The sequence below is a fragment of the Hippoglossus hippoglossus genome, chromosome 11 (assembly GCF_009819705.1).
Source record: "Hippoglossus hippoglossus isolate fHipHip1 chromosome 11, fHipHip1.pri, whole genome shotgun sequence".
Lineage (NCBI taxonomy): Eukaryota > Metazoa > Chordata > Actinopteri > Pleuronectiformes > Pleuronectidae > Hippoglossus > Hippoglossus hippoglossus.
Genome location: NC_047161.1, coordinates 12982714 through 13108968, shown reverse-complemented (window position 1 = coordinate 13108968; position 126255 = coordinate 12982714). Strand labels below are relative to the sequence as shown.

Sequence of the window (126255 nt, the reverse complement as noted above, 5' to 3'; positions counted from 1 at the left end):
CGCGGGTTGCGCAGCGTGCCCAAACCAGGCACGCGTGCGCCCGAGGAGGTGCTGATCTTCAGCCTCGGGGGAAACTTCATCACCAACATCTCTGCCTTCGACTTCACACGGTACAGTGACCTGGTGAGGTTAAACCTACAGTTCAATCAAATCCAAACGATTCATCCTAAGGCGTTTGAGAAACTCTCCAAGCTAGAGGAGCTGTATTTGGGACATAATCTCTTATCAAGTGTGCCTGCCGGGACTTTACAGCCCCTAAAGAAATTAACAATCCTCTATGGGAATAATAATGAGATTAAGAACATTACACCGGAGCTCTTTGGCAATTTGGAGAGTCTCGTTAAATTGCGCCTGGATGGCAACTCAATAGAAGCACTGCAGGACTCTGTTTTTAAAAGTTTGACCAGTCTGCATTATCTCCATCTGGAATCCAACCAGCTGCAGCACATTCACAGAAACGCTTTCTCCAAACTCACCAACCTGCGCTTTCTAAACCTGGCAGGCAACAAGCAGTCAGCCGTGCATAATGCCCTCACTTTTTCCCAACTCAAAGCCCTGACAACGCTGCTGCTGTCTGAAAATGAAATCCAATACGTTGGAAACCATGTCTTCCAGAACCTGAACAAGCTGTCCAAGCTGTCCCTGAGCAACAACAGGATCTCTCGCCTGGACGGCGGGGCTCTGAAGGGGCTGTCGAGCCTCAGAGAGCTCCTGATTGATGGCAACGAGCTGGAGGAAATCCCCGCCGGTCTCCTGGACCCTCTGGAGCGCATCGAGGAGCTCGACTTCAGCCGCAACCGTATCTCCACTGTGGACCCTTTGTCTTTTTCTCAACTCCAACACCTAAAGGTGCTGAAGCTGAAGAACAATTTCCTCACCAGTCTCTCTGGTGACATTTTCGCCCTCAACAATGTGCTTTACGACCTGGATCTCCATGGCAACAACTGGACGTGCGACTGTCGCCTGGAGGAGCTGAAGAGATGGATGACTGCTGCACACTCTCAGGGTAAATTGTTGACTGTTTTTGTGCAGTGTCATCACCCTGCAACTCTTAGGGGGATATATCTGGACTATGTGAACAGCTCCCAGCTGGAGCCCCTCGGAAACTGGACCGACTTGTGCATGAGCCAAGGTGGGCCCGAGGAGAGCCGGGGAGGGGATGTAGTTGTAAAAGTGGAGGGGAAAGAAATTACAGATACAATGAAGCAGGAAGAGAGAGGTGGAGGAGGTCAGCTGGAGGAGACAGAAGGTGTCGATTTAAGACAGGGGAACCGGGATGGGGTGATGGTGCAGAAAGAAGCTGAAAAATGGAAAAGAGGGGGACAGGAAGAGGTGGGGATCCAGGGAGACCAGGAGGGTCCGGAGGTGGCAGAAACCTCTTCCTCACTGCAGAGAAAGAAACCAAAGGAGTCACTCAGTCCAAGGTCACGACCTGCCGGAGAGGCAGCTGGGAAACGTGCCAAAGGGAGACGAAGGTCAAACGTCATTTCCAGAACGGATCCACCGGCCATTTCCACACCAGGTCACAGGAACGACTCTGATTCAAACACCACAACTTCTCCTGAGCAGTCAGGAGAGAAGTTTGATCTTCTGAGGTCCGATCAGAAGGAGGCTCTGCCCGTCATCACAGATCCATGTGTGTTCAACCGCCATTTTATCACTAACGTCTCAGTGGATCTAGTGACAACGAGTACTGTCACTGTGTTCTGGACCACAAGGGACCATCACCCCTACACACCAGGATCTGGGCCGGGCCTGGAAGAAATCCACTATCGCATTCTGTTTGACCGGTTCGGTGCTACAGATCGTTTCCCCCGTTATGTTTACGCCCGTGGCAAAGCTCGCTCTGTAACCCTTCGAGAACTCAGCTCAGATTTGACCTACATCGTCTGCGTGGAAGGAGTAGTCAGCGGATCTGTCTGCCAGGTCGCCCCTCGGGACCACTGCGCAGGGCTGGTCACTCTCCCCAAGGCGCTCGCACGTGGCGGCACGCTGACCTCTGACCTCCAGCTGGTGACAGTGGCGACGCTAGCCGGGAACGGCGTTCTACTGCTGGTCATCGGCGGGGTCTGGCTGGGGCGGTGCTTGAAGAGGAGGTTGCAAAGGAGGAAGTCGGCCGTGCATGTGCGCCACATGTACTCCACCAGGCGACCGTTCCGTCCCACTGTGGCCTCTGCCTCCGTGTCCGCTGACTTCACCTGCTACCAGAGCAGTCGTCCAGCGCGACTCGCACCACTGGAGGAGGGGGATCTCATTGAGTTCCCTTGTGACCGCTTTCTGGACAGCAGCGGCGCTCGCAGGGACAGTGACATGCAGAGATTCTCTGACTAGATCAATAAAAACTATTCTAAAATGTTGAAACTGTACAACAGAGCAATATGCAAATTGGTCTGTGCCACAATCTTGAGTGTTTAGAATGCAGAAAATATAATTCCTCTCAGTCGACGCAGTATGTGTGCTTGTGGCTATGACCAAACCAATTCAGTAATCCCACCATTTTGAATTTGGGTTTCTCACTGGAACCACAAGACAACTGCTAAACAGCTGAGCTCATCAGGGCCTTCTCAGACACCAGAGGAAGTCCATTCCCTCCGACTTCCTCTTCCTGCTGTGTGCCTTTTTGTCTTCCATCACTTCCTCACACCTGCGGCCTTTTCCTGAATGTGTTTTTGAGTGTAAGTGTGTGCGCGTGAATGATGGGACCACTGATTTCAACTATGGTGCTAATGTTGAGTTCATAGACATCTTAATGTCTCATATTTCTACAGTATGTAATGATGGGCTGCTGGTTGGCAGGAGAAGAAAACACTTTGGTTTTGTAACACATCTATCATGTTTTATACTTTTATATGAAAGTTTGTATCGTTGTGCATTACATGAAGAAGTAAAATCCCCAACAATGTGATTGATTTTGTCATTTGAGTGTTAATGAATGATTCAATGCTATAACATTCTGTATGCAGGGCTTTCAAATATCTAATCCACTGATTACAAGGGGATTATATTTCCTGAAATAGAGGAATATATAGAGCACCCTCTCTATTTATATATTCATAAAAATAATACATTCATACACAAGGATTATTTGCATCAACCTCTTGAACTCAGCCAAGCAGGTCATGTTCTTGTTTTCATTTATTAGCTTTGTTTGCTTGTTATTTTTAAACAATGAGATGTTCTTCCTGTGCAGCGGATATTGAGGATGTTAGAGGGAAACCAGTGTGTGAGGGATACACTGAACTGTGTGTGTGTGTGTGTGTGTGTGTGTGTGTGTGTGTGTGTGTGTGTGTGTGTTTGTGTGTTTGTGTGTATGTGTGTGTGCATCCATGCTTTTGTATGCGTGTCCAGATGAGATCTGGCAATAATTAAGCAGTCCCTTTTGTTTGAGTAGACGGGGGTGGAGGGCCTCCCACACTTAGTTCAAATCACACAACACACTCACAAGGACACACTCTCACAAGGACACACGCACACGAACGCACGCACACACAAACACACACACAAACTTATTTTCATATCATCAGAGAGCCAAGATCTTAAAACATCTATGTATTCCAGATTGTATTCTGTAACAGAGGTTTTTTTTTTACTCGTAAGTTTGGGAGACTTTTCTTTTACTCATGTTTTTAAATAAATAGGCAAAAGCCCACTTAAAAATAGGATGTAATCTAGTTGCTGACCACTACAGTTATCATGGTCAGCCACCACCTAATAAAACCAGTCACTAGATGGCAGAGTAGACCATACTGTTTGTCCAGAATCACACTGATGATCTCATAAATCACAGTTTACTGGGTTTATCTTGTAAAATGACCCACAACAAAAATACCAGAATAAATGTTTTTATTTTAGCATTAGATTTACAGCGATTGTCAACATCTTTACAGTGCAAAAAGTGTAAATTAAATTACTGTGTCAGGGCTTGAGACATGAAGTGTTGCTTCGAGGCATTTAGTATATCTCAAGGCAGTTGTTAAGTCGTATTTTAAATGGCTTTCCAAGACAGGCGTGGGTTTGATTTGACATCTTAAAATAAACATTTATTCTTTGTCTTTCCATTAGTTATACATATATATAAAAATACATAGTTTTGACAGAATGGCATAAGGTGTGCACTTGCAGCTGCTCAGTTAAAGATATAAACTAATACATAGGCTTTGTTTTTTTAAATTAGTGCAAGATTAGAGCGAGAGAAGACTGAAATTATGCTTTATGATATGATGATACGTGTGTGTGTGTGTGTGTGTCTGTGTGTGTGGGTGTGCATAGTCAGTGGGCAGCAGGCAATGTCAGATTGCTGTGAACAGAAACAAGCATTTTCTGAACAAACACAGGATGCAGTCACCACGAAGCATCACAGTTTTCAACAAGGCTTTCAGAAAAGGGCATTTTTTCCCTTGCCAAGGACATTATGCTTTCACCCAAATCGGTTGGTTGGTTGGTTGGTTGGTTGGTTTACGTAAAATAATGCAAAAATTGCTGGACGGATCACCACGAAACTTTGTGGAAGGATGGGGTATGGGACAAAGAACCCTTTAATATTTGGTGCGGATCCAGGAATTATTTGATCACTTTCTTTGATATTTTCACTGATTTTCCTGTGAATAATCAATAAAGGGATTGATTTCTATAAGTATGTGCACCTTGATTGCACTTAAGGGGACTGTTGGGCCTTGGCGGAGATATGCGCTTGACTGAGTGCCACTCTAGTTGCACATGTTATGGAAATGAAATCTCTCAGCATGTGTTTCTGAAGCAGAAAACTTGAAAAAAATGAGAATAATGTTGAAAAAAATAATCCCTCAGTGTTCACATGGATTTATAAATTCACCATCCAGTTCAGTATTTCATCTGCAACGTAAAGAGATCCACAGTCGGGTGAGACTTTCATGACAGAACCATATTTCAGTCCAATCGTACCCCCTCCTCGTCGGGGCTTGTGTCGCCCGCAGCTGTCGAGGAGGTGGAGATGCTGTTGTGTTGGATGGCCAGCACATGAGACGCTGCGGGGCCGACAGGAGTGGGACTTCCTCCTGCAGCTGGACACAGAGACAGCTGTCAATCAAAGTCACTGACCATGTGTGAACTGTCCGCTCTGTGAGGTGCGGGGCCTTGACCGCACGTGGTTTATAATACGAGCCACCGGATGAATGAAAACAGTTTACAGATTAAAGAAAAATATCTCTTTTATTTTTAACAATTGAATACTGTACATACACGTAAAAAAAAAAGACAACAGTAGAAATATATGGATACAACACATGCCAACTTTGCATCCGTCGTTGTTCTCTAAAGCTCAACACTTAAATCGTAATGGCTGTTTTCCATTAAAGCCACAAGGTGCAGTATTTTAATTTTTTAAGGTCAGTTACAGGTTCAGTTATTGTTGAACATTAACTTTAGCCTGGCTGGAGTGCAAGATGGGCATGGTCTGCATTTCGCTGCATGCTAACTTCATGCGAGTGCAACAAGAGCTCTGCACTCCAGGGTATTTTAAACACCGGCAAGAGCTGCTTCATTAAATGAGAATGAAAAATGAAACATATTCTCATTTGAATGAGAGTTCAGAGTGCAGTGCCTCTTCCTGATTGGTTCTCCACAGGAATCAAAGTGCAGGAACGGATGCACTCATGGGGATAAAAGCAGAGTTTTGACTCTCAAGTGCTGTTTAGTTGAAATTTTAGGTCCCTGTGTGTGTAGAGGGTCGGTTTGGTATAACAAGACTGGATTATACCCTCAGCGGTGGATGGAGATGATTGGTTTCAGGCGTCTGGTGATATTTCTAGCGACGGGTACAGGGTAAGGGGGTTTTACTCACTGGGGTACCCCTGTGATTCTCTCTGCCGGGTGGTGACAGGACATTCCTTGTGGGTGAGCAGAATCTGCTTGAGCTGACCCACCTCTGACCTCAACGACGTCACCTCATTCTGGAAACATCACAGAGAAACACTCAGTATCCTTGAAGTGTGGATTGTGTGTGTGTGAGTGTGTGTGTACTTGACTGTGTGCCCCACCTGTAGCTGCAGGTTTGTGTGCGTCAGCTCCTCAGCTTTCTTCTCCAGCGACGACACCCACACCTTCCTCTTCTGCCGGCAGCGGGTAGCTGCAGCCCGATTGCGCTCTAGAAACTTCTGCCTGCGCTCGTCGGGATCCTGCTCTGCCGTCCTCCGGCGACGGTTGCTGCATCCTCCTTCTCGTGCCCCGCCACCCCCTGCCTCCATGTCAAGCTGGGAATGAGAATGGTGCGAAGGGTGCATCTGCTGTTCAACTGGTGATAACTGCAAACAAAACAAAAACAAGACCGGTAACCTAACTGTGCTTGAGTGCAGAAACACGGTCATGTAGATGTAAAGCACCGTACCTGTGCTGAAACAGGCAGCGGAGGCGGTGATGCCTGGTGAAGGTGAGAAGGCGGTGATTGGTGAGCCTGAGCGTGCGGTGCGTTCCCTGAATGGTGGAGCTGGTGGTTGAGCGAGTTCCCCTGCAGGTGATGCGGAGGAGGGCCTTGGCACCGCTGTGGGTAAGGGAGGGTTGGAGCTGGAAGCTGTGGATGGTGAGGATGATGGTGGTGTCGTAGCGGAGGGGCCTGGTGGCACTGTGACATCATGTCCATCACATGACCCATGGATGTGCCGGGATTGTGGATGGAAACCATTCCTGGGTGGTGCTGTTGGAAATGATGACCCAGTGTCTGTTTGGATCTCTGAGTTCGGATGAAAAGATTAGAAAAAATGAATTGATGTATACACACTTTTCTTCTACAAATATACAATATATACATCAGAGAGACATGTGACACAAATATTTATTTAGATTCACAAAATCCAGATCATTCATTTCACCTATTCACAGATATTAGCACTCAACACATACCAGATTTTTAAAAATCAATATCTCTTCATTATTGCTTGAGAAGAAAAAAAAAGACCCCCAATATCACAATGTTAAAGAAAGTGAAAATATAATCCTGGATCCACCCCCAAATTTTAATGGCTTCTTCCTCGATCCATATCACATCCTTCCACCAGGTTTTGTGGAAATCAATCCAGTAGTTTCTGTGTAATGCTGCTAACTAACAAACAAACAAATGCTGAATACAACATAACCTCTGTGGCATTTAGATATTAGATATGTCATGTTCCATTGCAGTCGGTACACTTGAGCTGGTACATCAACACCACAGGGGAAGAGTTTGTGATTCAATGGAAACACTTTCAGATGTCTGTCATGGCGGGTGGGGTGTGTTTCACCTCCAGGAACCAGTTAAATTAGCAACAGCAGATCTAACCTCCCGACCTACAAACCACTTCAGGTCAAGCAGCCAAACCTTAGAGGTAAGAATCCCCACAGATATTCCTCTACCTGTAAATAACTCCTATCAGCCATAAACTCCCACGTGGTCAAACGCCACCGTCTCTCCTAATCCTCGACAACACAACCCGTGAAGACGACCGTAAATAAGACGGACAACGTGTTCCGTCCGCAGCTCGATATCTTCACACTTTATCATTCCAGCGTATCATCTGACTAAACAGACTGTAAGAGCTAAATTAAACCTCGTCTCACTTTTCTCCTACGCTCAGCAGAGGAGGAGAGCGAGAGAGGAGGGAGAGGTCATGTTTGGAGCATGACATCACCCCTCTCCCCACCCCCCCTCCCAGGCAATATTGCTATCTGCTCCCTGTTACACAATATTTCTTTAAGAGAAGAAGCTGGGTTTTTTTCCCCTCTCTCTCTCTCTTCCTCTCTCTTTCTCTCTCTCTCAACCATTCAGTGATAAAAAAAAAAAAGGGAGCACATTTAGCGGCTGCCAAGGATGAGGTCACTGAGCTGTCTGTGCCAGCGTTACCAGCCAGCCAGCCAGGCTGCCAGTCAAACACACGCACACACACACGCACGCACGCACGCACGCACGCACGCACGCACGCACGCACGCACACACACACACACACACACACACACACACACACACACACACACACACACACACACACACACACACACACACACACACACTGAAGAGGACGGGACACAAGTAATTCTTCTCTGTTTACTACATAGAAACACCCTGACACTGGGGCTGGTGATTACATCATGGATCGCCTTGGCCTGGATGACACACCACGCTGATATTTCTGTCTGGAGGGATCAGTGAATGAAGACATGAAACTGTACACTGTACACTGTACACTGAGCCACTCGTCAAATGTTTACTTTACTCGACTTGAGCCAAGTGTGGAGTTACTGTACAACAGAGGTTAATACATCGAATACGTTGATTTTTTAAGGAAGACAAAGTCTCCTCTCATACTGTGACAATGCAGAACATCAAATGCAACTTAATTACTATAGAATCTGAAGAATGTGTGTGTGTTGTGTGTGGTCCAGCTATTACTGTTGTTGTGGGGACTTAAATCTGTTTACAAGGTCACATTATGGTGACAAAAAGTCACACAAAAAGTTTAGGTTAAGTTTAAGTTAAGGTAAGGGTTATGGTTCGGTGAGTAACTATCGTTAAGTTTGGTGTACGTCTCCAGGAAATCGATATAAATCAATTTCATGTCCTTGAATGTCATGGAGACATGACTGTGTGTGTGTGTGTGTGTGTGTGTGTGTGTGTGTGTGTGTGTGTGTGTGTGTGTGTGTAAAAGAGATGAAGAGAGGTTCAGATTTGAAGCTACGACCTGAGAGGCTTTGAAAGCTGAAACCACTTTTCATTTGCCACGCTATACACAAGCTCTGCAAGTCCCCATGATGAAAACAATGAAATATAATAATTACTGACAAGAAATTTAAGGTGAACATATGTTTGTAGGTGAGGTTAAAATAACGGTTCGTTGTAAGTATGGATAAGGTTAAAGTAATTCTCCATCCAATGAATGTAAGTCAACGTAAAGTCCTCTGAAGTCGGGGAGACTCTACTGTGTGTGTGTGGAGGGAGAACGCGTGTGTATGGTTGCAGGGTGATTTCACAGTTTTCCCTGTGAAGTTGCTTTTGATAGCACACATATTTAACAATTCATACTACATGCCCCTGGAAAGAGGAAATGTACTATTAAAGAGGGCAGAGATTGAGAGCATGTTGACACAAGGAAAATATAACAACCTAAAAGTCGGAGAGAGCATGTAGATGGTGACGTCCTGTCCTGTCTTGTGTGTGTGTGTGTGTTAAAGTGTTGAATCACGGTTTCCTGTATATCCTGATTAAAAAGGAATAAATCAACTTCACCTTTGTCATAAGGAGTGTCTGATTCAGCATATTTCCTCATTTTGGTGCTTAAAGCCAACACGTGCTGTGTTAATGTTCCAAAACGCTTAAATACTTTTTCAAACCTTTTCACTTAAGTGTTGACTGAACAGATTTTCAGTATCAGGCAAACTACAGGAGACTCAGGGATTAAAGCAAAAATGAAAGTCTTCTCATCGAATTTTATTTCAGGCCAAGTCATAGTCCCCATATATATTGTTACGTGTTCAAGCTGTCCAGCTTATTTTTATTCGGGTTTCTTGCCATATTTGCCATATTTGAATAGTGGTCCATTTTTTCCACCGTGCGTCACTTCCCATTGGGAGACAGCTCCGAAAAAGGTGGACAAGCACTTAGTCTTTGACGCCGGCTAAACAAGTATAATTAGAAAGATTCAAGCCCCATTCCACTACTGTTATATAATGTAGCCGCTTTTCTGCCATTTTTTTGGCATGTGTTTGCTTAAACATACTGGCTGTTGGATTTGTTTGCAGCACAAACGTAAAAGATTTGCCATTGTACCCGAGTTCACCGAGCCAGGCCCAAGTGCGCCCATGCAATCTAAACTGAATCACCTGACAGTTCAGTGATACCTCGTTCTCCTTGCTCTTTGCTTATTTGCTGATTTTTATTAATACAGATCCTCTCTGGAATACTCCCAGATAATAATGCCAGCACACTTGTCATAATATTGGGATGTGTATAGAGAAGAGAAGAATGATATCATAGAGTTAAAGGTATACTTTGACATTTCAGTAAATACACTGATTTTCTTTCTGGCAGAGAGTTAGATGAGAAAATCAGTACCACTCTCATATCTGAAACCACAGCTTGTAGCCAGTTAGCTTAGCTTAGCATAAAGATTTAAAACAGGGGGGTAACATCTACAATGGATCTGTCCAAAGATATAAACATTTGCCTTATTTAACATATTATCTTTCATTGATTTAATCTGTAAAAAAAAATGTAACTCACTGTTTTACGGAGGGTTATATGCTATGTCTGGGCCCAACAGCAAAGTCTTATTTTTTTACACTTATTACACTTACACTGACACAACCTATCCCAGGATTCACTGCGCGATGACAGACCATTTTTCAAAGAGGAAATGAGACGAGATGCCCAGTGATTGGGTATCACACTCCAATCATGAAAAGCCTCTGTCGAACAAACGCTCTCATTTCAGTTTGGCCTTCATCTTCTACACGGCCCACAAGGACCTCTTCCTTCGTGGGCTTGGTAGACCGTGTCCTCTATAGGCGGCCCCTAAATTGGAACACAGCTATAGGCTAGTTTTGTTCCTGCTGCACAGAGCTAAACTCACCGTTTCAAACTTTTCTAACCCTCCGCCAGAAAGCAAAAATATTCCTTTATGTTCCTTTAAAACCACATGCATGTACCACTAGCGGTCTAGCCGTTACACCTAATATTGTCTAAAATGGTTATTACTCCCTCAGCAAAGCACAGCGTTATCACCGGGGGAAGAAAAAGAATATTCCACCGAGATAGAAAGATAATATGACTGGTGGTCAGTACCTGAGGCGAGGAACAGGCGGGGTTGTGTACGGGACCTGGTATCCCCATTAGACAAGACATCTGCTTCTCTATCTGAATAAAAGAAGAAATTGACACAAAAATAACCTTTCAACCGTGACAAGAGAAAGCATCAGCACCAACACGTACACGGTCCTCAAGGTCACATCCATCTGGAGTTTGACACTTTTCATTAATTCATCCACAAGAGTGAAGTGAATTCTTCTGTCAGCCATGAATATTTCTAACTCGGGGGATCTTGACCACTTTGGCCACTTTACCTGCATGTATAAATGATAATGCATGCAAGTGTGTGTGTGTGTGTGTTTGAGTGTGTGTGTGGATAACTTGTATTATACTTACAGGCATGTGCTGCGCAGACGCTCCCTGCATGGCGGGATCAGGCAGCGTGCCAGGTAAGGAGGCCGGCAACGGTTGCCTCTGTCTGTTCCGCATGTAAAGGAGGGAGGACAGCGGCCCGGGAACTGGGCTGTGCGCAGAGAGAAGGAGGGACGGGTCACAAAGTGAAACCTTTATTAGCTGTCTTAATAGAACATGAGTTTCAGATAGATCCATCCATCCTTTATCTTTACAGCTTAACCTTTGAGGGTCACAGGCGGGAGCTGGAGCCAATCCCAGCTGACATTGGACGAGAGGCGGGGTAAACCCTGGACAGGTATCGCAGGGCCAACACACAGAGACAAACAACCATTCATGCTCACATTCCAACCTAATGTTAATTTAGAGTATCCAATTAACTTGCGGGAGGAGGCCGGAGAATACCCATGCAGAGATAAATGAAACCAGGAGGCGAACCGGGGGAGGCGACAGTGCTACCCACAACACTACTACTCATGTTAACTATGACTCAAAGGAGAAAGTCAACAAGAGCCATCTGCCCTTATTTCTTTTATTTCAAAGGGTTGGTTCACCAAAATAATATTTTTTAAAAATAAAAGAATCTTAACCTCACACTTACCTCTAGAGGTATCAAAACATGAGTCTAGTTCCGGTTAATGTTTTCAGTTTTGAAATATCTGTTCCTTGGATTTTTACCTTCACCCCAAAACAATGAAGGTGAATGGAAAAATTACATTATAAAACAATAATGTGTCTTTTCAGAAACAATCCTGTGTTTTTTAATGGATAACCTATCACAGACCTTTACTGTGAAGAGTTGTTCACACAGGATAACACATTGTTATTGGAAAAAGATGATTCTATCAAATTATTAGGCTAAATATGTTATTTAAATGTTGCGCCACAAGTCTAATTCTTTTCACTGTCATTCTACAACGACAAAAACTGTTTTTCCATAATTGTAGGCTAAATTGTATATAATTTAAACAGTTGAACTTGGCCTATTTTTTCCTGTTCTAACTATAATTCTTTCTTACCAATGTGATAAAGCCTTCTTAAAGTAATTTTTATCCGGTCTTGGTAAATAAAATGTTTCCTCTTGTGCTCTTCTTTAGTGTGATTAAGTGTTTAACATTGTCTAGATGCAGCTGAATGAGTGCATATGCTGATTAAAATAATTTGATCACAACCCAGTTGAGAAAAAAATGGCAGATTTCCCCAAAATGTGGGCACATAAAAATGAAACTACAGCTGAAAACCACTGGAAGTGAGCGAGTAAATATGCTGTAACCTGGATGAACCAACACTTCTGGTTGTTCTGGTTGATCAAAAATGTGAAGCCCCAAAAAAAAAAGAGTTATCGTACATGAATAAAAAGGCGTAAACAGAGGTTCGAGGTGAGCTGATGACAATGGAAACTATGACGAGTCGAAAAAAGTGAAAGAAAAGGGAGGGAAGGAAAAAAAAGTGGCAGCTTGGGAGGGAGGAGAGAAGCTCAGGGATCACAGCGGGGAATGCAGAAACCCAGGGTGCCATGTGCTGACCTAACCGCTCTGGCTCCCGGCCAATCAGACAGCGTGGGCCTCCGTGGCCGTGCTGAGGTCATCGGCAATGATGTCATCACTGAATCTGGGCTATGTGGCCCCCGTTTAACGCACAACATGGTTCAGACAAACCAAAACAACATTTCCTAATGTAACCACAACAGTTCTACCGGGCCAACCGCCAGACACTCAGAGACCAGGTTGCTATGGAAACCGGTGATAAACACGAGGAGAAACAGTCAGACTCACAATCCACGGTTCATTTAGTTACACTTTGCTGGTTTCACTGACTAACGCTGTGTCTAGAATCAGCTGGTACTGATTTATTGTCAGCTCTCCCTCTCCCTCTCCCTCTCCCTCTCCCTCTCTCTCTCTCTTCACTGTCCTGACTGGTCCTGGACAGATGTGCGGACGTTATTATGTCACCGTGACAGAGGCTTGGTTTCTCTGCTCTATCTGATGCAAGCATTCATGAGTAATAGGTTCGTAGAGAGGAGATAAGAAGGTGTAAGATTTTAGATAAGAGAAGAAAAGTTAAAAATTCCTTCTGAGCCTCCAAACTATAAAGAATAATCTCATAAATATCAGGCACTCTGGTGGGATTCTAAGTGTTGACAGTGTCATTGCAACTTCCCCATTTTGAATCTCTCTTGAGGCCTGTGTTACATTACATTTCAATCTCTTCCTACTGTTGTATGTCAATACCCTATATTCTCAAAACATCAATTACAATGCAAAAATTATCAGAGGAAAAACAACAACAACATAAACGCTGTTAAAAAATGTTAACATGAAACCAAAGAATTAAATGTATTCACTGGAGACGCATCAGTATAAAAATTACAAAAAGCCCACTATACTATATAATATAATATAATATAATATAATATAATATAATATAAATGGGAAAATACAGTGAAACACTTCAAATTTGAACACATCTATGAATTATAAAATTGGCTAAATCTTCAAATTAAAATGGTGAAATATATAAATGAGTTTATGTACTGTCATGTAATATAATGTATGTATTTATGTAATTTAATGTAATATAAATTAGCATAACATTTTAATATAGATTAATTCATTAATTCTTCATTTAAAATTTAAATTGTCCCAGCCTGTGGCTAAAGAATTTAGAATTTTTAGTCTTATAGAGTTTTATTTAAAAAAAGTTATTAATTCATGTGACATTTTAATTTAATAAAATGATTAAATTGTGTTAAATTGTTGCATTCATTCAAATTTGACATGGTAATATCAAACCAAAAACTGTTTCTCATTACAATACAGGCCAAGATTGAAATTGCTGTCATAATTTACACTTAACCCATTAAACTCACTATGTAATCTAATATTCACATGGCTGAGCGTCTACTGCCGTTCACAAATCCTAAAAACTGAGCTGTTGGGAAGAGGGGGGAGCAGCTGCTGGGAGCTGATCAGATGAAAGACAGGAACTCCTCTAATCTGTCTCTTGAACTGGGTGATAACCAGGGAGCCGTGGAAGCTGCCCAGACGCTGACAGACTCGGAGTCTCAAAAAAAAAAACATAACCCTAAACATAACGGTGGTGTCGTTATTCGGTGGTTCTCCATCTCTTTTGCTATTACTTTGTTCTCTTAGTAAATTGACAAATTTAATTTTTTTAACCCGCTATTTCTCTCAGTTCATTAGTGCAGTGATAAATTATGCAGGGGGGAAATGCCAGTCTTCACCAGACAGAATGAGTTATAATATGTCAGAAACAGGAAGGGCGAGACGGGGTGAAGGTGAGGAAGAAAGGGTGAGAAAAGGCAGATAGGAAAAAAGGAATATGTATGTATGTGAAGCATTGCTGCATGAATGAATCAATATTAAAGTGTGTGAGTGTGCACTGATACTCACCCTGAGTGTGTGAGCGTGGAAGAAGCCTGGGTGATGACCGATCCGGACTGGGAGGAGGACAGCGTTTGCTGGGCAGCCAGGTTGCAGCTGGGGCCCATCATGGGGCCATGACACTGTGGACGTTGCACAGCGTGGGGGTGGGGATGGTGCAGCGGTGGCTGGGGATGTGGGTGCTGAGGCTGGGGATGCGTGTGCTGGAGCTGAAGCTGGGGTTTGAGCTGGTGCTGGCTCATACAGGACGGCCCATTATGGGTAAGCGTCTGCGGGGGAGAGGCGGGAGTGACAAACAGCTGGGACCACTTTTGAACTCAGACGGCAATATCTGCTTTCACTGTGTGTGTGTTTTGTGATCTGAGGTACATGCATGTGTAAATGTTTTGTAGGTGTGTTTGATGTCTAGCTATTTCATTTACAGGGCAGAATGTGATCGTCTGGTGTGTGTTTCCTCGCAGGAGGTCAGATATCTGCAGATGCCTAATTGGGTCTGACTGATTTTATCTCCCTCACACTCCAGTGTCAATCAAAACACAAAATGTACGGACTTCAGAAGCAAACACCAGTAACAAGTCTGTCTTCAATCTTCCTTTTTATGTGAATTGCTTTGTAATTTTACTTATATACTATGTTTTCTTGTGAATTCACCTGTTTGCTCTTTTCCTCTTCTTGTGCTTGAAGAAACTCTTCCTCTATCTCCTTGAACAGACCAACCTCTTCACAGTTCTGCAAAAATCGTGTTGGCGTTGGCGTCTGGTCTAGAGTCATCGCGAATGAATAAACACACAAAAAAGGAGAAGCGATTTAAAAAAAACGAGGAGACATTCATGTATTGGCTTATTTGCTAGAGGAGAAACAAGTCTCCTCTCTGCCGCGCTCTGTCTCTGCCTGAGATAACATCAGTCTGACTCTCTGAGCCATCTAAACATGCAGGGGTCAAAGGTCAGCCGGGCTCTTTGTTTTGACATAAGATTTCCTGCAGGAGATGTGACAAGCTGCAGGACAGTCACACACACACACACACACACACACACACACACACACACACACACACACACACACACACACGCACACATGCACACAGAGCGCAGAGGTCAGATGTCAGGCTGATGTTTATGTGCAGACAGACAGCTGTTTCTATGGTTACAGCCAGTGTCACATGACAGTGGTCTGGTAGTGGGTGCATCATGGCGGTCCAAGGCCGGATAGTTAAGCCACTCATCATGCTGCTTTTGTGCATCCTATATTAGCTATGTGGATGCTTTTACATTTACAACCTTAAAGCTGTGAAGCATTTCTAGAGCTGTCTAATAGATCACTGATTTTGCCATTAATTAATAGCATTTTTTTTCATGTTTTTATTTGAAATGATTCATTGTTATATTCAGTATTACATTGTTTGAGTTTTAAAGACATTTTTTCTGTCACGAAAGGCATCTACAACACAATGGGACACAAAATCTGTGCACTCCCATAACAGATTCTTGTCGGGTCAGCAGATGTTTTTTGAATGACGACAATTACGCCTCGAAAGTAGAGAAGGAAGATGAGGAATGTACAAAATCTCTAAAAGAAGCAGTCCGTTTTTAAAAGATATATCTTAACACTTTCCAGATGAAATCATAAGCTGATTAATCAGTTAATTGATCAACAAAAATTAATTGTTTCTGTAATTATTATTCGGTAAGTGAACACGCCAAACACTCTCTGGTTCCTGCACCTTAAATGTGAGTATTTGCTGCCTTTCTTTGTTGCATATGAAAAGAAAATTGAACATCTTTCGATTTTGGAGAAGAAAATCTATCTGAACACATACATTGGTCTCTTTGTCATTTTTTTACTTTTTTTCTGACAATTATTCAAGGAAGTGCAGGGCAAATTATTTAGTTATAAAAGTAATTGATTTACAGTGATTTACTCATGTTGGTGAATTTGATACTGATCAATATTTTGTCTATGTAGCAGTAAATTAACATAATCCACAATCCCTGGTGTACATGATAACAAATTGGGTTAAGTGCTATAGGCTAAATTAAGGTTCCCTGTGAGTAAATACATAGTAACATCCATGCAATTCTCCCGGTAGATTGTCCCTCACTTTTACCCGATATCCAAATAAGATGACTTGTGCTGACCCACGTGCACTGAACCCCCGCCCCACTGCTCTAAATCCAAGTGGGCTGTCGCTAATGGCACTATCACTATGTTTGGTCTAATCTGATGGGGTACAGTGTACATGCTGCAACATGAGCAGCTCCATGTCACAGCGCAGCCTATCTGAAGGGAAGGAAGCTTGTGTCGAGCTTATCTGATTTCATACTGAATATCGTGCACCATCATTTGCTCATCGAGCACTGATCCTGAGAAGAGGTCACCACATGCACACAAACGCACACACACACACACACACACAGAAACATGCAGTGATACAACAGCTGAACTGAGTGACCTGGAGTATATCTGAGCAAAAAAAGATGGGGGGGGGGAAAAGATTAAGAGTGTTTATGGGCATATAAAGGGACCAAGCCGCAAAATAAAAAGCAAACTATCCCTTTAACATGATCGGTGGCTGTCGGAGGAAACTCAAGTGCTGTGCGTCTCACCTGTAAAGGCCGTGTCTGCTTTGATGGCGGGGAACTTGAGGGTCATCTCATGCTTGCGTCTGTGGATGATCAGGTGCTCCTCTGACTGGAAGCGCTGCAGCACACCGACAGAGTGAGAAAGAGGTGAAGAGATGCGTGCAGCTGTTCGACATGACACACACAGGAGGGGACGTTTGGTTAAATCAGCCCCTTGGCCTGTCTTATCAGTCATAATGGTCAACTACTGTATATAGACATATTATCTTTAATAATAATGATAATAGTAATAATAATAATAATGAAATAATGATACACATCATAATCAAACATTAAAAGCAGCTCTGAAAAGGTGATTTTTAAATTTGTGCTTTGAAGGTGGACAGTTCAGTCCAGTCTCTGATTAGTTTGGGGAGAGCGTTCCAGAGGGAGGGGCAGCACTGGAATAAACCCTGTCACCCCAGGTCTGGTGCTTTGTGCTACATCCATTGTATTTCTTTTTCTATTCCTTAAGAGTACGCTATGTGTACATATTGAACGTTCATATTACAAATAAAACATTTAATCTAAAATCCTGAACAATCCAATAATTATTAGCCTGGAAACCCACAAGCATAGACACCAAGGCTGCACAGTTGACCTCATATAACAAAAAATCACTCAGTTATAGCTGTGTTTTTAACTCTATCCATTTGTTTGTTGGTTTTATTTGTGTGTTTGTGAGCAAGATTACACACAAAAAGAACGGCAGAATTCCATGACACATAGTGAATGGATGCAGTATAGGTCACGAAAGAATCCTTAACTTTTTGGTGCAGATCCAGATCAGGGGGCAGATCCAGGGATTTTTTTTTTCACTTTCTTTAACATTGTGAGATTATTTTTTCAACCAATTTCCCAGAGAATAATTCATGACATTAAGGAAACTATATGAGTGTGTGAAATTTGTTGCAGCTTGAGTGAATTGGTGCTGGTGATTCTGGTTTTTACTACTATTCTAATAATATAATAATTAATCTCAGACAGCCTTAGGAGTATGGTAAACACACATATTGTGTGATTATATGACAAATCACATCTTAAGTCTTGAACAATCCTATAATTATGAGCCTGGAAATCCACTCTCTTTTTTTCCCAGCAAACAGACACCAAGCCTGCACAGTTGACCTCATATAACACTCAGTTTCCATAATTAATAAGCATGTGAAATAATCCTGTCTACAACATTTAATTGTTTAATTTATAAGATTTATAATGATTATTTTTCTTTGGGATTTGTGGCCTCTTTAGCGAAGGTCTTACTCACACACACAGTACACACAACTAACCTGAGAGCAGCCCGGGGCGCCGCACACATAAGGCCTGTCCTGTTTTTCATTCATGTCATCCACAAACCTACAAAAGCAGAAGAAGAGCAAACTTAACCTGCGGCATCATCACACTGCCTCATGACGCTTACATTTGTATTTACACAGACAGTTCCCACCACCAGTAACTGTGTATGATACAGTTCTCCTCCGAACATGACATATTGTCGTGGAAGCATTGTTGAAGAGGTGTGTAATGAGATAGAGGCCACAGATGATGGATGTCACAAATCTCTGCTGAACACAAATCGTTGTTTTCAGGACAAATACTGTAATACAGAGAAACACTTTGTGTTTTTCCTAACTATCCATTACTGTAAAAACCAAAGGGCATCAAAGTCCTTGCAAAGTGTAGTCACGTAACGTAAAAATCAAGTCAACACATAGGCTAGGATATAAAAATATCAACACAAACGCAGAATAGAGCATAATAACAAAACCCGCTTGCACCTCAATACTAACCCAGGCTTGACCCAGCCTGCTCTCCATGATGAGGAGATATTAAACCAGTGATGGGGCGGAGGGGTAATTATGACAAAGTGCAACTGCTACTGGCCCCTTCATTTTCCACTGAGAGCAAAGGAAGAAGCCTCCCTGACCCGAGGCATTCCTCCGAGCCGCATGTCACCAGAAGATTCACACACTCCCAGAGATGACACAGAGGTCATCAGGTCGAAGAAGAAGAAGAAGAAGAAGAAGAAGAAGAAGAAGAAGAAGAAGAAGAAGAAGAAGAAGAAGAAGTGTCTCTTAGGTGGAGATTATGAGTTATGCATTGGATACATATTCGCAGGTAAAAGCGCTCTAAAACTTTTGGGTCTACTACATGAGCCGAGAGCAGGTCCTGATGTTATGGGAAACAGTGAGAGCTAAAGAAAGCAGCGTGGAAAGACAGGCCAAAAGTACATGCTTCCATAAGAAATGGAAAGTGTGTGTATGTGTGTGTGTGTGTGTGTGTGGGTTACATTAGGGTGATGGAGAGGGGAATGGAAAGGGCAAGTGGCAGTGAGAGAGCGACAGAGAAAGAGGGAGAGGGAGAGACAGAGAGAAAGAGAGAGAGGGAGAGGGAGAGAGGAGGATGACACAATGAATGGAGGAGAAATGGAATGAGGGAGGGAGGTGGCAGAGGGAGGGCAGCGCTGTTAGGCCTGCTCTCCTGACAGGTTTGAACCTGCCTCAGCCCCCATTTTCCAACCCCGGGCAAGGTGACTTCATAAGTGTGCGTGCGTGCATGTGTGCGCGCATGTGTGTGCGTTAGTGTGAGTGTGGGCATAAAGGTTTGTGTGTTATAAGACAGAATGTGTTCACAATACCCCACTTGTAGGTAAATACAAAGGCATGATAACTCAGTTAAAACACAGGTTATCATTGTTTAATACATTTCATGTAACTAAAATGTAGTGTGTATCACTTCTTGTAATCATGTAACATAATGTGATATTTCATACAAACAAAAATCTAACACTATTAAAGATAATCATAACTGTCCTCAACAGTTTTTTCCCTCTTGCTCTGGCAGCTTTTGTAGCACACGAGCAGACTCAGCACATTTCCCCCAAAACCTTCTGTCACAGTGGTTACATCAATGCACAGTGACGTCACCCCTATAATACATAAATCCAACAGACACGCTGCCCATTTAAGACGGATTAACAAGCACCAATAATACATTAGAAAAAAACTTATATTTCCCGCCTCTTCCTCATGATCACGACAGCAACGGACGATGAATGACACGACAGAACTTCTTCTTTTTTTAAAACACCTCTCCGCTCGCGGATGGAGACACAAGTTCAGAAAGTTTAAAAGCGACTCACTGCCCCTCAAAGTTCCCATGTTTCGGCGGATGAACGTCAACAACCGGCGAGTGGAGCGCGATCAGCCCAAGTACAGCGGCAGTGAGCGGCGCATCCTCCGGCCACTCCGGGCAACATGACCCGGTGTGGGTCCCCGTTATCTACGGCTCCGTGAAGTCAACCTGTCCCCCCACCCCACCCCCCACCTTTCATAAAACACCGGCACCCAGCTGTACGAGCCCGCTGCTGTCACACCCCCCAAATAGACACCAGCGCTCAACGCGATGGAAAAAACAAAAAACTTATAACTAAGAGAGTAAAATATGGAAAAAAAACATGAATAACAGACGTGTGCGGGTTTGCTGTGTCGGTGCGGTGAGTTTAAAGTGTGTTTCCCTGAATGGAGGGTGTCGATCGCTTACCGACGAGTCGCGCGGGACGAGCGGCGCTCCGGAGGAACCACGTTGGACTGGAGCGAGATTACAATACGTTCTATTTACAGAAGCATTACATCATCCTCCCGCTGACGTCACGTGGGATTCCTGAACTTCTAAATCATTGCGGTCCCGTACGGAGAGAGGGGAAGGGGGGCGGGGTTACGGCACCGGCCGGTAGGGGGACGGTACGGGACGGGAGCCGCGGTGAAGTGGTGGAGCTGGAACCGCCGGTGGAGTCACACGCACCGGAGGCAACGTGACGGGACAACGGGGCCAGACCGGGTGGGGTGGGGTGGGGGGGAGGATGAGTTGTTTTTTATTTTCACCCTCTCCTCACTTTGTGTCTGAGCGGGACGTCCCGGCGGCTGGATCGAGTTCATGCGTCTAAATGAGCAACAGCTTCTTTCAAAAACTTCTCTCAGGATTATGATGCTGTTTGTTCTCTTACTATGAGAATATACATTTTTTTCATATTTTAATTTCAAGCCTGTTGGTATAGAATTTTAGAATTCAGGCAAGTTTAGGGCACGGGCTTTGTGTGTGTGTGTGTGTGTGTGTGTGTGTGTGTGTGTGTGTGTGTGTGTGTGTGTGTGTGTGTGTGTGTGTGTGAGATCTGTAAACAGATTTGCTGTGAGATATAATTGTATTGATCCAACACTGGGGTAACTCACTTGTCAGAGTGAGGTAGATAAGAGAATAGAGATAACAAAATTAAAAAAGGCAATAGAATAAATACATAAAAAGATGTATAAACAGAAAATACATAATATGTACATAATATGGACACTTCAATACAAAAATATTGTTTATCTAGACTTGAGTAAAGTGTGAGGACATTTTAGAACATCGGACAAGATGGTGAACATCCCTTGTAAGTTTGAAGGTCTTCTGCACAATTTAAGTTACAAACTATACTTTGACTTGGAAACTTGTGAGAACTGGTTTATTATTGTGTTACATTCTCCATCGTCCGACCTTGACAACTGTTACATATAAGCTATAATAATACATTTAGCAGTGGCCTCTGTTTTCTCTGATGAGGCTTTTCTATCAGTTGCTCTCATTGAGATAAATATTTATTTTTCATGGAAGACCTCAAAACATTTATAACACTTTATAACATTTATCATTTATAATAATAACTTATAGTCATTTAACCAGCAAACACAACATGACATCTTAGGTGAAACAACCAACAATCGCGCAGAAAAAACATAATTAATAGATACGATTCATACACATAAAGGTTTACATATTGTATTATAGTAATCACAAAATATATTGTAATAATAATAGTAATGACTTATAAAGCCCCTTCAGCAGTTACAAAGTGCTTCACAAAGAGGACAAATTAAAAACAAGAATGTCATTTCAATCAAATACAGCAAATGATAGGATATCTAAAATCAATGACAGCAGAAAAAACAATCAAGCTCATTTAGCTAATTGCAAGAAACAATCAAGTAAAAGCCATTCAGTGAAAGTAAGTGTTGGATAATAAAGCTTTGAATTCTACCCCACCTACTTTTCATTATAGTGTAAAGGCCTTTGTATCCCCTTTAAGGATTTCAGTCAATTAGCACAGATTTAATGTTTCCAAAACCAAAAACATATACACTGTTAGGGAACTGACATGTTGTATGTCATGAAATCCCATTGGCCACACAAACCCCATGCAGGAGAGACTCTGGTCATTCACACCTCCACTGAGCTGAGCCATGGAGTCACATCTCAGCCATGTTTGGTCAAAGCTTTCCGGTGCTCCAGGCCGGGCAGGAGCTGAACAGAGTAGGGGCTATGGTTTTGTTGTGGTTGAAGAGCAACACGGGACTGAACTGTACTGACTCATCATCCACCAATCGCCTAAAGTATGCAAATCCAGGTCTCCGTGGCAACAGAGAAGAAACAGGAAGTTGTGATGATGTCACTCTGTGTTTTGAGCTCTTCCCCCGCATGTATGTGATTCACCGAGTTTTGTTTTCAGTGAGGATAAGGGATGTTTTACAGCATGTGTGTGTCTCTTGGTGTGTGTGAGTGTGAGTGTGAGTGTGAGTGTGAGTGCGCCTGGGAAGAATGCAGTCATACTGAGGAGTGTGTGACGGCAGCCAGGAAGTCTCTGGCTGCTGCCCTGGAGCAGACAATGCCACTGAGATTACAACTGCCTCCATAACTCAGTGGCAACACTAGCCATTACCATCTGGCATCTTCACCTCCGCTCGGCTCTTAGCAGTCAGAGTGGGAGCTTTGAGAGAGCTGCCCACTTGGAGCTTGATGTCACCTTGTCTGTAGGGAAAAAAAAGGTCAAAGGTCAAACAAACTTACTGACCTCCAAAGCCCGTGTCACATTATCTGCGCACTGTGGCTACATCACTCCTCTGGCTCAGCTGTTGCTGTGATACACTGCGGTTTCCGACTATTTCTATCCGTGAATTGTGGAGCATAACGCGGGACTAATGTGCGGACTTAAAAAGTAAATGGAAACAGATACTTCCAACAGCATCCAAGTATACAAGTTAGACTCATCCGCTTATGTAATGGTTAGAGTTAAATTTACATCAAACTCTGGCCTCGCATGCAGATCCACTCAGGAGCAGACCACCGGTGGGTTCGGATGTTTGTTATGATTTTGTTTGGTCCACACGATGTGCAGCATGTGTAAACCCGGAGTTGTGCTTTGGTCATCGCACTGATTGGGGCTGTTTGTTTGCAGCAAATAAAAGGCTCATAACCAGCAAATCCACACGAGTTTGGGATCTCTCCCCAAAACTGCTACACTGTGCGCCGCCCACAGACCTCAGATCAGATGATGTCATGCACCATAAACTCTCTCTGTGTCTGTCCCCTTTCTCCCTTTGCGTTCCACAACACATGCTAGCACTTCTCATTTACGTAATGGTGTTGGAACTGCGTCACTGTCACAGGTCCGATGCACCATGTGTGTGTAATGAGTGTGTTTATGTTGAGTGTGTGTCTACACGTTTGTGTGTAAGAGAGAACATCTGTGTTCGGCCGATGAAGTCACCGAATCTCAGTTCTGTACATGTGCGAGAGACCGTGGATGCTGGTGATGTCATGTTGTTTGTGGGAGTGTGTGTAGCAGTGAATGAGTGGGTTTCTGAGATATTGTGTGTGTGTTGCTGTGTTTCATACAGTTTGGTGGACAGAGGGCGGTGAGAGAGAGAGAGAGAGAGAGAGAGAGAGAGAGAGAGAGAGAGAGAGAGAGAGAGTGTGTGCTCCCAGGTCCTAAGGTTGTTTGCAGAAGTCTGTAGCCAGATGTTTATGACGGGCCGTTTTAACGCTTGATTAACAGGTCCAACACAGGCCAGCCGTCCCTGGTTAGCCAACCGTAGTGATTTAAGGACACACACACACACACACACACAACAAAATGCGCTCCTCACCACTGAGTCATTACGGGGTAGCATTAATCATTAAACCTTATGGATGTAATAGACTCTTATGGCAATTTGTTAGAGGCAACTGTTATTATCTACATATTCATGCACACAGATACCTTCATTTCAAATATAGGGTGAAGTTCATTCTGGGTGATTTTGCCAGTGACTGAAAACAAACAATTGAAAATGATACACAAACCATGATTGATTTACATGTTTTCGAAAAAATCATATAATCACAAACAGCTCCATTAAAACAAAAAGGTAACGTAAGGGGAAAGTATTTATTTAGCACATTTCATACACAGATGCTCCTCAAAGTGACTACACTACAATTTTGAAAAGAAATTGAGCAGAATTCATCTTTCCTGGGCAAAAGTAATATTTGGAAAAAATGTAATACAGCAACTATTTACCGAATATCAAAAGTTCACAACCAGATGCTATTCTGTGACTATGATGATATTTTTTATAGTTGTCACCCAGCACTTATAGATCCTACTCCAGACTTCTGTCCACATCAACAGATACTATAATGACTGCTAAGGCCTATTCATTTACGCAGCTCTTAAGTACTATAGGGACTCTTATGTGTTTTATTAAAGACTAGTGCTTAAAGTTAAGCATCAATAGCAGATCAAATGTATAGAATATTACATGTCACAGGTCATCTACAGTAAATGATTTCCAGTTCTATAAAACATTACAGACTTTTTTATTTCTTTGATTTAACTTTGAGGGTATCATTCATATTAGATTTTATTAGCTACTCTTCCATATAATTTTTGGATGACCAATTCCTTATAATTTTAATGACATGTCTTAACTCTGCAGATAATATTTTTAAAAAAGTGTTCATAAGCCACGTTCATAGCATAAGCCATCACAGTCTGATGCACAATATGGGTTTCTTTGCTGTTAATTCAATAGGTTTAGATTTATTTGCATTATAATAGATTATAGATCTAATTATTATATATTTAACTGTATTCATATTACATTAGGCAAAAAGTGGACACTATACAGGAAATCTGACAACAAATAAAAAATAGTAAAATATATTAATACAATGTATATATTATATTTATATATGCATTTGATTTATTTTATATGTCCATCTGTTATCATGTTATTCATCTCTTGTTTTCTACCAGTAAACATATATAGTATATGAGAAAGTAAATAGTAATATTGTGTCAACATTTTACACTATTATTTAGTTGTTATCAGATTTCTTGTATCGTGTAATGATGCTTTCTACCTGACGACATATGCACATCTTATATTGAATAAAGTTACATTTTAAAATAATCTTGCTATCTATAATATAATTCCCTATAATAGAATTAATATAAAATAATTAGATCTATCTATATTTATTTGTTTATTATTTTATACAGGTAGGCAGGTATATTCCTATTACTAGTTTAGTATAATAATTTCTATAATAATGTTATTGTATATATATATATATATGCACCCAACAGGTAGGCAGGTCATGACGTAGGCACCCACCAGCCAGCCCTCCTCCTTCCCCCATCCCCACCCCCACCGTCCCGCCTCCTCCCAGCTGCGCTCGCCGCTGTCCCGTCTGTCTCCCCCGGTGTCTGCCCCGCTGCTCTGCTCCTCTCCCGCCCCGGACCCGAAGCCTCCTCGTTCACCACCCCCCGGCTCCCCGAACCCTCTCCTCCCCCTCCGCCCGGTGCATGCACCAGCGCCCGCGATCATGACGGGCATCGCCGCCGCTTCTTTCTTCTCCAACTCCTGCAGGTTCGGGGGCTGCGGTCTCCAGTTCGAGTCTCTCGCCGAGCTCATCGTCCACATCGAGGATAATCACATCGGTGAGTCGGGCCGGAGGGAGGAGGGGGGGGGGCAGCCGGAGCTAGGCTGCTAGCTGCCGCTAGCCGTAGCGTCCGAGCTAGTTAGCTTCACGCAGATAGGCTCCGGCATTCCGCTATTCCTGCTGCCCTCTGCGCGTCGAGTCTCGCCGGCGCTGGAGTTCCCCAGCGCCGGCGAGACCACAACAAACACCGCTTCCCCGTGAAATACGTGTCCCGCACATTTCTGTCCCACTGGGGCCGCGAGAGTTACCTCTTCTGCAGCGGTAACCCCCACTGCGAGGGCCGCGGAGGTCTCATAGGTGTAACTAGCATCCCGGCCAGGCAGCGGCTTGTCAGCTAACGTTGCAGGAGAGAGTGTTTACGTCCGCGGGCCCGATGCAGCTGCGGCGCCGCCGAGTGTCGCCTGCTCCACGGGCTTGTTGCTTTTGTCACCTCGGGTGTCTCAGCTCGTCAGCGCATCACATCTCTGCAGTAAGATGGTGTCAGTCCATTACCATTGACGCTGCATCAGATTAAACCGGGCTGTGACAGACATGCAGGGGTTTAAATCAGATTCGGCTCCACCAGCCTCTGTTTGCTGCTTATTAGATTTTCCATTTCGATTTAGACTGTAAAACCCTGTGATCACTGTCCCCTGGCACCCATCACTGTCAGCTTCACCATCACTAAACACAAGATAGTGGGTAAACACCACAGTTGGGACACGTATACAATTAATTACCTATTATTTCATTTGCGGCAGAGAAAAGGAAATCCTTGCATTTCATTTATTTTGATGTGCCAATTGTCAAATGATGGGTTTACTTTATCAGTCAAGTCACAAATGGTGGGGCATTTCAGGAGAAAATTACACAAGTAAAGTTTTAATGACAATGTTATAAGCTGCAGATGAATTCTCAGTATATAACATATTAGTAATAGCATGTATGATTCAAGTAGTTGGCATAGGTTTAATGAGGGAGTGCTGCTTTTGCTTTTATGTTGACATGCTAGTGGAAATGAACTCGGATGTATCTCGTCAATAACCTGCAATGTGATGCTTGTTGATATTTCAACTATACATCTGAAGCATAAATCAAACTTAATTTAAAATCCACTATAGAGCGGTTATTTATTATACTTGGGGAGTTGGGAACCACAACAAAAAAAAAAACTGTAACAAAGTTGTTGTGGGCTAATCGTTATTTGCGCCGTGTATCCATCCTTCAGGAGGCAGTGGGGTGAGCGAGGTGAGGGGGGGGGGATTTTAGAATGGATGCTTCATTGAGCCTGTCTCCATGGCAACTGGCAGCCTCTGAAGGGGTTGGGGGCAGTAATACTGGCTGAGTTATTGCACACCTGCTGTCTCGCTAACAAAGAGCGCCCCCCCCCCCCCAACCCATGCAGCCAGCTGTGATGAGGACACCCGGCGACATGGCATCACTAGCGTGTAGGACAGGGGCTGATGTTTGAAGGGGGTTTGGGGGGGGGGGGGGGGGGGGGGGGTTTGTAGGGGAAAGTGGAGCAGGGTGGTGGAGGGGTTGTTGGGTTTTTTCATCCTACCCAATGATCCAAGGGTCTTCCAAATTGACCAATGAGGGGTAAAATGGCATTGCCCATTAGATTTTTTTCCCCCTTCTATCTCACCAATCCTCACGAACACCTGTGGCTGTGGGCCACACTGTTTCCTACAACACCTCAGTTAAACCCATTTTAAAGGTTTTCTAAAATCACAAAGCCAAAAACCACGCAGCCGCTGAGAGATGCCCCATCTGCCTCGTAGCTTGAACTTTGACCCCAGCAGTCAGCTGAGCAGAATGACAGTTTACCAGTCAGGTCGCTTGAATTAATGAGTGCGCCGTCTGCTCGCTTTATACTGCGGCTGGTCATCGGCGGTATCCGGAACAGTCTGATCAATACCGCTTGCAGATCAGTGACAACGGGGATGAGTGTGACAGATGGAGGGGATTGAGGTGAGAGTGTGGGAGATAGAGGGGGGGGGTTAGTGGCATTTAGCACGGACTCTCCCTTGGTTTTGAAGCGGTGCAATGGTGTGTGATCAATAATCAGTCAAAGATAAGCTAATTTGATCCTCTTAACCCCTTCGCCTGAGACCTGGGATAAGCTGTTTGAGGATTTGGAGATAACAGACTAGCTTTGATTTGTGGTTTGTCCCGCAGTGTGCAGACAGGTTATGAGCAAAGAGGGCGCTAACCATAAATCAGATAACCTGGGGGTGATAACGGGCTTGTGAGAGCAGACATAAATAGTGGTAGATGGGTGTCAGTGGTTTTTCAGGTCAGGGTGCAGATGGATTTCGGTCATTACAGTAGACAATGCTGCCCTCTTGTGGTGACGCGTCCCCTGTGTTGCATAGCCTCAAAAAGCCTCAATGATCTCACTTTGTAACTTCTTTGGACCGCTGCCTCCTCTGACATGATATCTGGCAGCCAGCAGACCAGATGATCCTGCCGTGATCCTTTCCGTGAGAGAACTGGCGTGATGTGCCGGTCGGCGTTGCTGACCTCATCCCAGAAGAAAGTGCCGCGGCTCTCCAATGAGACACCCGCACTGTTTAGATCACAGCTGAAAGCAAGAGGAAATGGGTCAGGTGAGCTGTGTTTGGTGTGGTGGGGCTGGTGGTGTTGCAGGCTTTGTGTGGGGGACTCTAGCTAAGGTCTAAGGAATGCAATGATGTCAGGCTAGTGTGCCTGCGTGCACGCCAGCGGTGTGCTGTGTTCTCACCTGCACAGGCACATACCTGCCTCTTACATCAACAAAGAAGTGCAGGGAGGGAGGGAGGGAGGGAGGGAGGCAGATGGGGCTTCAAAGTGGGGTAGAGATTACAAAGTGGAGATTAAGAATGGGAAAATATGAGGTCTAGTAAACAGGGAAACCCCAAACACCTCAGCTTTGTTTGGACACTTTATTTAAATTCAGACTCGATTTTACAGCTTGAATCAAAGGGTGAGCTGTGACTTAGAGCCAGCGTTGTGTTGTAATAATGTGTAATGATGCCGGTGCTGCTGAAGCGTGTCGACAAAGAATCTCCAGTCATTTTTTAAAGACGTAACAATCGTTCTGCCCTCAGGACATATTTGGCTCGAGTCCTCATTCTGCTGGGGCTGAAAGAAAAGGCAAGTGTTAACACCCCATGGTGTAGTTGTTGTTACCTGTCAGGCAGTGACTTATAGAAACCTGTGTCCTGCTGCTGTTAGTGTTTTGAATAAGGATACATTTTGTTTCACCTTAAAACATTTTTTTAGTTTTAAAAATCTTCGGAGGAAACATGAATTGATTTATCAAGAAACTACGCAATCAATAATGTAAAAATAATTGGCAGTTACTGTCAGTATAAATAACTTAAGTTTTTGTCTTACACAAGACAAGTTTGTTGTTAATAGTAACAGATCATTGCTTTGATCATAAATTTGACTATTTTTCATTTAGGTCATTTAATGTTTGTTGCAATTCTTTTCTTGATAAATAGTTGATTTTTTTGGTCTGTAAAATGTCATAGTGTTTATAGTCTAAAAAACAGTCTAAAACTCAAAAATCAATAAATCCTGATGTATAAAATAATCATAATTATTAAAATGTTTACTTTCCAGCCCCAGATGCCAGCTTGGTCCTTATCCTACTTTCCGAGGTGCGACAGGCTTGTGTGTGTTTGTGCATGTGTGGGAGTGTGTTCACCATACTTCCTAAATGACCTGTCAGGGTGTAGCGCAGCAATTAGTGGATTGGCATCCTAAGCTGGAAACTGCAGGCCCTCTCTTTTCACGCTACACACACAGACACACACTTTAGTCTGCTTTAGTCACACAGATCACCTTTTGGAATTTGCAGGGACCGAGCGCCCAACCGAGCCCTAGGAAGTGTAATTACAGAGAAGTTAGCCTTTTCCCCCACCCATGTCCCCCCTGCTCCCTCTCCTTCTCCTCCTCCTCTCCTCTCCCTCCATCCGGTTTCCTGCTGCTCTTGAAACATGTTAAAATGCACTCTGTGGCTTAATTAGCGGCCTGCTGAACAAGCCATGCATTCTTGGCCTGGTTTCAACACACACACACACACACACACACACGCACACACACACACACACACACACACACACACACACACACACACACACACACACACACACACACACACACACACACACACACACACACACACACACACACACACACACACACACACACACACACACACACACTAGGCATTCAGCAGGGGGCAGCAGTGTGCTGCTGGCAGAGATGGATGTCTGTGTTGAAATGCTTGAAGTGGCTGTTGATTGGGTGCTGCTTTTAATGACAGGAATGCTAATTAGGGAGATATTTATGGCACCGTGAGACTCTGTAATGTCTCAGACATGCAGCACACATGTACTGAAACATGTACATGCACACACAACACACACACACACACACACACACACACACACACACACACAGATGGAAAACAGAGTAGGCTGCCGGCACAGTAGAGTTTAAATCTTAAACTTTGGGTAGTGTCTCTCTCTGTCTGTCTGTCTGTCTGTCTGTCTGTCTCTGTGTGTGTGTGTGTGTGTGTGTGTGTGTGTGTGTGTGTGTGTGTGTGTGTGTGTGTGTGTGTGTGTGTGTGTGTGTGTGTGTGTGTGTTTTGTGTATCTCTCGTAGGTTAATGTTGGGGACAGATTTCAAACAAAAAATTAAGCTAATTGTGGACATCTTGTGCTACCCTGTCCCTAATTGAGTAAAGCAGATTTTTGGGTTAGTGGTTAAAGTAAGGGTAGGCAAGCTGTGGATATTGTCAGGGTTAGAGTAAGTCTCTATGTGAATTTTTGTGTGGATTTGTTGTTTCCCTTCCTGCTCCGGCGGTAGGATCAGCAGTGTGTTGGCTTCCTGTCCTGCTCAGTGAGTGGAAGTCATAAAACCAGTGAACATTTACTGCAACTTGCTCTGTGCACCTGGCTTACTCCAACACCCTTTCTCCCTGTTTCCTCTCCATGTACACACGCATGCACGCACGCACGCACACACAAACACACGCACACACGCAGTTGTGTCTCTCGGACTTCAGACGACATTACGCTGACTTGGATTTTTGGGACATAACCTTAACCATAACTACTACTTTCCTAACCCTCGTCCCAGAGGTGTAGAACCTTTCTCTTATCAAGGACCATTACATTTTTGAGTAACCCTTCATGTGCCGTACTATATTATTGAATATATTGCAAAAGTCTCTAATGTAATGCCTGAAACTGAAACCCTTTGTTGAGTTGTCTGATGTCAGATGGTAGTGATGAAGATGATGATGATACTCACAGCATGTTTTCCATGTTTGGGTCTCTCAGTCTTGAGCAGAACTGATTCTTTGAAGGAGTCAGTACTTTTCTCCTCAGCATTTGGAGTATCCGCAGCTTGTAGTACATATAGTTTCATAGACCTCAATCACAGAGGGATTGTTGTAGCTTTCAGCTTTTCATTGGTTAGCAGCTAACGGATTTTGTTTCGTAGGAAGTTAGGCACATCAGCTGGTTATTACATATATTTTCAGTACCTTTGTTTTGCTTTTCATGTCCTGAAATCTCTCCAAATAGCTGAAGAACATAGCTGGCCCTTGTTTTGGCAGAGTAGGAAATGTAGTGTTACCAATGTCCAGTTACGCTTACAAAGATGGCAAAGACTGTCGCCTCACAGCAAGTTGGGTTTTTCTGTGTAGGGGGGTCTGTGTACGTTTGCATGTTCTCCCTGTGCTCGTGTGGGTTATTCCAGGTGCTCCACCTTCTTCCCACTTCTTCCCTCTAGCCCCACTTCGACCCTTACAAGATAAGCTGTATAGATAATGGATGGGCCTACTCAAATTCAAGCAGAGACTTGGCCCTTAAATGTAAAATCCATTATTTTACTTCAAATTGAATGAAGCTCAGAGCCTGAAAAAAACCCACCTGTCTAAATACTTCTGGCCTTGGTTACAGTGTTCGTCGTGGTACTTCTCAATGTATACTACCATATTGGAGCAATGATGAACCATCAAATGAGTTCATTTATCAAGATTACGTTTTTATAGTTATATTTTAATGTATAATGCCAAACGGTCAGTGGTTTCAGCTTCTCAAATGTGAATGTGCTTTTCGTAAGTTATGTGATGTTATGTTGAAAAGTTTCGGAATATCAATTTGAAGACATCATTGATGGCTCTGTGGAATTTTAATCGGCATTTTTTTACTCTTTACAGACACTTAATAGTTTTACTGCAATTTATCTTTTACTTGAGGTCATCAGTTTACCACTCCAAAAGGTAAACAAGCAATGAATGCCTCTACGTTTATGGGTCATTTCCTTATCATTTCCCTTATGGATTAATTCTCTTCTGTCAGTCCAAAACTATATAATACATTTACTATCGTGAAATGTAAAGTCACACATTTTAGAAGGTGGAACTAAGAAACATTTGGTACTTTTGCTTGAAAAAGTTGTTTTATTGACTAAAAGATGAAATGACTAATCTTTTCAGCTCCTTCTTTATTTATTTCTTATCTGTAAATATCCTGAGTAATATCTTCACATTATATTCAAAAAGGGGATTATTCATGTTTATTAATTGCATTTTTAGAACTTGTTCTAGCACTGCTGCAAAAAGGTTCCAACTCAGTGGTTTCCTATTGGACACTGTTGCATGACTCAGCTTTGTCAATGCTGTAGGTCTAAGTGTGTGTCTGTTTGTGTGTGTGTGTATGTGTGTGTGCGTGTGTGTCTGTGGGTGCTCTGGTCTCTTCATCTGAGCAGCAGGTAGGATTATTAAGACTCAGCTATAAAAGACTGTCAAAGACCACCTCTGTGGACCACCTCAGTTGTGTTAGTGAGAGTTTGTGCGTCAGCCTATGTTTGTGTCCATTGGTGCCTGGTATCCCTGCTCCTTATTTCCCCCTTTCCTCCTTTCATGATATGTTTGTGTACTAATGAATAAGACACTGGTCTGTACTCCAGTAGCAGCAGCAGCAGCAGCGGTACTAGTGGTACAAGTTTGCATTTTTGCCTGGGGTTGTTTTCGTGTTTGCTGGTCTCCTTGGTGTTCTTCTGCACAGTGGGAAGTCTGCATTCTTTTTTAATTATGAGGTGTGAAAACCTGAAAACCAAAGGGCTGAGAAGGCCAACATGCGAGCGCACACGCACACTAGGGATTGGTTGAAAGGAGCGCCAGGAGTGCGTTAATTTTTGCACATATGATCCAGCTCTTGGATCTGAGTCGTGATACATCTGCTAGCCATTACATATGCTCCTACAGTTATGCTTACATGCACATAAACCCACTAGTTGTCTTTAAGTTTGACTCTGTGTGAACGTTCCCCCTGTTGAACACTTGGTGGCACTGGTGCTTCACAGATGCAAACAGCGGCAGCATGTTCTCATGCTCACTTGCTCCTGTTCTCCAGGGATGTGGGAGGTGGGGTTTTAAATTTAAACACTGTTTCCCTGAGGCACTGGAAGTTACCCACTGTAGTGTTACTGACTTAGCAAGTCAACTGGAAAAAGTGTGTGTGTATGTGTCCGTTTGAGTAATACACTGTGTACATTCATCAGAGCTTCCAAGTCACTCCTTCACTCCCTGACAAATTTCCTCTTTGCCACATTCAGACTCCAGCAATGATTAAGCGGCCTTGGGTCACTTAGGGAAAGGCATTGGTACTAAATTAGAGCGGGTTTGACGCTGGGTAATAATGCGCCGCTTATGAAAGTGTTCGAAATGTATCTGCAGGCTGCCATATATTACGGACTAATACAGAGAATGCAGTGTGAGAAACGTCCAGTAATCTATCAGCCAGTCTGGCAGGAAGAATGGATCTATGACTCAGCTACATACTGAGAATATTCACACGACATTTTCCCTCCCACAGAGAGCCATGGTTAATCTGAATGTCTCTGTCTCTGTCTCTGTCTCTCTCTCTCTCTCTCTCTCTCTCTCTCAGACACAGATCCGCGGGTTCTGGAGAAGCAGGAGCAACAGCAGCCCACTTATCTGGCCCTAAGCTACATAAACAGGTACACACACATTCACACAGCCTTTAACCCAAGGTGTCAAGTCTACAGAGGGCAGCATTGCTCCACAAGTTGATAGTCGGTTGATGTTTGCGGGAGAGAATGTTCATGTGGCTTGTGGTGGAGCAGCTCTGCAGACCGATGTCTTCCCATAGACACGGCGGTGACTCATCCGCAGACCAGCGCAGAAAAGAAAAAACCACACACAACACAATCAACTCCTGACTCCCCACGCTGCCAACGGCCCAGCCAAAGCATTTTCGGGATTGCGACATGTATGTGTGTGTGTGTGTTTTGTGTGGCGAACCGATGTGTCACGTCCCACTTAATATCCCCATAAATCACTCCAAGATGAAGCGCCAAGAAAGATAACGGTAGAGAATCGGAGACAGAAAAAAAGAGAGTGAGGTTTGTTTTTGTGTGGTAATTGTTCCAAGTGGCAAGGTTGTAAATGTCATCTGTTTACTGTACAACGTTGTGATGACTGTATACTTAAAGGGGCAGTTCGTTCAGCAGCTCGGTTTTGTCTTGTTAAAGCTGAGACTTACCTCTCGAAGCCACAGTCTGCAGAACAGACATAATTAGATGATATTAAACCTGTAAGGCTCCTATTAAAGCAATAGATAACACTACAGAAAGTTCAAAAGTAGGATAAAAGAGTGGTACAGAAAATATGGCTTTATTAAGCTATGATTATAATTAATTCTTGATCACTAAAAGAAGTTAGAAGAGGCAGAAAAAAAGGTTTTAAACATCCCTTAATTTATTTGTAAGAAAAACCCGAAAAACAGGGGATTGGACTCGGCACAGTTCAAAGACTCGACTTCCTGCCTCACTTCGCTCATAACATACCTGCCATAGTTGTGCACGCATAGTTCTCCTCACAATGATGGATTATTACCAACATCATAGGTGCACTCACTCTTTTGTTTTACAAGATAAAGTTCTAATCTGGCTTCACTGCTGACTTGTTTACAAGCTGTCTTGTCATCTCACCACTTTGTTATCTCCACTGAGTTTGTTGTAGTGCTGTCTGCGTTTGTTCCAAGCACTTAACAATTACTTTGAGTGCGGTTGTTATCATAACTGATAACTGACAACAAAAGGAAAGATTGACGGATCAAATGTGTTTGTTTTAGTGATGTTTGGCAAGTCAGTGTGTTGGAAAGGTGTGGTGATTTGTTCCTCCAGCATTGCCTCCGTCTATTAGGTGCATTTTATAATTTGAAATCAACATGATAATAATAATGACAATATGACAGGCAGGGACTTGAACTTGACTGGTTATTTGGCCAGGCCTGCAGCGAGCATTGAAGAATTAATATTTCGAATATAAAATGTCCCTGTAAGTGGATTTAAACAAAGAAGGAAAAAAAATAATCCATATCCATATCTACGTTTTTGTTGGTAAAAAGTACAACAAATTAATAAGATTTAAAAAAAAAACATAAGGTTTCATTTCACTTAATTATTGTTTCATTTTGGTGAATAACTGCTTATATTATTGATTTATTTTACTTTCTCTTATCATCTAAATTTTATAATGAGCTGTAGAATAATAACGACTTCATTATTTTTTTATTCATTGATTGTTTTCAATTTGGGATGTGAGGATATACAGTGATTATTGTTAAGATGTTAAGTTTTTCTTTTATTCTCTCTCTTTTGGAAAAAAATATCCACTGTAAGGGATCGTATTCTATACAAATATTTAAAGTATTAAAATAATTTTAAAGAAGAAAATTAATCCTCCGTTAATCCCACTATGAGAAAATTTGCCTTATAAAATTGGTAAAAATATACACTTAGTAACAGTAATAATGAGTAAATATACAAATGTAAATACAGAGAAATATAATAAATACAATGTAAACAGATTGCAAAAGAATTGCACATATATGAAATTGTACATATAAAGAATGATTACTTCACATTTACATTAGTTTAAAACCTGAGTATGATATATTAGACGAGCAGCAAGGAACAAACCATGTTTAGTTGGGAGATATTTTTAAAACTCCTAAATATTAATGTCACTATTGTCTGTCTTGTCAGTTGTGTTGTAACAGGGACAAATTACATCTTTTTTACTAATTACACCATTTCCGTGCTGTCAGGTTCATGACAGATGCGGCTCGCCGGGAGCAGGAGACCATGAAAAAGAAGGCCACGCCCAAACTGTCCCTGTCCATCACGGGCGGAGTGTCCAGGAACAGCACGGCCACGCCCCCTCGCCACACAAGCGGTAACCTGACGCCGCCCGTCACGCCCCCTATCACCCCGTCTTCCTCCTTCCGCAGCAGCACACCTACAGGTACGAACGGTGTACGTGTTGAGATGTGTGCCCGAGAGGAAGAAAGATGGATTGCTTTTAAGTGTGGAGTGAATGGAGGTGTTGAGACGAATACAAATTAACCCCAACGGCAGTAACAGAAGTAAAAAAAAAATAAAAGCTCAGAGTTATGGCCGTGGCATCGGGAGCATTTCATCAAAATTCCGACAGCACAGATGAGCAAATGAAGGTTTTTGTAACCTAAATGGAATGAAGCTCATTTCATACCTGGTCGCTGAGCAGGAAAATTAAACACATAAATCCAGCATATCTGCCACGAGCGCACGAGCTTGCTCACCTCAAAAATACAACCTGTAAATACAAACCGCACATTATTCACTTTTAACTATGAAAAGCTGCTTTGTGATAGGTTGGAAATGTTACATGTTCGTATTTCCTCCGATTTTTTTTACTCCACTTTCCAAAACGAAGAGACTAAAATCAAAGTATCTGTTGCCTGCTGCATGTACGTGTGTTGTTTGTCTGTCGGGTACGGTGGCTCCCGCAGTGAGCAGGCCAGTCAACACTCTGCTAATTACATAGCAGCTGTCACGCTGTGTGTTCGCATGGGGCCGTGTGTTGCACAGCCCAGAAGCAGATGTCCAATTCCAGCACAAATGGTTCCAAACGTAGTGTTAGGTCTGGGCTCATGCACCAGCGTGGCTCTGCACACACACACGCACATGCACACTCACACACCCTTTCAACATGTGCCAGGGTGCCATCCATTTCCTCATGCTGAGGTGCAGCATTTCCTGTGAGACGGTGGGGGGTCAGCGGGCCTTTATGTGTCTGTGTGTTGCCTGAACATTTCAGTGATGTGTCGTGTGTATGCTTGTGTGTTTTTGTGTGTGTGTGTGCAATGTGCATGCATGTGAGTGGAAAATGTTCTGCACTTAGCAAAGCACTTTTTCCAGGCAGAGCGATGGGGATCACTCCCACTTAATGATCTGTTTCTCAGTGCCAATCCCTGTGTTTTTGACTCACACACAGAAGCACACACACACGTGCAATCCACTGCTGTTTCGGCCGAACAGCGCTCGCAGTGACACGTGGGCCGCTAAAGCATCCACGCAGGAGAAGAATACGCAGAAAAAGCTTTCCTGAAAAGTCACAAATAATTTCTCTTTGGTAAATTCCCAGGGCATGATGTCCTTTTGGGTAAAAACCCCCGTCCATATTTCATCTGCGATGACTAGATCTTTTTTTGTTGTGCTTGTCTCCATTGTGCCTGCAGGCAGTGAGTATGATGAGGAGGAGGTAGACTACGAGGAGTCGGACAGCGATGAGTCGTGGACCACAGAAAGCGCCATCAGCTCTGAGTCCATCCTCAGCTCCATGTGCATGAACGGGGGAGAGGAGAAGCCATTTGCCTGCCCCGTCCCCGGCTGTAAGAAGAGATACAAGGTACGGCCACACCAAAGGATACGAGAAGTCAGTCAGTCGCAGCCGAGCAGCCGTACGACACACTGGCGCCTTTGTCTGGGGATCACATGTCTGGACATAATGTTTGAAAAAGGACATTATAAATCTAGAATGTCACGATTGGAAGCTGTGATAAATATAATAAATAGCTCATGGTATTTGCTTTGGTTGAATTCGATTACAGCCGGCCACAATAAACCTCTTTCAGTTTGTCGTCCCTGCTCCTTAGCTAATGGACAGTGTGGGAACATAACTCTTTAAAACTCTTTTTTAAGACCAAACAGTGACGTGGGATGAAGCCTCCTTTGCTGATGATCTGAGCGGGTTCACATGTTCTTTAATCCCAGCAGGGTGTCTAAACAAACCAAAAACTCGCCAGGCATAAATGTAGCAACAGTGGTGGTAGAATGGATGTAGCATTAGAGTTTACATACAAGCTATGGGAAGCTGTTCATAGGCACAGATCACAAATACCAGCCTCATGGTGGCGCCAGAGGAAAAGTCAGATACAATATCACAATAATCATTAAACTACATTGACCGGGATTGATACATAAGTTCAATATTTCATAGCAGATCTTTTAAAATCCTTCAGTTTGGATACAAATTACCATAACTACAAGTGGTCAGATTTTACTCGTGGTGATCTCAGGTTCTTGAACATGATTCTTGAATGTGATTTGATGCATTTATTTTTATGAGACTAAAAACCTTTGAAATTTTCCAAAGGTAAACAAATGTGTTTAAGTGTGAATAGGAAAGTGATTATTTCTTTCTGCGTTCATGAAGATGTAGGGTAAAAAACATGTCTAAATACAGAAATCATATATAAAAATACTATAGTTTAACAGTGATTTGAATGGCACTGTATCAGGCAAGGAGATAAAACAATGTCAATAGCAATGTAACAAAAGTCCATTATACATAAATTTATATGGAAAATGTTTTGCTGTTTATCAAGTGTTTGTCATTCTCTACTCACGAAGAAAAGTTTAAAACCACAACCTTTAAATTTAAAAGAAATAATAATCAGCCATTTATGGAAATAATTATATTTGTATCTTGATATACGTTTTCGCCATATTGACCAGTCCTAGTTCTAAAACAGGCTGCATCATGGTTGTGTAATTCAGGGGTTTGATATGCAACATCAATAATTGCCTTTTGTAACTGGTTTTCCTCTTCTCTTCCCCCCCGCCTCGTTCAGAATGTGAATGGTATCAAGTACCACGCCAAGAATGGCCATCGCACGCAGATCCGCGTGAGGAAACCCTACAAGTGTCGCTGCGGTAAGAGCTACAAGACGTCGCAGGGCCTGAGACACCACACCATTAACTTCCACCCGCCCGTCTCCACCGAGATCCTGCGCAAGATTCAGGGCTAGAGCCGCTCGCTCAACTACCCCAAACAAAGCCCTGTTCTCCCCTGACTCTCCTTACCCCAACCCCTTTACACCCATCCCACACACTAAAGGATCAAGTGCATGCTTTAAGTTGTTCAATTCTTTTTTTTTTTTTAAACTTATTGTTTCTGTTACATTATTTTTTTCTATCCATGGTATATCACTTGTATTTTTGAAAACAAAAAATGTATCTTTGTAGTATTTTTATCGTTGTACATTTGCACATTCGTATATATGCTATCACGTTATTTTGGTTTCTATTGTTTGACTCACATAAGGTGCTAACTGTAAAAAACAACAGAAAGAAAAGACAAAAAACAAATGAAAGAAGCGGGGGGGTAAAAAGGAGTCGCGAAACAGGTGCAACCAGACCCTGCCCCCCTTTGTGTTCCCGCGCGTTCCTGCGTGTGTGCGTGTGTGGGAGGAAGTTGATATTGGCGCCGATCTCAGCTCAGGAGTCAGAACACTCCCTGCCTGTGAGAATTTGTTGAGCATCGGTTTGCGCTCTCACTTGAACTTCACGGGGTTTCAAGTACCAGAGTGCAGTTATACTTAAAATAGATATATTGATATATAAACAATAGCCAGATATGTACATAAAATATATAAAGGTATTCATGAGCATATACATAAATAGTTACTTTATTTTCAAGCTTTATTTTATATATTTCTGTCTGTTTTAGATAGTGTTTTGTTTCTATGTAAGCGTTCCTTTCATTCCTTACTTGCTGAGTTTTGTCACATCAGAGGAAAAGGCCGTACAGCCCGGCTGATTAGTCGAGTTCTACGAGCGTATATACCTAAGCCTTTCAGCGTGACGCACTCTGAATGCGATATTTTACTGTTGATCAGGAAGAGAACGTATTCGAACCAGGGCCAGGGGCCAAATATTCCACACCGTTAAACATTTCACCTCCCCACCAGAAAGCCATCCGTGTGTATTTCATATCTTCAGTGTTTGCCTCACTCAGAGTGCCAGAGCCGAGAAAGCAGGTTAGCATCATACTGTATGTATTCCACTTGCCAAGATCTTTTGTCATTGTTTTCATTTTATTCCACGATCGTTGCCAACAGCTCTCCACTGCCAAACAGTGACCATACCATGTGCCTGAAGAGGGGTGGGAGGGTTAGGGGTAGGGGGGCAGGAAGGTTCTTAAAGTTTGAACCAGGAGGTCGCCGAAGCGTGCGGCGATGGGTTTTCTTGTTCCGTTGCGCCTCCATGCAGATGATGGGATGTACAATCGACGGAATGTCTTCACGCATGCTTTCTGTGTTGAAACGCAGAGAAACAATGTGTGAGAGAGCACCAGGGTGGATTTGTATCTGATTACCACCTACAACCTGTCATTTGCATGAGTGTGTGTGCGTGTGTGTTGTAGACAATGGCATTCCAGTTCATTGTATGTGTGCTATGAGTTTGCGTGTTTTCAGAAGTCATCAGCCTATTGAGTGTTACTGTAATCAGTGTGTTTCAGTGCCAGGCCGCTGGGTTGGACTCCTGTGGAGCAGGATGGTTGTGTGGCTGGCCGCCTGTGTGCTGTTGCCTCATGTCGTGTTGTTGCCCTGACGGGGATTTCATCATTCATTGCCTCTAGAAAAACAAGAGCGGTGCGGTGCCAAGACACATTCATCTATGACATCATTTCCCTCATCATGCACAAGGTTTTTCTCTTCATTGGATGGGGTAAAGTGACCTCTGCCACGCACACATCCTCCTGTCCTCCAAGCTGCTGTTGCCATGGAAACCACGGGGTTAGCATGGCAAAGGGACCTTTTTTTTTTTTTACACAAGGCAGATATCAGAAAATGACGATTAAGAAACCGTTGTCCCATCAATGATCTGTTACATAGTAACCATCATGTACCCGCGCTGACAGGGATTTTTAAGTGTCGCAATTCCTACCAAACAAGCACAAGCATTGCCTGAAAGACATGCACGTCTATTCTGCAGCACCAGTAAGCGGACCAAGATCTTTAAAAACCTCAGTATCAGTTTCAAAGTACATCTCTGGACACGCTACCCTGAAAGTAACCCTGAGATAATGGTTTGCGTGCGATAGAGATGCTTCATTCCTGCCTGTCAGCATTAGGGGGGGGGGGGGGCATCTATGGCCAAGATGGACAGCGACTTGTAAAAAAAAACATTCCGTCTTCACGGACACCGCCGTCACCATGGCAACAGTTTGATCTTCAAATGCAGTATTACACATGTGGGAAAGGAGGAGCGGAGGCTGTGTGCAGGAGGAGGGGATGAGGGAGGGATTTCAATATACTGTGTTAAGTGAATGTATTGTAATGTGTGTCTGTTGTCAAGTGCTTTTAAATTATATTTTCGTATGTAACGTGGAGACCGATGTTTCCTTTTTGTACGGGGGGGGACGACAGGTCGTGACATGAGTGACTTGTAAATGATGTCAAACTGTCTTTCTATATAAAAGAGAAGCTGCTTAAATGTAAAACAGAAAATGAATGAAAACAAAACAAAAAACCCAGCAAAATAAAGTGAAAATCTCTGTTGAGCTCGTTCTTCATTTTTCAGCCCGAGTGACGCACAAGTTGGTGAAATGCATTTAAACAAGCTTACTTTATTCATAAAGATCTTTGCAGTTCACACTTACAACCATCGTCCAGACATTCTCACGTGAATTGGCTGCGTCAGACACATGACACACACGCACGCACACACACACACACACACACACACACACACACACACAAACGTTTGCCTTGTGATTACTGGGCATGTGCAATTTTTAAAGCCTGATTAAAACACTGTTGGAATGACGGAAAAATAGACAAGCGGCGACATTCACTCATGGAGCAGCGCACAAAGAAATGACGTTTCACAGTTTGAACTTCAAAACGTGGAAGTACTTAACAATAAAAGTGTATCTCAGCTGTCTATTTCCCTTCAACATGGTACAGTATCCTTCGGCCCGACCAAAGACCAGAAAGTGCAATCACCGGGAAGTAAAACCTCATTGGCCCGCCATTCTTTCAACACTAAAACATGAGGGGAGGTTTACAGTGGGGGGGGGGAGGGGAGGCAGGGTCACGACAGTAATTCACAAGTCGCTCCACAACTTCGACGTACTTTCATATGTACAGTACATTCAGAATAAAGCCTTATTTAGTGCAGATACATGAAAACATAGTGCTGTTTCTGTTCGAACCACCTGACGTCTCTGTTCGCAAAAAACACGGTCATTCGTTCAGTAGCTCATAGATTGCAAGTCAAAAAACAAAGAAAATCTCCACTATCCTTCATCCGTCATAATACACTATATACTCGCTCAGATGACTTCTTAAGACATCATATATTCAGATCTCTGCATTTACACTTAAAAAAGAAACATTTTACTGTCCATTCCTTGCCTTTCCACGACAGAAGGAAAAGATGAAGCACTTTCTCGGCTGCTTTATCACAAGAGAATCCTACTTACTGTAAAGGAATATTGAGAGGGCCACTAAAATGAAGATACTTGAGATGCTAAAAGGTTTTTTTTGTTGTTTTTTTTAAAATCCTCCCTTCAAAGCTACAATTGACTCTCTTCGTTATAGTTTTGTAGTGTTGAACTGTTTTTAACACAGAATAAATACATGCTCTTTAAATGGTGCTCTAGTCCATCGAAGCAGAAAGATGAGCGTTAAAAAATGATAGAAAAGTAAAGGATCGTGTGAACTGTTCCCACGTATTCATGATCCCTTTACCCAGTGTGTATTTAGGTGGACGCCACACGAATAAACAAACACCTCGGTGGAGTAGCTGTCTTAAGCACGGCCTCTTGCTTCCTCTCAGGAGTAAACTACATTCTTTTGTAACCTTCAGGAACCGGAAAAGTGTGAATGATTCTAAATCAACGAGACAACTGAACCAAACCCCAATCCAAATGAACTAATGGCTGACAAACACACATTTACCCATACGGTATGCCACGATTCCAGGTGTAAAACCCCCCCCCATAAATCCTTCAATCGATCTGCTCGAAGTTGAGCACGTGGCCGTCGAAGTGCGTGAGGACGTGCCGCTCGAAGAGCTGCTGCTGACAGTTGAGCGGGAACTGCTCGGAGCAGACGGGGCAGACCTTCCAGTGGCTCTCGACGTGCTGCTCGAAGCTGCGCTGCTCGAAGTGGGGCGGGAAGATCACCTCGCACAGCGGGCAGCGCTTGTGAACGTCGTTACTAAGGAGACAGAAAGAGTGGAAATACTGTAGTTGACACTCGATAATCGATGGCTCTGCAGCAGTGTCTCTATTGTAGTGACGATCAAACAGTCTTTCCAGCAGATCGGGACACTTCTGCTCTACAGACCATAATATAACTCATGGAAGACAGGAATTTCAGCAGCGAGGAAAGTAATTGTTAAATCACGGTTACGATGCAACGTCTGCGTTACCTCCTGCTTGTTTATTATCTGCATTTTGTGCCTGAGGTAGAGAACAGGCACATAATGTTCTCTTCAAGTGACGACCTGTGTTTAGACGTTATCATAAATGGATATATTTACCATAAGATTTTATATATGTTGTTTATATAGGAATGAAAATGATCCAGTGGGGTGAACAAGATTTGAGCTTTAATGCTAAGGAGTTTGTATTTTCATCTGAGTTTGTTTGTGATTTTGCAGGATTACACAAAAATTACCCAACCAATTTCCAGTCAATTTTGTGGAGGGGTGGGGCCAAGAAAGACCCCGTTAAGTTTGGTTGTGGATTCAGAGCAGTGGGTGGATCCAGGGTTTGATTTTCACTTTGTTTAAGATTGTGAGATAGGTTTTTGTCGATTTCTCAGACTATAATTAATGGAGCTTGATGAAAAAAACTACCAGTGTGTACAATTTGGTGCAGATCCAAATAAAAATCCGAAACTAGCGAATTCAAATAGGGGGACTGTTGGGCCTTGGCAAAGGTATACGTTCTCTAAGTGCCATTCTAGATATATTATTCTTTCCTCTGCCATGGAAGGTGTTTGGCTGTAGCAGGATCACACTAAGACTACAGAACGGATTTCCACGAAAGAGAGGACATGGGCCAAAAGGGAACCTGTGACATTTTGGCATGGATCAGGAAAAAGGGGCAGATCAGGGAATTAAATTGCGAGATTTCCTTTTATAATTTTTGTTTACATTTTCACCAGTTTCCCGGAGAATAATCAAGGATCAAAAATCTAATTTTGCAGAGAATTATGTGTGAACCTTGATGAAAAAAAATTATAAATCAGGCAAAGTTAGGGAACTGAGTGTCTGAAATTTGGTGCTGCTTGAGTAAATGAAAAGTAAGGTAGAGGTATGCTCTGCTCTATTAGAAGTGCCAATGTAATTTGGTGTGTGTAACTTGGTGCGGATCCAAATAAAAATCCTGATAGAATTTATAAGTGGTTTCATTTCCAAAAGTAATTGGCAAATTAAGTGATATCGTAAATGTTTTTCTCCTTTATATATATATATATATATATATTTTATTGTAATGTACAATATCTTTTTTGTTCCATTTGAGATTTATTTTATATATTTTATAACTATAACTAAATAAACTATAGCTTTTGTATTTCTACTTATTGTTATTGTCTTGGTCTGTATATAATTCTGGAAAATGAACACACCCACTGCCTTGGCTTCGTTTTTTGTTTTCTTGTGTCGTTTTTTGGGGAATGATTTTGTATGCCTTGTTTGAGGAGGTGTTTTACCTGGAGTCAAAGCAGAAGCTGCCCCTGGCCTCAGTGCGTCTTCTGGACTGATGCTCACAGGACGGCTGAGCCCCGTCAGTGACCTACAAGCACATTAAGAAAAGAATGAATGTTTTTTTTTTTTTACTTTGAGCAAATGTAATAGAATCAGGAGCTGGGTTGACAGAATGATCTGAGCCAGGAAAGATTAGAGTGCATATGCATGCAGAGCCAAGTATCTATTTTAGAGAGGAGCATACACAAAACCTCCCAAAACAAGCATAATACATAATCTAGCAAACACTAAATGATCTGAAGTCTGTGCCTGTGCAAAGTCCCTCCCAATTACTCTCTCCTGATCCTCATTATCTTCGTCTCTCTCGAGTTCTGAGGGAGTGACGTTAATTAGAGCTTTATGCAAATGAGTTCAAAGCCTCATCTTTTAAGGGCGCGTTGCATTTTCCTTCATTCAGCGAGGAGGAGCACTCCAGAGACGAGAGACAGAGACAGGGTGAAATAAGCAAGGGATTAGCATGACAGGAACTCGCCTGGCTGCAAAAACACAAAGCCAGGATGGAAAAGAAAGGCTCTGAACAAAAGTCGTGTGTTGTGCATTTATGTTAATATCCCAATGTACTGCTGAACTGAGATCAGATTGATGATGTGATGCTTTTATGACTCATCGACTAATAAACAGATGGTATTCATGTATGCATTATTGACGCATAATGTAATACATGTAAAATCTTAGTTAATACCCATACTCCATACAAGATAAAGCCACCAGCCTGAGTTTTAGTTGCCTCTGCCCAGGATGTTATGTTTTCACCCCTGCCCGTTTGTTTGTTGGTTGTTTCAGCAGGAATCAACGTATGTGACGTTAGCAAAGTAAGAACCAATTCAATTTTGGTGTGGATCTGAGCATTGAACACTGGATTATTGGGCATTTTGCCAGTTTAACCACTTTCCCAGGGAATGATTCATTGGATCTTGATGAAAAAGAAAAAAAAAAATCAGGCACATTTAGGGGACTGATATTTATGAGTGTGTGAAATTTGGTGCAGCTTGATTGGACTTCGGGGACTGCTATGTGAGAGATGTGTATTTATATGGACGTACAGTTCGTGGCTCCTCTGGTGGATGCTCCAGGCTCTCAGGGGGGCTCGTGCTGCGAGAGGGCTGGATGCAGACCACCTCTCGGTCCCAGCCAGGTGCCCCGGCTTCGGGGCTTCGAGGTGTCATCGGGGGTGCACAGGGAGGGGCGCAGGGTGGGGCCTCCGGTGGTGGACGGGACATGTGCTCAGGAGACAGAGCAACATCCACCCGGTCTAAAAGAAAAGAGAAAAACAGTTACACATCCTGACAGAGAGGAGCATGAAAGAATGGTTTGCCGAAGTTTGAATTCCTCCCACCTCTCGTGGTGTCGGTGGAGTAGGGATTGCCGAACTGCAGCTCGGCGGGCCTCTGCGGCACCAGCGGTGGAGGGGAGGGGTCCTGGGGGTAGGGCAGCGGGTAGCGCAGCACCATGGGCTGCCTGGCCTCAGCACCCTGGGCACCAGCCTCCCGCTCCCTCTGCCTGCACACATAACGCTGCAGCTCCTGGAGGAGAGAGAGAGAGCACCCGTCTTTGAAAACAATCTTAAACAACAAACAGATGCTACAGCAGCGTTTTGTCATAGAATATTCTCACTACTTCTAAATTATATATGGCATCTTTGTATTTTCATTAAGTGCACTGTTGGGACCACACGGGCACCCGGTTCTTTCAGCTCGAGAGTTTAACTTTCCCTCGACACTGTCCCTGCCCTTTGTGATTATATCTGAAGCAAGAGCATTAGTACCCTACTCATTACTGTAATGGGTGTCAGACTCTGGCTCCCTCCGTTCTGGCTTCGCTGATAGAGGCACTCGCCCTCTCCCTCTTCTTTTTTTTTTACCTCCCTCCCTCCCCACGCGATTCCGCCCGACGACTTCATTAGTGCGCTGCTATCAGGTTTAACATTTAAACCAGGGTTGGGAAGGTGAAACAGACACGTCGCCTGGCATTTGCACTGTCTAATGGCACTGTACCAACGGGCGAGGGAAGAAGTATAGATGTTTTAATTAGTGGATAGTGGGGGAGTGTGAAGGGAAAGGAAAATTTACAGAAAAGAGCTCAGACATTGCACTTAAAAGGTGATGATATTTCAGTGGAATTCAATTGAAAGCCTACATTATCTGCATAATGTATGTGCAGTCAGCGGCTTTAAGTAGAGATTGGTATTCAGATGGTTTATAGCTTTTTAAAAATCAAACTTAACTCATATTTACGATGAAAACAAAAAAAAAAGTGCCGTTTTGAATTATGAAGAACCGATCCAGTAAAGGCTTATTCATTTAGGAGCATGTTTGACGGGTTACCTCCTGTAGCTGCTCCTTGTCTCTAAGCGCCTGGGCCAGGTTTCGTTTCAGCTCCGTCACCTCACTGGCTCGCTCGGCCATCTGCACCTACAGACAGGAAACACACAGAAAAAACATTAACATCAAGGCAGAGATCATCGTAATGATGAAATCATAGAATTATTGTATCCATTTCAACTAGGGGCCAAGTTGTTTAGCTTTATATACAGTGTACAATCAGAACACAATGAATGTATCCTTGCTCTCGTTGATGTGTGGTGTATTTCTGCTCATTGACTCCCAAAATTCACAAACTATATTTGTTAATGACAGATTCACTAGTTTCTTGGAACAGATTCATTTTATCTGGCACTGCCGACAACCTTTTCCCTTTTGTCTTACTTTCAGGTTAAGTTTCCGCTCCGTTTGTGTCGACTGATGAAGAGGAACATCACCCTGATGTAAATGTGTGGTGATTATGAAACACACACACACAATCACGTTGTGTCCAGGGCAGACAGGAGAAGAGGGGGTTGTAGTAAATATCAGACTTTCTAACAGGACTGACCCTGTGGGATAGTTTACGTGACTAGTTGCCTGCACGTCTCTTATTTCAACCCATTACAAAGGTTCCAATTCCCCCGTCTCCTGCAGTTTCTCTCTCTGCTTCATGTCTGTCTGTCTATCCCGCTTCTCTCACTCTTAAATTCTCTAAGCTTCTCTCGCTCCCCCCCCCCTTCCCTTTCATCTCCCTTTGTCCTCTCTCGCTCGCTCCCCTCTTTTCATAAATTTACAGCGCAGCATTAGAAGGTTAAGTTCAGGTGAAGGGAGTCTGCAGCAGTGAATTTCTAAGCTTCGCCCTCCCCTCTCGACTCTCCCCGTCTTATTCCTCTCCCTCGCCTCCATTCTCCGGGCGGCTGATGTAAACAAGCCGTAAAGCATGGCGTTCTGCGGATGCCGTGCTTGTCAGTCTCCAGGGCCATTAAGAGTGGCTCCGGGCCCGGGGCGCTCGCCTAAGACGGGAGACTCTACCGAAGACAGGGAGAGTCTTATTTACAGCGCCAATAAACACACTCACTCATGGAGATTAAATGGCAGTAGGTACTTTGGCGGACGTTCACACGCAAAATGCAGCAGGTCCACGTAGAGGCAACAAGCTCAATACTTGTACTGAGTCACACAAACTCAAACCGCACACACTGGCTCATGTGCGGCACTGATGCAGCAGCTACATGTTCGTGCATGCGGCAGCGCCAGTTAAATGCATGCTTTTTAACAAAGTGTTTTTGGTGCAATTTATTAACCAATTAAGAAAATGGATTTCAACCCACAATATGTACATTTACTCAAGTGCAACCTCTAGCTATACCCGCTCGACTCAAACGCTAGGAGAGCACCAGACTGACCCAAGTAGTTTGCCAGCAGAGGGCACTCACTATCAGCTTATTAGATGCCCCTATTGACCTATCAGGTAAATAAGCCAGTACTGTTATGTTGTTTCGCTATGAAAATGGACGACACTAGCGAGTAAAGCTGTCCTGCGTCTTACTCTTCTAACGACAACAAACATGCAGGCTCACCTCTTAGCTTTCCAACAAACTTAAATTTTAGTCTTGGAAAAAGTGTCAGGCCTAGAAGTATTAAGGGACATTTTAAGGTCTAAATTGAAAAATGCTAAGGCTAATCAGTAATGAAATAATTATAAGTCAAAGCACACATTTTGCGCACTCACAGCACTATATACATAAACATATGTGCCTACTAGTGCATCACTGTCTTTACTGGAGCATGTGTGTTGCTGGTGGCACTGTAGCTGCCTTGCTCAAGGGCTCGCAAACAACTGCTGAACATTTAGAGAGCACTACCTCATATTTCCAGCCACTCTGAGGAGGTGTGCTTGCTGTGTGTGTGTGTGTGTGTGTGTGTGTGTGTGTGTGTGTGTGTGTGTGTGTGTGTGTGTGTGTGTGTGTGTGTGTGTGTGTGTGTGTGTGTCTTACCCTGAATCGCTCCTCCTCATTGGCCAGCCTCTGTTTGAGCGTCTCGTTGATGGCGCACTGCTCCCGCCACTTCTCCTCCATCATCGCTAGCTCCTCCTCCACCGAGCGAGTCTGCTCTATCTCCGCCTCTTCCATGCTCATCCCCTCCACCTCCACCTCCAGCAGCACCTGCTCCTCCTCGACGTGCCTCACTTCCTCTAGCTTCAGTGCACCCGGCCTCTCGCTCTCCACCTCTACCCAGCTCGTCATCCGCAGGCTCTCCTCCGGCAGGCTCTCCTTCTCTTCTTTCTTCTCCTTTTCATTGTTTTCATTTCGGTACCCTTCTCCCACACCCTCTGCCTCGGCCCTCTCCTTCTGCATATACTCTGTCTGCCTGTCTTCTGTTTCTGTACTGAGATATGTGTCAGTGGATGTAAGTTTCCTGTTCAGGAGCTCTGGGATGAGTGTTATCTCAGTTGCTTCTTGTAGAACTGCAGTAGCTATGTTTCCTGTAAAAAACAGAAGGTATACAACATCATCTGAACATCCTCTGCTTTGATTGAAGTATTAATAATTACTATGATGGGCTAATTACGGACATTTTAACATAATCGCTTTTTATTTTCCCAACAACACCTGGAATCTTTTTTATCATAGGTCTGTAATTAACATTTTTGGTTTTTCCATCACCCCAGCTCATCCACCTCGGCTTTCATTCATTTCCTTTTTCCATGAATGATTTTTGAAAAAATCTGCCTGAACTTGTTGTCTAAAGATGTGCATTTTCACGTGTCTAGGCGAAGACAGAAATAGTAATTGCACAGTAAGAAGAAAGAAAAAAGTCTAGTCATGTAAAGCCATGTAAAAGTGGGCTGTATAGCTCACAGTGAAATATGTTTTGCAATTACGAAGCAATATGAGGAGACTCTGTGAAAAAAAAAAACATACTGTACCTGCTGTGGGTGATTCTGGACTAGGGGTCAGCGGTTCGTGTGTCGTCTCAGTCGATGCATTTCTTTTTGGCTCCTGCAAACAGACACACAGCAATGTGAACAATACATCAACACAATCTGATTACACCGAGTTGTTTAGGCGTAAATCTATCTGAAGGCTTCGGACGTGTCATGTAGGGCCGGAATGTACTTGCGGTCAACTGCGCATACACGTATACAAAATGGCTGCTTGCTTATCCTGCATCACGTACACAAGATGCAATACCCACATAAAGTTTGGGGTAGTAGCGAGTCCTTGACAGGGTCAGTGGGCGCGTCATTAGGAGCTCGTCATCAGCAACAGAAATGGCAGATAGTTTTGAAGAAAAGCTTGAGGTCAAGTCTGAAATTACCCACATTTGTATGATGTGTCTGAAATACCACTTATGAATGTGTCGTCGCTTTTTCTGTCTCGATCTTAACATTAGACAAATGTTGATCTCATTGAGTGTTGCCATTTTTGTTCATGTTTACCGCACACATATCCAGAAGCAGCAGAAAGATCCGTTCTATGTTCTATGTTCTCTACACGCGATTAAACAGCAAGTATACTGCGGGTCTCACGGTCCAGTAACTTACCCCCTGTGACTCAGTTGTGTTCAGTTTAGCGACCTGCCTGCGGAGGCGCTGACACTCCCGGTACTTCTCCTTATAGTGTTCAGCAGCCATGTGGAGACGCAGTTTCAGCTCCTCCACCTCCCTCTGCAGCTCAGCCTCTGCTTCTGACACCACCATCAGACTGGGTGTCACCTCCCCACTTGTCCCAACACCCTGAAACAGGGGAAAAGATGTATAAGAAAATGAAGCATTATTCGTGTCTAATTTAAAGCAGCACATGTTGATGCAATACAGAAATAGGATTTAGCCACAAGACGATTATGTTCTACCGCTTTTATGGGATATTAGTCAACTCTACATTAAATACGATCTCTTCTTTGTTGTGATTTCTCATTAAAATGTTATGCTCTTCCTAGCCAATCACTTCACAGAGAGCGAAAGACACAAATTAAGGGTTTCTAGTACTTACCACTTCCTTCTGTGCAGTGCTCCTCATGCGGTCTAACTGGCTCTCCATGCGTTGGCACTCGGCCTGAGCATCAGCTAAACTGGCGTGGAGCTTGTCAGCCTCCAAGCGGGCGCGGTACAGCTCAGTCATCGTGTGGTCACGGGCGCAGGCTGAGTCACGGAGCTCCGAGGCCAGCAAGGACGCCTGCTGCCGGGACGCCTGCAGCTGCTCCTCGGCCTGACGGAGCTTCTCGCGTATACGGGCCAGCTCTGCCTAAAGACATAAAGTAGACATTAGTTGATTTTACTAAAAAGGTTCGCACAGGTATAAGTGTGGTAGACATGTATTCCTTGTATTTATACTGTGGCTGTTTGATATTTAAAACAACCACTACTACCTTATCAGTCTTGTGCACCAGCAGCTCTTTCTCTAAGCTGTCCCGCTGGGCATGACAGGCTCTGAGCCTTTCCAGCTCCTCCTGGAACTGGGCAATGGTCACCTCGCGGTTCAGCTCCACTGCTTTCAACATCTGGAGCTCTGCACTCAGCTTCGTGTTCTCCAGCTCAGTGCTGCGCAGGTGGACCTACGCATGCGACAGCACGGAGAAAGAGAAAAATGCTTGAGTAACGGCTTTCCATTTAGGCCGTCTTTTAGCAGAGCTGTCCCCCACCTTGTAGAGTTCTCTTTCATCCTTCTCGTTCTTAAGTTGGCTCTCCAGAATGTCTCTCTCTGCCGTCAGCTTCTTCAGACGATCACGCAGACTGGGGGAAAAAAACAAGTCCAAGATGGGGTGTCAAGGAATGCTCACTTATTGTTCATTAGCTAAATATGCAACTTTAGCAGGCTGTAAAATCTGCTTTGGAAAAAGCTTGATCTGGCATATGTCTATGCAGCAACACTTCCTGGTTGGGTATGTTTTTGGCAAAGCTTTGATTGCATTTGGATGGAAGTGCACATGCATGCAAACGTTTACAAGGACGAAGAAAAACAGAAAGATGTTCCAACTTTGTTTAAACTAACCAAGAATCCCTTCATTAAAATGATATATTTATGAGTCCAAAGAAATTACTTGTTAAGGTCTTTGCACAGCAAGTGCATATTTAGTATGTTTTTTAAAATCCGTCATCCAATGAAAATTATCACACACAGATACCCAAGAAGCCACCAGGGACAAGGACTACGAAATTATCCAGATCGCTTCCAAGTCTTTTAAGGATGTCAGTGGTCCAGTTTGATACGCTACCAGCACTGAGATTGCATATTAAAAAAGAAAACAAATTAATGTGATCCAATTGATCCCCAACAGCTCAAACAACTCTCTGAAACAACTCTGACAGATGAGAAAAATGCAACCTTTCACGAAAACTTGAAGTTGTATTTGTTTTTAAACATGCGACAATGGCACTCTTGGTACACAAAGACCTTAACTGAGACTATTGTTTGAGTGGTGCAGATTCCACTCAATGACAATTTCTGAGGCCCTGGTTTGTGCTTGAACTAATTTTGTCCACTGCATGTGGACGAATGGAATGATGAAAATGTTGAGCAAGCAGAAAGCCGGCAAGAAACCTGCTTCAAACAGAGTTATTCCTCACAGAGTCTGCATGATTGATGGACATGTGTTAGCCTTCACCACTAACCAGTCCAGCTCCGTCTCCTTTTGCAGGCCTCTCTGGCTGACTCCCAGCAGGTCTTCTTCTAGCTGGCGGACCCGGTCCGTGGCCTCCGTCAGCCTCCGCCTCACCTCCTCCCTCTCCTCTGACAGGCCCTGCGACGAGCGCAGCAGCTCCTGCATGACAGAGGAGGCAGACATGGATCACAGTGACAGGGGCAGGAGCCAATCACGGCAGATTTGGGGGTGGAGAAGAAGTGCCGGACTACGGCTGAAGCTTTGGCAACACTCATGATTAAACACAGATGGTCATTTTTCATGTGATGCAGGGCCGTCATGTTGCATATATTACATGCTGTATGTTGCACCGCTTTTATGCATTTTGTATTTATGTTTTATATCAGTTGCAACCCATATTAATCTAATGCAGTTTATCACTGCAGCACCTTCTTGAACATTTTTATGGGAACTGCAAGTGTACATTTGCACAAATATTAGCAAATTTGTTTTGATATAGTGTAAAATACTATGACACATAAATTGTATGTACTTTGTAAACTTTTATAGTACATATTTATAGGACAGCTGCAAAAAGTGAAACTTCCCGCCAGGCATCTCTGAAGTCTTACCTTATCAAGAGGGTTATGCAGATTACGGTGGCTGCAAAAGGCACATTTAGTATCTAAGGTAGCTGAAATGTTCTATTGAACAAAAAGCAGCAGTGTGAACTGAATGCTTGCAGGAAAAAAAAATGTAATCTGCCTAGCATTGGTGAGCTCCAAAAAATGTTATCGCTCCACAGATCATGTAAGGTCTGTTTCACCCACGTTGTGCTCCTGCAGAGGAAATACCTTGTTTGAACTTGGTGCTAATCAGCAGTGAAGGACATTAAATCACTCATAGGACATAACAACATACCTCTGCACACACACTCCCTTCTATTAGTAGCACGCCCACACACATACTCGCAAACACACACTTAAGGAGGACGGCACACACAGCTACACACTCAAGGACATATGGAGACAGGCAGATATGTGCAGGGTACAGCCATCAATCCAGAACTGATAGACTGAACATGCGCACAAACTGACACACTCAAGCCTGTCTCCCTCTGGGCTTGGCTCTGCATAGATTACTGTATGATTTTTACTGCTGGCGTTTGGAAAGCACTTTAGCAGTGCATAAAGACCTTATAAAAAGTGTAGTCGTAAAATTAGCAGCCACAAAATATGTACTTATGTTTTCATGTTAAACTCAAAGGATATTTTCATCGTCATAGCATGAGCTAACGCACCTACTGTAAATGCCCTACAAAGACACACACACACACCTACTCGCACAAGTCGTATATCTACACATGGACATGACTGTTGAATGAAAAGCAGAACAGTAATAACAGTGTGTGTCTGTATTACCACGTAATTTATGGCGATTTTATCCTTTGTAAAAAAAAATTTAAAAAAGAGCAGCGGACTAACTCAAAGCAGCCTGTTCTCACTCTGGAGTCTGGACCTGAGAGCTGCACCAGGGGGCGATAAGAGACTGGTTTCAAACTCACTGTACTCCAGGCGCTGTTTCACAACAGACCTCTCTGCTTTCATTGAGTTTCCTTGACATGACTGGTTTTTAGGTGTGTGTGCCAAGCTACTGCTCATCACATGAGCAAGTCATAAAATACTAAAATCTCAAATCTGACTCAGCCTGGTCAATGAGTGAATGGAGAAGGCACAAGGGTAATGAGGAGTATGTTTATGTACCTAACCTGAGCAAAATGATCTCTTTTCAGGTCATGCCAATAAACTCTAAACTGAAATCACTTTTTTAAAAGACAGGAACAGAGAGACATACAGGAACAGAGAGACAGACCGGGACAGAGAGACATACAAGAACAGAAAGACATACAGGAACAGAGAGACAGACAGGGACAGAGAGACAGACAGACAGGGAGAAAATAGACAGTGAGAAAGCAGTGGCCACTGAAATCGCGTGACTGAGTGGTGTTTGTCCCTGAGGCTGGGCAGGGCCCTTTTTTCAGGCAGGCGGTTTTGCGGACTACCCTGCTCATTCCACACACAGACTAAAAGGGTTTGCAAGCGGGTGGCATAATGAGTGTGTTTGTGCGTGTGTGCACGCTTGTGCATGTGTGAATGCACATTAGAAAGGCCTTGTGGTGTGGAACCCAAATGTGAGTGTGAGTTTGAAGGGGGGCAGTTTGTGAATGTGTATAAGCGCCCGCGCATGTGTGTGTTTGTGCGTTTGACGTCATGTTTGTTCATTCTGTGGTTGCGATGGCACCTTCCCTGACGCCAGATGCCCGAGAAAACTGCGTCCCAATTCCATTCTGGCCCACTGAGTCGGGTCGTTAAAAAAGGAGAGAAACACTGGCACTTACATGCTCATGTGTGTGCACGCACTTACATGCGCATGTGTGTGCGCGCGCACTTACATACACACTCATTGTGGCTCTTTGTGCGTCTCAAAACAGGGACACAGATTATTCATGAATTCGGGCGTTTGAAGTTTTTAGACCTGTGATCACTGGTGAGGAACCGGCTCCACACACATTATGCAAACAGAGGCTAACTGTCTGTGTATGCACTCACCTCTGCACCCACTTGCACAAATACACAAAAAATACCTCACGTCCGATTTGAATGTTGTACTTATACATTTAGTTTAGAAACACTATTTTTGTGCAGTCATCCTATCCACTTGTTACAACCGATCATGTTATGTTGTGTGTGCATAAAAAAACATAAGGTCCCTCTGCATGCCTGCCTGCCTGCCTGCCATTACCTCACCTCACCCCCCCTCCTCTAACCTGGTTGTGTGTCCGCAGCAGACAGCATGTCTCCCTCTCCTGCTCCCTCTCCCTGGCCAGTCGTTTCTGCTCCTCCTGCAGCTGATGTTTCTCCTCCTGCAGGAGCCGCATGGCCTTCAGCAGCTCCCTGCGCTCCTGCTGTGCCTCCTCCACTCTCTATAAGGCAGTAGGATAGGAGTTGAGGGGACAGAGAGAGAAGATGAGAATGGTAGTTGCTCTCCGAAGATTATGGTGATCAATTCACCTGGTTTTGTAATTTTAAAGACAGTTCATATCAAGGACAATATAAATAATTTCTGCTCTTCTCCTCCTCCTACTCAGTGAGGTCAGAGGTCACGTCAGGTCCACCTGTGAATCTGTTATGGGTCATGGGCTTAGCTATGACACCACTTAATTATGGGTCAAGATGAAAAACTAAATCAGAAGTACATTGTTGTTGTGAGGCCTACCTCTAACAGGCCCGTCTTCGTGGTGACGACCAGTATGTCTGAGTTGCTGTCGTCCTCGGTAACGGTCAACAGCTCCTCGGTGGGAGTAGCTGACCTGAACTGGAAGGGCGTGCTGGCTCCTCTGATGTCCCCGGTGTGTGTGACATAACAGAACTGGTAAAACTCTCCGTCAGATTTAGGGACATAATACCCTACAGTGCAAAGAGACAAACGTGGGTGTGTTAAATTCACTTTTTTTTCTGAATGTTTCTCTGGGTAACACATCACATTTTATATGCCAGTGAGATCTCTCTGGAGAATTATTGATGTGTTGGGCCTGGTTCTCTGGGACGGAGGAGTTAAGTACGGAACCACCCAGCAGCCAACTGCTTTTACTGACTCCTGACACACCACAGCACACTCTCATATTTTCACTGTGTAATATCTGACCGTTCCAGGCCCAGTAAAACCAGTTTGCAGGCTCTCAACGACTGCGTGTGTATGTGTGTGGTTTCAAAGGTGCTCAGGTCCCAGGCCGTCGTTTGCGGCTGTGTTCCCTTATTAAATAAAAGTGCTGGTTTTTATACGTGCCGTAAAATGGAGGAGTTACTTTGGAATACCTCGAGTCTGTATAGTGGTTTTACATTTTGTGTGTGTGTGTGTGTGTGTGTGTGTGTGTGTGTGTGTGTGTGTGTGTGTGTGTGTGTGTGTGTGTGTGTGTGTGTGTGTGTGTGTGTGTGTGTGTGTGTACCTTGAAACACCACAGTCCTGTGCACAGTACTTCCTGGTTCATAGTTTTCAGGCATAGAAGACCAAAGGAAGGTGTAGTAATCCCTGGCTGTGCTCCAACCCACCTGAGGAGGCAATGTAAAGAAAACATGATGTTCCAGGATAAGAAATAGTGCTCGACAGGACAGTGTAAATCTTATCAATATTATTTAGAAAAATCCTACATGTCAAATGCATTTGGATTTAAGATTTACGGCCAGGTTTTATTTATCATAAAAATGTTCGACAGCACACTTGATAAAAAGAATCCGGAGTTTTATATACAATGGTCAGGGCAAGAATGGAAACATTTAAAACCATGCCCCCTCATTCTTCCACACACCCTCTCCTCCCCTCACTTCCTACCCCTTCTGGGCTCACAAGAAAAAGAGAGGGGGCCGAGAAGGTGTTAGAATGGGGTGGGAAGCCAGGGGTGTACAAAGCTCTGTGTGTAAGTATACACACATGCACAGACTCCTGAGACGGCACAGAATGTCCCACGTGGAAAGGTCGAGGGAGGGGGGTGAGAACAGAGGACGAAAAGGTGAAAATTTTACACCAAATGGCAAGGGAGATGTAATTTCATGAATTTCATGTGTTGTTAGGTGATGGACGATGACATGGAGTTGTGAAGATCATAACTCAGGTCCTGCGCCGTAAATCTGTCGCGCTCAAACTGCACACTGGGCTGCTAGCATTCATACACACACACCTCGTTTCAGCTCACATGTGCGATACGTGCTTGTGACATTACGGAGCTGCACTTCAGCTGTGCCCAAGTAAATCCCACTGTGCAACACAAAAGTGGCACGAGAGAGAAGCCTCGTTATTTGGACAGCTGTCAGGTAATGATCGTATCATATTGCCGTTAAGGTGGTTGCTTTACGACTGTAGGCTGTATAGAAAATTACAGGATGCACAAAACACTGGGAGGGGCTACTCGCCTTTTTTGTTTAATTTTCGAAATGAGCTATAACATTCCAAAACTGACGACTAAGGTGCTAATAAATTCCAGAAAACCATTTATACAGTTGGATATCGAAAAATACCCCATTACATGAACCCACCCAGAAAAAAATAAGAATTGGCCAAAGCATTTGGAAGCTTAACCCGGTAACCGTAAATCAACAGAGCTACTCGAAGCATTTGTCAAAATCTCAGGTAAAATTATTCTGTTGCATGACAGATAATTGTAGTGTTTGCCTTATCGACCTATTACACTCAGTATAATGCTATTCCAAACAAAGTGATAGCCAGCATGGCAACCTAGGCCAAGAACATTCTTTCCGCCTCCGACAGTATCTCAGTGAGAGGCTTGGCAGCGATGGACGCCCTCCAACTTCGCTTGTGTGCTCACGTGTATTTGCTTAAGAGCAAACGGACATAAATAATTTTGCTAATTGCAGAGTGAAGTTGACTGACATTTAGCTAGGTATGGTTTGGCATTCCAACACGGGAGTGATGTTATAAAATAATCACAGGCAAAGCAGCTATCAATCATTCAACCAAGGTGTGAGGGAACAGCATGATGACACGTTAATTATACACTCACACAACGGGTTTCTCCCTGTCGACCCAACAAACATGCCACGACCCAAAAAAAAAAAAAAAGAACCTCCACAGGGCTTATTAGGAGTTATGTGTGTGTGTGTCAAGCTAAACAGAACTTTCTCTTGACAAGTGCAGGAAAAAAATGTATGAGTCCATGTTTGTAAAAGATTACCACAATGCTTGAAGACACAACAGAACTTGACAAGCTTGTTTTGAATGTGCTCTGTTGTACACTGTTTACTGTGTATACAATAAATGTGAGCGAGTTAGAAATCCCCATCATCTCAGAGAGTTTCTCTTACAAGGATCATTATTATTGTAGTATGGACATTACCAGCCACTAGGTGGTGTCTGTGCACAACTCAAACCAACAGCGCCTGCCAGAGCAGTCTGAGTCATTTTTACAGCAGCTCAGCTTTATGGCTCAGTCTCTCTTCCCCTCTCTCTCTCTCTGTCTGTCTGAAACAGGTAACGCCTATAGATGTGAAAGCAAAGGGGGGAAACATGCTCTCTCCCTGAGTCATCCCTGCACAAAGGTTTCGCCTCTGGGAGTCAAAAGCACATTACAGATTACAGACAGCACATTTTTATCAATGGTGATCATCGGCGCTCAGTGGGAAATTCAAACCCAATAAATCATTCATATAATCCAACAACCTGTTGATTTTTTTTCTGTATAATTTCCAAACACCGAAGGCGAAACATTCGATTCTTCAGTATTTGTATAGTGGTGTCAGCTCGCTTCCAATTACGAACAAAGTTGCTAATTATTATTTCTAAAAGCACACCTTGAGAACTGTTTCCACATGCCATCCTGATAGAAGGAAGAAATGAGCTGAACCTAATAAAATATATACTCATATGGACGGAATTAAACATGAATTGAATGAACACACAAGACGACAGACAAGTGCGTCAAAAGGATTCAAAAGAAGCGCTGTCTGCTTGTTCCCTGACATGAGGCGCTAACCATGAAACAGGTTTCATTAGCATGCATTACAACAATTAAATTTTCCAATTGACTTTTTCCAAATAAACCCAGCATCTTTATTCTTTTTTAATTGAGCTGGTGGATTTGAAGTCAGTTCTTAAACAACGATAAAATGTTTGTCTTTCGACTTTACGAGACATTAAGTTTCCGAGTTCACATTTCCTGTTAATTACGTGTGAGATTTGATGGCCTTGATAAAAGAGCGAAGCCGAGGGGGGAGGTTGGTTAGCAGGAAGCGGAGAAGAGACTGATGGAAAGACAGAGGGGGGACAAAGAAGTGAAGATGGTGGGGGGGAAGAGGTCCTTAATAAGAATCAGAGTGGATCATTAAGAGCAACAAATGTTTGCCCCCCAGCGAGACACACTGTAACCAGCCCACCATGTACACTCTTCCTCTTTCTGCGTGCACAGCAACCACACCAAAGCTTGTGGTGAGGTGTTAGGCATGTAGTGAAGAGTTGAGGCATTAGTGTCGGGGCGGATGCATGTGTTAATGTGCCAAGTTCAAACCTATGACCAATTAATAAAACCCTAACACATAATACATGTCACAAACACTTGTAATGGGCTGGGAACAGCTCCAATCTCTATGTAGATCTTTGTACGATAAGTGATTTCAGATTAATAAAAGCCTGGTCCTGAAGTGATTGTGCTTGGTGGTGTCTTTGAAGGATGCTCTTAGTAACAGCAGCTGTGTGTGTGTGAGATGTACCTTGAAGATGCCCACCCAGTCTTTAAGGTTGGGTGTAATGTAGGGGGTCAGGGTGTAGCAACACTCCAGGGGCGCCTGCGGCAGGAAACTCTTCCCCACGTTCTGGAAGATGACGTGGGCGAAGTTGGACGTTTCCATGATGCTGACGCTGCTGCCCGGCGACGAGTCCACCACCTGGAAAGATGACATTGTATCCTGGTGGTCACTTCATTTGTCTGAAAGGGAAGAGCAGCAGAGAAAAGTCAGACAATGAGTATAAAAAGAGAAATATACAACTCGTCCTGAGTCATGCACACAAATATGACAGCAGTCCTCCAAGCTTCCTATGCAGTGGCTCTATGCCCACCCCCAGTTTGAGGACTATTGTTAAAACAGATGTATGATACATAACCACCTCTGGACACTGGGGTTTTTAGTACTCTAGATCCACTAAAGTTGTTAAAGGTGCGTGCATAGATGTTCATGTTGCAGCCAATTACGCTGAATAACGTCTAATGTAATCTGTGGCACTTACTGATCAGACTAAGAAGATGAAGAAGTCTACTGTTGTTTAGGTAGAGCCTTGTAAAAGCAGCAAGTACGTGAACAAGTGTTGTCCTTCCCGTGCAACAAAAAGCCCTTCAGTCTGTAAATGCATGATTTTGTATGTCAGACATTTACTGGTAATGGGAGTATTTTTATAGTGTATGATTGTACTTTTATTAAAGGGGGAACTCTGATTTTACAGATTTACAGACTGAGAAGGTAATATTCAGTCTATGAAAGCAGTAGTGAAACTTGTCCTGAGGGAGGTTGACTACATGAGGTTGTGGGCTTAAACCAGGCACTGACAGTATAAGGATATAATGATTTGATATTGCATTACAGATAATGCAGCGTCCGGTATTATTGGAACATGACAAATACTGCAGAAATATAGCCAGGACATATCTGTGGCATCAACCTAACCACTCTTTTTCAAAAATCTCTCATCAGATCTTATGAAAATATGATAACAAATTGCTGCCGCACCTCTTAATCACAGTTCTTCTTTAACCACGTTGAAAATGGAGCTGATGCACCATCACACCACCATAAATAAGCACCTCGCTGCAGGACAACTGAATTTAAATTGCTCAAACTATGCATGTGGTGTGATGGAGAGGAGAAAGAGGAGCCAGTGGGAACGTGCGTGGTTATTTGCAAGTGATGCCGCTGCTTTGCATCCCTGCCATGGATGACATCAAGGCTAAAAAAAAACTAAAAACCACCCTGCCCCACATTTGCATGTGACCCAACCCTGGACTGGTGACTGAGATAAATGACAGTGAGTCATAACTGAGGCTCGGTTCAGCTAACCAGCTTCCATAACACTGTCTGTACAACGAGCCACATTGACCAGCACTTAGTGAACGAGTCGTAAAGGCGTCACAGGACAGCTCTGTCGTGTCATCGTGGCCCAGGCAGCCCGGAGGATAATCTTATTTACGATGGCTAGGCAGCTAACGTTAGCTTGCGAACAGGCCATGTCGTGTCAAGTCACCAGCTAGCTAAACATCCTCCCAGAGACACGCGACAGACGGGAATTGCGAGGCGTTCAGTTAGCTTGAAAATGAAAAGCGTACCCTTCTCATATGAACTCCACTTGCAGGGGGGGAGAGTGGATTTCTGCCCGACCAGGCCGAAGGGTTTCTCGCCTCTGTCCTGGTTGTTGACAACAGCTCAGACGATGATGCGTCTCCTCCTGAAGGAGCAGATGATGCCCCACTTCCGGGATGCTGTGCGGCGCAGAGGATGCTGAGGATGCTCACGAGCAGACGGTAAATGTGTTCTCTATGACTATTAAAACAACTAAAAATTATCTAATGAAAATATCAGATTTATTTTTTTAGGCTTTATTATTATTATTATGATTACCCTTTTGTAACTTAAACCAATGCCACAAGTGTACACGTAGCTGGAGGGTTTAATTTATTTACAGTCTCCAGCCTTGCGAAAATAAAATAAAACACTATTACACAGTAATTTTTAAATTTCTAAATAATTGTTTCTATTTAATTTTGCGGTTTTCCTATGATATAAAATGAACACAGACAGTTGCGTCTAAAGGACATTGAAGAGTAAAAGCACCGGAAGTCCCGCCTCTGCCTCATTCCTCATTGGCTGTCGAGCCTCGCCGAGAGCTGCGATTGGCTTTCAACCCCAGCAGTCCTCTGTGGGGGTTTCCTGGTTTGACAGCTGTCACTGTGCGCCGAGGTCAAGGCAAAGAAGCATGGCTGCGTTGTTTAGAGGGTCACGAAATGTATTGTTACGGTGGAGTAAGCATGTCGACCTTGCCAACGGTAACGTATTCGCTTCATGTTGTCGGTTTCCCCCTGTTTTGTGTGTGCGTGTGTGTGTGTCCAGGGGGCGAAGTGCTAGCGGAGCCTTCTCAGCTCCAGCCTTGTTAGCTAGCTTGTTAGCCCTCTGATAAGTATGAACCCCCACTGTCCCTGTTAGCTCAATGTTTCAGTGTGGACACAGTGTCCCTGAGTTTGGACACCTGCTGTGTGCGTCTCACTCATGGAAACTGTGCGTAATGAGCGATGTGTGAAGCAATGGCTAATCTTAGCCCACATAGCATCTCTTTATCGACATATATGTAAATGTATTGTATCCATGTAAGGTGTCACTCTATATTGTCACAATACTGCAGTTTGCTCTACACTACACACAAACATGGATAAGCCTTGAAGTCCAACTCTGCCACAAAGCCTCCTCAATCTCCTCTCCTCCTCTCCCATCCCACAATGCAACACAAGTTTCTGATTTAGGAACAGTGGACATTGATTTGGGTGATGCTACCTGAAATCCAGGGACCACCTCCATGTAATAGATATGCTGCTTGTATGTAGCCCGTAACTCTTCATAACCCTGAAATACTGGATAATACATTTTCATATTTCTGTGATGGTTCTTCCTCTGAAGTCTCACCCCAACACTGTCCCCCCCATTCCCCACTCTACATTTATCATTCCACTTAAATACACTTAAATATTCATATTATTTATAAAACTTATCGATATCAGTGACTTTACTGAAACTATATGCACCCTATTTGCCTCAACTTGAGTTTACGTATTTTTATGTCTCCTTCTATCACTCTTTTAAAGTAAATCAATCGGTGGCATAATTGCTTATAATACATATTTAAATTAAATTAAATGGTAAGCCCGTCAATTAGATTGTAGATTCATTATTCAAAAGAAAATGAATATCAAGTTATAAGTATCTTTGTAACTGAGTACTATCATTGTAAACTGGGAACAATTCAAAATAGTGCAGGACTTATTTTTATACAAAGAATAAAATCTTTGGCATAGAGAAACAATAGAAATGATAAATTCATAAAAAATCTACATGTTATTGTGGAAATAATAATTAGTTTATTCTATTGTACAGGTTTGTTTAACACTATGAGTATACACCCGGAGAAAGCAATGTATGGTGGAGAAAATTCAACAAAAACATAAGGACTGCCTTAGAATGTGCCTTACAGTCATTTGTTTGTGAACATTTATAATGTCTGAGATTGTACAAGGAAACAATGGTGAGTTTGTTGGCTCAGTTCACCATGTGCAATTCAGTGTGACACCAGGTTGTTTCACCCTTCCTTAGGACTATACAGGACAAAAATACATATTTGGGTCATGCAAAGAACAGGCTAGAAAATAAGGTCACTTTTAATATGAACAATGATCTCATTCTAAGGCAAGGCAAAGCAAATTTATTTATAAAGCATTTTTTATATTCATAAGAACGTTACAGGCACAAAACAGGGACGGGATAGAAACAAAAGCACAAAAAATAAAAACAAGGAACAAAATCACAGAATATAATCAATAAAAAACTTAAGTAGTTTGTAAAAGCATGCAAACCAAAATCATAAGGACAGAAATAAAAGCGCTAGACTGTCAGAAATCAGTTATGCAAGTACATAAACTGTGTAAATTACAGTGCAATTTATGAAAAACGATGGCAAACAGAACAGGTCTTTAATCTGGATATAAAAGAAGTACTGTCTCAAGTGTGAGCTCTTCTGGCAATTTGTTTATAAGTATAGAAGCTAAAAACAGCTTTATCATGTGTGTTTGAGAGCAATCAGGAAACTGCTGACCTGAGAGATGCAGCGTTTATACCGTGACAAGAGATCTGTGTGTATCTAGGAATTGGTTTCTTGTCAATTTATGGACAAGCAATAGTATTTTGCCTTTCTTTCTTTTTTTAATCCTTAAATATTGTCTTAGTTATGTGGAGGAAATTTTGGAGGAGGCTTTTAAATTGTACTTGTTTGTTGACACAGCTGTGTATTTGTGTGTGACAAGAACATATTTGTGCATATTCAGCTAATGGGAGCATGTAAATATCAAATAACAGAGGTCCGATAATTGGCCCTTGCAGAACTCCATGCATTGTGATGTGCAGCTACTAATTGATAGAAAATAGTCCCCTAATTGAAGGCAGCTCTCAAACCAAATCAGGACCAGTTTAGAGAGAACAAGACTTTACCAGAATCTGTACTGATGTTAATGTCATTCATATCCTTTGATAAGATTCATCTTGGAACTGTAATTCCAGCTGCAATAACGTTTTTTATCTTTTGCATTTCTTAAATATGTAGTTATACTTATATTTTACAATTACATTACTATAACTACACATTACAGAATTGCCAAAGAGAAACAAAACATGTAGTTACTCCAGAAACATGTAGTTATAATAATGTTGTAAAATATAATTAAAACATCAAACATTATCCAGTTCTTGGAAGACATGTTTACATATGACTTACATTTTATAAGGAGGCTAAGGTGCTCTTCTTAAGTTTAGATAAAAAGGGTACAATGACAAAATATGGACTGCAATGCTGTGTAAATTAGAGTGCTATGGCTACCTGTCTGCCTGGAGTAAGTTTCTCTTAAGTTGTTGTTTTTAATTAATATCATTGTTACTTACTAAATTCTGGTGTGTCCTTAACAATGCATATACTTCTTGGTAATTTTAGTCCAGCATCAGATAATATTGTGTTGTCTGGAAGGCAATGATAAATGTCTATCATCACAGAAGTAACAGGACTGTGGTATCTGTATGCGTTAAAGGGTTGGTTGAATTTAAGGCGAGGCTTCCTATTAGGTCTTAACTCTCCTAGTCTAATTCTGTTGTTGTAGTCTGGATGGCCCAACGCCAGAGTTTCCACTGAGTTTAGTGTCTGTTAACCTGGCTGAACCTTGGCTGAGCCAGCAGTGTTTAATAGCTTGGCCAGACTTCCCAAAAGCTGCTGGTATGTTACAGCAGAAAGATCCAGATTTTCTCTGTTGTTATTGATCCTAATCAGAGAATTTCCAGCATAATATTTACATTTTCTATTCACTGACATTTAACTGACACTCATTAGCCAAATGGTTTTCATAGTGAGTTACAGCTATTAATGTTTTTTTATTAGGCAAGTAGAATCAAACTATAACTGCTGCAACAACATGGTGTCGTAGATAACTCATGCATGCCAAACACAATTCTTAAAATTTCTCTCCAGCCTCTCTGAACGTCAAAGTGTTGAGTTTGACAAACATTCTGGTCTTCAGCTAAACAAAAGGTCTCACCATTATTCTAAAACTTCCTGTTTGTTTTCCTCCCTCAGTGTCAATGCGATCAATGGCTTCAAAAACACCAGTGGGGTTTGTTGGTCTGGGAAACATGGGCAATCCCATGGCCAAAAACCTGTTAAAGAACGGTTATCCTGTTATTGCCACTGACAACTTCCCAGAGTCCAGCAAGGAACTGCAGGACATGGGTGCTCAGGTAAATAACATGTGCACATTTAAACTTGTATTGAACAGGCCTAATCTGCTAAGACATATAGCATCTGAAAGCTAATGAATACACATACACCCTTTTTGAACTAATTCTTACAACAGTTGCTGAGTCAACAAAGTATGTGTTTCTGAGCCAACAGGTCGTTACACATAACAGCTATAATACCTTTTATTTTGTGTTGATGATGACTCCCAACATTCAGGTTGTGGACTCCCCTGCAGAAGTGGCAGAAAAAGCCGATCGGATCATCACAATGCTGCCGTCAAGTCCCAACGTCATAGAGGTCTACACTGGCCAAAATGGCATCCTCAAGTGAGCACATTTTACCATCACACTGTGAAACACTAAAGCAATTAACCTCGTCGTGCGTCAATTGAAACTCTTGGCAAAAAGTGCAGATTAGGTGTTTAATGTACAAACAGAACAGGTTTGGCTTGACAAAACCTCTTGTACATGAAATGCTAATGCCATTTGTTTTGCTCTCTTCAGGAAGGTAAAGAAGGGAACACTGTTGATTGACTCTTCCACCATTGACCCGTCTGTTTCAAAAGAGATGGCAGCAGCTGCAGAGAAAATGGGTGCCGTGTTCATGGATGCTCCAGTTTCAGGAGGTAATGTGTCGCGGAAAGAATAATTAATCTTGTTCACCTTTCTTTGACTTGCTGTCTTACACCAATGAAGCCCCAATGTGTGTCCTAAGAGAGGATACGACATTTTTGTAAATGCTATTGCTGGGTTTATTTCTTTCTCAAAGAGGACATTCAGTGGAAATGAGAGAACAAGGTGACGGTTTAAAAACCAGAATCAGACTGCTAGTTTGTTCATTTGAGAATAAGAATCATGCTGTTAGGCCTATGACCCCTCAACTGTCTTACACTCCTTTGTATATCTAAACTATGGGACCTTTTTGCTTAGTGCTAGGACATGGGTTGTAATTACTTAGCGGGCCAGCCAGTAGGTGCCCTCCGGAGATTTTTATAGCTGCTTTTGACCGGAGGGGACTTGAAGGCAAGGTTAAGGTTTTAAGTCCTCATTATGTTGGCGCTGTCTGCCTGTGACGGCTCCTTGACAGAGCACAGGATCACCAGTCATCCTTAATGGGCTGAGCCACGGTGGAGAATCCCATGTCAGAGCTTTTCATGTTGATGGAGCCGTAATGGCGGGTATCCCATGTTAGTGCCTTTCATGTCAGATAAAGAGCCATAAAGAGGAGAGAAACTGCTCTCACATTGAGTGCAGGAGAGGAGAGGAGGGAGATAAGAAATGAAGGAGACACACCGCTGTTAAACTGTCCATCTCTCTGTCTCTGTCTTACTTTCTTTCTCTTTCTCTCTCTCACACACACACACACACACACACACACACACACACACTTCCTTGGAATCAGGTGTGAAGTTAAGGTATTCCACATCCTGACACTCATGCATATCAGACTACTCACTCTGATCATAGTCTATTTGCTTTTTATTGCACAATCATTTCATACATGCACAACACACACTGCAGCTCCCTTCCTCTGCCATACAAACATAGACTTGGCCCACACGGGCATGTTTACCAGCTGGCGTCAAAAGAGCAGCCCGACTGCAGTCATTGAGATCAGAGCCTTAAGCCTGTTACTTTCCGCTAACACAAACACACACTGTTTACATATTATAGACAGTGCACAGTTCATGCGTGCAGTCATCTGAAGGTTCTTCCTCTGCTGTCTTTTAAACTAAGCCTCTTTTACTAGCCTGAGATGACCAATGATTTACCTGCTACCTCTGGCCTCTGCACTCAGCTCTGCAGACACTCTTCTGTCACACATGCACATGTACACACACAGGGCATGCACCCACCCACCCAATGTCACTTCTAGACATCCATAAGTACATAACTAGGTCAGTGTAAAGTAGCAGAGAAGTTGTTTATGATGCATAACTACCACCAGCAACTGAAATGTAAGAATTCTCTCTGTTTCATGTTATTGTAAATGTAAAATATTTGAGGTATGAACTTGAGATGGGTGTGATTGTTTTTTCACTATTTTTCACTTTTTCACAGATATTTTATTGACAAAACAGTTAATCGATACATCTTAAAGGGAGTCCACTGATGCACACGCTGAAACACTCAGCCCCACTCTGAGCTAGGAAATGAAAGTTGGCTGGTGGCGATGGTGTGACCCTGATAAGCCAGGTTAAACCTTTAGTGACAGGTCATGAAAATGTGTTCCACTTTGTGGCAACACAACAGAAAATAGCAGAGACATTATTGCACTCCATTCACCCACCCATCCCCTCACCACACTTAACACATCTCTGGGTGGGATCTGAGTTTACATGCTGTGTTCTAACCAGGAGATGGCACCCTACCCCAAATAGGGTACTGTCAGATTCATAAAGTGTGTGTGTGTGTGTGTGTGTGTGTGTGTGTGTGTGTGTGTGTGTGTGTGTGTGTGTGTGTGTGTGTGTGTGTGTGTGTGTGTGTGTGTGTGTGTGTGTGTGTGTGTGTGTGTGTGTGTGTGTGTGTGTGTGTGTGTGTGTGTGTGTGTGTGTGTGTAGCATAAACTGAGCTTGTCAGGACCATTAGACCCTAGGTGGACAGAAACCCGGTCCTAATGAGGCTCAACTTAATTTCTGAGGTCCTGGGTAAGGTCAGGGATAAGATGTGAATTGTGGTTAGGTTAAGGTTAGGGTTAGACATGAATTGGTTAAGGTGAGGGATAAATGCAGTGGATAAAGTTTTGGTTAGGCTGTCCTCAATGAGAGGAAGTCAATGCTAAGTCCTAATAAGGGTAGCTTCACAAAAGTGTGTGTGTATGTTCTCGTGTTATTACTTTTTTTTCACAAATCAAACACAATAATACATAAAGATGTATTTTTAATTCTTTACTTAATTTATACAGTAATACTATATATATTTTATGTTTTGGAGACATATGATTCCATTGACTTTTAAGTTAGTTCAGCCAAATGAGTTTGGTTTGAAGCAGATTGAGTTAAAAGTCACAGACATACTGAGCACAGACTTGGTGTGATCTCCTGTGGTCTTAAACTTTTGCAGATGCAGCCTTCTCTCTTTGTGGCGTCTGTGTTTGTTTGTATTTTTAATTTAGATTTTTCTTTTGATAGAAAATAAATCTTTTCATGTGTGGTAGGTGAGGTGGTGTCTTCTACACAGAAATGTGTATTTGTGCTCCGTGTGCGTCACTGGAGGTTTGGTAGCAAACTGTGGCATTTGAATTGAAGAGTCCTAACCCTTCTTAAAGAGTCATCAATAAAAAATTCACTTTCTTCTCATCGGCTTTCCGTCTTGCACTTTGACCATTGTCTTGGCCTCATACAAACACTCTCCCGAATTGACGCAGTTATGTTAACGTAGACACTGGCTTTTCAGGCATGCCAACATATGCTTACACACACACTTGTACCACTGTCTGGTGTCATTAAATGCGTCCGCATGCAAAGTTGACCCACAACAAAACAAGCTCTGATGTCACAGGCTCGGGTGTTGGCACAGCGATGGCAAAAATAGGAGGTCTGGCTACGAGCGACGGGGTCGTTAGCAGTAATTACCCAGAATGCTCGTGTTTGTGTCTGTGTACCCATGGTGGGCTGCCACTTTGCTAACGGACGGTGGCTTTAAAAAGGCTCTAAAAAACCTTTCATTGTGTTTTTCCCAGCGCAGGGAAAGTCAGTGATTGGTGCAATCTTAAGAAAGAAGGAGCCTCGGTGAGCTCTGGGTAATGTTGCTTGTTTGCGAGGCCTTATAATCCTCAGCTAACTACCTATTTAGGCTGAGTCTTAACGCCACTCTAATCATATCCATACCACATCACTGAAGCCTGAGTGTTGCAGTGTGTCATTTGCTGACAGTTTGAACGTCATCCTCCAGCCTGCAGCGGCTTGTTTGAGCCAAGCCTGGCAGCGGTTGGTTCGTCAATCAGCGCTGCCAATCCACTCCTCTGACGACTGGTCTTGGCTCTACTTCTCCCTCCAGGCATTCAGGGCCTGGAGCTTCTTCCACAAAGATCAACACTGATTTTATCTCACACTCTTGTTCCAACAAATAGTTGGAACAAAGTTAAATTCAAATAATAGTTAGTAGTCATTCTCTGGGTTAAGTATGTGGGTTAAGGATGTGCCGGGGGGGGTAGTGGTTGCTGTCGCAGTCTGTCATGTTGATTGCTAACCAGCACTAGAGAGCATCAGTGGTCCAAAGACTAGATTAGCATAACAAGCCTTTCACTGACAGGTTTTGGGGACACTGAGGGAGAATGTGGTGGGGGGGCCAGTGGGAGGGTGTAAGTGACCAGGGATGGCGATGATGGAGGGGTGGTTATAGGGGGATTCTAGCCTATGCTCCAGATGGAGGGAGACCCACAGCAGCTGGGGACTGGCTCTTACATCTCTGCCCCTGTGTCATCTGGTGTGTGTGTGTGTGTGTGTGTGTGTGTGTGTGTGTGTGTGTGTGTGTGTGTGTGTGTGTGTGTGTGTGTGTGTGTGTGTGTGTGTGTGTGTGTGTGTGTGTGTGTGTGTGTGTGTGTGTGTGTGTGTGTGTGTGTGTGTGTGTGTGTGTGCGCCCTCGTATGTGTCCATATACACGTGTGTTTTCAGACAAATAGCCAGCTGGTGTATGAGTCATACAAAAAGTCTCTGTCTGTCAAACGTAGCGCAAATGTCACACTGCATGTCACTTATCTAAAAGGGAATTAGCATTCTGTCTGTATGAAGGACAGTTTCTGCACTTTAGCCATGTACTGAGTGTGTGTGTATTTGTGTGTGTTTGTGTCCCTGCCTGCTAACAGCCTAATTGGGGATCATTATTAACTTGCTCTATCCTAGATGAGTCTCATCGGGCCACGGGAAGGGATTGATCGTGGATCTCTCCTGCTCCCTCCATCCTCTGTCACCTAACATTGACCAGCCTCTCCCCCTACGGAATACAGCAGTTACTGATGATGATGATGATAATGACGATGATGATAAGGGCTAGTCTGGTGGTCAGTGAACAGACGTTGCAAACTAAAACTCTTAAGGCTGGAGTGTCATTTGTGTACAAGAAACTGTGCCGACTCTTTCCTCTTCATTTTTCTTTCCAAAACCCAAACTTTCTCCGGTCGCCTACTTGCTCGAGGTTCTCATGGAGCGTTTGTGTGTTGGAGTCAGTTCTCATGGCTCTGTGCTCGTAAACTGGAGCCGATAAAGAGTCTGTTTTTAACATAACAGAGGGGCATTAGCAAAGTTGGCAGATAAATTGTTGAAAGTGCTGAATTTTTTCGTGTGTTTTTATGCATGTGAGCGATTTTGGTTAACGCATACCCTCTTACTGTTCGACTTATTCACTCGATATCCGTTACGCTTTTTTACGGGCCCTGTTTGGGTTTTTAATTTGTTTGAGGAAAAAAAATCTCTGCCCTTGGGTGTAATTATAATGGCCGACCACATGAGGCTGCGTTGTTGGCCTGTAAACATCCTACCCCCACTGGCTTACACTGCAAGAAGTCAACTCCCATTGACTCAAGGCTGTAACACTATTAAGTGTGAAAGCGCTCTCAGTATGAATTATAGATGACTGCAGCCGAGCCAAAACTTAAACCTTACATGTGCACATAGTTTAAAACCTGGTAGCAAACAAGGTACTGCATTGCCAAAGCCTGAGTTTATTTACACAAACTACATTTGGACGTGAAGGTGTGGCGTTATATCCGGCGTATCCCTAAATCTCTCCTGCCGTTCTTCTTGTAAAAACAGCTACATTATCATTTGAGGAAATGAGGTGTTTGAAGGAACGCTAATGACATTATAGGTGTTGTTTTGCTCTCAGTGTTTTTCCATATACTCTGGGGGGAAAAAAAGCACGGTTGTGGCATGCTGTCAAATGCGTCATTCATTACCAAACTCTGGGAACATCCCCTCTTGTGTGCATGTGTGTCTGTGATTGTGTGTGTTTGCGCAACCTCATATTCACAAATGTAGTTTAATTTAAACCCACCACCAATAAAAAGTGCCTACTGGTTTACATGCGGCTCGTAACTCCAAGACATGGCCTCAGAAGCTCCAACTGACGTCGTATTGGCGGCTGGCTCTGGGATCTGCACCTGTCCCTGCATGGTACACACACACACACACACACACACACACACACACACACACACACACACACACACACACACACACACACACACACACACACACACACACACACACACACACACACACACACACACACACACACACACACACACACAGAGAGATACTGCATGCAGATGTACACAGACATTCTCGCTTACTTTGTATGTACATGCGCCACTTCAAAACAGCCCAAGTTTAAACGGTTACAAGGCTGTCAGGAACTGCTTTGGTTGATTCTTTTGGGGTTGATGTAAGAAGTGCTAATGAATTTAGTGTTTACTACAAACAGGCCAAAACCAAAGTTGTTGCTCTGATCTTCCTATGCCTTCACGCAACTAGTTTCAACCTCTCATGCTGATGGTTAATGCCTGATGTGTAGAAGCCTGCTGTTAAGCATCTGTGCTAATCGTGTTTGATTGCTTGCTTATTAACTTGAATCTTGTTAATAGAGGAGATCAGTGGAAGGAGCTGTCTATGTGTCTGCTACTACAAAGAAGCATGGGCCACACAAACACACAGTCGCAGACACTGATACGTCATACGATGTCGTGATCAAACCCTTTTGACAAAGAAATTTAAATGAGGCTTGATATTTGCATAAATGAGAAGAAAACACAAATACAACCACGCATGTAGAACGTGACCCTAACCCTAATCCATTCAGCATTTTGATTTTATTTTGATTTTAATGTAAACATGCAATCTGTAAAAAAAAGTTCCGCACATATTGGCAAACTTAAAAGCAGATACTGATACGTCTGTGAAAGGCTCATATGACCGAGATTGTCAGCCAACCAATATATCGGTCAGGCTACTTCAAATTAGTACGTCATTAATAGTCCATCCAGCTTCAACATGGGCAGATAATATTGGTGTTGGGTTATTTGGGGTGCCGAGGTAGGCACCCACGACTCACCTGACCAAAATCCCTATAATTAGGATGAGAGACAGTGACCAGAGGCATGATTGTTTCCATTAGTGCGTTTCCAAGACATTAAATGACTTCCCTCCTTAGTCTGTCTGATCTTCTTTCCCTGTACGTACTGTTTTTATCACTATTGCATATTTAAATTGTTGAGAATTTACTAAGTCGATTTTGATGTACCATTATATAGTGTAGCTTAATTTGTTCTCCTTTTCTTAGTACCGTCATCCCTATTTTCCTCTTTCCTCTTCATCTCTCTACCCTGTATCTTCTATCATAGGTGCCCCCCCAACACACACACCCAGACAGACACACACACACACACACACACCTTGTCTCCCCCCTAGGGGGCGTCGTGTAGTTGTGTAGTGCTAACGATCCAGGACTGTCACTCCCGCTGGGATGGATGAGCCAGTAGACCCGGTGCTCGGGAAACCTCATTAGGATTCCTCTTTAATCCGTCTCTGACAGGACCGGCCCAAGAACAGGACGTCCCGGCATGCACACACACAGACGTACACACCCACATAAACCCTGAAACGCAGACATGCACACACACGATAAAGTGTAGACACTATCGTAGACTCGCATGCAAGCACAAATGCACAATAAACAGTCACTGATACCCCCAACACACACGCGCACATGCACCTGTACATTGTTATGCTAATGATATGTTATTCTTCCAGCGCAGAGGATCTTCCATCATCCTGGTGTCACTGCTTATAGAAATCCACTACAGATCATAAGAGCTTATTATGGGTGATTAGTTAATTTGAGGGAGGGAGAGTTGGGAGGGATGCTGGGAGGTAGAGAGAGAACGATTGTTTTCCTTCTCTGCTGTCATATCTACGTCTCCCTCTACTTCTCTCTCTCTCTCTTTCTCTCTCTCACTCTCCTCCCTATCCTTCCTTCCCTCTATTCTCAGTGGGATCTATTGATCAGCAAGTTGACTCTGTTATCAATAATCTCCTCTTTAGTCGTCCGCGAACAGTGATCTCCACTAATGAGCCAGCTCAGTTGTCACACTGCTCTTTCTGTGTGTGTGTGTGTCTTTGTGTGTGCTCATTTTTCTTAAGGACCTTTTCTATCAACACAGACTTTGTCAGGACCAGTGGACCTCATGGTCATGACGAGGCTCAACTTAATTTCTGTGCGCCTGTTTAAGGTTTAGTTGTAAGGCATGAATTGGTCATGGTTAAGGTTAGGGATAAGGTTTTAGGCTGTACACATTGAATGGAAATCAATGCAAAGTCCTTATAAGGAAAGCTGCATAAACTTGTGTGGGTGTGTGCATGCGTGTGGTAAAAGTATAACTCTACAGTCACATTATGGGGACTTCTCTTATTAGGAAAAAAGCAAGTCCTCTTAATCTAAATGGGCTAAGAAAATAAAATAAAATTTATAATAGTAATTTAAGGTGATGACGTGTTTAAAAGTGACGTTATGGTTTGTGTCCAAACAAGGATAGTTGTACAATCAGAACAGAACTGATGTAATTGGCTGAACTTTGACTTCCATTAACTGTGATTAAAGAGGAAAAGAAAAACCTTTATCTATTCATTTTTTCCCTAATTATATAATGATGACAGCATCAAGAGAAGTGCTACGGCTACTTCAGCACTGTACTTTATGCACTACATGATGCCTCCATGTAAATACAATTTAGTCACAGACAAAAGCCTCAACAATCTCTGCTACTAAATAAAAACTTGATATAAAATAAAACCAGACTCAAAAAGATTAAGTCAGACATATAAATAAGAGCATAAAGGAGATGAATCTATCATGTCAGTGGTCTGTGGACCATATGTGTGTATGATTGGTGTGTGGGGCGGCCTTATGTTAAGCGTGTGTTCGTCGTGCGCTGTGGGCAGCTGCCGCAGCATGGGCCTTGGTCTTAATTATGTGGCCCTAATGGCCTACTGACAGCTCATCGCTGACACTCACACGTTGTACACATACAGTGAAGTGGCCTCATCGAACACTTGACAACACTGCCGCCAATTAAAGAAGGGGGAGGGTAAAAAAAAAAGAGAAACATTCATGTTTATGGGTCATGGAAATCTACAGTAACTCTCCTCTTCTCCTGCAGTGAAGTCTGATAATGTGATGTCAGCTCTTCTGTGCCTGGTAATTCCCTTTAAATTATTAACACCAACATTATTAGGCTTTTACTATTAAGAGGCCTTTCATTAGAGCCAGACAACACCCTAAAGAGAGATTGAACTCTTCCCTCTCCATCCTCCTCTCTTTCTCTCTTTCCTTCCTGTGGAGAAAGTCGGTCACTTTGTGCACATTTGTCTGAAAGATGCTTCTCTCTGACCTTCCTCTACTTTTTGGCTCATGTAGTACTTTTCAAACTATTATATGTACACATTATTATTTTTATACATTATATATTATGATTACCATCAATTAATTGTGTTAATGTCTGTGGTCTCATCACTTAAACATTAAACAGACAGTTCCATTGCATAAGAGCTTTAGGCCAGCTGGGTAAAAGCCACGCTGAAAAGGGGGGTTATTGCTACATTATGGACCCTGTGGGGAGGTGGGGGGGTGAGGTTACCTCCTACAACATGGCATGCTTCTTAAGCCATCAGGCATGGGGAGGGACACCTAATTGAACATGATAAAGTGTAAAGTTAATTACCCCTCACGCCTGTCACTGATACCCCCATGGGGGGGGGGACATGTGCCTCAGGCACAGCTGTTGGTGTGTGTGTGTGTGTGTGTGTGTGTGTGTGTGTGTGTGTGTGTGTGTGTGTGTGTGTGTGTGTGTGTGTGTGTAAGCGAGAGAGAGAGTAGGGGTGACAGGACAAAAGGCAAGGGCTCCCACGAGAGTTGTGCAGTGGATGATGGCAACAATCGGCTTTTAAAGATACCTCTGTCCCTCTGGTGCACAACTACTTAACACGCCTGTCCCACCATGAGTCTCACACACGAACACACAGAAAAGTACACAGCTGACCTTTCAGACGCAGTTGGTAGTGTTGAAACAGTCAAACAGTTGATATATGATGTTCTTTGTGTATCTAATAACTAACGCTGCTCAGTGACTATGATTAGTCTGCGCCTTTTCAAAGCTTTGTAAATTTTAACTCACTATTCCACTTTATACATAGATGCTGTGTGGTGCAGGTCTACAGGTCTGGGTTGAGCTACTGTACTTTGGATCAATATGTTAAATGTGTATACTATCAAGTACGTGTTCCCCTCAGGTAAGCTCAACTCTTTTAACAAGTGTTTTGTGTGTGTTTAGGTGTTGGGGCAGCCAGCCTGGCCAAACTGACTTTCATGGTGGGTGGAGTGGAGGAGGAATACAACGCTGCACAAGAGCTGCTCGCCTGCATGGGAGCCAATGTTGTCTATTGTGGACAGGTCGGCACTGGGCAGGTAAAGACTCACAAATGCTAACACACACATGCATGCCCCTCTTCATTTCAAACAGCCTCTACTAACATATACCTCATTTACAACAAAATTAGCGGAACCCCCTTTCTTTTTACGCGGCTAAACCCATTAAAAAAGGTAATTGACTCCTTTCCCATTGCCAGTGGAGGAGTCTGCCTCTCTTATTTTTCCATGATGCATCATGTTCGATGTCATGATGAGAAGCTCTCTCAACGTTTTGTCTTGCCAAAGAGTCATTTGACCTGGGAGTGAATGACGATTGTATCCATTCCCACTGCAGACAAAAGCCAGATGTTAGTAGGTGTTAGTGGGTTTTTTTGACCGGGGTTATACACAATATTTAACTTATTTAAGTCCAGTTAAGTCAACACATTAAAATCAACAGGAGTTGAGCAAAAGTGCTTTGCAGTCATGGCACAAAAAAAGCAACAAAATCATGGATAAAATGATAAAAATCACAATGAAACGACAAGAAAAACACAGTAAAAGACATCGCAGTTAAAAAAGGACAGATAAAGTATAATAATCCCAGGCTTTAACAGAATCAGATTCAGGCTGAATTAAAAGCAAGATTACAAGGTAGCAATTTAAATTCGAATGGGGGGGAGACCTGATGACGAAAGGGAGAACAAACGTAGTTCAGTCATTTAAATACAAATATATCCAGATATATAAATACACTTACTCAAATGTAGATATACAATTAGGTTTTTTTCTATTCATTCAAACAGACACACAAACACCATGTGTTATATTTTATCCATAAAAGTGTATGGATTTAATAATCATCCTTACAGACTAATACATCGGGAAAAAAACTTAGCAAATTTAGCAATTAGCAAATTTAAATCACATAAAGACAAAGTATTTAATCCTCAGGGATACTGCCTGTTTATACAGTTAATCATGAGGTTGCTTAATGTGAGTGCACACAGACATCTTTGACTACTGGTTTAAAAATTGGCATGTGTTTATATGTTGTAAAGACTATCTTTTTTTCTTTTACACTAAGTATACTATTTGTGCTTAACATCATGAATATTAAGCTATAACCCTGAATATTTTACCTGTTACTAATTCTTGGAGTTAAAGTTCCTGTTAAAGATATTTTTAGGCGTGTCCACTAGTTTGTTACAAAGCGGGATCATCTCACATCTATGTCTGACAGACCTTTAAATGTATGTACGCTCTTTATTACACTATCTGTTTTACATGCTGCCTTACAAACCCCATTCACATACACACAACGTGCTCTGTCTTTGTCTGTTTGACCCTCACCAGGCTGCAAAGATCTGCAACAACATGCTGCTGGCCATCGGGATGATCGGGACTGCAGAGACCATGAACCTCGGCATCAGGTATTGTCCGTCAGTGTTGTGCTAAGCTGCTTCCAGCCTGCTATGCTGAAGAGAGAAACACAAAGAGGAAAACAGTTATCAGTGGCTACATTTACATGAGCAACTGTAATTATTATGTGGGAGAGCACAGGTAGAAAGTCTGACACAGGGATACTTGTGACTGGGCTCTTCAAAGTGGCTGTGGCCAGGGTTTTAGGTAGTGGGTCCATTGAGGTTCATTTTCCTCTCTGAAGGATGTGAAGAGGTGGACATATCCTCCTGAGTCAACACATGTTTACCAACATCTGGTTATTATGAGAAGTACAATCACCACAAACTTAAAGAAGCACAATTGATGGTTCCACATTTAACCAAGCATGAATACGACTATGTGAACTCGCCCTTAGATATAGCCATTGCTATAAACGAAATCACTGTACCAGTGATATGGCTGTAACTGTGGCAGTAATTTACTGCTTCAATACAGGTTTAGAAAGGTGTGTGTCTGTGTGCGTGCATGCGTACGTGCATGTGTGTGCAGTTTATGGAGGTGCAAAGGGGTCAGTGCAGCCCAGAGTCGGAGCTGCTTCTGCTGGAGAGAGATGGATGAGGGGGCAGAGCCACAGACTCTGATTTACATCTGCTGATTGAGCTCTCACTAGTATCCTGTCACACCCCTGTCACTGAACGCCGCCTAGAAATCCCATCATTCATCATGCCTTGTCCTTGCACAAAGCCTCATTGGCCAGAGCACTGAGCATGATGGGATATGAAGTCCTCGACCAGTACAATCAATATGGCTTAAAAGGATGGAGAACATGGTACTCATTCAATTTGATTGCACCTAAATTTACAGAAAATTGTGCATGTTTATGCATCATAACTGGGTCTTCATCCTTGACTTTGTAGTGCATACTAACTGGAAACAGTGTCCTGTTTGTATTTTGTGTGTTGTATTTGTCTGTTAGTGCTGTTGCTAAAGTGTTTGTGTTGATCTCTTGAATAGGTTACTCTTTAAAATGAATCTTTATGAGACTTGCTTGGGTAAATTAATGACAAATATACTGTGTGTATACTATATTTACTATGCACGATACCAGACACACAGCAGTAATGTATCGTATATCGTAAATACTGTATGTTGACAGTGTATTTAACCAGTGGGGTCCCTAAGTCTGTCATCCCTTTCCCATTCCTGTGAGAGGGGAGACGAGGACAATGGGGAGATGCACTTAAATGTGATACTTTGGTAGCATGTAGCATTTCAAGGTGACCCAGCTGCTAGATACAGTTTTAACATGATTTGAATCATTGCAGATTTGTGATATTTCAGACACTTTTTTGACAACATGCTAGCGTCGTTGTTACTTGGCCTCGTCATGTGGCCCAAACCCTGTAACATTAGATAACAGCTATGACAAACAAAACTATCGCTTAGCTCGAATGTCTTGGTCTGAGAATATCTACCTAATATATATAATGTTGATGCATGATGAATAAAGTTGGATTACTATTTGTGGAAATGCAGATATGCCAGTGGATGCTCAGTGGAGTACTACCTCCGCCAAGGCTCAACAGTCCCCTTATGAAACCACATTTAAATTCACTAGATCAGAATTTTTATTTGGATCTGCATCAAATTGAAGAAGCACATAAATATCAGTCACCTAAACATCCTGCTAATTAATAAACAAACACAGCAGAAAACATAACCTCCTTGGTTGAGGTAATAATTATTATTTAAACGTGGCATTTGAATACTGATTTGGTCGTAGTATCAGTCAAAACCTTTGGGTCTGCCAAAGTACAGTCACGGTACCTTTGGAAGGAAATTATCTTTTCTTCATAACGTCTTCACATCTGTTATTCCTCATATGAATGAAATTACCAGGTTCGTCCGATTAGATTTTCACCTTTGGAAGTATGAATTTATTCTCTACTCCGATTATACATATCCCACGTCAATAATAGACTGTTTCCTCTGTCTACTCTATATGTTTTATGGGTTTTGCAGCTTAAATGGTGTGTGGACCCATTTTGCGTGCATGGGCGTGTGCGCATGTGCGTGCGTTGCTCTTCGCCCCGTGCAGCTGTGTTAGTGCAGCTGATTTATCTGTGCTGAGACAGAGGAGGAAAATTGGCATGAGCAGTTGCACATAAATCCCAACACTAGACCTCTGAAATATGGAGGCATTAAGGGAGCAACACAGATTTACACATTGTCACACTGATGCACTCACACACACACGCACACACCTAGACTCACAAATTTACATCCAGAGACACTGAAGACAGCAGTTTTCTACCAAACTACAACAGCACCTATACTCTCAGTGCACATCATTATAATGCATGCCTTGAAAAAACCTTGAGAATACTAACCACTGCATCCCCTCATTTTGAATTTGAATTATTCTTTATATCATCTGACCCATATTCAGTCGCTGTCACGTGAGTATACATGTGTACAGTGTTTCTCACTCTTCTTACTAGTTGACCTCTGGGGCTTTATTAGAGGGTTTGACGGAGACTGTCATTGTTTAGAGAGAGACGACACCCTTAAATCTCCCATGCTGCATTGCGGCCTCTTATGCAGAGAGGACGCTCTCTTAGGCATTAGGTGTGCTGATACACACACAGACACACAACTCAGTCCGACACAAAGGCGTCTGAGCGCTCACAGCCAATTTAAAGCAAAACAGCAATAACATTTTATCATTGTGGACTTGGGCCTGATAGAGCTGCCCTTTCTTTGAGTGTGTGTGTGTGTGTGTGTGTGTGTGTGTGTGTGTGTGTGTGTGTGTGTGTGTGTGTGTGTGTGTGTGTGTGTGTGTGTGTGTGTGTGTGTGTGTGTGTGTGTGTGTGTGTGTGTGTGTGTGTGCACATGTGTGTGCACATGTGTGTGTGCCTGCTAGGTCCTTACCTGCTCACACAGACAGACGCACAAACACACTCTCATACAGAGTTCTGTTCGTGGAGCTAATTTGTTGATCTCAGATGGAAGCTTGGGCCGCCTCCAACAGAGCGTGACGTTCTCTTAGTGCAAGGAATGGCCATGCATGACAATTATGAGTGCGCACGTGTGCGCACACACACACACACTCGCTCCGAAACGCACATACACACCCCGTCTCTCTGCTTTTCTTTCTTTCCCTCTCTTTCAGCTTTTTCCTCTCCATCTTTATTTGCTTTACCTCATTTTGTCTCTTCTCTTTTAATCCCTTCATCTCTTTCCTGCCTGTTGTAATTTCTGCACGCAGCCAGCCGGTCGGTGACGGAGGGGGATGAGAAGCTGTAGCATAGAGGGGCAGTGGTGATTTTAATGATACACTCGAAGATAAAAGGACAGGAAGACGACGAGAGAAATAGACGACTGGCTCGGGGAGGGATATGAGGCTTTTACGGCTCACGGTTCACCTCACACACCTGTGTACCTGCACTCATTCATCCATACAAACATGTGGCCATTGGTGCACACAAGTAGGAACACACATATACTCCCTTATTTGTTTAACGGGGAGAACAACGGCGAATCAAAGGGTATAGCAACATACAATCCTTTGTGTCGCGACAGAAGTAGGTTTGCCACCACACACATGAACACAGACACCTCCTCCTCCTCCTCCTCTCACCATAGCTCAAATGAATTGTGAGCATATGCTCTGATGAAGATTAAAGTTGGGTGATAAATGTGCTTGTTGCCTCTATAAATGGAATAGTAAATGCTTTTGTGTGTATATGTGCTCGTTAGCTCTTTAATGTAATAATAAATGGGGAACGGGTTGGGCTTCATCTCTCGTGGTACAGACCAGGATGAGGAGCTAATTGCCATGAAAAGACAGTTAATATCTGAGCTGCAAATGAACTCCACCTGCTCGAGCTCCCAGCACATAAACGCTTAAATGCCCTCCCCTTTTATTATTTCCACTGCCACCTCCATCTTCATTTCTCTCACATTTCTTTAATCTGCAGTGGCATCACACAGCAACACGTTTGTTTTAGTGTTCGTGCCTGTGTGTGTGTGTTTACCCATGTCAATCCTGTTAAAGCGTGACATGTCCTCTTCTCCACGCAAATTACCGCAGGCGAAGAACACCACCACCGTGTCAGCTAATAACCACGACTGTGTGTATGTGTGTATGTGAGTGTGTGTGTGAGGGGAGCAGGAGGGGATCTTCATTGATTTATCGTTAACAGAGGACAACAGCTCCCCGTCAGCGTCTCTGGTCGCTATAACAAACGATCTGTGCGCTCGGACGCGCTTTATTGTAGCTCAGCCAGTAACCTTTTCAGCTGCTGACCCAGAACACTGGGAGGAGCTCTCTGTGTGTGTGTGTGCACGTAGAAATGGGATGGGGGGGGGGGTTTGTGTGCGATGTCAAACATATGTCCCCCAGAGTCCTCAGACAGGGAGGTGTCAGCAGGGAAGACGAGGGGGAGGAAGAGGAGAGGCAGGATGTTAAGGGAGATGCTTATAGACATAAACTAAAAAAAAGCCATCATGAGTGAGGCTGCCATTAAAAAAAGAACTATGAGTTAGAACACGTGTTAACACACACACACACACACACACACACACACACACACTGTGTCACTTATGCTACATTATCAATAGATACATTTTTCAAAAATGAGGGTGTCTGAGGGGACACAAAAGAGACGAAGGGGAAAGGAAGAGGGAGACATGGCGAGAGTGTAAATGCAATTCCCATTCTTAATTAGTTGGTAGACAGCTAATAAAAACTGTGGTAGTAATGGCAGAATGAGAGCCAGGTGGAGGGAGGGGGGAGGCTGCTGGCCTTAAGGACCTATGATGGTTTAATAGTCATATAGAGAGCAGAATAGAGTTACGGGCCTGTAAGTAACAGTGAAGTGAGACAGCCAGGGCTTGATGTGGTCAGCTTTACACTGGCCTTTAAAATGTTAATATACAAAAGCTGCACTACACAGGCAGATTGAACTACTGACACAGACGCTGTAGTTGCACCCTCCCTGCTGTAATGCTTGGCACTTGGTTTGTCTGCCCCTTGCTTATTTCTGTCTGTCCTCTCTTTGCCTCTTTTAAAAAAAAAAAAAAAAAATCTTCATATCGCAGCCTGGAGATTTGTCCTCTTGCATATGGAAGTAGGTTGCTGCAAAATGGGGCAGCACAAGTAAGAGCATGCTTCTGTATGTGACAGCAAGGTTTATGGCTCCCCTGTGCTGCTTAACCACTTCTCCTCCTCCACTTTCTTTCTTTTCATGAAAAAGGGATGATGAAGGATAGATGTGCCGGTAAACATCAATACTGCATTAGCCGGCATTACAAAGCCTTCAGCCATTAACACTGAGGAATGGTCGCAGCCGGGAATAAGGTTCAATGGGGGTCACTACAATCACAGGGCACCCCCACACCTATCTTTCTCCATGTTGAGAAAATGTATTCCATAATTGGCGTTCCTGTTCTTCCAGACTTCTTGCATAATTCCTCTTTCCTTTCTTACCTCTACCATGTCCTGACTTAGCCTAACAAGTAAAAAGGAGGTATAATAATCTGTTCATCAATTACATATTCATCTTTTCCCTTTTTTCTACATCTTATAGACAAGAGTCAGTAATGTTACAGTGCACATCTGCTCTGAAGTACCTCTGGATCTCCCAGATAACATTTCCAAACAAGATACTGATTTGTCTTCTTCCTCTTCTTGTCCCAGACTTGGTTTAGACCCAAAGCTGCTGGCAAAGATCCTCAACATGTCCTCAGGCCGTTGCTGGTCCAGCGACACGTACAACCCAGTCCCTGGAGTCATGGACGGAGTCCCCTCTGCCAACAACTACCAGGGCGGCTTTGGAACCACACTAATGGCAAAGGTACAAGTCTTTGTGTCACACTTTCTTTAAAAAAATCATCTGAGACTCTTTGTTTCATTAACAGGTTCATTTTTTTATTATTTTATTGGTCTGTATTTGTTTGAAATGAATAAAGAACACCCACAACATGCTTCCAGAGCCAAAAGTGGCATCTTCACAATTCCTGTTTCGTCCAACTAACGGTTCAAAACACAAATGTTCATTTCACCATTAAGATAAACATGGAAACGTAACAGATACACACATTTTTGCTTGGTAAATGATGATGAAATAATTACACCATTCCTCAATATTTCTTCCATTAATCAATCAAACACTTGACTAAGCATTTCAGCTGCTACTCTCTCTACTGTTCTTTTCTTTATTTAGTCTCTTTTTTGTCCATCTCTCAACTGTGTCATTGTCTCACTGTTCTATTGTCTCAGTGTGGCTCTGTCTGCTCTCCTCTTCACCACTCCATCTGTGACTTATTGTGTGCCACTTGATTTTTACTGCATTAGCTCTCCTGTAATGGTTAGTCTGTCTATTATTCGGTGCGTCTAGGTGTCTGTTAAATCACTTACAATGTGTGCTCTGCATACACAGCCAATGCAGTTCTGTCACACACAGTCAGCTCAAGAATATCTGAAAGAACCCACCTACTATTTCCACAAATGTCTGTATGTGGAACGCATGTCTCGCAAACCACTCATCTTATCTGGTTCACACTTGGCATGTGTATTGTTAATTGCCTAGCACACCTCTGAAATATCCAACATGCAATTTCTGAAAAAATAACAGCAGCTCAGTAAATAATAAGTAAGTAACGTGTGAATAGTCATAAAGCAAATTCAGTTTCATTTTATGGAAAACACTGACTGTAAAATCTTCACTGCAGATAAACCAGGTAGGATGAACACAACGTTTTCTAGCTTCACTCTGCACCATAGACTGTTTATAAAAAGCTCTGCACACAACGTCCAGCACACAAACGATAAATAGTGACAGTATCTTGTAAAACTGTTTAAAGAGGACTCACTAATGACGATTTGGGAATAGTGGGAATAAATCTGAAGTAGCTCCAGAGCATCAACACAGGCCAAGAAAACCGTCCTTTCATAACAGACATGTTTAGAATGGGAACCGACTAGTTGGGATAAATATGTGCAGCTATTAGACAAAAAAAAAAAGACTATTATGTTAGTCTACCTATCTCATATTCTCCATCTTTCTTTTTCTGTTTCCAGGATCTTGGTTTGGCCCAAATCACTGCCACCAACACTAAGACGCCGGTCCCTCTGGGTTCCCTCGCCCACCAGATCTTCAGAGTCATGTGCTCCCGCGGATATGCTAACAAGGACTTCTCATCTGTCTTCCAATTCCTACGTGAGGAGGAAGGACAGTGAATGCAGGGGGGAGCAACGTTAACTGTGATATTAGCATACACACACATAAACACACACAAACACACAAAAACACACAGACACACTTCAACCACACACCCCAGTGCCCCTTATCCCACTATGCTCAGGAGAGACTAAGGCCTTGCCCTCAGGCAAAGATCAGCAATCCAATTAACATACTGTATGTTGACACATGTCCCCTTATTGCATTAGCTGAATCATACTTTGAATTCATGGCTCTCCCTTTTGAATGTGGGGAAATGCTAAAACTGACCTTAGATACGTATCTGGAGACAAAGCCAGCTGACGAGAGGTAGGACGAGGCGCTGCAGACTTACACAAATCAAGGCAGACGTAATGTATTTGGTATTTTATGGATGATCGTAAAGTAATAATTGCATGAATGATAAAAGTATGTTTTTGTCAGGTTTGCTCTTTTTGCCTGTTACTCAAATGACCAGGATCTGTCCCTGTTAAAGTAATTTAAGAAATCTAACAAAAGCAAGATACAGTAAGGATTTACATAGTGATGGAAATTTCTTTAAAGAGACAGTGAAAGAGTTTGGGCTACACTCATGGAAACAAAATCCCACGGCACTACAAAACTGGTCGTACATGAGAGTTTACCTTTGTTGTTACATTTCTTTGTTTCTGGCAGGAACTTGGTCACTCAGGTGTCACCTGGGACTTCCTGCCAACATACAAACTTGAATATTTCAATCATGAATCATCCAGTTATCATATTTACTCAGTTAAAGTATTTTCAATTCTTGGTTTCTACAGTTTCAGTGGATCAGCCAGTTCTTCTCTAGTGCACCATAAGATAAATACCTGGTTATTTTTGCACTGTGTGCATCGCGGTGTGATGTGCTGGGTTATTTTGATACAGTTCCAGAATCTCCTATAACTTACCTCTCTCCACTACTGTCTTCATCTGCTATCCACTGCAGCATTGTTATTATTATTTTGTGACCAACACTGTTAAAACTTTATACTGTTTACTACACAATGTTCTCAATTTCCAACACATTCTCTTACCCGTTAGGTCGATCCTTCTCGCATATGTATGACGTCTGTGTAATGTGTCGGTGAGGAACGGTTCCTCCCTGCTATGAGCAAATGTACATAATGTATATTCATATTGTTGTGTAGTAATGAGGAATCTAAAAGAACGTCACTTTTTTTAGTAAAATTCTTTCATTGTCTCTACAGTTTGTCTTTGCTCTGTGAAACAGATCCTCCGTCACACTGTAGCCTAAAATAAAAGATGTTCTGTGGATTTTGTGTTTGACTGGTCTGTTAGTACAGTGTGTTGCTGAAGTTAAAAATAGCTCATGAAGTTACCTCTCAGTGTTGGATGTTCAATGACTTAGGTGCACACTGGGAAAGTAGAGCTTACAAATTACATGTCAGTGATTAGTTGAGGCTCAATAGTCATCTTACCTGTTAATTGATGACAAAATAGACACCATAATTGTTTATGTAAACAGTTCTGTACTTTCTGTTTTAACACATTTAATCAGTTTGTGTCTTTGTCCAAAGTACATAAGCTATATCAACAAATCAAATCGGCGGATGTGGCCATGTTTGTGTACCCAATTCAATACTGTATATAGTCATGGACGACACGTCTTTACTTCCTCCCTCAAAAATATTCCAAGAATGAACGTCGCCATCCTGCACATTTGGAGCCGCAGTCTGTGTAGGAGCAAGGAACCATCGATACTTGTACTTTGACCTTATATTTTGGTCCATACCCCATCCAGTAACATGGAGGAAGTGCGAATTGTGACCTATACTGCAGCCGGCCACCAGGTGGCGATCAAGATGCTTTGATTTCCCTTTTGAGGAACAGTCATATCATCCATCTGTATATTAGTGTATGTACCAACTTTTTATGTCACTCCCTACTGAAACACGGCTAGCTGCTCAGGGAGGCTGCACATTAGGTGCTTTGAACTAAATGCTAACATCAGCTCGCTAATATGGTCACAACGACGATGCTATTGTGCAGATTTTCAGCATGTTCACCATGGAATGACAAGACCGTAGCAGCTTTTTGGTCATAAACCCGTTATACAAATTTAAAGGTATAAAAAGTCAGGGTATCATCAAGTGATTCCAAGTCATCCTGAGGGCGATATGACCGTCAGCACCAGATTTCAAGGCAATCGAATATCTACTGAGACATGTCACTAAAAAAAACACAAATGTAAAAAGACACTCTGGCAAAAACCATGGATATGTGAAATAAATGTCATGGCAATCCACAGTTTCAATTCAACAGTTGTGAAGAAAAAAACATAGAGGAAAAATCAGGGGATCACCAAAGTTGTTTGGATTTATCTTCAGAGGACCATGAATGTTTGTACCACATTTCATGGCAATTCAAACTAGAGAAGCACTCTCGACCAAAGTGGGTGAACAGACAGACCAACTTAAGCCAACCGGTCAGAAATTGGCCGCCGATTTCTTTGTTAATTGCCAATGTAATACCAATGTAATACTACCAGCAAAATTGATGTAACTGGTGTTATAAAGTCTGAGACAAACACTGCAAGCAATCCAGTGAGGCGCTTCCACTTCTTTTTCTTCTTCTATTCTTTAATGGCGTCTCAACTTCTTGCCATTGGTCCAAAAGTGTGAACTATCCCCAAAATAATTTCACATTGCAAATGAACCAAACTATGGCCAAGTTTGATCCGGACCAAGACCACCTTCTTCTGCTCAAACAAAATTTTGGTCCGTTGATCGGAACTGTGGTCTGAGGCACCTTTCATGCCTTATATTTTGGTTCTGACTAAACTGAGAATTCTGATGGTCCACATGTACCTAGGTGTATCGGGTTTCATTTGTGAAGGTAGTCCTCATTTGAATCAGAGGTGGGATGGACAGTGTAATTTGGTGTAGAACAAGACATTGAAATGAAAAACTTTGCAAAAGTGTTAGTCAGCTTGTTCACACCATGGTCTTGTTCCATGTTTCATGAGGCTGTTGCTGCAGCTTGATGTTTGCAGACCTGCCTCTGCTCCGACCTTCCTGCTCTTTGGTGGGTTGTTGTTCCATTGTTCCTCCAAAGCGCTTCAGCAGGCCCTCGTAACATTTAACGTCAGTCAGGGAGAAATAGCAGCACTAATCTCAGGATGATGCCCTTATTTCCATCATTACAATGAAATGAGAGGGGGGAAAAACAAATGTGGTTTTGTTTTATTTTACTCTCTTTTTTTCCCCTGAGGGCTGGTGTTTCTTTGCGACATTTTATAGAGCTGCTGTCGTCTAAGTGGCAGCCGCAGTTGTAGCAGACTGCGGCGAGCCACTGGTGGCAGGAGTTGTGTCGCGGGCTTGTGACTCACTCTGTTGTTGTTCTTTGGGGATGTTGTGCACTTGCCTCGCTTTGAAGATTATCTCCATCTTATTATAAAAGAGGGGAAGTACTTACAGGCTCAGTATCTCATTAGGAATCTTATTAAGGAGCCATCGTTACCATACACAGCATCACTTTTCATGTTATGAGCTTTTGTTGTAGCAGGATTTGACATCTTTGAGCCGCCAACACCTTCTCGGCCTTCGCAGACAATAGACCCCGGCCCTCTCGATGTCTCCCCAAAGACGAGCGACGCCTTCGACCCTGGCTTGCCGAATTAGGCTACGTAGCTGATTCATATTTGGGTGTTTTAATTTGACTGTGTTTTATAGCAGGCTGCTGAGCCGGCGGTTTGCTCATTAAAAGGACACATGAAAGCAGGCTGTAAAGGAGCCGCGGTGAGACCGGCCTGTGCTGACGTCTGAGAGGGGACGCGAGCGACTGAGGAAGCGACCGAGTCCCAAGCCAGCCGGTCTGAGCCGGACGGCCTCACCCATCGCAGCCAGGCAGCCAGTGGCGGGACACCAGACACACCACAGCCAATGTGTCCACACCAGGATGCTACGCCAGTCTGATGTGTCAGCAGGAGTTCACTGTTTGATGCTGGACTTGTGTTTGTCTCTGGGATTTGAAGGAGCTGAAAGTTTAGAACATTCTTTCAATCTACTCTCTTCCGATCATAGATACGGGACACCTGCATTAACCTAAGCTGAGTTGTCTTGAAATTTAATTTATGTACATTATGCACAGCTGAACGAGTTCTGTATCTTTGCTATTACGGCTGGTGCTCTCAGACTTTGAAGTTAATTGCCCACCTGGTTAACCCCCCCCCCCCCCTTCGCTGCCATTTAGAGAATAAAATGGCCTCAGCTCGGAGACTTGCTGCTGTGATAAATACCTGAGGCAACGGCGTTCATTATTTCTCCATTATATCTGCTGGTGGATCCTCCTCGGCTGTTTAACGACTCGCTCTTTAAGGAAGTAAGAGCAGTGGGGTCATGCTGCACGCAGGAGGGAGGGTTAGGGGGGAGGAGGCGGCTCCTGCGAGCACCCTGTGATTCATATCAAACGCATGTTAAGTGGCATGTGGCTAAATTAGTGGCTGGAATCTTGCAGGTATAATAGCTTGCTCCGCAGTGCGTAACGAGCCACCGTCTCACTGTTCAGTAACACGGCCTCGATACCTTTTTTTTTTTACGAGAACCCACCAATAACTGTCGGGCCATTCCACCCTATGCAGCCTGAATCCACACCCACAGTGTCTGCACACCAGCACGACACCCACACACACAAGTCTTCTTCCTGTTTTGTCGACAACATTCTCCCATCCTGAGTCATTGACTCCGCTCAGGTTCATTAGTGAAGATAATTCCATTGCAGACAGCGGGTCAGCATATAACATGTCACGATGACAGCGAGGCACATAACAGCAGCTAATTATAACTATGAAGTCCTCATTAGAATATCTATAGGGGGGAGTGTAGTCAGTTGTTGTGATACATGGACTCGCTACCTGGTTAAAAGGTTGCATCTTAACAATGTATGAACGTTTGAGGGGAGGGGGGGAATTACCCCCCCCCCCCCCCAATAATCTGCCCCTGCTTGTCTTGTAATGCTTTCTGGTTTTCACCCACTTCTAACCGTCTTCTCTGCTCTTCTGTTTCTTGGCTTCAGGCAGAACATGTGGTGTTCAAGAGGATGTGAATAGTTTAATCGATTTTCCCCCCTGATTTCTAAGATGAACACACTCTTCTATTCTCCAGCATTATATTGATTCATTCATACTTTCCTTTCCATTCTTACTCAGGCTCTCTGTTAATACCCTTAGCAATACCCCTCTCTCTCCATGTTACCCCCCACACACCCTGTGTCACCTGTGAGTAACAACAACACGCGTACTGTATTCATCAAACGCTGCTGCACATGCTCAGTAGCTCCTCATTATATTAATTACTCTCATTGGAAGAGTGATCATCAGTCCAGTCAGAATTCATCACTGCCCGGTTCCCACAGAGACCTGGGCCCAGTAAATAATCACTGGTATCTGTAACCGGGCTCTGGCCCCACTGTTCCCACTGGACCCACCAGGGTGGGCTCTAAATACTCCAGGGGGTGCAGCTCCTGCAGAGCCACATTTATCTCTGCCAGCAGCTGGGGGGGAGTACTGTGGCTGTAAGGCCTGATCCAGAGGCTGCTGGTGCTGGTTCAGATCCGTAGACAGAAGAGAGGGGGGTCGGTCTGATCCAGACTCAGTAGTCAGAAGGGAATAATACTTTCTGTTGAATAACAAGGCCTGAACAGGTATATCAGGATGTGGGGAATGACCGTGTGTGGGTTTTAGTTTGAAACTAATTTAGAATCTGTTACCAATCAACCAATGGATAGCAAGGGAGACAGTAGGGTCAGGTTCACATCCAGATGTGCGGCTTGGTTCATCACTCTGATAACTTAATCAGCATTTTGTCAGGTGAAAACAATGTAACTGAAGCTCACACGGTGGTTTGCATTGTTGCCTCACAGAAAGACAGTTCCTGGTTCGATTCCCGGGTCAGCTGGGGTCTTTCTGGAGTTTGCATGTTCTCCCACTGACCCTGTGGCTTCACTCCGGCTTCCCCTGACAGTCTAAAGACCATTGGATAAAGGTTAATTGGAGACTTGTATTTGACTCTAGATGTGTGTGAATGGTTGCCTGGTTCTGTATGTTGGCCCTATGACATGCCGCTGACCTGTCCAGGGTGGACCCTGCCTCTCGCCCTATGTCAGCTGGAATTGGCTCCAGCTCCAATCGCGACCCTCAAAGGATAAGCGATATAGATGATATCGATTTTCTCTCCTGATATAGATCCAGAAACACAAACTCAGAGAATTTGCAGACAGTACTGAACCCAGTCCTCCCACTTTTACAATCAGTATATTGCACTGCATTGAAGCAGTTTTTATGTAAGTTGAAATGACATATATTTCTTGAACTTAAACAAACATTTTTGGATGTAGGCCGACTTTTAATAGTCTGTTCTTCGTCAGCAATTACTGTATTGTCTGTAAAGAGTAGAAAGACCAAATAAGGTCAGGATTAACTTTTTATTGATGTTTTCACCTGTTTATACAGTAACTGGTGCTTAACTATGAAATTGATTGATTGATGAATTTATATTCTTACATAAAGGGAGTGAATCTGTGGCTGCAGGTGAATAAAACCCTGTTAATCCGTACATTTTGTTTAAAATGTGGTGAGGTTGTGTATATTTTTGTGTTATTGCCCAACAAACCCCATGAAAATATTAAAACCAAAGTTTTGTAAGTCTCTCTTCTTCTTCCCCCAGCCTGCCAGGGTCTTTCAGTTCCAGTGTCCATTTGTTACTGTTTTAATTCTTTAAAAATGGGTCCCAAATAAAATATTAAAGAATAATCATTGTACTTTTCTAAAGCAGCAAATTGTAGTTTTCAGCAGACATGACTCAGACGTGTGAATTTGACGGTTACTGTTTTTAGCTGCAGAGATTTTGTGTGTGTGAGTATTTATGGTAACAGAATGACGTCTGTTTAAATCACTTGTTATTGTGGCTCAATGATCATGTCCATGGCACAAGGTAGCACTGTTTGCACCATTGTAGAGTTGAGTAGAATAGAGTTGACATGGGATTCATTGATAATAAGAAAATTATAAATATCAAAAGACTGACCTTTTTTATCCCTAGATGAAGAAACAACAAAGTACATTTTTGCACCAGGGTTTAGTCAACAGTGAATTAATGGTCGATGGAAACTTGGGAATATAAAAATGCTGTCGAGCCACTTATATCTCCCTTACACAATATTAAGAGAATTTAACCTTTTTGACCAGTTTTAGGTCTGAATTGATAAAAAATGTTTGAACCCACTCTGAACAAACCAAACTCCAGTCGCTAAGACTTTACAGTGTCCTTCCTGATGCTGTAATGGCCTCATCTTGCTCCGTTTAAAGCCCTCTTCATGGCCAATTGACTCGATACCTCTCGCTTGTCTCTTGCTAATTGAACAGAAAAGGAAGGGGGGAGAGAGAGAGAGAGAGAGAGATAGAGAGAGAGAGAGAGCAAATAAAGAGGCCTGAGGAGGAAGGAGCGATGCGATGGAGGACAAGTGTGAGGAGAAAAGCGAGGGGTGGTGTAGCATGCAGGGCCTCATTGATTAGGTGGTGAGCAGTGCAATGTTTCTCTCCTGACGCTTACACGCATTAAAGCTACATAAACACCCATAATTGGTTAGTTTAGAGCAGAGTGGAGGGAGACGCCACACACACACACACACACACACACACACACACACACACACACACACACACACACACACACACACACACACACACACACACACACACACACACACACACACACACACACACACACACAGAGAAGCAAAATTTTATTCTGATAAAAGGCATCACAAACTGGCAGAGTGGTTGGTGTTGGTAGAAAGATGCCTGCGCGTGTGTGTGTGCGTGTGTGTGTGAATGTACATGTTATACGTTTGTCTCCTACATGTCCCAGTGCTGTACTAAGCAGAAATGATAAAAACCTTCCTTGGAGACATTGGGATGACAATAACACTCACTTTAGGGTAGAGGAAGAAATGGGAGGGACGCTGCTGACTGTGACAAATTAGCTCTCAAGTATCGAGGTAACCGATTGGCTGTAAGCGTCAGGGGGAAGCGATACGGTTGGCTGGCTGAGTTGATGGATAGTTATTATGCCATTCTAATAAAAGAAGCTGCAACTTTGGGGCTTTTCAGTTCGATGATGGTAGCGGAGAGCTGACACTGACACTAGCATATGGGATCCTGTGTGTGTATGTGTGTGTGTATGTGTGTGTGTGTGTGTGTGAGAACTCATTAATGCATTTGTTGCCAGTTGTTTTCTGGAACATGAAACGTAATCGTAGCGTAAAGTTAAAAGACACAGTGAAAATTCCTGCCGCAGTGATGTCAGGGAGCCTACCTCTGTTCTTGGATGACGGTGTGTGAAAGGCAATATTCAGGGTGTTCCCTGCATCTCGTAGCACCACATCCATCAGGTCATAAGACCCCCTGACAGCCCCCCCCCCCCTTCTCTCTCTCGCCCCACCCCAGAGGGCCGTGTCAGTCGCTGAATGGAGCGCTCACTGGACGTGGAATGATGGGATTCCTCGGTCTTGGCTGTCGCCCCTAATCCAACACTCTCACCCACACAGTTGAATCTTCATCCTTCTCTCTCTCATGCCACACACACACACACACACAGAGAGAGACACAGTGGACCATCTCCCTCCGCTCACTGGACCACAAATACATTTGCATTCACTGCCAGTTCAGATGCTGTATCAACATCGCTGAATCTACATATTGTTGACGTGTCCAGGTGCTAAGTCACCATTATTTCTCCCTCCAACACACACACTCTCTCACTCACACACACACACACACACAGACAGAGAGAGAGCTGGCAGGTCACAGTGGCCTCAGAGCACTGGACTGTGCTAAGCAGGTAAATATAGCGCGGACAAGTTTTATTAGAATAGAAAAAGCTGTGTTACTGTCAGGGGGAGAGCAGGAGCGGTTGGATGGATCTTTACTTCCAAGGCAAGTCCGACAGTCGTGCTCAGCTATTCCATGAAACCTTTGCACCTCCTGCTAGTTTATTTTTCTGTAACTTCCCATTAGGACAGAGTAAGGAAGGAATCTGGAGGGCTTGTGTGCACCCTTTTAATTTATTGTTCCTTCTCTGTAATAAACAAGAAGGTATGTGTGTGCATGTGTCATGTCCTCCTAATGCGACTGCCCGGCACATTACCTCCTTATTTCCACTTAATCGATACGCTGGAGTGGATGACAAATAAGGCCGATGCATCTTCTCAAGCCACCGAAAAGAAAAGGACAGCAATAGAGAGATGATGGGCTGAGATGAGGAGCCTGTGTGGTTGTGCAATCTCTCTGGGATTGTCACTCTTCTTTTTTTTTTTTATTCCAACAGAGCCTACACACAGGGAACCATCCATCCTTGATCCTCTAAAGCTCATTGATCCCATCCTCATCCAGACGGAGTGAGGACCCTCCCCCCCGCCCTACCGTCGCCCCACACTCACTCTATAACCGGGATCAATATTGATTATCATCTTTAAACTGCCTGTCTTTGACCGTGCGCTCCGGGAGCCGCTGTACCCTGACGGCGATGTGGACGAGTGGAGGTTTGAGGATCTGAAGACACAAGGAAAAAGGGCTACAGTGAGTTTTGTTTTCAGGTTTATTTTGTTGGGAAAGGGCCTGGACATGGGGGACACATTTTATCTTGAGGCTCAGTTTTTTGGCCTGTGAGAAGAGGCCTGAAACCCTGCATTGGTGCATTTTCTCGCCACGTTGCCCCAAACTTTGTTACAATCTGCCTGCTGCTTCTTTGCCACCAATGCCAAAGGTCCTTATCAGCATCCCTGTCCTCCTTGTATCCCGCTCTCCCACCCCACACCTCCGACTCCATCCAGTCAATCACGCCTCTCAGATAGCCCCATGATCGCAATCGACACTCAAATGATGGAAGTGAATAAAACTCATTACTGACAGTCAGCGTGAGTCATGGCGGGACATTAAAAGTTGCGTCCGGGCTCGTGGTCGGTCATCCCTCAGCCGTGCTTTATGATGGGAGACCTCGTCGGACTCTGGTCTCGCCTTTCTGCGCCAATCTCCATCAATCCACAAACACCTCCCCCCCCCCCCCCCCCCCCCCCCCCGCCTCCCCCCTCGGCCATGCACCTTGTGTTGTCGGACATCAAACCACTTCTGCACGAGTGGTAGGAAAGTTTCTCGGTCTTGGGCGAGAATCGTCAAAGAAGTCTCGGTGTCTGGGGTTTGCAAATGTGGTTTTTGCAATAAAATAAAAGAGCTCCTACATAATTTCTTTGTTTAATAAGCAACCTCTGGATGTTGGAGCCACTTATTTCCCACACTAGAAGGGGCAAAAGAACTTTAGAAGAGCCCCCTTCCCAACCTAACGCTACATCCATTAAGCCATGCCTGACGACACTAACCACTACCTAAACAAGTCTTTACCTAATGTAAACTAAGGCAAACCAGTGACTCAGCCGCCGCCGTCTCAGACCTCCTCCTAACTGGCTCTGTCCTCATAAACCCAGGGCAGAGAGAGGAAGACGGCGAGTGAGAGAGCAGTGTTTACGAAAATCACAGGAGCGGCTCACCTCTGATCTGCCCTGCGATAGGAGGAGGGAAAAAAAAGAAAGCCAGGGAGAAGGACGGAGAGAGAGGGAAACAGAGGAAAGGAGACGCCAGGGGTTACATGATTGCAGGACAAACTCATAAAAGTTCCATTAACCCACGAGGAGTTAAAGAGGCCTTGTTTTCATCCAGCAGACAGCCGTCACAAACAGAGCATCACCATAAACCCCATCCTCCCTCCCCGCCTGCCCGCCGCACCTCCATTTTCCTCTTGATCTCCACAGCCCGACCTCGCTCCCACAATCCTTGCCTTGTTCCTCGTCGTTTACTTCTCTTCCTTCTTTCCGTCTAAATTCAGCACAAACATTACCAACATGGATCTATTAAAATAAGGATTACCCAATGCCGCCCCCCCCTCTGACCAAAACAGGACTCCCTCGTTACGCCCTCCACCCCCTTAAATCTGGGTTCCTGGTCGGTGAGTCACAACCTGAAGACGCCACGGACCTATCTGTCAGCGTCAGTCTGTCTGTCTTATTAAAACCAGCGTGCCATTCATCTACGTCTATTCACTAACGGCTAACAGGTTGGTGAGAGAAACGCACACAAACGTGATTGTGGTCCGTTTACAGACTATAAGCAGCAGTGGTCAGCTTGCACACACAGACAGCATAAATTTTAATTGATTAGGAACAAAACCAAGGTCTCCATCTATGGCGGTGAGCTCATCTTCGTCCTTGTTTTCTGCACTTTTTTAATCGTCATCCTGTTTTCTACTGTTTCAATCTGCTGACGCGGCAGCTTTTCTTTGATTACCAGCAAACCACTGTGGCTTCTGGCAGAAACAAAAAAACACATCACTTCCTATTCACCAGGGGAACACCGGCTCGTTACAGAATGACATCAGACTATTGGTTGTATCCGTCAGTAATTTGGTAAGAATAGTATAAACAGGTCGTAAAGTTATATCAGAAAAGTATCTATTCAAACTCAGTTATGAAATCCCAACAGTTATTTTAAATCTACATGATGAAGCAAATAATCTCCAAATTATTATGAAGACAGACATTTTTTTTTGAATTTATTGAAGCTTCATTTATTCAGGATGTCTGATATAAAATTTTTCTAATAAGAAATTACAATCCCTCTTTTTACATTACAGCTCAGCAATTAAACACCATCCAGGTAAACACAAAGATGTGATTTCATGATAAAACTACAACACCAAGTAGAGTGCATTCATCTGCCAAGGCCCAACAGTTCCCTTGAATTCAATCAAGCGGCACCAGATGTCACACATACTGATACACGTCAGTTTCCTGTATCCCTGATTTTACATCTAGATCCGTGAAGACTGTGAAACACTATCTTGCAATGTTAAAGAAAGTGAAAATATATTCCTTCTTCAGCTGAACATTGCAATGCATTTTGACATAGAATGAAGACTGGATTTTCTTCAAATCTCTTACATTAGAACTGCATTAGGAAGCTATGTATCCAGGGTCAGTTGGCCAGGAGGTAATCATGGCGACAAATGACTTTTTCAGTGTAACTGATGCATTCAGATAAAGTTAAAATGATGTGAAACTATCCTTTAAAGTCCCTCAGAGGAAATGAATGTCTCTAGCTGCTGTTCTCCAAGAAGATACTCATGTGACTTTATATTTACACAAGATTCTGATCAAGTGATGCAGTAAAATAAGATCATAATACACCATCAAGAATAATAATCACGCATTTAGTAACAAATCATGATTATCATTGCAACCCGAATCCTGCAACCTCAGCCTTCAACTTCAAATGGATGCTTTACTCCCACAGATGTTGTCTCTTTTTCTCACTTGATGGAAAGACACACACACACACACACACACACACACACACACACACACTTCAATAACCAGAGTTTTATAGTCTGGTGGAGGTCTGCACCCAGCCAAACAGTTTGACTGTTCTTTCAGATCATCCATTAAAAGCACTAAGCACAGGCTCTTAGCTCCTCTTCTGATAGACCCTCACTATCTGGTACCACTATCTCCCCTGCAACTTTTCCCATGGTGTAACCTTACCTCCCAAATGTATCTTGCCTCAGGACCCATACACTCATACACACTGGTACTCATGTGGTCCTGCAAGCCGTAGGCACGTGTATCAAAATGCAACTCTTTAGTACCCGCTGCTCCATCGGGAATAGAACATTTGCTAAGTGCTGATCCCTGCGTTGCTGTTGCTACACTTCAAGCTTTCTGTTCTTGCACAATGGAGTTCACAGTGATAATCAAAGAAGAGTCACCCCACATTATTTAGAACAATGGGTCCTTGATTTCACACAGAGGTGGAACAAACAGGCCTCTCATTTCTGGTAACCATCAGTTTTACCCCCCAACTAAAGTGAAAGTATCCGTAGCTGTAAGCTTGAGTAAACACTTTGCAGAGGGGGCCTTACATATCCATTCGATGGATCAGACTGTGACTGAGGCCAAAGCTGACCCATCCCAGGAAAAATGTCTGCATGAATAATTGACCTATATAAATAAGGAGCATTTTATTTGCAGATTGTGTTACGGCTGATAAATACACTTTTTAATCCAGTCCTTACACTTTTGCTGTAGCGTTTGGGGTTTTTGGAGGCCAAAAAACTGTACATTTACAAAAGAACAACATTTCAGATTAAAGGTCAAACAACACGTTTCTAGCTAGAAACAGAAAAAGGAAATGACATTGAACTGTTGCAAGTGACTTGAGTTCTGTCCAATCGCCAAGACGATGTCAACTCATCCTTTCTGTAATCTGAAATGTTGTGTTTTTGAAAATGTCTTTTGACCATTGTGGGCCAACACAACATTTTTAATGTGGAGTCACTACACCTGACCCATGGTGGAAATATTAGCTTTTCATGTTCAGTTAGCATCACCAAACCACGTGCCACTGGTCGGCAGCAGTCAGCGGTCAGCAGGACGACTCAGCACTTCACACCGAGGTTCACTGCTGCAGGTTGGGGGGAACGAGGGGAAGCCCAAACACCCCGTCCCCACAGGAGAGGACCAGTGGGCCGGGTGTGACGGTCATGGGATGGAGACATAATGAGGATACATCACTGCTGCAATGAGATGCTCCATCACAGACTCACACACACACACACACACACACACACACACACACACACACACACACACCAGGAGGCAAGCATACAGAAGCACACACACCTTCTATGCAGCCACATCACCAGTGGCCCACGCTGTAATCATGGCAGCATGTGTCGAACGAGCAGCCCACTCCCACTGTAAAAGACAACCAACCGCATTTCGACTGATGCTGATCCAGTGAGACTGTGGGAACAGGCTGTTTCTGTAAGCTCTGCGCTGGATCCTGTTTGATTCTCTGGGAAAGAAAAGGACACAACTTTTCCTGTCGCCTTCTGCCGCCACCGTTTGCCGAGCAGTAAAGCAACCGACGTGCCGTAAAATAAAAACGAGGTGTGGATAGAATTGGACTGATCTGCCAAGAGAGCCTAGTAAAATAACGCCATCGTAAAACAAAGTGCTTATTAAATAATTTGAAACAATATCGCACCCCGATGTGGTGTGCTCTGTGAGCGGGTCGGTGAAATAAAAAAAAGGATCCCATGGCGAAAAACAGCTGAACGGGCGAATGAAATAAGCCCATCATCATCACGGTGCTGTATAAGACTTTTGGAGGACCTTAGTGGCTCAGTTGTTGCCAGTACCATCAAAATGACACTTGGCCATTATGGGGGCCATTACTTGCTTATACTTTCAAGGGACAATAGTAAAGAGAAGCAGATGTATACAGCCTCCTCTGCATTTCTAAACTAAGCAGTTTTCCCTTTAAAAGCACTGACCAGTGTGTTGAATGTGTATAAGTCCTACGGTTCCTATAAAGTCAAACATACGCTGCTCTCACACATGCACTGAAGTCCAAATATTCTCCTGAAATTATCTGAAGTATGCGAGAACACAAATGTCCAAGTCAGTTGCTATGGACATTCTCCAAAGTATTGCTAGACCCCCCTAGTGAAGAGATTTCACCATGAGCATGTCAATGTCATTTGACACATGCGACAAATGCAAAACTGATAAACAGAAAGGAAAAACAAACATCTCAGGATGAAAAAGAGGTTCCACACATATGGAAGATGCAGATGAAGATAAGACTCGAGAGCTTTTGGCGATAAGGGCTGACGACAGTGTTTATGTGCTGTCAACAAAAAACCCGTGATTTCTGCAGCAGAATTTAAACGCCATATCCCGGCTCCTGCATGCTCTGAACAATCTTGCCCTCGGCTTTTTGCTCCGGAGATTTGTTTTGTAAACGCGTCTGACCTGAACAATCTCCTGCTGCGTTCTTCATATGTGAAAGACAAGGTCCTGATAATGTCTGGAACCAATTTTCTGCACATTTTCCAGACTTCATGTCTGAAAACGGATTTAAAGTAATGACGCTGACAGATTTCTCTCCTGCTCGAAAAGCATGAACACAATCACACACACGTCCTTTCACACGTCCTTTGTGTGATAGTATCTACACAGTCTTTAACACTTGCTGTCTTACGAACTAAAAGTCTCGCTGCATTGACCTGAAGTGAACAGATTTCTATCAGTGCAGGGCTGATAAAGGAGCGGGACCTCGACAGCATCGTCACTCTGACAGGAGTTGATCCCGCATGGATGTGAGCATCGGTGGCAGTGATGAGAGGACGCAGAGTGCTGCAGGAAATATGAGCTGTGTTATGGTTTGCAAAGCAACATTGTCAACTGCAGTTTATGGCAGAGCGGAGTGCAGCATGCAATCATCTCATGAACATTGTTGCTGAACTTTGAGGAAGATATTTTCTGACTCTCCATGCTCTCTCCCTTCGGTCACCGAGCCCGTCAAACAAAGTTCAGTGAGAAGATTGTAAGATGATCATATGATGTTTGATAGAGGGGCTCATTACTCCCAAAAGTGTTCACGACAATAATGTGTACATGTCCCAAGTATGTTCCTTTCTCAACATACGAGTTGCACCTTAAAATAAGAAATGGAGCCTTTTTCGTCATTGTTTCTTGGCAGCAGGGATTTTTCTATTTCATTACCAAAACTGGTGTTAGATATTTACATGATACACTCGTCCCAATTTAGACTTGGATTTTAGTATCAATGATCACAAGAGCATGCACACAGTGTCATTTAAAGACTGGGCCTGCACACAGATCTGGGGCAGATCTATTTGTGGAATTAATTTGGGGCAATAAAATCTAAATGAACGCAAAAGTCCTCAAGTCTGAAAACACTTGCAGCATCACAGGGCACATAAAGGTGCTGTGCCACACATGATGGAGGAGCACGGTTTCAATTTTTAAATCAGGACTTCGTCCAAACCTAAACAAAAGCCTGACATGGATCTACGTCCACGAACTGGAGGTATCAACACCGTGATACTAACGTTTCCTGGAGACTTCTCTGCATCACCACCTGTCACTCCAACAGCTGTTTCATATGAGGATGTAACTAGTCCCATCCACACCTTAAAGCCATAATTCTAGCCCAATCAAAATATGACCAAACCATTTTTATATGATATATTCATGATCTGCTTGACTTGTCTGCACAAAGCCATGTAACCATATGTATGAACCTCTGCCTCACAAATGGATATTTCAACATAATCATGCAAGAGAAATCTTCAATGTTCTGTGGGTTTTCTTGGGACACCAATACTCATGTGGAATTAACAGACAACAAACAAGGCTACATCACTCATAGTTCTGTTTCTGTTCAAACGGAGGGGAAATTAAATGACATTTAGAAACTCAAATAATTTCTATAGCTCTTTTAAAGTCCTTGACAACCTGAATCAGTTCCAGTAAAATATAATAATCGCCTTAAAGCTCTACATCTTACTGCATCAATCGTCAAAATTGAATACAACTGATGAGACAATAAATCCAACACTAAACAGGCACTAACTTGGAACCCACAAGGCGAGAGGAGTAGAGGAAAACCTAGAAAGACCTGGAGAAGATGCACAGAACAGGAGATGAAGAAAGACGGGCTGTCATGGCAACAACTTGATCGAAGGGCACAAGAACACAGAGGACGGAGGTTGTTCGTGGACGGCCTATGTTCCACAGGGATTACTAAGGCATAACAACAAGAAGATAGTTAAGATTCCATAATATAATGTGTTGGAGTGACATTGATCAACAGTACAAACATTTCACTTTTATTTTTAAATAATTTGACTGTATGATGTTAAAGATGGTGACCATAACCCCAACACATGATACAATACCTATACCTGCAGGAAGGTGAGAGGGCAAAAGGTTTGAAGAAGGTTCACACACCTGCTTAAAAGCTGCAGGATCAGACCATATTAATGAGGAGGGGTGTTTGAGTCAGAAATATAATTGTTGTGTGTTCTTATATTGGTTTGCCACTGCACCAAATACATTGCTTTATCTTTATTTCACTATTTATATTAATGTACAACGTCTATATGCCGTTTGGAGTTGGTTCAATGCAGATATTTATTCTTCTATCTTCCATTGACCCACCTGTGTGGTACTTTCCAAACTGAGCGGGGAGTCTGCCTTTAAAAAGCAACGAGTGGCTCATGTGATCTGTTTCAGACTTTTGAAGTTGCATCCGCCAGTGATCTATCCAACATCAGCCAATGTAAGCAAACAGACTGTTATTTCCTACATGTTCTTTCCCCGTTGACATCCCAGTTTACATTAATGTATTAAATTAAGGTGAAAGTCGGTTCTAATGAGAGTTAATCCCTCACCCGGCCTCCCAAAAGACGGATTTGGCGCTTGTGCGCTTTTGGCTGGAGGCCTATGAACTAACATGTTGCCATACAGGCCTTGAGCCTAGTCCTTACGCATGTTGACATCCACGCCTGTGAATAGTTTTGCATTAATGTCGGAACATGAACTTCGGTCTAAACCCTGCTGTATCCGTGTGGATGAAATGTGTCGAGGTAAATCAGGTTGTCGAATCCCTTCACCACAAACAAATGGCGCATTAATATCCTTCCACACATGATGAGCTGCCACGGTACACAGAACCTCTACTGCAAGAACCAAACATTGTGACTTTATTTGCTTTAACTATATTAATTTCCAGTCTATGGGGACAATCTCTGCCTGGATATGTGCAGGAACTCTCAGAATCACGTTCGGCTCCACTTGCTTCGAACATTGCTTTAAAATGAGAGTCGCCCATCTCTTTGTACTGAATCCACCCTGCTCTGTTTTTGTTGCTCTTGTGAGTCACACACGCACGCAGCAGCCGGTCCATTTTGCTGCTGCTTATAGCCTGACTGTCTCTGGTGCACCGTAAATAATGTTGATAAAGACGCAACCGAAAACGACTTTCACGCGTCCCCCGATTGATTTAACGTGACCTCCGTTTCCAAATGATATTGGAAGCCTATTTAAACAGATGAAGGCTTAAATTGTCTTTTCTTGTATGCGCATTAATCTCCCATTCATCATCATTACTGTGTGATTGGTCCGTCCACGCCTCCGCCAGCCCCCCTGCGTTACGACGAGGGCCTGTAAATTAGGATGTAATCCAATTTAAACAGCAGCAGCAGCCACACATCCATTTGCTGTTCTCTCTCTCTCTCTCTCTCTCTCGTCGTTCTTTTTTTTTCCCTTCCTTGAATTTGCTGTCGCTGGACAGCTGCACTGCACCGCCCCATATCAAAATGCTTTGTGCCAGTTGTGGGAGCAGGAGAGCGCGGAGCCAATTCGCACTAATAGGGTTTTATAAGGCTGACGTAATTGCTGTTATGTGCGCAATCTATGAGCCCATCATATTTTGAGGCGCAGCCATACGCAATCTTCGTGCGATTAAATGTCATGTTGCTGCTGGATTAGGCCTCTGAGGATTCACTTGCATGAAGGGACACGGAGATCCATGCTGGTTAAATGTGGTTGTAATTTGCCTCACTTGAATGTGTCATTCTAGCACAGAGTGACGCGGGGTTTAGAGGACGAGCACATCCAGCTACTGCTCCTGTGCAACCGAACGAGACTTTCCCCCAGCCTGTTAGAAAATAATCCGCCATGAAGCCAGCTATTTTGGAGGCGTGCGTGCGCCTTTTGAATATTCATCTACCCCCGTTCGATCCGTCCATCTTTATTTTATGGCAGCGTTTTTATTACGCACGAACTGAAAGCCATTTTTCTGCGTGACCTGTGTCCCTACCAGGCTTAAAGACACCGCCTGATAGTTTACATAAATCTGCCTTGTGCTTTCGCCCCGACCCGCGCGGCTTAAACGGTGTATTATTCCAAACATATGCATTTTAATCAGCTCGGTCACACTTACAAGAACTCCAGTTAATAAGGCCATCAATCAAACCCTTGTACTGGAGGGCGGGTGGGAGGGAGGTGGGGGGCTCATCTGGTGTGTGTGTGTGTGACACTGTGATTAGGATGAATCTTTTACCTCAGATAGCGTCTAAGGATGATGAAAATCTACCGACTTTGTGGACACGTCTGATGTCTTTCCCATCTTTTCCATTTTGAAGAGGTAACTGTAGGTGTTGTGGAAATTAATCGTCAGTTTACACGCTGCAAGACGGTACCTTATCTAGTTTAGGTTTAAAATGGAACAGTATTTCAGTGTTGCTTGTGAGATTGGCTCCAATTGGCTCCAATTGCGCATTTGGTCCTTAGGCCCCATGTACCCAAAATGCCAGATATTTGTTCCCATATTATTGCAGTAACTTCTGATCTATCCCCACCCATATACCCTCCTTCAAAATGATGTGTCTCATAATTCCATCTAAACTATCCTATTTGTGCAGTGTTTCTTGGCGCTAGACTAGCACCAATTAGACATCTGCATTTATGTAATTACGAATTTGTACTCACTGCACGCAAAAGACATTTCTCCAAACATTATGGATATATAACTTCTGCTCTATCATCATCCACGACCCCCAAACTCTCGTTTTTAAAAACGTGATATGTGTGCCTCAGTATAAGTCATCTAATTTGTCTTATTCTTGCAGTGTTTACCGTCAGATTAGCTCCAATTACGCATCCGGATGAGCCCATGCTCGCTAAATGCTAGACATTTCTCCAAACTTCATTACAATCATTTTCAGTCTATCGTCATCCATGACCCCAGACCCTTCCCTTTTTAATAAACATGTGTGTGTCTCTCTCAGTAATTCATCATCAATTTGTGTTGTTTTTGCAACGTTTCTTGTGAGTTTATAGCTCCAGTTACGCATCTGGACTTCAGGGCCCATGCAAGCTAAATGTCAGACTTTTCTCCTAATTTTATTGTAATAACTTCCGATGTATCATCCACGACCCAAACCTCCTTTTTTTTTCTTTTTTTTTTTTAAACAGTGTGTCTCAGTATTTCATCAAACTTTGTCTCTTTTTGCAGTGTTGCTTGTTGGTTTAGCTCCAATTACGCATCTGGACTTCAGGGCCCATCCACGCTTATGCAGACAGTGTTCAGTATTCCAATAACATCTATCCTTATATTAGTTTTTTTTTAAACGTGATGTCTGTGGGACACAATCAGTCCCATTACATTCGCGTAATTTGCGCAGCCCAGGTCAAATTTGGCCAATTAAGATCCCATCTGATTGGTCGCGCCCACCCCCCTCCCCCTCCCACTCCCGAATCATCGATCTCTTCGCAACTCTAATATCTTCAGACAAGTAATTCTGTCGTGTCTATTAAGCGGTCGCCGAGAAAATATGAGTGGCGTTAACGGAGCCCGGGGACCACTTAACTGTCACGGTCAATCTAGCGGTCCCATCAGGAGGGATGGAGGCCACTGGTGTTTTGACACCGGCCACTTGAGAAGAGAATTAGTGTTATTATTGGAGAGGAATGGTGAAGCTGCTGGATGGAAAATCCAGGCTCTAGTTTGGCCGAACGAAAATAAAACGAACTGGGGTCAAATGAAGGGGAGAGAAGTGGTTTGAATTCGTTTTTTTATTTTGTTTTCTCGGATTAAAGTCACACAGAGATTTCCTGCATCCTGCTTCCCCCCCCCTAGAATGATAGAGGTGTTTATAAGACAGACTCCATTGCTCCATTGATTCTTTGACAGTGTTTATTGCAAATTAGACGTTGAGGACAAACCCAGCCAAAAAAAAAGGACCAAAAAAATAAAATATAAACAGAATAAAATAAAACATAATCAAGTCACTTGTTTGTCCGTTTTTCTCCATGAAATGAAATGCCACTAAACTGGTGCCACTGCAGCAGTACAAAGCGAGAACAAATAGACTAAGAGGCCTATAGGCGTATAATGTAATCACATGTTCATCAGATTTAAGAACTGGCTCTTAAGAGGGAAGGAGGAGATGTTTGAGGTTTTGATGGACCCTTTTTAAATAAAAAATTTCACTTTTCCAATTTGGATTGTCCTCCCTCTCTCCATCCTCTTCTGGGCACAGCTCTCCCTCCTCCCTCCTTCTTCAATCCATGCGGGCTCTAGTAATCCGTTCCCTTGGCGCCTTGTTACCTTTTGGCAGCAACGATCCCTTCCTTTCTTCCTCCCTTCCTTCGTGGTATTACCATTAATTCAACACTCAAAATTCACCGGGTCGTACATATACATCACGCACTAATTTCACTTGCATCTGCACATTTCGGCTCGGTGCCGCCGTGGAGAGGGCCCCGGTGTAGAAAGCTGCTTATAATGAGACGGCCACAGTCTGTTAACAAATCCCCTTGTTAAAAGAAGAGGGATGGAAAGCATCCTTCCCCCAGTTTCTAACCGTACATGTAGGTCGATTTGGACGCGTAGAGAGACAAGTGATGATAAAAACCTTAACGCCATCCATCACGGAGATTTAAACGTTTCACACGATTCCCTCTTCTCTCGCACATCAAATTAATCTTCTAAAAATCAAATCTGGTTTTGTGTCCATGCCGCTATATTTCATCCCGCTGTCCTGGCTCTGCAGTGGGATTATTATAATTTTTTTTTTACTAATGGAGGATCTGTTGTGCGTCACGTAGCTGAAGATCTGGCTAAATTTCTTGCCCCAAGTTTGAGCTGGTTTTCACTGCTTACAGGCTACCTCTTCATGCTGTTTCATTCCTGATCATATAATATGTTAGGTTTAAAAAGCTCATGGTAAAGGCGAATATAGAGCAAGAGTTTTGTTTGTTTTGGTTTTATCTGGTCAGGGACACTTCTTCCCTCTGGTCTAATGTCACAGATGAAGATTTGCTGAGCACTGAGGGCGTGAAAGTGACAAAAGCGTCAGTCCTGCTGGTTGGGGAGCAGACGAAGTCCGAGCCAGGGGGCCTGGTCGAGATCCCGTTGGATTGACTGGAGTGACAGGCCAGGCAGGAGCATGGGGTTCCCCCGGGACCGAGGCCGTGGGTCGGCCCCGGGTACAGGGAGGGGTGTCTGAAGGCGCACAGGAGCTCCGGCCTCTGGTATGGGTGGGACAGCATCCGGAAGCTGTCGAGGGAGCGCAGTGGGTTGGAGAAATGAGTGGCGGCCGGAGCCGAGCCAGCACCGACACCCAGGTGGGAGTAGTAAGGCAGCGGCAGGTGGGTTGGGAAGGGGTAGGGCAGGTTCCCGGTGGCGGCCGCGTGGCTCATCATGTATGTGTAGAAGGCCGGGTCGGCTGGGTGAGGCCACGTCATGGCCAGACGCTGGCGCTTGTCTTTCATCCTGCGGTTCTGAAACCACACCTGGTATAGAGACACAGCGGGTCAAATATTAACCACCACGACAGCCATTTATAGAGAGGCAAGCCCCAGTTAAAACAACAATAGGCATAGTTCCGCTTTTACGCACGAATTTGTATTTGGGTGGTTTTTACGCATTAGAGTACACAGGGAAATAAATGAGATATATTGCACTTTATATTTGTTATTTTGTCAGTTGAAAAATTCAATAAATATTTATTCTAAGATTATCCAGGCCTCTGCTGCAGTAAACACTCCGTCTGGAGGGTTTAGACTTTTCAACTTGATTTTGGTGTTTTCTTTGTCTTTGGCTTATCGGACGTTATGTGGTGTTTTCCCCCTTTGTTTTGTTTTTTCGTGACCGGTTAGCTATTAAAACGCAAAACGGTTTGCACCTTCTCCAGTTTTATCTTTTAAAACTACAAGCTCACATAATATGAGCATGTAATTCAAGCCACCGAGGCCTACTGCTCCCCGGACCTCCCGTCGTCTTACCTTGATGGTGGTTTCAGGCAGATTTAATGCGGCCGCCAGTTCGCATCTCCGCGGCCTGGACACGTAGTTCTCCCGGTAAAACTCCTTCTCCAGCCGCCCGATCTGCTCCCGGGTGAACGCCGTCCGGTACCGGCGAATCTGGTCTGCTGAGTAGGACAGAGAGCCCTGGCCTTGCATGATCTTACCTGGGTCAACACCAAGGTCGCTCGGGTGCCCCGGAGAATCTCCATTTCTACCTGAATGGATATGCAGAAAAAATAATTCATTCATAATTAATATTGACTGCAAAACACGTCTAGTAGAGTCATTTAAATGCAACAAACCCACACGGAGACGTTTCATTTCGTTCATTCGTTTCGTAATGAATATGCAGGGGTTTTTTCACAGTTGACATTTGAAGACTAATTTCATTATTTCCGCATTGATTTACTTTTAATATTAAAAGGCCTTGCTGACATTTAGCTCAGGGAGCTCAGCTCTTTATTTTTTGTGGAGTACCTGCTGATATTGTCATCGCTTAACTGAATCTATAGATAAAAACCAGAATTGTAGATCACTAAAATTGTCACTAATTTGTGAATTATCAAGTCATCCGTTGCACACTCTTGGTCTGAAGAAAACAGCAACTACACATTACTCAGATACATATATTAACATTCATATTTGTCTGAAATTATTTTAGCATGTGACACATCTGCTCAAATATTTACATTAATTTGAATAAATGTTGCTCATGCCATTTTTGGTGTAGGATGTGACATATTTGCTGCAAATTGTCTTTAGAAGATGCCAGAATGAAATCCTAGATAATTTCCATGTTTGGCTTTTTCTTCACATTTTAGCTTGTGGTTTAAATACAATCCTGTCCTCTTCTTCATGCCTGTAATACACGCGTGGTCAGATTTGCTGTGCGAGTGACTCTTTGTCAAAGTCAGAGGGGGGAAAATGTCTGGTTAGACTGTGGGTGTCACCTCAGCATGTTTCCAGCCACATTGGTCACTTGACAGAACAGCTGTGCAGCGTAGCCTGCAGCTATACATGTGTTTTATTGTCATTGAGGATAAACTGTATATAATTGAGCATAGATTTACATTTTTTTCTTTATTTTCATATGTAACTTTTCAATAGCCCTGCATGCATGTGGCATTTAGTTTTTACTGTTACAGCCTCATTCAGCCACTGGCATCCACCCACCTTCATTAAGCAACATCATGCAATCACAGAAAACCTGCAGTGGCATGCAGCTCCCAAACACAGCCTCTATACGCACCTTTCGCCGTTGGGTAGTCCATGCTCTCAGGCGTGCAGCTCACATCGATTTCCTCGTAGAAGTCCGACTCGGTGTCCGAGCTGCTGCCGTCTTTGTGGCGGTGATCATTCCGGTGCCTCTCTCCGGTGGAGGATGTGCCAACTGGCCTCACGTCGGCGGCGCACATATTCCTCCGTGCGCTCTCCTCCTGCGCCGCCAGCTCGCTCCTGTCCCGGGAGTAGGGCGCAGCGCCGGGGCTCAGGCAGCTCCTGTGGCTCGGCTTCCCCTGCGGCTCTCGCCCGGGGTTCCCGATGGCTTCCGACAAATTAGCAGAGCCGCTCTTGCCAAGCTGACCTCCCTCCGCCAGCATCACCATCTCCTCTCTGCTTTCCATCACAGGCACGACTTTTAGAAACCCCCGACTTCGGAGAGCACAAGCCGTCAAAAACCAAGGCGATGGTTTTCAGGGTTGGAGGGGTGTGTGCCTTGCGCGCGTGTGTGTGTGTTAGTGGGTGGGGGGGGGGTTAGTCCCAGGGAGAAGGAGAGGCTTCAGGAAAAGAAGGGGATTCAATCCGGTCTGACCCTGAGAGGAGAGCGCTTCAGAGTGCGGAGAGAGAGCTCTGGGAGGGATCACCATTTACCCTCTCTCTCTCTCTTTCTTCCCCCGGAGCTGTCATTCTTAATAGGCCAGTCGTCATGATGGGTCCCCCCCTGATGACGACACGCATTGATTGGATGTATGGGTAAACAGAAGGCGCAATGGCAGCCTCGAGATGGGGGTGGTGGTGGAGGGGGGGTGTCAGAATGGTACAACAAGCAGCAATGAAACCAGAAACAGAGCATCTGTCTGTATCCATCTAAAAACAGAACGCCATCAATATATAATCGACAATAATATTCCAACAGATTATTTTCAAGGTTTAACTTGATGCACTTTAAATGGAGCTTTGTTTTGTGACCTTTGCGCAAATTGACAATAATAAATGAGTTATTTGCTTCCATTTAGCGACCCCCCCATCCCCCTCCTCTCCTCATTCCTCTCTTATCTGTCGTGCCCCTCTTATTCTCACCTTAAGTGGAGTCAAGTTGAGTCCTCCGAGGTCAAGCCTAGTGGTCAGAGTTTAGATAAAAAGCCATTTGACATGAAGTCTTTAAAGTCAACAGAGCACGTAGGAGAAGAGACAGCCAGGCACAAACCCCAATTCATCATGTCTGCCCTGTACAACTTACAAAGCCCACCGTTGCATGTCGGTAAAATACATCACATATATACATTTAATTAATGGTTAATTTGCAAGAAATAAGAAATGTCTCCATTACGTATTAATTCAAGCAGTAAAAATGTAACCTTGATGTTTTGCTGCTGTGACGTTCAGGGTAGTGGCAGTTTCCCAGTTCTAATAATGCAGTTTTAAAATAAAAAAAGGTCAAAGAACAATAATGATTGGAGACTTTCTATATGAAATGCCTCGTGTTTTCTTTTGGTTTGAGCAGGAACTATAGGCCTGCTTATGCTCCACTTTTTCTTATGGTTGCAGGAAGCTCTAAATCTGGATTTAACGCAATTTGCAGCAAATTGACTTCCATCACACGCTTGGTGTTGTTGAACCGTGGAGGATGCAGTTTACACGATGTCCACATGCAGGATGCTGTCAGACGGTGACGCCTCTCGAACATGTGATTCACTTCAGCTCAACTGTATTCCAAGTATTCATGTATAACAACTGACAAATGTTCAGAAGTGACTCTATACGCATGTCGCGAATTAGATTAGATAGAACTTTATTAATCCACACATCGGGGAAATTCACTTATGACACTTTATTGATCCTGGTCAAAAAATGATGTTGTATAGATATTAGAATATATACAAAATACAGTGGGTTTTGGATCTTTTGTTGAAGAAACAAGATATTATGGTCGCTTAACCCTTTATTAATCATTTGATCCGTCTTTGACATTTCGTGCCATTGTATTTATTCTGCGTAATCAGGGTTGTAACTCGACCACACCTGATGCCTGCACTGAAAGACTTCAATCCGTTTTAAAAGCTGCTGTGGGATCTGCAGCTGCAGGGCATGGTGCGTGGCGTGGCGGTTCACTTCAGTTGCGAATGATAACTGTGTCGGGGGGAGGTGGAGTCGTGTGGTCTCACGGGGAGAATTAAAGAGGGAATGGAGGCAGGCTGCAGAGGATGGAGCCTCCGCTGTCCTTGTGCGCCCTCGCCTGTCCGAAAGAGGAAAAGGCCCCGAGCGACGGCTGCCTCCCCCTTCCTCACCCGGCAGCACAGCACTGAAGGAAATTCCTTTGGCTTTCTCTCCCCCAACTCTCTCATCTGGCCTGCTGGGGGAAAAAAAGTCTCTCTCTCTCTCTCTCTGACTACTTGATGTTTCCTCTTTGGTTTCTAAAAAAACCTTAACTTAAATAACTAGGCTAGCCAAAGTTAACCATCTGAATCAACTTGTATAACTTTTTATATCAGTAACACTTAAACAGTCTGTGCGTATATGCCATTCATGGAAATGTACCAGATTTAAGGAGCTTCTCGGGCGAACCATACATATCTTGTTAAGTCAGAGGGGAAAGGAAACTGTGATTTGTTTCATTTCGGTATTTGAGGCACAGAGAGTAAATTCGTGGACCTGGAGATTTATATAGCCTGTAATGGGTTGATTAAAAATATGTAAACTGATAAATTCTGGTTAATCTGGCACAATTTCTTATAGATCAATATTTTGGTCAGTATTTTCATTTTAAGTCAATGGCTACACTGCTGGAGTTGGTGCGACGTTGAGGCTGCGTAGGCAGATTATTCGACTAAAAAGTTTTCTTGGACTACTTTAAAATTTCAAGGAATCGGTTACCATGCAGTGTTTCGTTGAACCGCCCCAAGGTGGCAAAGATCCCATTGTTTTTCCTCTAACCAGGAGTTGTGCAATGGGTCGTGGCCAGGGCAGATGGGATCTTGTGATCATCCGGAGATAACACCCAGAGAGGCTTTTGCGCAACACACGAGTGACCTTGCGGCTTTACAGTAGTGTCACTTATATTGTGTGTGTTTTAGATAGCGAAGGACAGAAGATGGGTTTGGAGAGTTTGCTGATTGTGGAATCGCTTTCATATTCACGTGATGAAATGCGTACAAGGCACTTGCATCTTGGAGGATTTTAGTCTGCAAGCTGCACATTTTCTCTGAGGCAGAGGAACAGAAAACTGGACTGCAGTCTCGGCTCTGCCTCGGTGTCTCAGTTTTTTTGCGAGGGGAGATCAAAGAGGGGGAGCGCCCCCCGCGGCAGACACTGCAGAATGCGCCCCTCAGTTTTACTAGCCAGCCCAACTTGAACTTGACCATGGAGCGTGCGCAGTACGCATGTAATCCAATCCATGGCCCTGGCAGAGCAGACCTGCCAGAATTGCACACTTTTTTTTAAAACGCAAAAAGTGTTTCAGTGTGTGTCAGAATAGCGCATGAATGGGTTTGGGTGGACGCTCGGTCCGCCGCTGGCTGAGGCGCACCGCGTTCCACAGAAGCTGGAGGAGAATTAAAAATCTCGAGCCTCTCCTTCATTATCCCGACCCCTCCCGTCTCCACTGCTTCAACTTGGCCTTGAAACGGGATGACGCAGCTACCAGAGATTTAACTCGCTGACCTTGGAGCGAAACAATGTCCTGATGACTATACAGCTGTAAGCGGCTGTAAGACCCACTTTTATCGCTCCCCCTCTACTCCATCCTGCAAACAAACCTCTCCCGTGCTATTACAGGAAAGGCTCAGTTTAGCCTCTGAGATCAGGCCAGAATCCCCATTAAAGGGGAGAAACATCATGGGGGTATGGCTTACCGCCAGTTCAGCAGTAGCAAGGCAACACACCAGGTGCAAAGCCCTGACGTTTCACAAGAGTGCATGCAATTCTTTAGGCTGGTCTGTGCGTCCCTGGCATCTTTGAGCAAGGTGATATTTACAAGTCTGTCTGGTTGCAAATGGGTTTTTATTTTTAGACACTGTTGCTGGCATCAGTTCCACTAAAAGTACATGTCCCCATTATTGTTTTCTTATTAGTTGTCTGTCACTTTAGCTGGTAGTGGTTGACTTTAGGGCTGGGGATGTATTTCGACATGTATTTGGGGATTTCTAGAACTATTCGCTTTAATTTCATGGGTTTTGCTGTCTGTGCAGTTCGGGTGCTGATGTTGTGCGGGTGCATTTCAGCATTCAGGTGTCACCCAGCTGATGTGCATGTGATTGAACGGTGTGTTTGCACACGGACCTGAGCTCAGCGTCTCATTTCTTGCGAATCTGAGATGCGAAACGACAGATTGGGGTTATTGGGGCGGACATGTGATTTTGAGTTTCAGTTAAACCGTGTTGGATTATTTTCCATGCACTAAAACCCACAAGTGTTTGTCAAACACTTTTCAATCCCTGCTCGTTCCTTGCAACCACTATTATGAATTAATGAAACGACCAATTATCAATCAGAAATCATACGTTTTATTAAGAATTTACATATATTTCATACCTATATAATAGATTTAATGAAACCACATGACGTGTTTTCAAAAGTAGATTATGCCTTTTTTAAAGGTAACCAAACTAAACACGAAAAAAATCTTCACCTGTTATTTTTAATTCCACCAAATAGAAAAACCTCCGACATGACCTTTCAAAATAAAAGCAAATGTCTCCAGTTGATTAAACCGCTGTTTTTATAAACTTATTTGGAGGATTTATCAGTAAAGGTTGAAGAGCCGATAATTAAATTTTGCGGCTATTTTCGTTTTGTTTTTACTTGTTGGAGCAAACAGAGAAACTAGCTGAACCCATTAAGATACAGGCCATTTATATATTAATACAAGCGACGCCGTTAGTTCACTATATTCACTAAACTATGTTATGCTATTTATTTTTTCCAACAACGAAACGTCAAAACAATAGAAATACCACATGTCTGTGGGATATTTGACGCACGAATTAGTCAATTTAAATGGAGCTCATTTGAAGACTATTTGTTGCGGCTCCTTGAGCTCGAATATAAATGTTTTTTAGGCCTCCTATTTAAAATGCAGCTTGTACAAAGTTAAAGGCCAGAATAGGATCTTTAAGCCTATACATGTAATATCTAAAATAATATGTATAATGCGTAGATTACACCAATCGTGCCATTTTCTGCAGCGACTAAAGGAAACAAAGGTGCATGTTTTAGTGTTGGTATTAATCTAGAATCCTCTTTGCATCCTGGTTGTTTGTATGTGGACTATTTATACATGAGTGATGACGTTTAAACTACTATTTTCTCTCTTTCTGCAGGAGTTCTCCATCATACCTCCCTGCAGCAACAAGCCAATATCCAGCCCGCACCGTGGAGCAGAGTACCGGCTGAACGCTCAATGAAACGGCAGACCTTTATACTCACTGAGATTCCTTGTATGCAAATAAATGATTTCATGTGCAGCTCACATGCTGTAGCTTTAGCAGACTGTTAACGCAACGTTTAAGACTGAAACGGGGCGAAGTGTTTGCGCGTCAAAGAGCCCTGTGCACCAGGCAGGGACCCTCACCAGTTACATGTGGACCTTTTGGGTGGCTTACAGTGAAGTGGATATTTTTATTATTATTATTTTATAATCACACCGTGGGCGACCTTCCAGGGAAAAAAACTGGAGAAGTCAAGTGTGCGACCGCCCTGTGGTTCACTGCTCCGACCACAAAAACATACTGGCTCTTATGTTTTCACAACTTTGTGACAGCTGTCTGCTTTCAACACGTGTCATCATCAACACTCATATTTGACTGCATGTACTTCGCCTTAGCAGCCCGTTTAATAAAACCATTTTCTTTATGCTATTAACGATGGCAATTTATAGCTGATCATAACTTTATATTGGAGCCTTCCACTGCTTTACCCAGGCTGCAGGCCGGGGAATAAATGCACCCTTTCTTTCCCCGGCTGCGTAAAGCCAGTACAAACAGTGGGCTGAACCTTGATTATGACCTCAAGAGAGAAGCCTCCAAGCTGCGCTGCCAGCTCCCAAAAGTGCAGTCCTGGGCCTTCTGGTGATCCTGCAGATGGAGTAGGGAGGTCCATATCAAAATCAAGAATCTTTTTCTGATTACATGGTGATCTCTGTAGGATCATGTTTCCTCCTCGCCAAAGCCACCTACTAGGTTTTCCCACATACTGTCTGATAGGAATTTAACACTGAATTAATAAATGCCTGTTCTCAATGGGATTACCTTTGGCACACAGTGTTTTAAGTTGAAGTTCATGGCGGCTTGTGCGTCTGTTTCTGGCGGGACAGTTCGTGCGCCCCTCCCGTTGCTGTTGTGTTCATTGTGCTTTAAGGATGTCTCATGTCTGGAATGACCACATGTGCGCGCCGGCGGCCACCTTGGCCAGGACGCAGGGCTGTTTTGACTGCAAAATGTTACCAAATAGTCAAATGGCACAAGAAATACACATAGATAAATGATCCAGACTAGAACAACTCGCGGCCGCATATTGACGAAGCACAAAAGCGCTATTGTGATGAAAATAATGTGGATTGATGTCAAATCTAACATGACAGCAGCAGCATTCATTTATTTTGAAACTGAGTTTGATTACATTGAATGAAACACCGCAGGCCAGTGTGCACTACAGGCCGGGCCTCGTACTCCATGAGTCATGCTTGTTGCAGCATGTTGCCACTGAGGGATTTCATGATTTATCCTTCCTCATATGAAGAACTTTTTATCTTGGATTTCGCCTCCTGAAATTGTGAAAATACAGAAACTTCCACTCATCATATTGAAGATATTGCCCAATGTTTGTCGCGCTTGGTGTATTGAGCCCGCATGTGCATGTGTTATCCTTCGATGTCTTTTATAAGCATTATTAATGAATCTAGCTCTCTGTAATTCAAATTCACAGAGGACATTCTTATTATGAACCCAAACAACGAACAGCAAGTTCCAGCTTCTAATCTTCCAATTTTTCATGATTATTGTTCACTTGTTTGCACATCAAAATATACGGCAAAGCCTGTTTTTAATGGTTATTATAAAATTCATATTTTAAATATATAAAATTAAATTGGTTATTTAAAATGATGCACTGGCCCTCGTTGATTTTTTTGTTTTGTTGCCAGACGCAATCTTGGTTCTTGGGAAATTAAACTAATTTTAATCCACCACGGTTCGACTGTATGTTTTTGTTCCACTTCTCGTGCTACAACACAAACTCAAAACATCTCAGATTCTGTGTAGTAGATGTTAATTTGAAGTAGTTTGTAAAATAGTTTTTATTTATTTTTTTTACATCTATGTCATTTCAAATATAACATTTAAATGTGTCTTTAAACTATGTGAATACTTTAATTGCGTCGACGTTGAGGTTTTATTTCATCAATGGAAGCAGATGAGACCAAAATCGTTTAGTCTTATACGTGTTCAGGATGGAAATCAAACGTCTGAATCCGTGTTTTACGCACGCCACTGGCACCTTCTGTTTCTTTTGGTTATACAAAGAAATAGATTATATATGTATGTACATTGATTTTATTTTTTACATATAACACAAATGCCCCCGATTAGGCCACAGCTCCTGCTGAAACTCTGCTCAGAAATCCAGTGAAAGCTGCACCTCGTCCATTTCCTCCAACACAGAATAGACACAGAGCCATTGGTCGTAAACACACAGCAGCAGACCAGACACAAACACACTCGCGTACATACACACACACACTCCCACTCAGACACACACACACACACACACACACACACACACACACACACACGCACGTCTACCCTGTCCTCTCTTTTCAGAGATCAACATCACTTTCACACGTATATGTCAAAAACACCCCCCAGAACATCTACAAACACAAAAATCCAGAAAAACTCTAAACACTCCTTTTTATATTATCCAACGCCGGCTACAGACGCAGCCCCTCCGTGAAGCGGGTCCAGACTAAATCGTGAGACTGAAAACAAAATGATAGTAAAAGTTAATGTCCTCCAATAGCTTTTCATTGGGACAGGAATTCTCACCCCTCTTCCGCTCTTTTCAGGCGCTCAGACGGTGCCTTCAAAGCCTGAATGGCCCGACAGGCTGCATGGCGAGACGGCAACTTTCAACTTGACCTTGGCCTCCAGCCGCGTCTACCTCCTATGTTAAAAACCCGCTCGCATGCACAGCGGCGCAGAGTCCAGAGCTGCTTTGTGTCTTTGCATATTGTTAACATGTGGGGGGCCTGGAATATTCGCCTAATTTTCTACATTTCCTTTAGTTTATACCTGAAATCGACGAAGAGCTGGTTTCTACGAGGCCCTTTTAAGAATGTGTTCAAAAGTCACTTGCATAAGTTGAAATACCTGGAATCTGTGGAATACCTATACTCGTGAACAGTTCTTCTTTCTCTCATATGCAATGCACCATTTCTGCAGTGCGTTATGCGTCTCCGTGCGTATTCTGCACCGTGTATGTGGGCATCAGCTGCAACACAGGCGTCTAGTGCCTCGAGGAGCATTAAGCAGCATTCAAACACTACTTTAACATTCTATTTGACGAAAGGAAATCCCCTTTGTCGATTCGCTGTGTAATGATTTCCAGTTCGACGCAAACAAAGGCTGGTCAGTGTGCGTCAGTAAAGGGCCACAGGCAACACACATTAGTCATGTGTACATACTGAATAATTGCTGTCTGCGGAAATGCTCGACCACTATTGAGTAATCGGTTTTATTTTTAAGCTTTAAATATCCGCAAAGCAGCCAAGTAAAGCCTGACAACACGTGGTTCTGTTATTTATACGCGTTTATGATTAAATATAACCTCTTATGAATAAGACCACACTAATTTGGATCTGTTATATACAAAAAAAGGCACAATCCATCTCATATGAAGCGAACACGACAAAAGCTGAATCCCTTGATAGATACGGTCACCTTACTTCGCCGCATTTTTCTCCATTTAATTATCTGCACTGGGTGATGTTTACCGTCCTCTTTGCATAGCCTCGTCACGTGACATCTTCTGGGCCAATGGCTGTGCAACCTTCAACCGCTCTGGTGCGCGTCAGAGCGCCTTGACTCTCTGGGAACCAGTATCTCCTTTTTTCAGTCTGTGGTCTTTTTTAAAAAGAGCCAGAAGCTCTAATGTTGGATGCCGTGCTATGACAACGTCACTACTGCTCCGTCCGCGCTGGGTCGACCCGTCGGTGATGTTCCTCTACGACAACGGCGGAGGTTCCGATGAAGTGAGCAAGAACATGGAGGGTTTCCCTGGTGGCAACTTTGCCGCGAACCAGTGCAGGAATCTGATGGCGCACCCCGCGTCCCTGGCACCCAGCTCGGCGTACTCCTCCAGCGAGGTGCCCACCTCCGGCATGGGCGAGCCAGTGAAGCAGTGCAGCCCGTGCTCTGCAGCCCAGAATTCCTCCAGCGCGTCCCTGCCGTATGGGTACTTCGGTAGCAGTTATTACCCGTGCAGAATGTCGCATCACAGCAGCATAAAACCGTGTGGCGCGCAGCCCCCCTCTGCGTACGGGGAGAAATACATGGACACATCCGCCTCGGGCGACGACTTCGCCTCTCGGGCAAAGGAATTCGCTTTTTACCCGACGTACCCCTCAGGCCCGTACCAACCTGTTCCCAGTTACCTGGACGTCCCGGTGCCAACTATCAGTGCGCCGTCAGAAGCCAGACACGAGTCCCTGCTGCCTATGGAGAGCTACCAACCGTGGACTCTCGCCACCAACGGCTGGAACGGCCAGGTTTACTGCGCCAAGGAGCAGCCCCAGCCCGGACACATGTGGAAGTCCTCCATACCAGGTAGGGCAGACATTCCTCCAGCTTTTACAGGACAGAGCAGAATTATTCAGAATGAGGCGGATCAAATGTCATTTTCTCTGTGAGATAATCTGGTTATATCAAAACGAGAGAAATAATATTGATTCCCCCTTGAAATTGAGTTTTTCTTCTTAACAATGTGATTTAAAACGGTCCTTACTGGTGTGATTCGTTTTTAGAATAAAATATTCTTACATATTTTCCATGCAAATATTATTGAATCATATTAAGTGGAAATGTGTGGATCACTTATTGAGAACATTTTATTTCTAAAAAGGAGGAAATCATTTTCTGAATGACTGTGATAGAGCCACTTGTTGAGAGGCAGCTTGTGACAGCTCTTTTTTCCCCCTTTAAGACGCAGTGTCCCACAGCGGAGGAGACTCTGGCTCGTATCGACGTGGACGAAAGAAACGCGTGCCATACACCAAGGTGCAACTGAAGGAACTCGAGCGCGAGTACGCCGCCAATAAATTTATCACGAAGGACAAACGGAGGAGGATATCCGCGCAGACCAACCTGTCCGAGAGGCAGGTCACGATATGGTTTCAGAACAGACGCGTAAAGGAGAAGAAAGTTGTCCACAAATTGAAAACCATCAGCTAGTTCTATTTTTTTTTTCTATTACGGACAACATCTGTGGGATAAACTACTACTACTACCACACACACACACACACACTCACACACACTCACACACACACACACACACTCACACACACTCACACACACTCTCACACACACACACACACACACTTGGACTTGTGAATTGGAATAACGCAACTCCTTCCTGACTGAACATGATTTATTTGTTTGTTGCCAAATGATTTCCCGGAGCTTCTGGAACTGCAAACAAATATTTCGCAGGCCCCTGAATGCTGGACATCTCCACTTCCTGCCACTTATTTGTATTTTATTTTTTATGGAAGTGGAAAAGAAAAGAGAAAATATAAAACTTGCAGTATGTGTGACTTCTTTTTGTCTCCCCCCCACCCTGTGGCATGCTCAACTCTTTACGCAGGACCCCAGTTCAGCAAGGTGTGCGCCACCGAGCTACGCCTTTATCTGCACCTTTAACTAGAGAAATGGTAGAGGCGAGGATTTCACAGGAAGTGACGGATTTGGACCTTGGGGATGTTAAATATTAATCTCTCCTAACTTTTCGTTAAACACCTACTCACGTGCTGTGCTTGTATGAAGTTTAGTCTTATCATGTGGACCCGTCGTTATCCAATCCATGGTGCAGTTCCTATTGTAATGCTTAGATAATCATCCGGGAAATGTGTTTATATCGATCATAACTTTTTATAATGTGTGCGTTTTCATGTGGTTGTGTATATAAAGTAAATTCCGGCATGATACCCAGGTTATTTGTGTGTGCGTCTAATATGTCGGTGTTTAAAGTCCCTTCCAATAAAATGTGGACCTGGTTGAATTATCTTTTTGAAAACAGTCCCGTATAGTTTCATAGTAGCTTAACTTTTATTTTTGAGCTCAACCACTTTATCTTTTGAATGAAACGGCCTATCATTACTATAAAGTCCTACTTTAAGTCCGAGACTCTGTGCATTTGATAAATTAGGTTTAAATATATTGAAAGTGTCGTGTTGTGGATTTTATTGGGTATTTAGCCCCCAAGATATTAATAAGCAGAACTGTTTGGAAATTGAAATATTCGAAAATGTGTTGCAGTGCTGTGCTTGAATCTGGGAGAGGAGGGAACAGGTCTGTTGCAGCTGGTCTGTGCTGAAAAATAGGCTGACATCGCCATCTAGCGACGACTTTGTGAAAAACTCAGATAGACATACTCTGAGTTAAAATAATAGAAATGATAAAATGATTTAAAAATGTCAAACAATGATGGTTGTAATAACTATTTCATACGATAAAATACAATTATGTTTCATTATATCATAATAATTACCTCCATTTTTTGTGTGGATAGCTGCCGTAATAAACGGGTGCAACTTGTGGAATTATTTTAATACTAAACATAAACTATAAAAATCCATATTTTACTCCTTGATGTGACTGTACAATATACAAATCTTTTAATATTACAATTATCCCAAGGACATTTGATCTTAAAGGGGACTGATACGAACTAATGATTATTTTGTCTCCAAATTAATTGTCTCGTGGTTCTTTTTTTTAAAGTATCCACATGTACAATATAAATTTGACATAGATTGAGCCCTAGGATACGTTTTGATACGACTCACCCTTTTAGTAAATTGCTGTAATATTTACGTTGCCTTATATGTTTACTGAGATGGTACATTTTACGCACAAAGCTGACGTATAGAACAAAGGGAAATGGACCAATAGATTTGGTCATCACGACTGTCTAAATATCCCGTGTATACTTACATAGATATGTGATTGGTTTTAAATAGCACAGTCGGTGGAACGTAATATTGTGCTACCACTGGTTATCAAATTCTTTTTTATTTTGTTATTTATATGCCTGTTAAGTATTCTGCAGGATTATAGTTCTAGCATTCTGTACGTTTTACGCAAATAAATGAAACAAAAAATAAATAAAATGCAATAAACAAAACAGTGGCGTATATTTGCGGCTACAGGTGAAAATTACGTCCAGTTTTTGTGATGAACAAAAAAGTTGCAAAGCGGAATTTAAATCAAAATCCTCCAGTGCATTTTCTTCTGGCTTCATAGAAATGTTGGGACATTTATTTATTATTTCGAGATGGAGTCCAGTTTTGATACAAGAGATTTCAATCAGAATTGATTCTACTTTAATTAAGATTGTTTTGAGGTGTAGTGCTTAGACGAGAGAACTATTTGCTCCTGCCTCGGATTATCGTATCCGTGTCCATATGTGTTATGAGAGTGAATATTTATGATCAAGTTCATGCAGCAGTGTCAGGAGAGTTTTGTATTTCATCACAGATTACATGCCCCTTTAATGTAATATCTAAACTATTCTGGTGGATTACTCCGTGTGTAACGTGTTGTAAATATTTTGGATTATACTCCAATATTGCTTCACACAATTATTGCGGGTTACACAGTGAATGAATCTGTCATCTGGACAATACTGTTACCTGATCCCAGGAGTCGGTGTGACGATGATTCATTTCACTTTGGACTAAAAAGGATGAAGACTCGACGTTTCCATTATATCTTTATTTCCAAAGTATCATATTCAAGTGAAAATCTGAAAACGAGAATAAAGATAACCGATTTACACATCCATGACAACATTGTGTTTTCATTAGCAGCTAATCAACTTAAGATAACACACACACAAAAAGGCAGTTTTTCATTTTCTGTTGATCCACAGCATCAAATGGAAATGTTGCAGCTCTCAAACGGTTGTTTGTTTTAAACGTTCCCAGACGTTTAGTTTACAAGTTTATATAATAATGGATTTTATAAATAACTGGCTAAAAATAAATCCTCATCGCGTGCATGTTGTAAAGTGTCTGCTCTATCAGACGGATCCACAGGCCTCTCGTGTTTCAGCTGAGTTGGTGATACGGTTTGACCCTTATGGAACGAACAGTGGGGAAAAGGCAGATGATCCAAACGCTGTGACGCATTGTATTATTACTGTGTTCACTATGTGTTGAATAGATATCAAATAAACAGCAACCACAGTAAACCCCTTCAACTGAACTGCCACAGGCCACTCTTGGATTTCAGACGTAAAAAGTACCATCATTATGTCATCTGTTGGTTTCCCGAATGTAACCCTTTCCTGATACCTATTTAAATTGTGGCTGTAACCTGATACTCACCCATGTCTGTTTTTAATAACTATGTTGCATGTAATCCGTTAATCTGTGAAATGTAATCCGTTAATCCCTGACTAAAACTATTTGGCTGCATGTGATGAATGACTCAGTCAAATGTCAGACGTCAAATCAATCCCTCAGCTGTTAAATTAAATGTGCCATATTTATGGATTATCGTCAATACGTCTTCTCAGTAGTTTTGAGCACACACGTCACTGGTTTATCTCGCACTTGAAGCGTATAGTGTGCGTATATAAATATATATGCTGCATTTTAGCCTGCAGCCTATATGTTAACATATGCATATGATAACGTATAACATATGCCTATGTTGTTGGTTGCATGCGTATAACGTGCACGCGTAATGCGTGAATGTCACTAAAATATGATGTAGACTCTTGTTTGAGTTTCTTCAACTCAAATATAGGTTATAATACAAAACTGATCCTTAACCTGGGGGCCACATAATAATAATACTAATCATAATAATAGTAATTATACTGACAATAATACGACAATATCCACGACAGTAATTTTATTTCAATTAGCTTTAGTGAATACTCTTGTATTCACTATTCCAGTTTTATTGGATTAGTATTGAAGCCTATTTGATCTAAATGATACTTTGAGCATATTGTTAGTTTTGACTGATCCACACGAGAGGTGCGGTAACCACAGGATTCGCCAAAGGCTGGATTGTGGAGTATTTGTGACACGCACGTGACTAGCTCGCTGTGGCCAGAATGTCCGCGCGCACGGAACGCTGCGTTGTGTCGCGCCAACGTACTCTGACGCACAGGCACCGAGGAGCGCGCACGCGTTAGCTCAGAGATGGGTGAAAAAGTCGAGATGTGTCACTGCTCGGCGCATTGCGGAGTCCAAAAAGAAAAAGAGGAGCGGAAGCGTTGGGGCGGAAGTTTACTGCAGTGACGTGAGGCGTGCGTCTCATTGGTTTGTGGACCAAAACAAGCGCGCAAGTCCCGCCTCCAACCGGAGACGGAGTGACGTGTAGTCCAAAGCTCAGAGCGCAGGGCTCCGCCCCCCCCTCCCCTCCTTCAGGAGCCGTCTGTGATGGCACAGCCCACAGCTCCAGCGAGACGCATTGAGGCTGGACTGGATCACTGTTCAAGAATTGAGTTCTGCTGCCACACTAAGGAAGAACAGTGAATTGCAGCTAATTTAGTGCTGAAAATAGGATCAATTTGCCTTTATTAAATACTAAACGCAGCTATTTCTGTCCCGTGCTTCATTTTTATAATCACAACTTGGCGAAGAAAGCGAAGTCATATGGAAACACTCGTCTATTATCTGAGGGGCGCTTTGAAACGAAATATTTTAGTACCACATTAATTAATGTGTTTAAACACTGAAAATAGAAACAATCCGGTCACGGTTTATTTTGGTCTAATTAATTTAAAGGTTGGACTATTTTTGTCTATTCTGCATCCTCAAAGACTCGCTATGTAAATCCAGGCAGAATCTTCATACATCTGAATAAACAGATGCATTGTGTGGCGTTCGGATCAATATAAATGGTCAAATAGAACCAATATCTAGTGCTGATTCTCCCCTGGTCCCGTGCATCTCTCCCCTGCCTTGTCAGACGTGGTTGAGGACAGACAGGACCAGCACTCGTCTTTGCTCTTTACATTGACCTTCGCTGTCCCCGTGCGTGTAATTCGGCCGAGGCCTGCCTGCAACCTTCAGTCACTCAACAATATAGCTTTGGTCAGTCTTGAAAACACGACTTGGGTTCGGAAGTTAATCTTGTAATACACCTCAAAGACCTGAGCAGACGCGAGTTTATCCAGCACCGTGACAGCGGTCAAATAGAAGCACTTGACCGAGATTATGTGGAAGCCTCCTCCGCGTCTCCGCCGGCGCCTGATTCCCCCACAGACGGACTTTCCCTGTCCTGATACACCCGTACATCATCTCATTTGGTTTCCAGTATAAATGCCTCATAATTTACTGGATTCAATTATGAAGGCTCTGTAGTCTATGAATGTTTTAAACGGGTGATGCACAGCGAGTGTAGGCGCCGGATGTGTGGCCTCTGTTTTCGTATACGCACTTTGAGGGAATTCTCTTTTCGGCAATACACGTTTGACGTTAATTCAAGTTTAAAATAAGTATAAACTTGAAGAAAATAAAGTGTAATCAGGGTCAATTTGAACAGTTACTATATATGTTGCCTATAGGCCTCCAAGTTAAATGTTTTTCCTCACGATTTGGTTCCATAGGAGAATAAAAAATAAGGATCGCGGGAGAAAAGGTATCTTAAAAAAGAGCTTTAAATCCTCTGCTAAAGACGTCCTGTTCGCATCCTGTCCAGACAATAGACTGATATGACAGGTTGACTGTTTTAATCCATAATAAACTTACATTTAAAATCAAATGCTATTAATTGAATGTCTTGGTTCTTTCGGATAGTATAACAGTTTTGGTATGATGATTTCTCCATCCTCTATGTTTTTATGGATCCATCCTAGATTAATACAAATAAGAATATCCATTTATGAGTCGTTCACCATTGTTTGATCTAACAAAACCAATGCGAGACAGAACTGATTCTAAAATATCATACGGTGTCCATGATGTGTTCATGAAAGGCGAGAGCGAGAAATGTATTTCAGCGGCGATTCTGTTGGATTTCGTCCTTTTAATCGAATAAACCAGTTTCTCATAAATCCGCATATTATCAGCTGTAAGGGCTGTGTAGCTGACGCAGTCTGTATGTGTTGTTAGGTTTTCACATACAGAAAAATCCAGTGGCGGCAGATAAAACGCGCAGTCTCATCTTTTCCAACAAAATAGTCTGTAAGCTTTGCGTTATAAGCGTTATAGATTCTCCAAATGTCAAGGTAACATTCACGATTCATCACAGAACACATCTAAAGCCAAATGCAATACGAAACGCTGAATAACAGCCAAAGAAAACGATCCTATGTTTTTTTGTGTTAAATATATGAATTTAATTCACTCTATATATTCATATAATTCAATGAGTGGGATTGATGTGGAAATTTGAATTTTTCTATCGTCTGATTGTATATTTGTCGTGATCTTTTTACGCAATAGCCTGGTTTGCGTATCGATTTCCCCTTTTCAACTCAAACGGCAACCCTTTCTCTACCTTTTAATTTCCTCTTATCTCTTTGTCACTCTCCTTTTGTTTCTGGCTTTCCTGTTTCAATCTAATCTCATTTTATGTCCTTTTTGTTCAGGCCCGCTGTTCGTGACGCACAGTTTGCCATGGACCCCTTCTAGTAAGCCTCCTCCACTGGTTTTTTGTCAGAGGTGGCTCCCGTTGACCGTGGAGTTGGCCAGCTTCCCCCTGCAAATGGCCCAAGTGTGGTCCGCCTGGCCTGGTCTGTCGTCGCCATCTCCGTCGGCCCCACATTTCTGTCACCTGTGGATAAATCAACACGTCGCTGGCTGAATCAGGTTCAACATTTTCCACTCGGATATTCCTGCTCGCTTATTTTATACCCGGTTATAGTGCGGGATCAGATTGTTTCACGTCTCAGTCTGAAGGTTTTACAATCCTGCCGCAACTGCAGGCTCGTATCAATGTAGCCGGCAACATAATAATGGTCGAGCCAAGACCTTGCACCATTCAAGTTCAAAACCACTTTTTAAAAAAAATCTCACATATGAATATGCAATGACAAAAACACATGCATATTTTAAGCTAAATCTACTCTGACTATAAATAATCACTAATTAGCTCAGCCTGGTGTAGCCTACTTACCCAGATTTTACGCATGTCTTTACGCAT

At 43.2% G+C, this 126255-nt stretch overlaps 7 protein-coding genes across 10 annotated transcripts in view; 4 read left to right on the top strand and 3 right to left on the bottom strand.

Moving 5' to 3' along the window:
* Positions 1–2905, top strand: part of tril (TLR4 interactor with leucine-rich repeats) — a 3280-nt gene extending 375 nt beyond the window's left edge. Inside the window, exon 1 of the mRNA XM_034600470.1 lies at positions 1–2905. This exon is cut by the window's left edge and continues 375 nt beyond it. Coding sequence (XP_034456361.1) covers positions 1–2331 — 2331 coding nt within the window. The 3' untranslated portion in view covers positions 2332–2905.
* Positions 2906–4839: 1934 nt separating this feature from the next.
* Positions 4840–20697, bottom strand: LOC117770680 (cyclic AMP-responsive element-binding protein 5-like). Its single transcript, XM_034600334.1, has 12 exons — positions 20343–20697; positions 18473–18539; positions 17169–17262; positions 15214–15323; positions 14572–14831; positions 11144–11270; positions 10784–10855; positions 6362–6703; positions 6015–6278; positions 5819–5927; positions 4921–5039; positions 4840–4851 (listed from the first exon to the last, which is right to left on the bottom strand). Coding segments are annotated over exons 1-12 (1578 nt in total). The 5' UTR covers positions 20345–20697.
* Positions 20698–25678: 4981 nt separating this feature from the next.
* jazf1a (JAZF zinc finger 1a) lies at positions 25679–39186 on the top strand. Its single transcript, XM_034599389.1, has 5 exons — positions 25679–25980; positions 33914–33986; positions 36101–36297; positions 37553–37722; positions 38948–39186. Exons 1-5 carry the CDS (start codon positions 25866–25868, stop codon positions 39122–39124), a joined length of 732 nt encoding a protein of 243 aa, XP_034455280.1. The 5' UTR covers positions 25679–25865; the 3' UTR covers positions 39125–39186.
* Positions 39187–42655: 3469 nt separating this feature from the next.
* tax1bp1a (Tax1 (human T-cell leukemia virus type I) binding protein 1a) lies at positions 42656–61740 on the bottom strand. The gene is made up of 17 exons (XM_034599387.1): positions 61650–61740; positions 60046–60260; positions 56775–56877; positions 56045–56235; positions 55596–55751; positions 52800–52948; positions 51830–51920; positions 51557–51742; positions 51181–51432; positions 50733–50924; positions 50115–50187; positions 49183–49670; positions 47207–47293; positions 46219–46405; positions 45926–46134; positions 44828–44910; positions 42656–43324 (listed from the first exon to the last, which is right to left on the bottom strand). Exons 2-17 carry the CDS (start codon positions 60232–60234, stop codon positions 43114–43116), a joined length of 2847 nt encoding a protein of 948 aa, XP_034455278.1. The 5' UTR covers positions 60235–60260; positions 61650–61740; the 3' UTR covers positions 42656–43113.
* Positions 61741–62246: 506 nt separating this feature from the next.
* Positions 62247–86186, top strand: hibadha (3-hydroxyisobutyrate dehydrogenase a). The gene is made up of 8 exons (XM_034599388.1): positions 62247–62366; positions 65702–65862; positions 66080–66189; positions 66367–66488; positions 76187–76320; positions 77620–77696; positions 83369–83525; positions 84752–86186. The coding sequence occupies exons 1-8, from the start codon at positions 62297–62299 to the stop codon at positions 84908–84910; spliced, it is 990 nt and encodes a 329-aa protein (XP_034455279.1). The 5' UTR covers positions 62247–62296; the 3' UTR covers positions 84911–86186.
* A 19394-nt stretch (positions 86187–105580) lies between these two features.
* evx1 (even-skipped homeobox 1) lies at positions 105581–109687 on the bottom strand. 4 transcript variants are annotated; one of them, XM_034600484.1, is made up of 4 exons: positions 109243–109371; positions 108910–109203; positions 107640–107875; positions 105581–107147 (listed from the first exon to the last, which is right to left on the bottom strand). In XM_034600484.1, the coding sequence occupies exons 1-4, from the start codon at positions 109280–109282 to the stop codon at positions 106620–106622; spliced, it is 1098 nt and encodes a 365-aa protein (XP_034456375.1). In that variant the 5' UTR covers positions 109283–109371; the 3' UTR covers positions 105581–106619. The 4 variants fall into 4 exon arrangements, with proteins under 4 accessions (XP_034456375.1, XP_034456377.1, XP_034456376.1 ...); XM_034600486.1 differs by having other exon boundaries at positions 107640–107871; positions 108906–109687; XM_034600485.1 differs by having other exon boundaries at positions 108910–109687.
* An 8146-nt stretch (positions 109688–117833) lies between these two features.
* Positions 117834–120079, top strand: LOC117770779 (homeobox protein Hox-A13a). The gene is made up of 2 exons (XM_034600488.1): positions 117834–118696; positions 119073–120079. The coding sequence occupies exons 1-2, from the start codon at positions 118039–118041 to the stop codon at positions 119318–119320; spliced, it is 906 nt and encodes a 301-aa protein (XP_034456379.1). The 5' UTR covers positions 117834–118038; the 3' UTR covers positions 119321–120079.
* The last annotated feature ends 6176 nt before the right edge of the window (positions 120080–126255 follow it).

Coding starts and splice junctions, on each gene's coding strand:
- evx1 (XM_034600486.1), bottom strand. CDS start 109,282: ATGGAAAGCAGAGAGGAGATGGTGATGCTGGCGGAGGGAGGTCAGCTT. Junction 107,872..108,905: donor TACCCAACGGCGAAAGGTGC/GTATAGAGGCTG, acceptor CCATTCAGGTAG/AAATGGAGATTCTCCGGGGC. Junction 107,148..107,639: donor TGCCTGAAACCACCATCAAG/GTAAGACGACGG, acceptor TCTCTATACCAG/GTGTGGTTTCAGAACCGCAG.
- LOC117770779 (XM_034600488.1), top strand. CDS start 118,039: ATGACAACGTCACTACTGCTCCGTCCGCGCTGGGTCGACCCGTCGGTG. Junction 118,697..119,072: donor GTGGAAGTCCTCCATACCAG/GTAGGGCAGACA, acceptor TCCCCCTTTAAG/ACGCAGTGTCCCACAGCGGA.
- hibadha (XM_034599388.1), top strand. CDS start 62,297: ATGGCTGCGTTGTTTAGAGGGTCACGAAATGTATTGTTACGGTGGAGT. Junction 66,190..66,366: donor GGCCAAAATGGCATCCTCAA/GTGAGCACATTT, acceptor TGCTCTCTTCAG/GAAGGTAAAGAAGGGAACAC. Junction 83,526..84,751: donor GAACCACACTAATGGCAAAG/GTACAAGTCTTT, acceptor TTCTGTTTCCAG/GATCTTGGTTTGGCCCAAAT.
- LOC117770680 (XM_034600334.1), bottom strand. Junction 11,271..14,571: donor TCCACGCTCACACACTCAGG/GTGAGTATCAGT, acceptor CTCTGCGCACAG/CCCAGTTCCCGGGCCGCTGT. Junction 6,704..10,783: donor CCGCCTGTTCCTCGCCTCAG/GTACTGACCACC, acceptor ATCCGAACTCAG/AGATCCAAACAGACACTGGG.
- jazf1a (XM_034599389.1), top strand. CDS start 25,866: ATGACGGGCATCGCCGCCGCTTCTTTCTTCTCCAACTCCTGCAGGTTC. Junction 36,298..37,552: donor CCGCAGCAGCACACCTACAG/GTACGAACGGTG, acceptor TTGTGCCTGCAG/GCAGTGAGTATGATGAGGAG. Junction 37,723..38,947: donor GCTGTAAGAAGAGATACAAG/GTACGGCCACAC, acceptor CGCCTCGTTCAG/AATGTGAATGGTATCAAGTA.
- tax1bp1a (XM_034599387.1), bottom strand. CDS start 60,234: ATGTCATCTTTCCAGGTGGTGGACTCGTCGCCGGGCAGCAGCGTCAGC. Junction 47,294..49,182: donor ATGAGGAGGAGCGATTCAGG/GTAAGACACACA, acceptor TCCTGTCTGTAG/GTGCAGATGGCCGAGCGAGC. Junction 46,406..47,206: donor ACAAGGAGCAGCTACAGGAG/GTAACCCGTCAA, acceptor TCTCTCCTCCAG/GAGCTGCAGCGTTATGTGTG.